Raw genomic sequence first — 144,179 nt, 5'->3', positions numbered from 1 at the left:
AATATATAAAGAGCTGTCAAATGCAATAATAAGAAAACAAAAACCTAATACAAAAGCAGGTAGAAGATTAGAATATACACTTCAACAAGAAGATGTAAAAATGACAAATGAGCACATGAAAAGATGCTCAACATCATTAGTCATTAGAGAAATGCAAATTAAAACCACAATGATACACTACTACACACCTATTAGAATGAATACAATTAAAAAGCCTGAATATATCGAGGATTTAGGGCAAACGGAACTCTCATGCACTGTTGTTGAGAATGTAAAATGGTACAACTACTTTAGAAAACAGTTTGGCAGTTTCTTAAAAAGCTACACATACACCTAACATATGATCCATTCCTAGATTTTTACCAAAGAGAAATGATATCCTATGGCCATGCAAAGACTTGTACACAAATGTTCCTAACAGCTTATTTGTCAGCAGCCCAAACTGGAAACAACACAAAAGTCTATCCACATGTTACTGGATAAACAGAACGTGGTATATTCATACAATTAAGTAGTACTCAGTAATAAAATGGAACTAACTATTGATGCAACACCATGAATAAATCTTAAAATAATTATGCTGGGTAAAAGAAACCAGACCAAAAAAGGAGTACATACTCTATGATCCCATTTATATAAAAGTCTAGGAAGTGCAAACTTATCTACAGAGATGGCTAAGTGGTTGCCCTGGATGGGGAGAGGAGGACTGTGACAGGTAAGAGGGAAGGATTACAGAGAGCCACAAGAAAACTTTTAGAGTGATATACCTGTTCATTACCTTGATTATACTATTGGTTTCATGGGTATATACGTATGTCAAAACTGATTAAATTGTACACTTTCAACATGCAGTTTATTATATGTCAGTTATACCTCAATACAGCTGTTACAAACAAAGAGAGGATAATTGTCCATAAGGAATTTAAAATTTAGTTATTAAAACTATACAAAAATTGATTTAATAAATGAGAAGATAGTATAAAGCATTTCCCACAGAAAACATGAATAGTATACATCAGTGGTTCTCAAAATTTCATGTGTATCAGAACCACCTGGAGGGAGTGTTAGAACGTGGGATTGCTGGGTCCAATGTCCAGAGTTTCTGATTCGGGAGGTCTCCATGGGGCTTAATAACTTGAGTTTCTAACTAGTTCTCAGTTAATAGTGGTGGCTCTGGTCCCAGGATCACACTTTAAGAACCATTGACATGTATGAGAGAATGCAATACCATAGAATAAAGAGCAAATTTAGAAAAGGAAGAATTACAGCATTTTTGAAAGGCTTTTATTTTTCTTTAAGTTTACAGTGAAATAAAATGAAATTTAAGCAAATAAAATTTTATTTTATTCTAAGAATTTTTCCCCCTAAAATTTTAATATGTTCTTACAGAAAATTCCAGGCCTTTCAGGTATATCTCATACAAGTTGCACTGGCTTAGAGAACTTCACCTTCCTTTCAGAAAGCAATTAAATCTCAAACCTGTGAGCAAATTAAGAACCAGGCAAGTCCAACTAGTCCAACTAGTCAAATCGCTTATTCTCACTTTCTGTTATATTTCAACTATTTTCCTCCTACATCCTTTTGAGAAAAGTTACTATTATAGATTAAAAATAAATAAAAATAAGGACCGGCCTGGTGGCGTAGTAGTTCAGTTCAGCAGTCTCAGCTTCGGCAGCCCGGGTTCACGGGTTCGGATTCCAGGCCCAGACCTACACCACTCATCAAGCCGTGCTATGGTGGTGACCCACATACAAAGTAGAGGAAGACTGGCACAGATGTTAGCTCAAGGCCAATCTTCCTCAAGCAAAAAGGAGGAAGACTGGTAACAGATGTTAGCTCAGGAAGAATCTTCCTCACCAAAATCAATCAATCAATAAAAATATTTAATATCTCTTTCTCAATCCTAAGCTTTAGTCCTTGCTATTCACTTTGAGTACAAGACCTTTTATCCTACCTGCTCACTTTAATCTGGCTAATTCTAATGAAGTCTGAGCTTAGACATCAACTCTTTGAAGAACTATCCGGCACATTCCCACACCCACTCTTCTGCTTAGGCAACCGTTCTGTTCCCCAGGTCTCCACTGCATGCCTCCATCTAGAACTTCCAAAGGTCTACTCTTGAGTGTTTTCTTCTAAATCATTTTAACACACTCACTCCACTTCTTTCTACTTAAAAAAATAATTTATTTCTCTTTAATGTAATGAAGTAGCATTTGGGACATTCCAGCTTCCCTGATCCTCTCTGAGTTACAGAGTGTGAGGGACAGAGAAGGAGCGAGACAGGGGTAACAATCTATAATCATAAAATTGGAGAGGACGATGTGGGATGAAATTATAAATACACAACATACACACGCATACGCGTACATACAAACTATCTGGGGGGATGTTAACAACTTCTCTAAGGATAGTAATTTCAAGTGGCACCAATCTTTAACCCAGATGGGGCTGCAGGACAAATCAAGTTTCTCAATTCCTACTCATGCATTGGACATATTTATGGTCTGCTTTTACAGCTTTTGATCACAATTTCCTAGGAGGCAGCTGGTCCCTAAATCAACAAGTCAGTATAAAGCAGCCAACGGCCAGTCTTGTTAACAGAATTACCTATGAGGAGGTGAGTGCTGTTGTGGAACACATTTAAAACATTTATGAGAGCCATTTAAAAATGTCTGCTCATGAATTCGGGTTACATTTAAGGACCCTGATGGCACCCACTCATGATTCTAGACTTCTGCTACAACAGCCCGAAACAAAGGTTTAAGGAAACAAAAGAACAAAAAGGATCCAGGGAAAAAAATCTTTCCTAAAAATTTTCATTTCAACCAGAAGGAAGGATGTGCCAAGAGTGCAAGGTAAAGTAGGGGACATCTAGGCATTTCTCTCCAGAATGACTGTCATCTTTACACACTTTTACGGGTTGGTAGTCTGAGTGGAATAACTAAACCGACTTAAGCAGGAAGCATCTGTCCACTTAAAGAGACACTGCCCAGAGGCCCAGCCCCATGGGAGAACAACTTGAGTTCTCTGGGAAGGTAAGTCACTGTTTGGAATGTGGGATGGCACTGAATAATAACCTCAGCCCAGCAGAGCAGCTGGCCTGAGATATGGGCTCCTGGCTTCCAGATTCCTCCACCACCGCAGAGGCCAACAGTTGGGAGCCACACCCCCAAAAAGCATAACGGATCGCAGCCCTCAGCACAACAGGAAGTGACCCCTGACAGAAAAATGTGATTTACACACAAAAGACAATTCTTTTCCCTCACACTCTTTCTGATGAATCCATATTTCGATGAACGAGAAATAAAGAAAAGTTGGACTCTGACTAGGATAGTTTCTTATAAGAAAGTTTCCAAGAGGCTTGAATTTTTTAAAGCTATGCAGAAAAAATATATATATTACCAAAAAGGAATAAAGAGCATTACGCGAAGAAATTTCACTCTCGCAGATTTTGAGCACCTCGGAACTTTCTTGAAAGGGAAGGACAAAGCAGCCGTTTGCCCAGCTTAGATCATTTTGATTGAGACTCATATGTTATTTTAAATGAACATTGCTCAGGTAGTTAAGCCTTAAAAATCAACCATCCTTGACAATTGTCCAATTTTTTTTTAAAGTCTTACCTTAAGAGTTTCAGAAACACATTTACAAAGTATGCTGTAGTGGGAAGCAGCTTAAGTTTCCTAGCTGCTTCACAGCTCAAATGGGCCTGCTGGCCTTTCTTCCTTTTTGTCTTTGAAAACTTTATGTTACAGTCAAAAAGGGAAAAAAAAATCAGAGTTAACTTAAAAAAAGCACAGAGTGCAATTGCTTTAGCAGTTGGAACGATACAAAATTCCAATGCATATTAAATATACAATACAACAGAACACCATTTTTAAGATTTTACTCTTGCTATTTGACTGATAATGCTAAAAAGGAAAGTCCTTCATTTCTCTGGTGACACTGAGATGTTACTTACATTGACATTCCTTTTGGGACATGACGATAGCAAAGGAAGTGGACAGAGCAGGACTAAAGTCACCTTTGTATTTTCTATACCCTGAGTCCTATATCAGACAATATCAGCAGATCTTACATCCATACTTAATATAACATATATGTATATTTTTTACTTTGTAGAAGTTCTAGAGTCTTACATCTTATAGTAATGCCAACAAAAATGTTTAAGGAAAGATCATCCAAGAGAAGACACGACACTTTGCAGAGCCTCCAGTTTATCTTCGGAAAGCGCAATTATAAACTATACTTGAATTAAGCTGCCCAGATATTTGCGTTAACACTGAAATTCTGTTACCATTCGCTCTTGCTCAGTAAATGCAAATATTGTGAACATGCTGTTGAACAGCAGCGAAATGTCATCTCTACCACTTTTACGAAGAGTAATATTGTAAAACATGCTCTCAAGTAATAAACATATTTATTAAGTGGGCCTCCATACAAGCTATGCACATACATACATACACACACACACGTTTTATTGGACAGACTATTAAGTGGCCAGAGTTTAAGTGTTCATATACAATATGATATGTATGCACATCCACTTTATCTTGTGCAGCTATAACAACACAATGACATATTTTAAAGAATGCCCTTATTGTTATTTAGATATGTATGTCCTTATCAATATTGAAATATGTATTTTTTAGGGGAAAGCAACAAGCATACATATTAGTTTCTACTGCAGGTCTGCTTTAAGCGTTCCTAGGATGACCATATTGAAATCACATATACTGTCTCTCTAATGTAGTAAAAATATATATATTTCATGATATCTTTGTCTTCTAAAGGGATTTAAGGTATGTCCATATTTCTTCTTCTATATGGCTTTTCTTACAGCCTTCAAACTCTGGCATGTGTGAATAAATTTCCTTTCATTCTTTCATGTGGCTTTTCAAACTTAAAAAGAGAATAGAAAGGGGCCGGCCCAGTGGCGCAAGTGGTTAAGTGCGCGAGCTCCGCTGCGGTGGCCAGGGTTCGCCGGTTCGGATCCCGGGCGCGCACTCATGCACCGCTTGTCAAGCCATGCTGTGGAGGCGTCCCATATAAAGTAGAGGATGATGGGCATGGGTGTTAGCCCAAGGCCAGTCTTCCTCAGCAAAAAAGAGGAGGATTGGCAGATGTTAGCTCAGGGCCAATCCTCCTCACAAAAAAAAAAAAAAAAGAGAAAGAAGAGAAAGATATCTCTCCTCCTTCATTTCTGCTCCATAGCCATTTATTTCTAACTGTAAATATTTTACATTTCCCTAATTACAAATTTCTATCATTTTCTTCATCAATGTTTAAACTGTGAAATGAGGAAAAGATATATTTGGTTTTAAGAAATAAAATGTTGAAACTTGGTAAATATTGATGCTCTTCTTCAAGGGCCTTTAAGCCTTGTGCTTAAATATGTGTGCCATATGTATGCCGATATGGTCTCAGGAAATGTATCAGCTGCCAGAATAACTATCCTCCCATTACGTATCTGGGGAAACTAAGGCACAGAAAAAAATCACTTGTCCAACAACTTGTAAAGACTGTATCAGCACACACAAATTCATTGAGAGGGAGACAGAATAATTTAATTCAAATCATCTTCCAAAATAACTCTTCTTTTGCTTTCGTAATAGATTTCTAACCTTTCATTTTTACACACAGCCAAATTCTCTGCCAAACTTGGAGCATCAATTCAAATATCATTACCTTAAATTTATAATAATTTTTATAGCTTGGGCAGAATTTTGCCTTCATATATCTATGAAGAAAAATTTCTCTAAGTAAATTAACAGCAAAAAAAATTTGCATAGGAGATATTTAACTATCAAAGATAAAATAGCTTTATGGGGCTCTGTTAATTTAGAAACAACCCTTTCACTACAAAAAATTGATAAGCAAATCATTCTTAAGTTTTATTTTAAAAACTGGCTCTGAGCACCTCTATTAGCAGTAAATCCAATCCCAATTCTATTCGTTTGAGATACTTTTTAATTTCTTGTCCATCTCCCTGCTCTACCCTGCTATACTGTACTTGCCACGATGGCAGGAAATTTTTCTTTTCAGTATAAAACATTTTAAATTTTATTTTCTAAATTATAAAACAGTAAAATCAACATTTGTTTTGGTGTACAGTCCTACAAATTTTAACACACGAGTAGATTCATGTAATTACCACAAGAATCAGGATACAGAGCAATTCCATTACCTGCCCCCCTAAATTCTCTCTGGAGTTTCTCCCCCTTAATCGTCAAACTGCTCCCCACCCTTAACTCCTGGCAACCACTGATCTGTCTCCAGCACTACCATTTTGTCTTTTTGTGAATGTCATATAAATGGCATCATACAGTATGTAACCTTTTGAGAGGGGCTTCTTTCATTCAGCATGAAGATTCATCTAAATTGCGTGCATGTGGTTTCCTTGTCATTTGCCCCATGTGTAGCCATCACTTAGCCAATCTTTAGGTTTTTGTTTTAAGAGGAAACTGTTCTGTATTTAGCTGTAGACTCAGTGTCTTGGGGAGGAGGTGAGTTTAGGATCTTCCTATGTTGTCCGGAACCATTTTAAACTTTGTAAATTGGTTTTATGACCCAGGATATGGTCTATCTCGATGAATGTTCCACATTCTCTTGAAAAGAAGTAGGTATTCTGCTCTTATTGGGTGGAGTGTTCTAAAATATGTCAATTAGTTCCAGTGGGTTGATGATGATGTTCAGTTCTTCTATAATCTTCTATAATCTTGGTGGTTTTCTGTCTACTAGTTTTATCTATTACAGAGAGAGGAGTGTTGAAGTCTCCAACTATAATTGTGGATTTGTCTATTTCTTCTCTCACTTCTATCAGTTTTTGCTTCATGTATTTTGAAGCTTAGTTTTTAAGTTCATACACATTAATTGTTACATCTTCTTGGTGAATTGATCCCTTTATCATTATGTAATAGCCCTCTTTATTCCTGATATTATTGCTTGTTTTTGTTTTGGGGGGTGTTCTTTGGCTTCAACGTCTATTTTATCTTATTAACATAGCTGATCTAGCTTTCTTTTGAGTAGTGTTTGCATGGAACATCTTCTTCTATGTTTTTATTTTTATTTGTTTTTATTTTATTTTATTTTTTTGCTTGAGGAAGATTGCTCCTGAGCTAATATCTGTGCCAATCTTCCCCACTTTATATGTGGGATACCACCACAGCATGGCTTGATGAGCAGTGTGTAGGTCTGTGTCCAGGATCTGAACCCACAAACCCTGGGCTGCTGAAGTGGAGCATGTGAACTTAACCACTAGCCACCAGGCTGGCCCCTATCCTTTTATTTTTCTTTATCACTTTTTTTTTTTGTGAGGAAGATTAACCCTGAGCTAACATCTGATGCCAATTCTCCTCTTTTTGCTGAGGAAGATTGGCCCTGGGCTAATATCCGTGCCCATCTTCCTCTACTTTATATGGGACGCCACCACAGCAAGGCTTGACAAGCGTGCATTGGTCCACGCCAGGGATCCAAACCTGCGAACCCCGGGCCACCGAAGCGGAGCGCACGAGCTTAATGGCTACACCACTGGGCCAGCCCCCCCATCCTTTTATTTTTAATCTACATATAGCATTGTATTAAAAGGGAGTTTCTTATAGACAGTACAGAGTTAGGTCATGTTTTCTTTTACTCCTTTTGGTAATTTCTTTTTATTTGTTGCATTTAGACCATTTACATCTAATATTTTTATTGATACATTTGGATTTATATTTACCAATTTATTATTTGTTTTCTATTTGTTCTCTTAGTTATTCAGTTCTCAGTTTCTGAGGAGAAACTTGAGTTACTCAAACATTTTTTAGCATTCTATTTTAATTTGTCTATTGTGTTTTTATTATCTCTTATGTAGTTTTGTAGTGGTTGCTCTAGGGAGTATAATATCAATCCTTCACTTTTCACAGTCTACTTAGAATCAATTTTACCACTTCAAGAGGAATGTGGAAACCTTACCACCTTATAGTTCCCTTTATCTTTCTCCTTTGTGTTATAGTTGCCTCGTATGTTACATCTACATACATTGAAAACTCCATCATTCAAAGTGAAAATTTTTGCTTTCAACTGTCAAACGTATTTTAAAGAACTCAAGAGGAGAAGAATAGTCTATGATGTGTAACCAAATATCTGCTACTTCTTTTTCTTTCTTTCATTCTGGATGTTCCAAGTTTCTTTCTGGTATTCTTTTCCTTCTATCTGGGGAACTTTCAGAAATTCATTTAGAGCTGGTTTGCTGGCCACAAATTCTCTTAGTTCTCCTTCATCTGAGGATGTCTTTATTTCACCTTCATTTCTGAGCAATACCTTTGCCGGATATAGAATTCTGGGTTGGCAGTTCCTTTCAGTAATTTAAAAATGTTGTGTCACTTCCTCCTGCTCTCTGTGGTTTTTGATGAGATAATCTATATTCATTCAAATTGTTGTTCCCCTATAGGAAATGCATATTTTATCTCCAACCACTTTCAAGATTTTTTTGTGTTTATTTTTATGGCATTTTAATTAGATGTGTCGGAACATAGATTTATTTGAGTTTATCCTACTTGGTTTTCACTGAACTTCTCGAATTTATAGGTTATTTTCTTTCCCTCGTTTTTGCCATTATTTCTTCAAAAATTTTTGTACTGCTTTCTTTCTCTTCTCCTTCTAGAACTTCAATGACACAAATGTTGGACTTAACAAATATTTTTCTTTCTCCCACAGGTCTTCGAGGCTCTGTATATTTGTCTCCCAATTTTTTTCCTCTCTTTTTATCTGGTTTAATAATTTCTATTGTCCTAATTTCAAGTTTACAAACTCTTTAGTCTTTCATTTCCATTCTGCTACTGAGCTGATCCAGTAAGGTTTTTATTGTGGTTAATGTATTTTTTAGTTCTAAAATTTCCATTCTTCTTTATATTTTCTTTTTGTTTGCTAAGACTTTCTATTTTATTATTTGTTTCAAGAGTGTTTGTCACTGCTTTTTGGAGTATTCTTTATAATAGCTTCTATAAAAGGCTATGTCAGATAATTCCAACATCTGTATCTTCTTGTTATTGGCATCTTTTTGATTGTCTTTTCAATGCAGGTTGAGATGTTCCTGGTTCTTTGTATGCTAAGTAATTTTGCATGGTATCTTGGACATTTTTAATGTCATGTTATAAGACTACGTACCTTGTTTAAATCCTATGGACAATGTGATATTTTTGTTTTAGCAGGCAATCAAACTATAGAGGGTCAGCCCACAAGTTCCAACTACTCTTCTGTGGGCTATGGTTCCAATGTTAGGTCAGTTTTCAGTCTTTGTGGTGCTATTCAGATTTTTCCTATACATGCACCATCCCGTGGCCAGTATGGACATAGATAGCGTTTTATCTGTTTAATTATAAATGTTTTGATACAATAAATTAGAATCAGATCTATGCATGTCCGCTTAGGGGTAAGCCCAGGGAGATGTTTTATGGGGTCACTTTCCCAAGCCCTTAACCCACTGCATTACCTCTGGTATTTTCTATTTCCTTGGGCTCCCGTTTTCAGCCTTCCACCTACAAATTTGGGGCTTTAGTTTCTTACTTGGCCACCAAGTAGTGCAAGAATGGAGAGAGAGAAAAAAGCTATGTGTATGCTCTCCACCTCTTGGGACACAGCTCCACTGACATGAGAAGAAGGCTCCCCTCTCTCAGATGTTTGACTCCTGTTGGCATTATTGTTGATGTTGCCATGGAACTACTTAGGGCCTGGATGCAAGGAAATGAAGAAAAGAAAGGAAAAAAGATACTTCTTTTTATCTTTACCACTCCTCAGGCTGACCCGGAGGACTTCTCCCGGAGCTCTCTCTGCTGGAGCTCTGGTGCCCACTTCTGGGTTTCAACTCCAATGAGATCAGGTCAGGAGATACCAGAAGGGGAACAATGGTAAACTCACCACCCGTTTAGGGGTACTTCCAATTCTGATCTTCTTCCCCAATCCACCTGCTACTATTTACTTTTCAATGTGCTCGCATAGTGGCTCCGTGAATTCTGTCCAGGTTTCATAGCTGAATTCAGTGGGAAACATAGGGTGGATTGTGCTTATTCCATTTTATCCAGAAGCAAAACTCCATTAAATTGTTTTTAAATTGTGAAATGAATGTATCAGACACACAAAATATAAAACATAAAACATATATGTAAAGTTTAAACAATAGCATAATAAATACCAGTGTAACCCCACCTAAGTTAAAAACTGGAAGACGCTAACTAGTCCCCTAGGATCCGACTGTGTATGCTTTTCATGCTTATACTCCTTCCCCCTCATAGGAATAACCAGTAACTTTACCTTAGAAGCAATCATTCTCTTGCACGTCTTGATAGTTTTATCACTTAAGTATATAACCCTGAACAATATACTGTTTAGCCTTTATTTTTTGTATTTTGGTAAACTTTTTAATTAAAGTATAACATATATACAAGAAAAATACACAGATCATACACATACAACTTGATTAATTATCCCAAAGTGAACACACTTTTTAATTACCACCTGATCCACATATAAAACATTGCCTGCACCCAAGAAGCCCCTCAGACCTCTCCAAATCATTCTTTCTGCCTTCTTCCCCAAAGGTGAGCATTATCTTTGTCAGTATCTCAGGTTACTTTTATCTGTTTTTGAACTTTTTATAAATTGAACCACACAGAATGCATGTTTTATGTCTATCTTCTTCTCCTTAATGTTATATTTATGAAATATATCTACATTGCATATAGCACTAGTGGTATATTTTCATTGTTATATAGTATTCCTTTATACAAATACTATATTAATACTATATTTATTTCTACTTATTTATTTCTTTATTCAATGTTGATGGACATTTGGGTTCTTTCTAGTTTTTTGTTTTAAATGATGCTATGAAGATATTTTGTGCATATAGGCATTCATTTTTGTTGGGTATATTCCTGGAAATGGAATTGCTGGGTCAGAGGCTATGCATATGTTCAGCATTAGTAGATACTACAGTTTTCCAGAGTGGTTTTAACAACCTATACTCCCACCAGCAGTTATGAGCACTCTGATTGCAGATGGAAGGCGTTTTTTTGATAGAGAAACAGCCATTGTTAGGGAGAAATGTCATCACCTAGAATGGATATCAGGCAAAAAATGAAAAACTAGAATTACAAAGCTCCCTAGATTTAAACCTCAGTCTTCAGTCTCATGACTAACGTAATGACTGGGTGATACCCTTTACATGTATATATATAAAATATATGATGTATGGAAGAGTACAAGAGTAAACAAAAACAACACAAAACAGTATTTGCCCTAATGGAAACCTTAGTCTAGTAGAAAAGTAATACACGTTAATATTCTGTACAGATCCCTATAATTGTACTTACCACATTTCTTTATAATTACTTATGTGTCTGTCTCCTCCACTGTACTGTGAGATCCTTGTGGATAGGGATCATCCCTCACCCAGCACCCCTACCATCATCATTGGTGGTCTGTGCAAGACCCGTCTCATGTTTTATATGTTTCTATTTCTCATGCCCCTACTGCAAAATTGCAAGTATGCTCATTCATATATGTTAAGCATTCTTGCAAAGTATGCCATGTTATTTTGTGTGTATATGTTTTTAATATATGTAAACGGTATTGTGTTATATAATCCATTCTGTTTCCTTATTTTTTCATTCAGCACTATGTTTTACACTTAGTGTATCACATTGCTGTGAGCACACCTAGATCTTCGCTTCTAACTGCTGTGCAGTACTCCAAGGCATACACCCACCACGTTTTATCTATCCAGTCTTCCAGTGACAGACACTCCAGCTCCCTGCCACCACAAATAATACTGCATAACCACCCTGGAATCTATGTCATTATGACAGTGGGAGGAGTTCTTTGGGAGGTATACCGGGAACAAAACTGTTGCACACAGTTTTGTGGCATGCAGTATGTACATAGAGTTGTCCCTTGGTATGGGGTAGGGAGGGATTGGTTTCAGGCCCTTCCCCCTATACCAAAATCCATAGATGCTCAAGTCCCTTAAATAAAATGGCATACTATTTGTATATAACCTATGCACATCCTTCTATACTACTTTAAATCATCTCCAGATGACTTATAATGTCTAATACAATGCAAATGCTATGTAAATAGTTGTTATACTATATTGTTTAGGGAATGATGACAAGAAAAAAAAGTCTGTACATGTTCAGCACAGATTAACCCTCCTAGGCCTTTCCATCCATGGTTGGTTGAATTTACAGAGGCAGAACCAACGATAGGAGGGCTAACTGTATTGGCTATACCAGTCTACAGTTCCACCAACCATATGTGAGGAGTTCCAGATCTCACTTTTTTGCTAACACTTGGCATTACGCAATTCCAATTTCTAATTTTTGCCTATCTAATCTATGTTGTTGGAATTTGCATTTCTCTTATTGTTAGTGAGTTTGAGCACATCTAATTAGGCTTGCTAGCTCTTTGGGTTTTTTCTTCCATAAAGTGCCTGAGCATATCCTTTGCCTATCTTTTCAACTGGGATTGCTATCTTTTTCTTCTGAATTTTCAGGAGTTCTTTTTATAGCCTAGACATTAATCTTGCGTCATATTAGACACCATAAGTAATTATTTTGTTCTATTAACTGAGTATTAATTTTATTTTTTTTCGTTAAATGTAAACACTTACATTTTATATAAATAAGTTCATCAACATTTTTTGTCTTAATTTATCCTTTTGAGGTTTTAAAAAATATTTTTCCATCTCTAGGTCATGAAGATATTCTCCTGCATTATTTTTATGCTTTTACCTTCCACAATTATTTCTATAATATGCTTTATAAAACGTTTAAGAAGGCATCAGTTTTATATTTCTCCATATAATAAGCATTTTCAAAAAGCCACATAAAATACAATCTGTCCTTTCCACTTTTAATTAATTTTTTGATGCCATCTTTAATAAGTACTAAGTTGTCACAGTGTGTTTCTCTGTGCTTTTATTCTGTACTATTGGTCTCTTGTTTGTTTGAAATATCCAAAACAAACTTGCTGAATGATCAAATTTTCATTTTATAAAATTATAATTTTACAAAAATATGGATAATTTCACAAAAGTATAGATTTTACAAAAGTATGAATATTATCATTACAATTTTACAAAAGTATGGATAAAGTGCTAAGAGATCTTTATTTTTCCATGTAAATTTTGGATTTGCTTATCTTATTTATCCTTGTATGTCCTAATATATAGCATCATGCCTAGAACTAAATAGGCCATGGAATATATTTTTGAATAAAGAAATTATTAAAGTACAACTATATAGACATGTAGAAAAAGTGCTGGGTGAGCATAAAGGACAAAGACCAAATGTGAGATGAGAGAAACTGGACATTAACCAACAATTTTGGCTTAAGCACAAATAGTTTAGTTCTAAAGGCAAATAGGTGAACATATAGCCACTGGAATATAGTCCATTTATATAATTCTTTAGCAAATCTGCTTTGCCATCTGTCTTGGTCTCTAAATAACTTGGAGTTCAAGAGTTTACGGGGGATTGCATTCAAGCTCAACTTTTTGGTAAACGGTTATGGAGCACTGAACTCACGCTCAGAAAGAACAAGCAAAACAGTGTTGACTTCCTGTCCACTGCAATTCATTGCTCTCTGCGATTACCATAACATTCTCTGATTACTGATATTATTATCCCCAGAAGATAGTTCATGATATTCTCGTCCCCTGCTGGGTTGTCCCAGTTTTATAAAGTGAAAATCTGGTTGGCTCACTCTACAGGGGAAAAAAAAGGCCACCAGGAAAAAAAAGAGAGCTGTTTAAAAAGATAGCAGCTGCAACGATACCGCATTAATGCAGACCCAGCAGACTGAAGACAAGATGTCTATTTTGCTGTTTCCTTTCTCTTTTTTTCCCCCATCTCGTTAGTGACAATATTGCTAGAGAGCTAATGGAAGCACAGTCATGGAATTTTCTGAACAACCCTCCATAATTACCTCAATCCCAATGCAGTTCTTCTCCCAAAGTAGGAGAATTTAGCAGCCATCTTTCTGTCCCTAAATTCACCCCCATCTCCCAGCGCCCTTTTCCAAATAAGGTACACTTACATCACATTTAAACCAGCAAAATGTCTTGGTGGCACCAATGCAATCTAGTAAAGTATCATTATTTAGGATTTCATGAATTCCGAATTTGTGATTTATATGATAGATATTAATCTGAAGTGACTCTGTACTTAACAAGGTGTGCATTTATTTACAAATTATTGTAAATAATAATTAAACTACTTCAAAGAAGATACTATTTTCATGCACCTTCATGCACCTTGGGTGCACCCATTAATATTTAGAAGGTTGATACATCAGTGCCAGAAGAAACCACAAAGATAATTTTATCTAACATTTATCTTACAGATGCAGAATCTAAAACTCAGAAAGAGGAAGAGGCTTGATGTAATCATTCAGCCAGCCACCTACAGATTTCTACTAAGTGAGTTTCCATTCGCTTAATCCAAATATAGGTCCCAAACTGCATTCACAATTTTATAACGCACTTATTAATGTTTTACTTGACTTTAATCAGGCAAATGCTTCTAACCTTTAGTATTTACATTTATAACACCAACATCATTTACTCTCTCCTTTTTATTTATTTAGGAAATATTTAACATACTGATTTATAATCATATGACAGTACAAAACTAGATATGATGAGAAAGTATATTATTAAGGAACATGAGGTATGAAGCTACAATCAAGAGAAAATTAGAATTCTCAAATATATTCTCATTTATATTAAAAGTATTCAGTATAAAGATAAACTAACTATTTGGCAAAGATAAAAAGCATTGCTGATCCATTATTATTGAACACACACTAGGATAATTACTACCTTTTAATATGCTTTCTTTCTACCTTAAAACAATTGAACCTACAGATAAAAAATAAATATTAATTGAAGCTGAGGTCGCTCTGCAGTGAGCCACAGGGATAATCCCTCAAATACAAGATAAAAGAAAAAAAAAGCATAAATTAAACTTGCAAAGTTTCAATGCTTCTACTTTTATGTCGATTAAATGATTCTTATGATGAGTATGAATAAATGTTACCGAAGAAAATCTTGGTAAAAATTATTCAGAATGAACCAGTTCCTAAATAAACTCCTAATTTTTTCAACGTCTTCCATAATTTTCTCACTAAAGGATGGTCTCCAAATATATAAAGCTATAGAAGGCAGATGCAGATTATCTTCAAAACAACTGCAAAGCTTGGTAGCTTGTCAAATAGAGCATCCTCATCTGAAGAAATTAACTGTAATGAATAAGTATCATTGGCACTAGAAAGTCGTTTTTCAAAGATATTAATAGATGTAAACTACATTTCCTCTGCCTATGAATCGCCACACAACTTCCCTCGATCCTCTTCTAATAGCATCTGAAGTTAAGAGCGAGTGGGAGTGGGGCTAGGGGTTAAAGGGCAGAGAGAGAGAGACTGTAACCACATCAAAGGAGGTGTAAAAATATCAAGACTCCTGCAAATTTCCCTGTTTACCTAGGGTTCTCATCATTACCGCAAAACCCTTCTGCCGCCACCTTCCCTTCTACAAAAAAAGTAGAGATTAATTTTGCCACACAGGTCAAGGGAAAGAGTACCTGACCCCAATTATAACCTGATGTTAAGGAAGCCAGATGTGTACTCCACAAACATATGAAAGGAGGATAAAAAGTTATGGACACATTCAAACAAACGTTTCAAGGGGAATGAAGATTTATTGCATAACTCTAATAGGAAAGATGTGTTGTGAGCCATCTGGTAAGTGACTTATATAGCCCCATACATTAGCATCTGTTGTCATGTTTTCAAAGTACAGAATTCCAAAACTGTGCTGACGAGTCTTCTGAATGCAGTGAGGTCGCAGCATTGGATTTAAAAAAAAAAAAAAAAAATCCTAAAGAAAAGGCATGGACTTGACCTCTAAATAAAATTCTGTATGATGTTTTAGAGGATAACATAAGCACTCTCCATATCATACCCTCGTTCAGCCACTACAACCATCTTATGGGTAAGTAGGCATTATGATGATAATTGCCCTTTTACAGAGAAGGTAATGAGATTCTGAGGGTTTTAGTGACTTTCCCAAGGATACCCAGATGATGGTTGCATAGTCAGGACTCCGGACTATAAATTCCTTGATCTTTTCACTTCCTTAGACTGCCTGCGGGCTTTGAATCAGAATGCAAGCCTTGTCGGCTATCAGAGCATCGGCCCGGCCCTCTTTTGGCTTCCCAGATTGCTCACAAACTAGGTGTAAGCTCCTTGAGGGGAGGGACTGAGGATTCTGAGTGCCTGGTACAATGCCTTTCCTGGTAGGAGAACAGCGAAAGCTTGTTGAGTGAACTAATGAAGAAAGGAACACCAAGCAATTCCTAGTACATAGAATGTACTCATCAACGTGATAAGTGCTGGAATAAATAAACAAAATATAGATTTTTGTCCCAATAAGACTAACAAAATGGTAAGGGCAAGGTACAAAGTATTAGAACTAAATTGTTCAATATAAAGCATATGTACTACTGTAGTCAAGGATGGCTCACATAGAAGTTAGGATTTCAGTTGTACCTGGAAATAGTTAACTTATTAATGGTAGAGAAAATAGGAAGGGGTAGAAAATGGCCTTTAAATAGACAACCATAAAGCAGAAGCAAAATCACAGAGTTCTAAAAAATAACATTAAAAATGACATTAGTAAAACTGAGAATATATTTGTTTTAACTTTAACTTCTAAAATTACATAATAAGAAATTAAATTATTTTCACACTCTGTCAGCTGTTGAAGCGTCCAAGAGACATAAAATGTATTGATATTTTTATTATTTTTTAGAGAGTCACAGTTTTGAAATCATTGTCTAGATAAAAATAACGCTATCTAAAAGCAGAAGTCTGTATTGACTGAGATCCACCTCTTTCTTTCTTAAACTCTGCATAGATTATCAATACACTAAGACAGCTGCAGAACCAGAGGAGTTCAATCTTCTTAAGCAGGGTTTGTTTCTGAGATGCGCTGTTCAATGGGATTGTCATGACTCATTTGCTTAAAATAAAAAGTTCAGGGGCGGGCCGGGTGGCGTAGTGGGTAAGTGCGTGTGCTCCGTTTCGGCGGCCGGGGATTCGCAGGTTCAGATCCGGGGCACAGACCTATGCACTGCTTATCAAGCCATGCTGTGGCAGCATCCCACATATAAAGTAGAGGAAGATGGGCATGGATGTTAGCTCAGGGCCAATCTTCCCCAGCAAAAAGAGGAGGATTGGCAACAGAGGTTAGCTCAGGGTTAATCTTCCTCACACACACAAAAAAGTTCAAATATGCAGGTCACAGAAGGGAGTCAGTAGTGACAAGAATGAAAGATTCTCCTGTTTCAATGTGGCCATGAAGATTAAACTTAATCCAGAAAAGTGGACAAAAAGGTGAAGTCCAACGGCTGTCATATTTGGCTTCTTTTAAATTAGGCATGTCTTCCTGCTCTAACACGAGGTCCCTGCAGTATAAGGCTTCATCAAAGGCAGGTAGAACAATTAATTAGCGGCTTCTCATCATCCCCCAATGGTAGCCCCACAAAGATTCAGGGGCAAGCTGTCAGAGCAGTCAGTTCCAGGTAGTTACCGTGAAGAATATCATTGCAAATGAGGATCAATGTCCCACACCACTTTGGAATAGTAATTTCTTAATTCTTATTCAAATCTGGCAGGCAAGATAATATAACTTGATCTGAATTGGCCATGTGATCCTGATGGCGTCCTGCTAATGGGCTGTTCACTTAATTTATGTAATTTTAAAAAATTAAATAGTCATATTTTAAATCCCCACTGCAGTCCTTCAGATTGAAAGTACACGTTTAAAAGTTACAGTGTCTTTATAAATCAGCATTACCAAACTTCTTCCCTTGTTGACTATGCTTTCCTAAAGTTTTACCTTTACTTGGATCCCCTTTTGGCTTGTAAGGAATATTCTGGAATCCCCTCAGCAAGTCACTTAATGCTCTGCTGTGGGAAACTAGGTTTGTCAATTTGATTTTAGACTGAAACATAAATCTGTTGCTTTATGAATATATAGTAAGAATCCAGCATGCTGGGTTACATATATATTTGCAAAGAGGACTTACCTAGCAGGGCAAATGCCATGTTCAAAAGTTAACAAAATCAAATTCACTCTTTGTTATGCACATGATTCCAGAAAAAAATAAATCTCAATTCATGAAACACTGATTGCAAGCCTACTATGTCCAAGGCATTGTGCCAGTTACTGGTAAGCTTATCTTTGTTTTAAAATCAATGTATTTACCCTGGTCTATGTGTGTAGTGGCTGTCTGAAACTTCCTCAAGCTTCCCTTGGATTCAAAGTTTTCAATAACCATACCAACAAAGAGAAGGCTTCTCAGAGGTTTGCAAAACTTCTCTTGGGCTGCTAAAATCTTTGCTTTGAGGGTTCTTCAATATCTGGAGCTTACCTCTCAGTTTTTTCTAGTCTAGAACAGCGCATCTCTCTCTGGAATCTTCTGTCAAGGTTTTGGAGAGAGAAATGGACATGATGTCTCACTTGGAACATATCTGAAAGCACATGCCCTGCTTGCTATACTGGACTCTGATCTCATCATAGTGAAGTTCACAGCTGCTCTACTCTGGTTTATGAAGGAGTTCCTAACAAATTAACTAAACCTTTGGTGACAGCCACATGGTACAGCAGTAAATAAAGAGGCTGGCTACATTCCACACACTTTTATACCTCGTTCCTTCTGTTGTTGTTTTTGCTTTTGAGGTGTAGGGAAGAGGATGAAGTCCAGTGACTCTGCATTCAGCAAATCCCCTCCCCTCAGCTCTTATTGGGTCCTTGAGATGAAGGGAAAATCAATCATGACATTCAGAAGTCCAGATATTCCAAGTGGAAGGAGAAAAGAGGCTACATGACTTGTGGTTCAGAGCAGATTTCAGGAGGATTGCAAGAGACAGGACAGAAAGAGAAAGTTTGATTCATTTAAATATAAAAATAAATATGTAATTTGTGTGTGTTCATGTAATACATATTCATTTAATCATATATATAAAATATATAATATATTACCATCTATATGCTATCTGAACATATATAGTATAATATATGTATAGAATGTATATTAACTATTCAATCCATAAATATGCATGTGAATAGAACTATGAGTCAGAGTTGCTCAGATTTGCTTCCAAGGCTGTCTGGGGAGAGGAGACGTGGGCTGGGGGATGCTGACGGGAGGGTTAGGGTTAGGGTATGTGAAACCACTAACCTTTAGGGTTCCATTTTATCTATTCTATAAATTAGAGTTCCAAGTTTCCAAGTTAGATTTTGTTTGGGAAAAGTCTCCTATTCCCTCACTACCTTTCCAGCCCGAGTTTTCACTGCTCCTCCAAGGTACATGCTACCATTCCTTCAGATAAGTTGATCTTCACATGGCCTTCCTTTCTTCCTCTGATAAAATAAGCTATGTTTATTTCCAATTCTCTTTCTTTCCACCTATCCAATTACTATTCATTCTTTAAGGCTAAACTCAGAGCCCCTCCTACATAAATCCCTTCCTAGAAACTCTAGCCAATAACTACCTTCATCCCTTTCTTAACTCCCTTTCCTCTATTTGACCTTCTAATGAATGTCATTGGTTTCTGAAGATATTTTCCATGTTTTCTAATTCACTTTTAGTTTTGAATTGCCAGACTAAGCCTAATATGGATAATCTCTGAGTATGACTGTCCTTTAAGTAGGAATAACTAGCTGAACACAAGTAGGATCCTTTTCCCTACCCCCATTCCAGCCAACCTGAGCTTTATCCACTCCATTTTACATTTGCACTTGAGACACACTGTCCCGTGCCTACAGGGTCACCTGGAGCTGGACCAGGGAATTGTCCCTCCTTATACCTCACTGATCAGAGCTAAGACAATTCCATATCTCCTAATGTTTGGCTGGTTAACATAAGAATACTTTTGTGGTCATAGTGGGAAAACATTCACATAAACTGATAGTTACAATCTAATATTTTAAATGCAGTATAAAATGTATTCATAGAGGAATAGCATATCTAATAGCAAAACATGTGAGAAATGAAAGTTAGGCCACATTTGGGTATGAAAAAAATGTAACAAAGAATTGGCCACACCAACATAATCTATGAATATGCTGCAAACAGGCCTTTAAAAGCTTCCTCACCCTCCTATAAGCCTGTATTCCCTCAAGAATCCATTTAATATCTAAAAACTGTTCCTTAATTTAAAAAACAGTGTCTTGTTTTCCTGTTAATTACTAGATTGCCAAGATCTCCAAATTATAATAACTGCTTTCATTGTTTGGCCATTTACCTACAACCCTTTAAGAAGGTATCATTTTCCTTACTTTTCAGATTAAAAAACTGAGGGTCCAAGTGGCAAAATAACTTGTCTGCAGTCATTGAGTTGAGAGAAAGATTTGACCTTGGTTCTGGCTGACACCAGAGCCCAAGTCTTCCCACAGGGCCCCTCAGACCATTTCACTCAGTGTTTCATATGTACAGTATTTCAGCCACATATCAATTAAGTAAGCATTCCTGAAATAGTGCAATTGCCATATATTACATTCTTACTATGGAAAAATACCTTCTAAGTTTCAAGGAACTGATTTTAAACTTGAACTATCAAAACTATTAGAACACAATCACTTTTAGGTCCAAGACTTTCTATCCTGATACATGTCTGACTTAGGTCAAGAAAAATGGGGAGATTGACTCTTGGTCCTTAAATAGACTGTCACTTTCCTAAAAAGATGATATGACATGTACTTGGAATTGTTTCACAAAAATGATAATGCTCTGTTTATTATTTAAAAATACATATACTATGGCTCTGTGTATGGAATTCTGCATTTTTCTATCTACTAACAAAACTGACCTATTCATAAGTGTTTTCAATTTTCCGTCCATGTAGAAACACCCACCTCCTTCCTTTGAAGGGCTAATTTTTCCTCTCTGAATATACAAGATCTTCATTAAACTGTATTAAAACTTATATAAACTTATCTTATATAACTTATATAAACTTATATAAACTTATCTTCATTAAACTGTATTAAAAGACATACCTAAACAGGTTCATATTTCTCCACAGGCCTTGTATATGAAAAGAATAGGAAACATCCCTTCAATGCCATAAGAAGGAATATTTTCCCCATTTAGAAATGTCAGTTTTCAGTCTCCTATTGAAAAACAGAGTTAAATCATAGATGAAGTGAAGTTGTATTCACTCTGCATATTCATTATTATGGTGGTTTCTCTGTCTGATTCGTTAAAGAAAACAACACAATTTGTAATTGATTTTTTTTTTTACCACTGAACAACTAATTTCGTCTTCCAAAAAAAAGCTCTAGGGTTTATTAAGTGTGCAATCACAATTTACTGAGGTCCCTTCATCAAATTAGCCCTGTAACAATGCAATCCTTCCCTTATTTTACTTCTGTTTCGAGAAGGGTTTTCCACTATGGCTCTTATTAAAACAGACAGTCACTTGCCTCTAATTTAGGTGTTTTTCTCATGGCAACAACTCATTATTACAGCTGAAGAATTTTTTTAACCCAATTCTGCTTTTCCCTTTCCTTATTTCCTACAACATCATAAAACGTATTATCTCCAAATTGTAGCAACCACTGACTCTTCAAAGGAATATGCTCTGTTGTTCTTTAGAAATAGGAGTTTCAACCTAGGAGTCATCCTCTAAATTTCTTTAACTATTTGTTTGTTTCTTTATTTCAGTTATTCACTTACCTCACGCTTGGCTCCACAATACCAAGCTTCAATGAAATGACTACATTATTAAAATCTTTTTTTCAAAGTGCTCTTTTCCTTCAGCATGCCCAGCAAGACAAATTTACTATTCTTTATCTTTCTCTATTTTACTTACAGGAGTATGAGATTCATACAGACTCTCATCAATACCTATGTAAAACATGCTTCTACAGAATCAAAGAAATATTCTTTATCGAGTTCCTAGCACCCAACTTAACTCTTGTCCCTCAAAGGAACAGCCAATATCCCAAATGCCAAATGAGTGTGTGAATGGAAATCCAGAAACAGAGCTCTGAAGATCAATAGATGTGACTGAGAAAGCGTTTACATTCTCAGGGGTAGAGCTCACTGTGTTTCTAAGTGGATCAGAGATATGATCCCCGGCCGGCCACTGTGAATGGAAAGGGAACTGGATGCCATCAGAGGGAGATACAAGCACTAATGCGGTGAGGTAATGCGGCAAAGAATAGAAGAGTCAAGGAATGAAATGCTGCCCTGTGGAATCTTAAAATAAGCTCCTACTCGTATCCCAATCCTCAGAAGAATGAGAAAAGGCAAAAGACAGAATTTCAGAGTTGAAAATCCTTGGGAAACCCTGAGAGGAGTGAACTTTTACTTTCTCTGCTTATCAACTGAAGTTACACCCTGAGTGCTTGGAGTTACCTCAGCATCTTTTCCCAGGAATATAATAAGTGAAAGATTGCTGACACCTTTCTAGTTCCGTGAGAGGGGGGTCAAGATGCTGACTCTCCACATAGAGCCATATCCAGCAGAGGTGGCCCTAACACATTTCAAAGAAGGTTGCTGAAGCACAAATTTCAAGCCAAAATGCCCGGGAAATGGTCAACGTAGAGGGTTTTTGCACATGCTAGGCACACTGCAGCAGCCTTCCTTGCAGAGAGCAATTCAGCAGTCTGTCAATCAAAGGTCCCGAGGCTGCCAGACTGTGGACATCCACTTCTGACCCTGCTGGGCCACCAGAACAAGGAGGATGGAAAGTGGCGGACAGCAGAAATTCCTCCAACAAAATAAAATTATTTCTAAAAGGAACTTCTTCACTCTGGTCTCCTTTGCAAATCCACTGTGCACCATCCTCTGCTTTCACCTAAATCTCCAGAAGGCAAACGAGCTGCTGTCATGGAAGGGTGCTCTGTGGCTCTCCTTTTAGAAGCAGGTGTACGTGGTTTGTTCTTGGTTTTTGTTTGGTTTCCCAGCAGTATATCTCATTGAGTGGGATATCTCATACATCCATTGGCTTTGCTTTCCTGGTAAATCAATTCTCAATAAATCAAGAGTTAATTCTAGGTGAATTTATGAGATCATTTAAGTCTAACAATTATTCTATTGTGTATAGAAAGTGGAAGAAAAGATGGAAAGGTCTCTTTTCATTTACTTTAGGCCAGAGTTGAAAATATTAGATGGAATCTAATATGGAGATAGCCCAGCATGCAGATTGAATACAATTAATTTTATCTCCACGTTAAATTCTTGTGATAAAGTGAGTTTACTTGCTTGAGGATTTGTTGATTTGAGGGGTTTTATGAAAGCCTATATCATCTTTCCCTTTTGAACAAACTTTTATAGATGTATAAGTCTAAAATCTTTTATTGAAATCCAACTATAAGCTATGAGTTGGGGATGCAAAAATGAATGAAATACAATCCCAGCTTTGTTCTCCAGGAGTTCATGGTCTAGAGGGGAAGTCTTACATGTAATTAGACATTTATGATAGAATGAATGATGTACCCCACTCCTGCTCCTGTTGGACTGGAAATAACAAAATCAGGGCTCTACAGTGAATACTGAGCAATTCCAATGTACAGAAGCATGTACTCAGCCAAATACATCCCTCTTTGCCCCCACACTGAAAGTGTTCTTCATCGCCCAGTAGGACACGTGGATGCAGTAACCTGACACAGATGGCCTGTGATAATAAAAAGCCAACCTATGGGAGTCTCGTCTTGACCAAATAGACATGAACCTAGTATTTAAAAATGAATATATATTCACACACACACACACACATACACATACATTGTGCATGTCCCTCCTACAGCACTTGCTTCTTTCCCATGTCTGTATTCCTAGTATGTAAAACAGTCCATTTGCTTTCCTACCTACCCCCAAACCTTAGAGTAATAACTTCTAGGAAAGAAGAAATAATAAAGAATGATTACACAATCTTATTTGGGCAAAAAGCTAACATATGGGTATCAAGGCCAAAAATATGGATTTCAAGATAAAACATATGGATGCCCATATGGAAAAAAAGGTTTCCTGGCCGGAAACTCCGCTGTTGCATTTTTTATGCCTCTATGTATTGTACAGTTTTTTCCCTTCTGCCAAATAACGCTGTCTGCCGACAGATTCTAATGTTATAAATTCACATGCAAATTTCACAAAATGCTCCACTGTTATCATCTTTATCAGATTTTTTAAAATTCTCCTAATCCTTTGCATCACTTAATAGCTCAACAAGTAATGGATTTTTAGTAAAACAGTGAGGCTTATTACAATCAATCCTGTTGCTGAATCTCTCCTTGATGCTCAAGTAATGAAACTTACTTTTCTTCGGAACTATAATAAGAAAATTCTTTCCTTTACACACATATGTGTGCAAGAGCGCGCACGCACACACACACACACACACACATATATAATAGGTAGTTCACTTATGATCCTGCCTCTGTCTTGAGAAGCTGCAAAAGCTTGGCAACAGATACTTGCAAGTACTCCATCAGTTTATATTCTGGAGAGTCAGACACGTGGAAATAGCAAAACATGGGTCAATTAACAGGTATATTCTCAATAAAGTTCTATCTTAGACTCTTAGATTTTATTCACAGAGACTTTTTTCCTTTAGGGGGCAAGAGGGAAAGGAGGTATGGAGACAAATCAGGAGACTTTTGAGGAAATGCATCCTTCATGCTGTGTCTACCTTTAAGTCAGTGGATTCTTTGTGAGCAGATATTTAAATGTGAAGTTAACATCTAATTTACCAAAGAAAACATACTTTAATGAAGAACTCTTACCGCGCCTCTTGTGGTATTCAGATAACTAGAACCCAATTCTAAACTCTAGCCTTACAATACTTCAGGGCAAATATCATATCAGGTGTGCCTACCAAAAAGGAGACTGTCTCACTGGGGGTCTGTTAATTTTGCAGTTTCAGAAGAAAAGGGGCATACTTCCTGATTTTCAGCCCCTAGGGCTCTAGATTTCAAATAAGAGCATTGCCTTTTATCCTGAAGGTTCCCTATGGGGTTTATACATTACCTCCCAAAGGATATAACATAAATAATATTATGGGATATTTAACTGTGGTACTTAAAGCTATGAGGGACTATTTCAGTTTCTGCTATCCTCTTTAAGGAAGCAAAAGTTGATATTGGGGGTTTAGAGGGCCTCAGCTTATTCAAGCTGAGTCTGTTGGATTCTCTATGAACCAATTTATACCAGTGGTACAGAAGGCAAAGAAAAGAAGGAGAAACTGAATTCAGTGAAAGGGCGAAGCAGCGGCAAGCTAATCTATAGCAATAAACCCAGCACTGTCCTCACATCCTTTAACAGTGTTCAGCTATTACAGCAATTACAGCCGGCACATCTGAATTATTAAACCATCCTCTCCACCACCCGCCCTGCTTGGTATCTCCAGAACCAAAATAAAAGCCAACTCTTTGTGTTCTTACTATATGATGGCCAAGCTTACCCTGTTTTAAGGCAATTTTCTTTAAATAAATGTCACAGTTATCAGTCATTAACCATATTCAGTTTATGCCTAGAAGAAAAAGTCAAAATTGTTTAGCTGGATATTTAAGATGATTCACAGTCTGGTCTCAAGCTACCCTTCCAAACTTATTTTCTGTGTTTTTTTTTTTTTTATATATATCACACTCAACAAACTATTTGCTGTTTCTTGTACAAACAAACATACATCCAGATTCCAAGATTTTGATCATGCAGTTCTTGCTGTCTAGAATGCTCTCTCCCATCCATTTTCCTTCCTCCAATAGCACTTATTGAGCAAACAACTTGCCAGGCAATACCACAGATACTGGAAAAATATTGGTGAACAAGTAGACACAGTTCCTGAATGCAGGGACCTTACAATCTACTCAAAATCTAATGCATCCTCTGAGACTCAGCAATAATTCCCCAATGTCTTTCTGATGCTTCAGCAAGTAGTAATTTTCCCAAGTCTCTATTAGATCAGCTAAAATTTCATAGGACTTAATACAGTGCCAGGGCCCCATCAGGCACATAGGAATAGACATGAACTTTAAAGATATGAATAAAATGAATGTTAAAGATAAATCACCAAGGAATGATGTTACTATTAAAGAACGATGGAGCTCCTTCATTCATTCAGCTGAGTGCATCATTTGTTGTAAGTACAAGGTTTGACAAGTAGAAAGTCACCAGTATGTCTTTATTTAACTGCAAATGTGAACAGGACAAGTTCCTTCCCTCAAGGAGCTTACAATCTTATAGAGATGATAAGACATAAACAGATAGGCAAGAAATACATACTAAAATGCTTATTGGAAAAACGATGATGTCAAGGAAAATGACTATGGAACAAAGCAGAAGAAATGTCAAGGTTGTCTTCTAGTGATTGCTCCTACAAGGTAGATCTGAAGGAAGCCTGCTTTGTGATTAGGGAATACAATGCATCAAACTGCAAGAATCAAAACGAATTTGAAATTATTTTCTAAAGGCAAGGTAATGTTTGATTCAATTAAAAGAGATGCTATGATTTGGAATTGAGTCAAAACAACACATTATTCAACGATTCTGGAAACTCATGTTGGCTTGAGTTTATAAAAATATTGACCTCCTGACCTAGAACAGAAGCAAGTGATTTTCATTATGTTTAACTGTGGATTTTTCCCATCCCTAATCCTGAGTTGCCAAATTGAGTATTCGGCTCCGATTATAACCCATGTTCTGCTTGACTGTGGATCACCTCGCAAAAGCTGTAACTATGGGTCAGATCAAGAAACTATGATCTGTCAATGACTTTCACTTCACAGACTCAGGAACTAAAGGGTACACAGTATTAAAAAATAGATGCCTTAAAGCCAATGGTCAATTTCTCTTTTAAAGGTCTTTGGTCGTAACTGCCTGAGTCAGGTAATTTGTCCTGTAAATATTCTGAAAAAGCCTGAATCAACGAGACAAATGCAAAATGAACCAAGCCAGCCAGTTCATATGGGAGCCTGAGCGAATCATCCGTATTGACACAGCCCCTCCATCAAATGCTTGGGTAGAGTAGCTATGTTTATTTCTCTTGCTTGCATATAATCTCTTTATTAAGTTTGCTGTCTTTACAGAGGAACTAGCAGGCTATAACTTAAAGGCTATCCTCCTTCCCTCCTAGCTTAAAATCTTCTTTTTAGGAAGAAGATGAGGGAGCTGGGGGTGGGGGAAGGAGGCAGTGGGGGGAGGACAGGGGGAGTGAGGAGAGAGCTATTCCTTGCCAAACCAGCACATGTTCACCAGAGAACACGGTCAAGTGGTCAAAAGCTGCACTGACGTTAATCAGCAATGAAATGAGGAATGAACCAGCGTTAGCCCTGAGACTAATCAATGGGAAAATCACTCCAAGCAGCAGCGTAATGACGTAGTATACAGCTGTTTATTTCTAGTCCATTTTATCCCCACCAAAAAAAAAAAAAAATCTCCGTTAATTAATTTAAAAAAATCTTGCCAATGTATATTTCTTTTCAAAGCCAGGGTGCAGCTCTGATTTCCATATGTACAGTATAACTCCTTATACTTATTTCTTTCAGTGACTAGGACAAACCATAAAAATTAGGTGGGTATAAACACCGGCCCCATACACAAAGAAAATGCTTTTTCTTTTTATCCTCTTTCCATAGGCGCTCATATTGCTTTGGATTTATAAAAGGACATCACTTTTCCTTGAGACGTAAAACTGCTCTAAATTTTTGGAAGTGGACTATGAAAAAAAACGCTATTGACAGGAAATAAGACCCTTCTCTCATTTCTTTCAAGTGTGAGGGAAATTACTTGGAAACTATTTTTGCTAGTTTCTCACTTTTGAAAAATATGACTGACATCTATCTAAGAGCAAGACCATAAAACCTATTAATTAAGACCTACTGATCTCTGGGGTTTTTTGACAGAAGGCACATCATAACATACATGGGGATCAAAAACTAGAGGGCCAATTAAGGGGGAAAATCTTTGTCATTTTATCAGCATGGTGAGCAAACAGGTAGTCAGTTTAAACAGAGTAAGTCTCTCATTGAGAATTTCTTCCTCAGCTCTAATTGGAAGATAACATTTTCTTCTGAAGGATACAAATGTTCTTCTATCTTAGCAAGTTCCAAATAAACTAAAGGGACTTCTCAAATGAGGAAATCTTATTCATGACTCTGGAAATAAGCTTCGATTCAACTCTTCCTCCTAATGATGGAGATGTTACTGAAAACACATTCACTAACTATAGTCAGACAGACCTGAGTTAAAATATAACTTGAGGGGTTTGGGGAGATAAGGAAAAGGAATCAAAAAGAGCTCCTCTCATGTCTCTTTTTTCTCCCTCTTTCCTTCTTTCTATTTAATAATTTAACAAGTGGCAGTATCCCCTCATGAAACAGAAAAATTAGTGTTTGCCAAGTGTGTCCAAGTGGAAATCAGAACATAACTATAAAGAACACGAACAAAAGGCTTCTTTCCTTTCTCTTTAACTAGAGATTCAAAATCCCAAGCAAAAGATGAAGCTTCTCCTTTCACTTATTCTTCCACCAAGTCCAAGTGTAAACACTGATTTTATTTATCCCTCATTGTCTCCAAGGGGTAAGTACATACAAAAGATTTTTTTCCCCCCCAAAGCCCCAGTAGATAGTTGTATGTCATAGTTGCACATCCTTCTAGTTGCTGTACGTGGGATTCGGCCTCAGCATAGCCAGAGAAGCGGTGCGTTGGGTGCGCGCCCGGGATCCGAACCCGGGCCGCTAGCAGCAGGAGCGCGTGCACTTAACCGCTAAGCCACCAGGCCGGCCCCAAAAGATTTTTTTTAAATCATGCCAAGACTGATGAAATGAACACACATTCTCTTCCAAAGAAAGTCTGTGCAAACCTTTACTCATACCTGAAAAAAATCAAGCTAAAATTTCAACAGATCAATGCTTACATTTGTTACTATGAATTGGGAAGAAAGAGGAGCTCGCGTTAACAGAACTATCTTCTGATACTTGGCTTGAGCATCGTAATTCAGGGCCACTGCAATTTTTCAAGCAAACTTTCCATACACTGAAGCATCTAGAGAAAACAAAAAACAAAAACAAAAAAACAAACCTACTGCTAAATGCAAACCTGGGAACCAACAGCACTCAGGTAATCCCCTTTATAGGTTGATTTGATAGCTCAAGAAAATGGAAACAAAACACCAGCACTAGAACACCAACAGCTGGTTGGGAAATTGCCGCAGATTGTTAGGGGGAGCTGCAAACTAGAGATAGGCAATGAAAAGGTTAGAAATGATAGTTAAAAAAAGACAAATTACTCCAAAGACCATATTCTTTAAATCGCTGAAGCAAAACATGTTTATTCGATTTGTTTGTATGCCTATTACAAAAATGCTACTTTGGGATTCTAGGAACCCAGTCTGTCAATTTTTCCGTTTCTGCACTTTCATGGTTGCTTAGAGCTGTTTAATGCAAATACACTTCCAATAAGAGATTTCATGCCCCTAAATTACACCCAGTTAAAAGCGAATGAAAATGTAAGGTAAATAACTATAATCAGCCATATTATCTTTCTCTTGGCACCTCTCACTTTACAGGCATATTTAAAGACATCTCTGGGGTCCTATCCTTTTTAACAAGCAGCAGTGTATTTCCTGGAATATTACTTAAGATGCTGTGCAGCGAACATTACACAGGTTAAAATGTTACCTAGAGACCTAGAAAGAATTGCATCTGTTGCAGAGCCATCTTTTTTGCCACATTTTGGAATGTCTGAGAAGATGAAAGGGCATTTGCTGTGGAGGGGATGAAAAGAGATGAGAAGACTTTAAGTTGGGCTTTCATGTGTGAGTTCATTGATCAGTCGTTGTGAAGAGCACGGAAGTTTGAAAAAGTAACTCTGGGAAGAAATGAATGGGGGGGAAGGCAATGTACAAATGAGAAGGACCCGCAGGATTTGGCATACAAAAAAAGTACTTAGGAGTAAAACCATTAAGTTAACTCTTGGAGCGGGGGACTTTAGATGCCCCTGACCATTTCTGCCTGATAAATAAATGAAAAGCAATAGGATATATTGGAGGATATGAGGAAGCCATTTGGGTTAAAACTAATTCAGCCTGACCTTGTTTTTCCAAAAGGGCCTGATGTGGCCTGTTGAGCATGCATTGTAATCAGCTTTAAATATTTACTATGTCCCAAAGACAAGAATGATGCCCCTAAAGACAGGGATTTAACTTCTCCCACCTCGGCATTTCCTTTAGGAAAAGTATCTCTCCCTAAACTAAGGATTAATTACTGACCTTCTGTGACCTCGTGACCACTCACCTTGTGACCATCGACCTGCTATGCCAGCTAAGCATCTCATGACAATTGTAAAAGGGACATTCCTATCATATGTGATGTATGCTCTTTGTTCCAAGACAGTATATAACCACTCCTACATCCCATTTCTTCAGTGCCCTTCCTTCCTTGAGGAAGGAAGGCCCCAGTCCTCAGATATGGCTCATAATAAACTCACCCCAACTTTGATTTATAGATTGGCTATGGATTGTTTATGTCAACACACCTTAGATCACCTGTTTTTGCATCAGTAGCTCTCAAACATCAGTGTGCCTAAAGATCACCTTGTGCAGTGTTCAGAGTTCTGGGCCACCCTGAGAAATGTGGATTAAATAGATCAAGAAAGGAGCACAGGAATCTGCATTTTTTTAAAGACGTTGGGTGGATTTTTTTTCCCCTCCCCAGAGCCCCAGTATATAGTTGTATATCGTAGTTTTAAGTCCTTCTAGTTTTTCTATGTGAGCTGACACCACAGCAATGGCAACTGACAGATGGGTGGTGTGGTTCTGCGACCGGGAAGCAAACCTCACTGAAGCGGTGAGTGCTGAACTTTAACTCCTGTGCCATCAGAGCTGGCTTGAATCTGCATTTTTAACTAGCACTGCCAGTGAGTTTGTGGACTACACTGAGAAAATGGCTCTCCAATGTTAAGAGCACACATAGTTTTAAAAATGGCGTTGCCATTTCAAAAAGACTTTAAACCCATTCATATAGGCTTTTCCTGCAAAGCCCACAATTCTGACTCATAATCAAGTCTCCAGGAGTATGATTAGTAAGGGAGCAAAGGGGAGCAGGAGATTAGAAGAAGAATCAATAAATGGTTCAAATATGTGAAATTACCTTGTTCATCCAAAATACAGAATGGTGTGGTTCTGACTGTCATCTCAGGGTTCAATTGCCTCAGTTCAATTTTAGGAAAATTGGTAATCATTTCCTTTTGTGGGGGACACAATTTCTGAAGAACCCAGTCATTTAAAAAAAAGTGAGACATCACCTCTCCATTTACAGAGCCGTCACTATGTCGGTATTGCTGTGACCACATGGGCAGCATGGCAGATGGGGAGAGACAGCTGGGTCCAAGTCCAGTCCTACCCATCACTTTGTAGGAGTGCAATCTTGGACAGGGTCCAGCTCATTTCCTAGCACACAGTAGGCATTCCTCATCTGCACAACAAATATACATTCTAAAGCAGACTTCTGCACAATAAATACAAAACCACCTCTTCACAAATTATGAGGGTGAAATGAGATAATAAGCTGTCCCCTCAAGATAAAGCCTGGAACATGAGAAGCCTACCTAACTCATAAATAAATGAACTCTTGTTTTTATGGGAAAACATGTCTATGGAACACTATGATACATCTTCCTCCACTGTTGTCCAAGGTGGAAAGGAAATCTTCTTAGCTTGGCAATGAGAAAGGCTACCCTAACCCGAGCTTCCTCAACTCAACACACTCCCATTAACTCAAGTGCCTCCGGAGTGAAAGAGCATGTGCTTCTCTCTGGCATGATCTTGGGTCACAGGAAGGGCTAGAAAGGACTTCTAAGAGTCTCAAGGAAAGTAGGAGGGCACAGCAGATTGGTCATCTGGACATATGTTATTAATTCCCTTAAAAAATTGGGGACATTTTTGGAGACGAATGGTTAAGAAACTTTATAGGTAATAACAAGAAAGTTTCAGGGCTAAGAACCAAAGACATATGAATTATACCCTGGATTTTGTTTCCATATGAGTATTTAACCACTTTCATTGATAATATTCACTGGTACATTTGGAATTTATTCTTTGAATAAATATTCTCATTAGTGCTAAATTTTATAGACAATGTTCACAGTGTTTATGTTCTTCAATATTGTTGAACAGTGATTTGAAAGTAATGAGTTCATGTTATTATTTCCACTCCTTCAGCCACTAATTTTATCCTTCAAAATAAAGGCTCAAAGGCAATGGCTCATCTGCTCAGGGCCACTGAAGATGAGGGAAAGAGATGCTTAGTTGACACTTAGCAATCTAGAAGACCTAGGAGATCATTTTGGAATTTCCATTGGAACAGAATGTCTTCTGACATTCCTCTCTGACTTCAATGCGTGAACACCAGAAGGGACTTACCAGCCACCATGAAAGTAGTAGGGGTTTGCATAAGGTCGCTTCCAGTGTGCTTTGCTCCCCACCTGCATTGACAATCATGCAATTACAGATCTCACACAGCATCTACGGAAGCTGTCAGAGATGCTCAGATGATGCTAACATTCATATGCTTATGGTGGAAGACAGGGCAAGTTTGGCTAAAGCCCAAACGAAAGGTAGGTGGCAAAAGTAGCAGAAGCCAAACAGCCCATCAGAAGATGGGTCTGGCAGGTGCTGGTAGCCACAGTGGCCCAGAAGGCAGCTGGGTTACCTGCCAAGTCTCTGGATGCAGAGCCATAACCCACTGCTTCATCAACTGAGTTATGTTCTATGCCTAAGACTTGTATATCAGAATCGCTCCTTCCAGTAGACCAGATGGGTGTTTTCCCTTCATCTCTTTGCTTTTGTCAATTCAACAATTCTGTCCTCTCTGTATGATATCATAAAGCTGTTTAAGAAATCCAAATTAGGTTTTTCTTTACCCTTCAGAATCAGAAGCTTTTATAACCCTGTTATAAAAGATTTAAATAATAAGGCATAGAATACTCCATAAACAAGCATTTGTTGCACTTGATATAGTCCTCAATGATCAGGAGCTATAGAGGAGAGTCAAAGAAGAGGAACTAAGCTATCTCTAACAATGGACCAATGCTTCCAGGCTGACAATTCACAAACCTGGAATTCTCAGAGCTTTGTTAAAGACAAACAAAATATTCTAATTATTCAGGTTTAATACAACATGCTGACTGTTTCTCCAGAAGGGTGGGGGAAAAAATTGCCCACTCAACTTGGTGTTCAGATTGCGGATATTGGAAATCTCCCAGAGTAAAACAGAAACGGGAACACACTCCCAGAAGCAGTTAGAGAATTGAGCAAAATGATATCTGGGCAGTGTGTGGGTGTGTGTGTGAGTGCGTGTGTGTGTGTGTGTGTGTGTGTGTGTGTTGCAGTATATGGTCTGAAACAGTATCAGTTCAGTCTGGTTTAAAGGGAAAGAATCTTAACCTAGTATATAAATTTTATCCTAATATACCTACCATAATATCTCAAACCTTTACATAAAGAGTTAGCCTCGTTTTATCTCTTGGTCCCAAATCATAAGGACCTTGACGCTTTAAGGAGTGGACCAAGGGTAGATTATGTAATAAAATTTTAAACCACGGCAGCTTGATCTCCTTTAGTTACACTAAGGGCTCACAGGTAATCATAGTACATTTACTATATCTGTATCTTTAAATTGCAAAGTGTACACCAGAGAGAACTCCAGGACATGTAACCATATCCAGTTCTCGTGAATCTCAGATAATGACTATGAAGAGAAATAGCAGAAGTTAGAAGCGCACTAAGGGTGTCACATTGCCAAGTGAAATAAGCTTCTAGAATATTCATGCAGGGAGCCCAAATTTCTCACTCACTTGCTCCTAGTAGTCACACCAGAGGAAACTAAGGCTCGATGATGAGAGGCAATCCCAGATTCATTGCTGCTTAATTCTGTGATTACGTGTCTGTGTTAGGAAAGCATGATTGGAATCGAAAGGGCACGTGGAGGGGGGCTGAGATAGCCAGGAAATTCATCTGCCTTGTTGTGCAAATAGGCAGGAGCAGAATCAGAGAGTCAGAAGCTAGAAAGGCCCTCCAAGCAAAGCTACAGTCAATTCACCTGCATGGAATTATTAATCCCCCTTTCTCCACTTCCGACATATAAAATACTGTATCTGGTTCCAAGAGATTTTTCCCAGTATATAATTCAAGTCATCCCTCCCCTTTATAAAATTTAAATGTACTCTCTTCAGCTATGTAGCTGTATTCTCACAAAGCAATCAGGGGCAAGGTGTCTACCAATACTTCTTTCTATAACCCAAGTCCATTAGCATGATCTTCACAAGGCTTATCTCTCAACCGCTATTTCCTAAACTTCTAATTTCCGAATCATCTCTTCATCCTCTATATCAATCCTGTATTGTGGTCCAGGGTGGTTCTGACCTTGAAAATAATGGTAATTATTCCTGCCTCCATGAAAAAGAGAGAGGAGAAATCTGAGTCCTCTCTGCCTATCCTCCAGTATATCCGCCTACACACACCTCAACACTGGACCTATTTCTATTAGAAGGTTCTAGAGCTCTGTAGTGAGCTGGTGAAGATTCTCATCTCTTCTGAGACTTGCACCAGCTAGAAAACATGAGAGCTTTTGAAATGGTTTTGTGGCTCCCTATTGAAAACAATCCTAACAGTCCAAACAATACTCAGTACAAGGGTGCTCTACCTCATGGAACGTGCTGATAGATTACATGACTACACGTGTAGCATTGGATCTGCCAGCTTTTTGAGCGACGGTTCTCTCCTGTTGACACATTTGGCCTGAGGTCCACGGTGATTGCCGGCCAACGGAACTTCTTTCTGTTTTCATGTTCCCACTTGTCCGTATAGTATAAAGCTCTTATTGTTTCATCAAACATTTATGAATAGGCTTTGTGTGAACAGCTTAGTGCTGCGGTTGCTTTCACAACCCAATTTTAAGGGAATCACCTGTGTTTCACTGTATGTATGAGTGTGTTTGCATATTTGCGCGTATATGTATACGTGTTTCTCTGAGCTTTGTAAAACACACCTGGAATTGTGTCACCCTGACTCTCTGTCTTAGTCTATTGTGCATTCAAGGCCCGTGTCCTCAAGTATGTCTGACTAGTACTACATAATGCTGCACCGTGGCAAATCTCTGCCACAGGAAATGTTCACAGGACACATTACTCAGCGCGTAATTCTTTATGGAGTGCTTTTTTAAAGACCATGACTTATCTAGCACCAGGGTCAATCTCTTTTTTAAGCTGAAACAGGCACTTAGGCAAAGAGGTGTGTGTGTGTGTGTATGTGTGTGTGTGTGTGTCGATGACTGCATGTTCATGTATATGTGTGGTTGTATGTGTGTATATAGGGGGGACTATGGAGGAAAGATCAGAAATAACAAGATTACAAGTTTGAAGCGATATGCTTAGGATCTGATTCCCTAGCTGTAAGGAATGGCGGGTGTGAAAGTGATTCACAGAGGGAACAGCAGGCAGCAGAGCCCTGCACAGCTGGTCCCTGCTAGCCTATATACTCAGGGGATAGACTGAGCTTCATTTGCAGAAATACCCAGAGATGCAGAGGAGAAAAATCCATCCGAGAAAATAAGAAGTGCCCTGGGGAACTGAGGATGAGGGCAGTGGATGTCCTGGTTAAATTAAATGCCACTTACATGCCATCGACACCAACCATCCTCTGCAGCTCTGACAGCAGGCTACCAGGTACTGACCATTATTTCATTAACAAGACAAGAGGTAACTCTACCCAGGATCCAATTATGGTCTTCCTTAGACACTTGGACATTGCTTCGAGGAGGGTAGCACATAGCCCAGAGCACAAGGAAAGGAGGCAGTGGGCTTGGTGCAAAGAGCCTGGCTGCAACTCTCCGCTCAGGCACATTGCTGACCCTTTTGAAGGTTCAGTTTCCTCATCTACAAAACAAGGACAGTATTCAAACCTTCCTTGCAGGGTTATTTTTTTTTAATAATAATAATTATTATGTTTTTCTCCCCAAAGCCCCAGTACATAGTTCTAAATCCTTCTAGCTCTTCTGTGCGAGCCACCACCACAACATGGCAACTGACAGACAGGCGGTGTGGTTCAGCGACCGGGAAGCGAACCTGGGCCGTCAAAGTGGTGAGAACGCAAGACCATCAGAGCTGGTTTGCAGGGTTGCTTTATTGATTCCAATAAAACCCCCACCACAAAGCGGGTAGGATTCAGTAAGTAGTAAATCTTAACGAAAACTCAAGAGACGGCTATAGATTATAATATTTACTGCAAATGCAATCACTTCCCCCAACTGATGATTAGTTAGATTTCATTTCTTAATTTTCTAAATAAGATAAACAACAACAATCCACCCTCATGGATGACTTACTGCAACTTACATTTCTAAAATAACCCAGACGATTCTACCTGGAGAGGAATTGGTTCCGCCAGAGACAAGTAGCTTAATCAAACCCCCTGTTAAACTTCAAAGTTTACGGGTTATTTCAGCTATTCTGGTAAATGCAGTGTGCGATTGCTAAAATTAAATAAAATCATTTAAAAAGTGTACTTAATGCGCATTATAAACACAAACAGTTTCTTTTCTGCTAAAGATACTTATTTTTTTTTTCCTCTTTCTTATCTCTTTACTGCTGGGAACTGCTGAACTTAACAAAGTAAACTTGGCTTTACTTACCAGGGCGAGCTCAGGAAGCCCTAGGAGTAGGTAGAAGTGACCCAAAGACCAGAGACTCGATGCTCAATGAGAAGTCCAGAAGACGGTTTAACACCAACAACCCCTCTGTGGCTGCATGACTATTAGGCAGGCTTAGATTTTAGAAACACAAATGAGTCATCTGCATTTTATGTGGCTGCAAACCCCAGCCCCTGCCTGGAAGTTTATAGCAAGGCAGACATTCTGGGGCTCTAAGTGATTACTGGGATCTTAGCACAGAGCAGAGATATAAAGAGAATACACATAACAGAAGGCTACCCTCTTCTGAACTGCTCAAGGAAAATTCCTCACCCCAAATGAGATTAAGGGCCCAGTGCAGATAACTGCCTGTGACACTCGTTTCAATGCCATCCAGCACAAAATGGCATTTTATTTCATTCAAACTGGAATCATTTCAGAATTCTTGTGAAAATCCAATATACGCTGAATTTTTCTTCGTACTATGCATAAAGAAAGATTAGCCAAGCAAATTAAGGATGCAAGAAATATTGCAGAGAGTGTACTTAAATGAACTTTAAGGTTTTCAACACATTTTACGCAAACAAATACTAATGACTGTCCATTCCACACACAGAATGAAGTGCACACTTCTTCCTGGGGTCTGCAGGACTGAATGTCCCGGGGTCTCAGTTTACCTACAAACATCCAGTTCAACCCTCCCTCATTCACAAGGCTCCGGTTGTGTTGGTTTTTTTTCTGTTCCCTGAACCAGCCGAGCTCATTCCAACCTCAAGGCCGTTCCACTTGCTGTTCATCTTCCAGAACATTCTGCCCTCAAATCTTTAGAGTTGGCTCCTTCTCATTATTCAGCTCTCATCTCAAAGGTTACCCCTTAAAGTTCAAGCTTTCTCTGACTGTCTAGTCATTCTCCATCATGCCTCCATTTTATTCTCTTCCTAACACGTATCACTGTCTGGAATTCTATATACTTCTTCGTATACTTATTTAATCATGGTACACCCCCACTAGACTTTAAGGTCTGTATATGCTCAGACTCTGTCTGTCTTGTCACCACTGTAGCCCCAGTATCTAGAGCTCCCAACAAATATTTAATTATTAAAGGAAAATTAATTACAAAATATTTCATATATTGGTTAAAGAAGATCCTGAAAGACCTCTACTTAGAAACAACTTGAAAAGCATAGTATGTACTAGAGAGTAACAAAACATGCCTTCAAAAATTTTACGTTTCAGACTTTTTACTAGTTTCAACTGGCTACTTCTCTCTACCTTCCCATTATATATGCCCCCCATTCCATTTTATTTATTCAAACTGAAAGAGAAAAAATGTCAAACTCTGGATAAATATAATAAGCTAAAATCAATAGTGCTGCTGATAGTTTTACATCCTTAGCATCATTGTGAAGCAGCAGAATACTCTCCTGAGAAGTCTCAGCCTCGAGTCTAAGGAGAAGAGAGAGAGCCTAGATTTGACACGGACTCACTCAACCTATAGAAACCTCCAGTATCCGTGGTCTACTAGGGCCTCTGTCATTGCATTCCCGAGGGTCAGGAAGTACATTCTTAACTGAACAGCAAAGCTCTCCTGTAACTTGCTCCAAGGATGGCCTTTGCCTTCTATAACCTGCAACACTAGCCAAACTTCCTCAACAACTTCACAAACTCCGAGACACATTAACAACATGGAAACCAAAGATTCACATTCTGAAAATGAGCTTATCATAATGAATAGATTATGTCACAAACGAATGATCGACCTGAATGAAGATAACTTCCTAGGACATGGTACCCAGCACATAGAAGAGAGAAAGTAGAGGAAGAATCCAGAGAATTCTTGCAATATCTGTGTTATATTACCCACTACCAAATGACTAGTGTGCAGCTTCTCTTTCTCTCTCAAAGAAGTAGCCACATACAGTTTTTTCCTTTGTATTTTCACACGTCGAGATAAGGAACGTGTTTCTAAAGAAAGAAATGAGATGAAGTGTTGAGCTTGGATTCATTCATAGCATCCAGAAATATCTCTGGAAGTTTTCCATGTACATTTACAACTGCCTGCATATGTGTTTGCATGTGTATACGTGAGTGTGTGTATGTTGGGGAGATGTGTGTGTATACGTGCACGCATTTGAAATGCTGAAAAAGTTGAGGTAGGACCTGTCACGTTGGGAGAATCTCCAAAAGCTGGAAGATTCTGAGCAGGTAATCCTCTGTGTTGTAAACTGCTCATGCAGCAGGACTGAGGAAAAGGCATCGCCTGGACACCGGCTGTTCCTGACTCTGGGAAAATGAAAATACAGCATCTCTGCACCTGTTCACCTGATGGTGAAGGAAGGAAAAGCCATTACCGAGTGACAGGAGACAAAAAACCAAAATCCACTTCAGCAACTCATCCCACTGCTGGTGATTAATCTAACACTCCCACAGCCTGATGCACATTAACCAGATAATTAATAATTTCTTTAGGGATTCCGGCTCGGCAACTGTTTTATCAACCTGCACAGCATTAGCGGGGAAATGCTGCATTTGTAATCAAACGTCTGGAACCAGGAAAGGGCTGGAAAGAAATAGTGGGGGATTTGCAGCAATTTGTGAGTCTATTTCAAAATGAACAAGTATGATGTGTGCAGTCCAGTCTAAGTTTTTATCATTATTGTTGGCAGACCTGAATCGCCAAGGAATAGCGATTCCCCCCACCTCTGCCACCAGTAGACGACCCCTTTGTACTGCGACATCTTACAGACTTGGCATCACATGTGGCTCACTACTAAATATACAAAGTGGAATAAACCAGACACATATAAACTCTGGAAAGGCACCTTTATGAAGAGTGCATAATCTGAGACCTCCCCAAATCAAAAGTTTCAAATAAGTGTGTGATCAGAACAATGCCAGCTGACATATCCCTTGTTCTTGCTGCCTCTCATACATATCCATCTAGTGAAGGAAGGCACAAACAATCAAGATCACTCTTTCTGAGTCTTCTGTGCAAATTTCTTCTTCTTCTCTCATGTTAAAACTTGTTCCACAGGGAGAAGCCAACAGCTCCTCTTTTTAAATATATATTTTTATTAAGATCTTAAGACTGTGAATAAAATCCCAAGGAGCATAATAAATCATAAGGATTGCTATTTAAAAAGCTCACCATTAAAATTCCAACTTATTCCTTTTCTCTCCTAATGAGAAAAACACTACATTGAAAATATTATTATACACTTTCTCTTAACTCTATCCAGAATGCTATTTGGATGGGAAAGAAACAAGACTATAATCCATCCTCGTCAGAAATCACAGTGGACTCACAGGCAGAAAACCTGGGTTGAGGCCTGCCACAGTCACACTCGGTTTTGGTATTATATCCTCCAGCTTCCCTCAGGGATGCTGTGATAGGCAGTCAAATGACACTCTGCATGAGTTTTGCCATGGGAGTGTTAATCAGGATGGCTGGCAATCACAGAGTGTGTCCACCTTATGCGGACCCAAAGGAGAAACTTTCCTCAGTCTTCAGGGCTAGGATAAGCATGGGCTCCTCCTAAGTGTGGATGATACAGACAAGGTGAAACTTCAGGCTGAGAGTGTCTGGGCTAGGGGTCAGCTTTGAGCCAAATCAATCGTCTATTTCTAGCAAATTTTCAAGAGCATAAGATAGGTATCTCCCCCCAAAACACATCCCAATTGAATCTTGCTGGGACAGCCTGGCTTGTCTTTCACCTTATTTTCAGATGTTCTATATTTTATTGTATGTCCTTGTGAGAATCTCCTCAAATCCTTTTTGGAATAAAAGAGTAGATAACAAATTAGAAAGACAAAAAGAGAGAGAGCAAAAGAAAAACAAATTGTAAAACCTTGGGCTAAATGTAAGATCATTAATTCTAACATAGGATAGTTAAACCGGGACGGATGTGGGATTTATCTGGTCTTGTTGGGTACTCCCCAGTGTAAGGCAGTGTGCCAGAGGGTACTTACCCCCAGGAAAAAACATAGGGTATCTCCCGCAGCACAAATTTTATTCTTATTTGGGTCTGGGGGACAATTTTTTACACTAAAACATATTATGTAGCAAAATGCAAATTTCATATGCATGTTAAAGATAAGACAGACACTTAAAAAAACTGTTTTGGTTGCTATTGGCCATTTCAGGCCAGACCTCTGCTGTTATGGAATGAATGTTTGTGTCCCCCCAAAACTCATATGTTGAAATCATAACCCCCAATATACTGGTATTTGGAGGTGGGGCCTTTGGGAGGTGATTAGGTCATGAGCGTGGAGCCCTCATGAATGAGATTAGTGTCTTTATAAAAGAGACCCCAGGGAGCTCTCTCACCGCTTTCTGCCATGTGAGGACACAGAGAGGAGATGGCCATCTACGAATCAGAAAGTGGGCCCTCGCCAGACACTGAATCTACCAGTGCCTTGACCTTGGACTTCCCAGCCTCCAGAAATAATGTTTAATTTATTTATTGAAATAAATAAATGCAAGAAATAAATGATTGTTGTTTAAGCCACACCATACACAGTCTATGGTACTCTGTTACAGCTGGAACTGACTGAGACACTCACAAACCACAAGTACCTATTCCTTGACCTCGCTTTTGGATTACATGGGTGGAAATTTCAAGAAACTTTCAACTAGCTCACATTACAAATAACGAAAATGAAGCCCAGTCCCTTGACCTTGTATAGCCTTAGGCTCCTCATCTCTAAAATCAGGGTAATAATAAACATTTCACTGGGTACCATGGAGATCCAATGAGATAATATATGTGAAAAATATCATAATCTGTAAGGCATTGACAGCTATAAAGCCTCAATCAAGAACACATATGATCCAGATTCACAAAAATCCAGTTTCGACCAATAACTCTGCGACCTTCCCCTGTCTAAGAAAGTAAGAGCATGCAGTCACCTGGTGGTTTGAGTTATCAAATCATGGATGGCACCCAGTTCCCCGAGGCCAAACCAGATTGGAAAGATCTGACACTATAAGTTATACTGTTCACTCCCTGAGATAAGGGCCTTATCCAATCTGTTTTGAACTTCCTAGACCCAAGCACAATGCCTATACCAAGCAGTCAATATATGAGACACTCAGTAAGTGTTAGCAAACAACTCTTTATTGAATTGAGATCTGAGGGACAGATACACATGATTAAACCTAAAAGCACTGGGCCGGCCCCGTGGCTTAGCGGTTAAGTGCGCGCGCTCCGCTGCTGGCGGCCCGGGGTTCGGATCCCGGGCGCGCACCGGCGCACCGCTTCTCCGGCCGTGCTGAGGCCGCGTCCCACATACAGCAACTAGAAGGATGTGCAGCTACGACATACAACTACCTACTGGGGCTTTGGGGGAAAAATAAATAAATAAATAAAATCTTTAAAAAAAATAAACGCACTAAAGTGTCAAAGTCTTGTTTCAAAAACTAAACCAAACTACCACCAACAACAACAACACAACAAATAAACACAAACAAAGAAAAACCCAGAAACATGAATGTGTAGGGTACAAAGAGCATTGGATTTTGAGTCGCAATACCTGGCTTAACTCCTCGACTCTTATTAGCTGTGTAAACTTAAGGGGGTAATCTCAACCATATACAGCATGTTTCCTCATTAAAATAAATAGAATAATAATACTGACCTCAAAGTATTGTTGTGAGGAAACAGTTAATACGAATAAGAGAAAAATTTGTGAAATTAGAAACCACTAAAAAACATTAGTCACTATTACTTTATTTTGCATGGAAATGAAAAAGCTCTTCTCACACACAAACACACACACATACACTGTAGGTTTTTCTCTCTCTCCCAAATGGCTTGATTCCAAAGCAAACTCAACCAAAATCTTTACAAACTAGAAACAGTATTTTAAAATAACGACACAGCATCTCAGCCACGAATTATTTTTAGGATGTTACTCTATGCAGCTAATTGAAAATGTTCAGTCCTTTCCATTCATTAGTTTTATCACAAGCACTCCAGCGAATTAAAGAAGAATCCATAATCACCACCTTCCTTGAAACTTCCACTGGATTGTCACAAAGGCCTTGACCTTACAAAAGCAATTCAAAATAATTCAGCACAAGTCACAAGACTGGACAGAGGATGAAAATTTGGCATTTCTAATAAATAGGACACTGTTGAATGTTTGACAGAACACTATTATACTCTTGATGTCAGGAAATGGGGCAGACAATGTTTTCCTTATTATGGTGAGGTGCCTTATCCATCATTGACTATATGGAGACTTCATTTGACCTGCAGCAAACCAAATGTGTGAAGGGAGGCACTCCTTAACAGGATTGTTACTTTATTAAAAACTCACCTATGGAGCCAGCCCTCAGGGTCTATGGTTAAAGTTCCGCACTCTCACCTCTGTGTCCCGGGTTCAGTTCCCAGTCGCGGAACCACACCACTCGTCTGTCAGTAGCCATGCTATGGCAGTGGCTCACATAGAAAACTACAAGCACTTACAACTCAGATATACAACCATGTACTGAGGCTTTGGGGAGAACAAAAAAAAAAAAAACTCACCTATGCACACTGGAAAGAATGGAGTCCTGAAAAAAGGTAAATTACAAAGATATCTACTAAGAAAATTTTGAGACTGCAGGCATGTCAATATTAAGAAGCATATACTCAAGCACATTAACTATATACTCCAACATAAATGGTAGCTCTACACATCTGTTGCTTTTGCTTATTAGTAACAGCCATTTACTGAATGCGTTTTATATACAATGCACCTTATACACATTTATTCAGCACTCATTTAACCAATATAAATCATCTCAGCTAGTGTGTCTTTTAATCATCATTTTACAGCTGGAAAAAAAAGCCAGCTTGGAAAAAGTATATTAATATATCCAAAGTCTTACAGTCTTTTACACGTGGCAGAAATAGGATGCAAACCTAGGTCTGCACAACTTTGAAGCCTATGCTTTTCTGCACTTATTTATATTTTTAAAATACCTGGAAGATACACACATATCTTTATTCAAATCAACCTCTTTTACATCTGTCTCTCCTCAAATACATTTGTAATTATATTCACACTGGTAAATAATATATAGTAACATTCTATTAAATAATTACCTCCTATATGTTCAATTCTATATTATTGATGATACTACAATATCTATTAAAAAATCATGAGGTGTGCCCATATAAAATTCTGGTACAGTATTTCTCTATATATGCATCTTTCATATTTATAGTTTTCCAATCATACCAAGGAAAGTATAGAGAATATTATATCCAATATTCAGAGTTTTTCTTAAATGTGCCATTATTGCCTCACATGATCAGTGGATTGTGGCTTTGGAGTCAGGAGATGTGGGTTCAAGCGCTGACTCTGTATTTTGTTTTTTTTTTTTTTTTTTTGCTGAGGAAGCTTGTCCTTGAACTGACATCTGTGCCAATCTTCCTCTATTTTGTATGTGGGTTGCCACCACGGCATGGCCACTGATGTCGTGTGTACGTCCGCACCCAGGAACCAAACCTGGGCCGCCAAAGTGGAGTGTGCCAAACTTAACCACTAGGCCACAGGGCCAGCCCCTTGACTCTGTATTTTTTTCAGGCTTACTCACTCTGTGGCCCTTGAGGATCCCTCAAGCACGTTGAGTCTGTTAACTATTTCTAAGATGGGAATAAAAGTATCTGTCCGTCTACCTCAAAGGGCAGTTGTGAATATCAAATAATATCACCCAGGCAATAAGTACTTTACAACGTACAAAACTCTATATGCTGTAAGCACTGCTATTAGCAATTGTTTATAATTAGCAATTATAAACAAAAAAGCAAAGCACTGAGGAGGCCTATATGAAAGCAGTAGATGTATTTTTTTTTCCCCTTTTATGACTTTGAAAGGACCACAGTTATATCCTGAGGAATTAGGAAGAGGAAAAAAAATAAAGACAATGCATCATATTTCTATACTAATAGCAGCAAACTACAAGGCTATATTTGCAAACAGAAAATGACAACATGGAAAGCACTAGAAGAGTTTATTCCAGTAGGTCTTGGTCAAGAAAAATCTATTTCAAGTTCTTAAAAATCACAGCAACTCTCCTTGCCATTTTTTTTAACTTTACACTCTCCTCCTATACTGTTATTTCCATGAGCTCTACTATCATCAGAGGATAAAGTCAATCAGTTGGCAGGCAAAGCTTGGGTTCTAATCTCAGCTCTGCCACGGGGGATTAATAAACAAATATTTGTAATGTCTCCCGAAGAGGAAAATTCTCAAGTTTTTTTAATCAGTATTAGCAGCATATCCGCATGTGTACTTGGCCCCAGCGTAGATCCGCGTATTTAATATCGATTACTATATGAGCTTCGTTACACACATGAAATAAAGTGTTATTTAGGAAAACGCTCACTGTCCCTCCACTGTAATTGAAACACACTGTGAAGAGGTCATTTTTCAAACCATCAGTGGCCCTGCAATTTTCTAAAACTTTTAGCTTTTCTCAGAAGGAGCACTCACATAAAACGTCTCAGTATGAAAAAGGGCTTTGACCATGTAAACATGTCTAATTGTCAGCTGAAATCACTACAAAACCGAATTGTACAATTTCCAAAAGGGCTCAGCTAGCTGTGCGAATGGCTTGCTCTTGTGCACATTAACCCTTGATACTTCCTCTGCTAAACCAGCAGGGTGCCGACGCCCGCATTCCTGGTGTTCAACGTTAACAGTCTGGCAGTGGGGACCAAATGCAGGAGGTCGCCCATCTCTTGTGCCCTAAGATAGTCCATGGGAACTGGCCGCCACGGCTGCTACCTGGCTGGAGGACCTAAGGTTTCAACAGACAGGCAGGTGACAGGGAACAGGTACTTTACCTCTTTCCTACTCCATCCAGAAATCCTAGGTTCTGAGAAAATGTGCAAAGGATAGGAGGGATTTATTTTCAGGTTCTATCTCCCAGACCTTTGTTCAAAGATCCAAATATAAGTTGAAGAAACTGGAAGTAGAAGAGAACTAATCACTAGTGTGTGAAAATATAGGCTACGTATTCAAATTTCTCCCTCGAATTTCTATCAGAAAACATGGAAGGTTCCTCAGAATCTCTTCCATTTGCTCAGTTTCTTTTGTTCTGGCTGCTGGAGACTGCCATCACCCCCTTGAAGGGCTATAATGGGCAGCCTGTGGTTGCTAGTTACCCAGGAAACTTCTGGATCACCCCTCCGTGGGGCTACTTGAACGAAGACAGGCAAGATGAAACAGCAGGGTCACCCAGAAGCCAGGCTGCTTCTCACCCTCTCGTCCCTTGGTTGGCAAGAAGAGGCCAAATAGATGGTCACAACTGAGCACACCTTGAGAAAAACAACCGTGCATTCCACCATCCTCAAGGAGGTTGCAGACGGAATGGAGAAGAGAAAGGGAGAATGTTCTCTTTCAACATGCAGACTGCGTTAGTACAGAAGTAAACCTATCCACCATCCACCCCAAAACAGCCAGCACAGCTTTAAAAAATACCCCGGAAAGGTGTACTTGACTATAAAGAGAAATTTGAACTACTGGTGTTTTACCGCATACACAGGATGCATGGGTAGTCTATTCAAGATCTTCCCCAAAGGAGGAACGGAAAAATAACACTGTCAAGTCATCTCACGGTAATGCTGAGAAAAGAACCCAGTCATAGCTGTTTCGGCAAATCAGGACGGGAAGTGCTGATGGTTCTACGATGCCCCTTTTCACACACTTGACCACCACAAGCTTCCAAAGGAAACAGCTGGTAACAGTACCCCTTGTTTGTGTGCACAGTGACAGTTCACATCCAAACTCCAGGCAATCTTGTGAACTATTCATTGGGGGAGGAAGACGGCTATTTTCCTTTATATCATATTTTCAAGAACTTTTAGTCGTTTGGATTCTCTCTTTCTCTATCTCTGTGTGTGTGTGTGTGTGTGTGTGTGTGTGTGTGCACATGTGCCCATCCACTTCCCTCTCCCTTTCAGCCTCAATTCAAGCATTAATCTTTGATGTAAGACTTTTGCTCCTCATCAGAATGGAAAGAGTGAGCTTCAGAGAAGCAATTGAGTTGAGAGAATAAAAAGATGACATCACTTCAAACGTGGACTTGCCAGAAAATTATCCTTTCAAGTGCTCCCCTGTGTTACCAGCCGGGGACCCTCCACTCTCCCTGGCCGCTGCATGCTGCCCCTGTTTCACATCTTTTGATCACCATTTGTTTTATGTCACGGTTCATAACATCCCCCACGTGTCTACGTGTGTGTTGCACTTGTGTACTTTTTAAAGCTCCTGTCCGTGTTCACTTTATAAACTCCCAAGAGAAAGAGAGGAATTCATTAGCATCAGTTAATAGTTTGATAATTCTAAATAAAGTCAACACAAACATTTACATGGCATTTGCCCAGGAAGAGTATCAGGAATGAGAATCTGGGGCCATCTGCTCATGTTCTTTCTGATACATGCTCTACAAGGTACACGCAGCAAGAAGGCCCTAGGGATGGGCCCTGTACCACTGGAATGTTTCTCTTTTCCTCTAAAGTACAAAGTAAAAAGTCTTCTAACTTTTTCACAATTTATTCATGTCAGAGGCAGACCATTTTGAGAGGTGCTCAAATATCACTGGATTCCATTCCCCTCTTCCTCCTCTGCAACTTGTGAGCCAACACCGTAAGAAAAATGTATACATTAGTCAGACTGACCTGGGTTCAAAACCTACTCAGTCACAGCTTTGGTCTTCTTTTGCTGTGTGACTAACCACTCAGAACTCTGTGGCTAAAACCAGCAACTACCGTATTTGCTCACAGTTCTACAATCTGGGCTGGGCTCAGTGGGACAGTTCTTCTGATGATCTTACTGGTGGTCACTCATGTGGATGCATTCAGCTGCTGGTTGGCTGGGGGCTGGGCTCGGCTGGGATGCTGGGCTAGCTGTAATCTCTCTCTCTCTCTCTCTCTCTCTGTAGTCTCAGGGCCCCTCCCTCTCCATGTGTCTCTCTACATGCTCTCCGGTAGGGTGACTAGACTTTTTTACCCAGTGACTTGGGGCTTTCAAGACCACCAAAGCGGAAGCTGCCAGGCCTACTTAAGGCTTAGATTTGGGACTGGAACAATGCCATTTCTGCCACAATTCATTGGTTCAAGTGAATCTCAAGGCCAGCTCAGATTCAAGGGGCAGTAACTACACACAGGTGTGACTACAGAAGGCATGGGGTCATTGGCAGCTACCAATGTAGCATACTACCACGGCCACTTAACAAATCACTTAGTCTATACATTTTGACATAACATCAGTTTTGCCATCCATTAAAAGGAAATAATAATATCCCTATTTTTATGGAGATCTAACAATTAAACATGATAATGAATGGAAAGTGGTTAGACCAGCACACAGTAAATACCCTGTAAATAGTCTCTTTTGTGTACCCCAAAGTATTTGGATTACCCAGAAATTTGTGAGCACTTTCCTACCTCTGTTTACCCCTCTCATGACAGCAGAGTCCACAGTTCATCTTAGCCACCTTAGAAGTTGTCCCAGTGCCTAACATTCACAAAGCCTGGCATTCAGCAAGCACCTGGTAATAAGTGCTTGTTGATTGACTATGTGACCAAATGAATTGGTATACACCGTCTCCAGCAACTCATTTCCACAACATGTGGACAGATTGAGCTATTTCAGAAGAATTTCTTATACGCACATGAAAAGCTATCAAATTCAATGTCATGAGCAATCACAGCAGTCTGGAGTTCATCTTCACCTCTTTTTAAATATAGTATATAGCAAATTCCCCAAAAATATTTTGCCAGATTTTCACCACCTCAATTCTAAAACTCAGGCACATTATAAGAAATATGTAATCCATATGTCTGTGATTCATTTTTACCCAGTTCATCAAAATGCTGTTTTTGTATTAAATGTCAAAATGCCTGTTATGTCTTTATTTATGAGCCCTTTAGAGTTGTTATTTTTAAATGATGGTAGAACTTGTTTTGCCAAATTTAAAATCTACAAAGGCATTTGTAATTTTGTTCCAAACATCAGCTTCTGGGAGAATTCATTTTGTTTACTCTTGGGAAGATTCCTATTTTCAGATATAGATATTTTAAAGTTTATTTTAAATACTCAAAATTCTTTTATCCTTCATTTTAAATGTACTAATGAATGTAATCACCTCTGTATACACAGAGAGTTTGGAAAACCAATATGCGACCTATCATCCCTTAGAAGGAAAACTTTGCTGTCTCTATCATCTCATTCTATCTCAACTCTATATCTTGGTGAAAAAAAAAAAAAATGAGACTGCCATTTGTTACCTATTTGTAAGGGTAAAATTAAGTGCACATTTTCTTCCCCACAATTCCAGATCATGCACACTTCTCTCTATAGATATGCTATATGCCCATCTTACTCCTCACATCCAAACTTCATCAAACCCTCCTCCCATCTTCTTTCTTGTCTCATTATTGTTTAACTTTTCCACTATGAGATAAAAAAAATGATAGCAATCTAAGGGACCTCTCTATAACCCAAATTTCTGTGATAAGCAAATTGCAATTTGAATTAAAATAAACATATATAATATAAAGTGGAGCATTAGCTAAAAAGAAAAATAATCTATGAAAGTCAATGGTATACAATTTTAAAAGCTCTATATTTTAAATAAGAAAATCTGAAAACCAAAATAAGGTCTATGCCCTTAGACAAATCAAACTCTAAACTTTAAGGTATTAATCTATCACATGAGGATAATGAAGCCTATACTATCCCCATCACAGATTTATTATAAATATCAAATGAGTAATATAACATTTCATAAACTGCAAATAAAATTAGTGATAATAATTAAATATCTGGTATTAGCCATTACATTTTTTGTTTTGTTTTGTTTTTGCTGAGGAAGATTCATCGTGAGCTAAGATCTGTTGTCAATCTTCCTCTTTTTGCGCTTGAGGAAGATTAGCCCTGAGCTAACATCTGTGCCAATCTTCCTCTGTTTTGTATGTGGGTTGCTGCCACGGCATGGCCACTGATGAGTGGTATAGGTCCACGCCCAGGATCCAAACCCTTGAACCCTGGGCAGCTGAAGCGGAGCATGCCGAACTTAACCACTAGGCCACAGGGTCGGCCCCACCGTTACATATTTTTATCTCAGTTTCAAATATAAACTGGTATAAATTCACTTTCTTTAATGTTTTTATTTCAGAGTAAAACTATTTATATCTAACCACTAAAGAAACTACGGGAAATTAGCTTGCCATCACTTTGAGGATCGCAAACATGAGGCCTCATGTGCTTATCTGCTCAGGTTGATGCTCTCTCTCCTAGAGCCAAGGGTTTGCTAATTCCAAGTCATCTAGTAGTTTGTCCCTTTGTAAAGAAAACACCATCCACATGGCAGCAGTACTTTTACATTTAATTTGTCAAAATGTTCGTCAGTAAAGGAACAGCATTTCTAGATTTGAACTGAGACGCATCCTATTTCCAAGGCTTTGGTGAGAAGACCAACGCCACAGCTAGAGCCCTCAGCTCAGGCTGAAAAGCAGCTCCAAAATTTGAACACCAACCAGTATAAATCCGTTGCTGGGTTAACAATGTTTTCCAGTAAACAAAGTTTGCTTCCTTAATAACTTATTAAAACAGGGAATACATTCTTTTTATTCTTATCTTAAAGATTGCAGGGAAAAACCAAACAGGCTCTCACCACAGCTAGGGCCCTTCTCGAAAAATCAGACCAGAATAACTCACATCACGCACCCGAATTAGTCTGGCATGGAGGAGAAATATCGTGTTTCTACACCACCACAGAGCTGACCCGGGTGTTAATTTGAATTTTAAGCAGAATCAAGCTTTTGTTCAGGTCCATCCCACCTGTCAGTGTATAGTGGTATAATAAGATAATTACTTCCTCTTATTTCAAAATGCCAGACACCCAAGTAAGACTTTCATGGAAAATGAACAGAGCACCTGTATTAAATTTTATTCTAATAAGTCTAAGGCTGCATATCGCTGGCATCTTGTTATGTTATTCAGGGAAATGGTGGCAGATGCCACATAAACCCTACAAAAAGGTAGAACCACGGTGTGTGATGACTTCAGAAATATACTCGCAGAAAACTTTTGCAGGAAGCAAGATGAAGTTGTATATCATTCGTTCATGTAGCAGCGCTTCCTTGGTAAAAAATACAAGGTTGAAATCCAAGGTTATTTAGAGAAGGAAAATAGCAAGGCTGTGCTTGTGCTACAAAACTATGTAGTCCAGCAAAATTCTAAAGATTTTAGACGTAAAATCTTCTTGATAAAGGCATGTCCAGAATTTGGCCTTGACCCCAGCAAGGTCTGTCTCCTCACAAAAGACAGCATAATTATTTAAACCTTACAAATAGATTTGCTCAAGATACCTAACACCAAAGTTGCACAGAAGACCTAGAAAACAGAGAACTCTGGTGGTGTGTGGGTGTGTATGTGTGTGTACATTTTTCTGTATGTACAGCCTGCATTTGTCTGACTGGGTACGGCCTTTCACATTCATTATAAGAATTAGTTTAGAATATTTAATGATGCTTATTTACCTTGCAAATTCACCATGAAAGAATAGACCCTTACTGATATTCAATGATATCTATATCATTTAGTGGTGGTTTACAGGATTTGGAAAAGAAATTCCTGAAGACAAATGAAATCTAGAGACAGTCTCCAATAGACTACCTCTATGCAACGCTATGTCACTTATTACACTGTTGCTCTTTCTAGCTATAGGGTTTTGATACTTGCCCCTCTGGTCATTGAACACCTTCCCAAGGATCTGTCCTGGAGTATGGAGGAAGAGGTTAAGGGAAGGAAATACATAAAAAGGTCACTACTACGGGCATCTGCTCAGTGCAAGCAGAGTACCATACCTCATTCCCTGTGTATGCTGAATGCATCTTAGCGTCTAAAGTTATAAGAGCGATAGAGGCAGCGTGATGCATGAGTAGGGCATGAGATTCAGAGTCAACCAGCAGACCTAGATTCAAATCCCAGATCTGCCACTTCCTGTTTACGGGACCTCAAGCAATTTCACCGAATTTACAGATTTCACTATATTCTGCTGTCTTGTTGGAAAACTGGATTTAATGATGCAAATGGTATCCTGAATGGTCCAATTACTCATGACTTTGAATCCAGATATTCAAAAGCTATCATCTGAAAAATAATGTTTACAAGATTTTTCCCATTTGACGGTAAGAAAGACATCGTGTAGACACCAGACTCATCTTTCTTCAGGAGGCAGAGCGGAGTAGTCGTGTTGAGGAGGAAGACAGCATGCTCTCTGGTCTTAATCACATTGCGACTTTTTGCAAGGACTAACTGAACTAACTCTGCACTCTCCCTGTGGCTCCATTGGTGAAATGAGGAAATGCTACCTATCTCTTAGGGTTTGAAAATGTTACGACAGATAATGTCATTCCTCTGCCTAAAACCCCCCAGGGGGCTTCCTACTTTCTTGGGGGCGGGGGGTCGGGGGGGAAAGTGAAGTCCTTACAAGGGTCTGCAAACTCCTACAGACCTGACCTCTTACTCACTCTGACCTCCCTCTCCTTCCCTTCCTTTCCGGCTGCCTGCTGCACCTAGAACACTCCAGGCAGCTCTTTCTCAAGGTCGGTGCACTTGTCTTTGCCTTTCCCAGATACGCACATGGCTGCTCCCACACTTCCTTCAAGCCCTGGCTCAGAAGCCACCTGCTCACTGGGGGTGGTTTGCTGCTTCCCTTATTTAGAATTGCAACACCTCTCCACTCCCGTTTTCTCTCTCTAGCACCTACCATCTTCCAATAGAACACTATTTTTTAATTGATTGTGTTTATTGTCCTAACCCCTGTCACTGGAATAAAAACTTCAAGAGGGCAGGAGTTTGTATCGACTTGATTCCCTGCTGTATCTCTACAGCAGAGCCTGGTACTCGGGATCAGTCAATACACATTTACGGGATGAATGGATTTGTTGTAAGCTATTAGATGGCATGCCATCTGTAAGACACTTAGTACAGTGCCTGGCACATGGCAAGAACTCAATAAATGACAGCTACTAGTTCTTGAGGTTGTATAATCATAGGTAAGATGATAACCTTTGAAACTGGGAGTGGGTATGTGCTGTTTGGGGCCAGCCAACAGTGCAATTAACACCCAAGTTGCCCAGGTACTGGAAGGCTGCTGCTCTACCACTGGTCCCTGCCATGACTCATTTGTGGGTGTTGAGCCTACCAGTTTCTGCATCTGTAAACACATACCATAATGTCTACCCTCCAGGGGAGAAAGAAGGTAAGGAAAGCTCTGTTTGCCACTTACTTTGCCATCTGAGATGAAGTAACCACAGCATAATTTAAAACATTTGCTAAGATTAAAAATAGGAAAACCATAGGTTCTCACATCCGATGATTTTTTTCTGCCTACTAAAGGCATCTTTCAGCTGGAACAAACACACCCGACCTAAGAGGGTTTCAGCCACAACTTTTCTTCTTCTGGTTAACGTTAAGCAGCAGTGAGGGAAAACACAGTCAGATGTTCCTGGGGAAATGAGGCTCGGTTTGTCCATGGGGGCAAGTCATTCTTTTCACCAGGATAGAAAAATACAGGCAAGGATATAGTGCTGGTCTCCTGTTCATTAACTGGGTAGAATCACTGCAGCGAGATGGTTAATAATTACACCAGTCATTAACACTTCCTTGATTTTCATACTCTAATCCTATAGTTGCAGGATTTCAACTTTGGTCCCAGAGTCCACAGGAAGATGAGAGCAGAATGGCAATGAATGGGATTGACTTCGGAGTGGGGGCTGGGAAACCAGAAGACAGCTCTTCGTTTCTAACCACCCACTTCTTACTGAGGTGAACATTACAGGGGAGTACTCTAGTTATTTTAACAATCGGGCACCATGTAGGTATTTGACACCCCGATCTTCCTGGAGCCCCCACTCTTACCCCTTCACGCCTGCACGCAGTATATTGGTGTCATTGTTTATTAAAGATAACTAATGCCCTAAGTCTTTATTTACTTCTGTTTATTGCTATTTTAGCAAGAGTCACTGGAGAGCAGCTATGTTCCTGGTCCATTCGGGTTCTTTAATCACTGTTAGTAGGTAAAATCATCTGTGACAACTAATCCAAAAAGCAGATTATATTTATTTTGGCTACAGTGGCTTGCAATTTGTTAAAATCAACAAAGCCTTTTCATTAGCCCCCTGCTGATGTCCTAAAAACAGACATTTCAAGGGTCTCAAAGCGCTGAGCTACACATATGCAGCCAAGCTAATTCTGACAGATTCTCAGTGCCATTCTTGACACAAAATCTTATTAAACTAACAAACAAGAAACAGAACCCTCTGGTTTCATACAAAGGCTTAATTAACATGCCTAAACTCCAAAATCAAAATCATAGCCGCAAAGCTTCCTGAACGTGGAAGCAAAACAAACACAGAGAGCTGTGTCATTAGTTAAGCAAGATTTACCAAAAATTAGGACTTTTTAAAAAAAATAATGTGGGAAGGGATTAGAAATCAGAACCATGGTGCCTATTTCTAAACAGTTCTGCATGGGCATTCTGGCCTTCCAAAGCTGAGATTGTGATTAACTGGACTATTGACGGAGGCAGCAAATCTACTGAGCAGAGGATCAGGGTCTTATTCCAGGGGTTGCCAGAGATTAGAGACAGTGGCAGCGTGTTTCAGGACAACATCATTCCATCAATATTCCATGTATCCACCCCTCTCCTACCCTGGCTCCTACAACCACATTGCCACATTTTCCAGGCATATTTCTTTTCCTCACTACCATCCGTTCGTCCATTGCAGAGAAGAAGGGCTTCTTTAACGTTCAATTGGATTTTAGGGCCCAGTGTCAGATATGGGGGCGTTCAAGGAAAGATGCTCACAGCGGTGACTCAGCCATCACTGTGCCACCAGGCACAGTGGCCATAATTAATGAACGTATGAAAAGGTCTACTCAAGCAGCAAAGAAGGTAGACAATGATTTATGCTTACCTAAGGGGAAGATTATTTAGCTTTGCAAGAGCTTTCAGAAAGAGGAAGCCCGGAAATAGTTAGGTATGGTGTAGTACCTCTCCAAGCCTGAAGAGAAATTCAAGGAACGGGCTAGTAGATCCAGCAATGAAGGGCAGGGGGGCACATGCGTAGGAAGACGCCCTCTCCCACATTTCCCTCTCCATAGCTCTGATTGCAAAGCTGCTGTGATTTGTGTATTTCCATGACTGTTACAGCAATCGAATTACTCGTTTGCCCCCCCTAGCATAATCCTGAACGTTGTCAAGGATGATTACCAGATGATACTTCATGCAAGTCTCTCTCCTAACACGTGGATTTCCACTGGTCGAAAGGGGAAGCCAAAAGCAGCCCTTGAGGTAATGGCTCGCTTGATTCTTAAACTCATGAGGGATGAGTACATCGGTCTGCCTCTGAGACAAAAAGGTCCAGTTCATCCCCACCAGGGCCTCTGGCCAGCAGCCCCTTCAGCCAGGACTTCAGCTTCCTCTGGTTCATTCCATGAGCAAAAGAGCTATCTGTCAGAGCAGATAATAAAATCCAGCCTAGAAGCAAAAGCCACCTACAAAGTGACTCTCCAATCAGAGTTTCATCCATGGGGAAAAGTCAGCCACATCTAATATACAAGTTATCATTTTGGCTCTCCATAATTAAAACTCTTGTTGCCATGGCAATCCAAAGAGTGTTGCAAATAAAGGAAAGGCTAATGTCATGGCTTTTTGTTGTTGATCTAGTTTGCAGCCCCAGCTCGGGTTTATTGATAGCAGGGTGGAAACGGGACTTGGGCACACAGCAGAGCAGCCCTGGGTGAGATGAGAACATCTAAAACTCAATTATGTACCCAAGATACTGTTTTCAATTGTCCCTCAGTCCCCAGCCTGCCTTATTCAATAGATAATAAAAGTGTGCTGTCTGCCTTATGTATATTTACAGCCAGCAGCTCTCCCCAGCACACCCCAAAGCTGCCTGCTTTTCTTCTCTATCATCTACCACTATCTAGAGGATTATACTCAAGAAGATTTCCAGGTCATCACAACAGGTCACTTTTCTAAGCCACCTTATCAGGGAATAGGAGCCACACGCAGTTCTCATGCAGGGAAACAAAGAATCCACTTGGTTTTGTGACTTAAACAGGATGGCGAAACAGCCTTTATTATTGTTGTCATATAAAACATGTTGAGACAAGCAAGACAGCAGTTGCCCTGAGGAGTATTTCAACTTTACACCTCCTAAGGTTATTCTCAAATAAAAGAGAACACACCCCTCAGGTTTTGTTTTGGGTTAGGTTGTTTTTTTTTTTAATAGGCTGCCTCTTTTCCTGGTTCGTTCAAAATGGGCCTGCTGTTCAGTGTTCATGATCTCCTCAGGACAAAATAATCTGAGCCAAGCAAGAGAAAAAGGCCACACAAACAACTCCACACTCCCTCGGACAACCCCGAGATCCGGCCACCTCTGCCAGCAAAAAGTGAGAATGAATGGACCAGTGTTTCCCGGCCTTGCTGGACCCGAGGAGGCACCTTGGGTGCTTGTTGAAATGCAGAGTGCCAGGTCCTGCCCTGGAGACTCTGAGCACATTTGGGAAACATTCTGCTACACAATCAGCTACTTCAACACAACCAGCTTCCCTCCCAGGAAAACTGAGACCACCCATGAAAAAAAATGACTCCACGTATGATCTTGGGGCTCTTGCACACCTTGAATCCAAATACTATGGAATGGTTTGGTAATGTTTATTTGGCAGAGTTGGGGAGGAGGTTCTGCTGGGCTTTGAATTTTATTTTTCCACTAAAAATAAAAGGAGAGAAACCAGCAATTAAAAACTCAGGAAAATGAACTGGTTAGTTTTGTTGTTGTTCTGAGTGGGACATGGTACTTGGAGCGATAGTTTAGAGATCCAGGAAAAAAAAAAAGTATGTTTCAGTTAATGCCGGGGACAGTAGCTCAAGATGTTGAAAGAAGCACATAATATTTCTCCTGGGGGTTCTGAAGGTAGCAGTGTAGGTGACAAAGAAGTCTGGAGGACTGAGGTAGAGAAGGGAGTTTTCATCTGGTCAGTAAGTAGCCGGTGTGCACATGGAATGCTGAATTTGGACATAGCATGCTGTGACGCAGCTAGCTCCCCCTGCAAGAAAAATAGCTCAACGCAGCCCCAATTACTATATTTCATGGACACTCTGTCTCACTGGAATACAACTGGTTGGGAGATTAGTGTCTAGAGGGAAATTTTCAAATAAGCTTTTACTAAAAGCCTAGACATTTAGCCAAGGCAACTGCTTCTTTTTAATTCCAAAAGCAATCCGAGACAGAACCCAATAGTTCTGTCTTCTGATAACTGAGTAAAATCTAATAGTGTTCCTGAAATTTTATAGACATTCCTTTCTTTCTAAGTACATGAATAGTGTATAGACAGTCTTCAAAGGCTTGATTTTTCTCTTTTGTAGCAAAATGGCAAGAGCCTTTGGGAGAGCGGTGCCTGGGGCAATGTTCCTTTTTGCTTAGAAGCCACCCGCTAATCACCTGCAAGTAATAACAGACTACAAGGGAGGAGGCCCAGAGAAGGTGCCTCGCTGCCTTGAAGGGCAAGGGTTAAGTGGAAACAAAGTGAGAGAGGATTTCTTGGCCTGAGGGGGCTCTGCAAAGTGACCAGTGAGAATGTCCCCAAGGATGGATTCAAGGGGCTGAAGAGCAGCAGTTAGAGATCAGAGGCAACTTGAAATGGGCCCATGGTCTGGACTTCTGAAGTAGAAAGAAAAAAATAATTTTTCCAAAGAGGTAACACAATCTCAGGGCCAGTAATATCTTGGAAAGTTACTTACTCTGCCTCTAGGCTGAGCGGTTGAGCTTGATGGGGATGGTGCGTAATGAGCCCCCCCTCATCAGGCTGCTTTCAGAAATATGGCGCTCTTTCACTCCAAGGCAAGGCCATGCCACACTGGATACTGGCATGGTGAGGGGGAGCTACCAGATAATTAAGGAGAACACTAACTTCAAACAGGATATGAGGAAATCTGGCTACTCCAACTGGTGTACTTAACTCAAGAGAACTTAGAGCAGATAATTCAAAGGGCATTAAAGGCTTAGAAAATTGTAACTAAAATGTTCTTAAGGAAAAAGAGTTTGGGGCCAGCCTGGTGGTGTAGTGGTTAAGTTCACGCACTTTGCTTTGGTGGCCCAGGGTTTGTGGGTTCAGATCCTGGGTGTGGACCTACACACTGCTCGTCAAGCCATGCTGTGGCAGCATCCCACATACAAAATAGAGGAAGATTGGCACAGATGTTAGCTCACGGCCAATCTTCCTCACCAAAAAAAATAAAAGAAAAGAAAGGAAAAAGAGTTTAATCTAGTTGCTGTCTTTAACTGAGAAAGAATTCAGGCATGTGAGGGATTTTGATGGAATGAGTACGAATAATTCTTCTCCAGCTACTGAAAAGTCAAGGAGAAGAAAAAGGCCCAAACCAGTCTAGTCGAAAAGAAGAAAGTCTTGCACATGAGGGATTGGTGCCTAATGGTGGCTGTGGAATCTCTTTCCTCAGATTGTCATTAACTATACAATATAGTCATGGATCTTGTAGTGCTGAGGACTCTTCCTATATGAAGATTGTAGGATGGATTTGAATTAAGACGTGATTGGCTCTTCCTTCATCATTACATCTTTCCCCTGTGCCCTATGGAATACCTATTAGACTGTGGCCAAACTCCCCTTCATCCTGCATCTATTTCTCACCTCTTGCCCCAGTTTCTCCTCTCAGCTGATGTCTTATTTTTTTAGGCCCCTTCTTATTCATCTCACTCCTCCATTTTGATAACAAGGGAAAGGGAAAAATGAGTCTCTCTCAATCTTACTTTTCAATATTTACTATCATGTGAAATTCATGGCACCCGTCTTCATCACCCTCTTCATATCAAGGCTGCCTTGACCCAACGGAAACATTTCCTCTCCCTCCTGTCTAAGTCTCCATGTTCCTGGACACTTTTGTTGACTCTGACATGTGCATGGTGATTCTTCAATCTATGCTTCCTCCGCTGCTTGAAACCACTAGCCTTTATGCCACTGACCATCCCCCAGGTTACATGATAGATTATGTATCTCAAGATTTAAAACATTGGTCTCCTGTGGAAACACTCCAAGTGTCCATCAATAAATGAATGAAAAAATAAAATGTGGTATATACACACAGTGGAATATTGAATAGCCTTAAAAAGAAGTGAGATTCTGATGCATGCTACAACATGGATAAACTTTGAAAACAGTATGCTGAGTGAAATAAGCCAGACAATATTATATGATTCCACTTAGCTGAGGTACCTAGAGTAGTCGTAAGGTCAGGGTGCTGGGGGGAGGGTGGGGGGAAAGGAGGAATTATCTTCTAATGGATACAGAGTTCCCATTTGAGATGATGAAAAAGTTCTAGAGATGGGTGGTGGTGATGATGGCTGCACAACAATGTAAATGTACTTAATGCCACTGAAATGTACACTTAGAAATGGTTAAAATGCTAGAGGAAAAAAAAAAAAAAAAAAAAAAAAAAACCACTGGCTTCCCAAATCTGCACATGAATGTTCAAACCACACTTGAATTAAGCCTGATTGTACTGAGTTTTAGAAGCAGCATGGCAGGCTCCGTCAACAATTGGTGGTGAAAACTTGTCAGTTAAATTTATGTTTCTTCCTTCCTTCACTCACTCAAGAGATATTTATTGGGCAACTACTCTGTAACTGGTACAGTACTAGAAGATGGGACTGACTAGAACTCACAATCTAGAAAATAAAAGAGACGGTCAAGAAGTAACTATATGTCCCACAAAAGTTAAAAAATAGGAGACCAATTCTTGGAAGCACATAATAAAGACCTTATCTAGTGTGTGGGAGAGGGGAAAGGGAAGATGCTTTAAGGAAAGGTTTTTAAGCTGAGACCTAGAATTTGAATGGGAATTACGCAAAGAATAGAACCTTCCAGACAGAGAGAACTGTAGGTGCCAGTGAGAAAGAATGTAAGGTTTAGGGGATGGAAAGCAGTTTGGCTGGAGTTTAGAGAGAGAACAGAAAGGCACGTGATGAGTCCAGAAAGGCAGGCAGAGAGTAGACCAAGGGGGACCTGAGAGATGACATTAAGCTTTGTAGACTTCTTTCCTAAATACCAAATGAGAATACTGAACCAGATCTCCTGGGCCCCTTCTTGGTTTACGATGCTATTCAACTGTAACACTGCTAAGTCTGTGATCCTTTCCAAGGACAGCTACCTTGCCTGCTATGCCATCATCCTCCCAGTGTCCTCACAGAAACTGCGCCTGGTTCCCCAGAGCACCCCTCGACACCTCCCCTCTGCCCACACCATGTCACTCTGACCTCACTCAATTATGAGGCACCACACGGTTTCACTGGAGAGCTTCCCTCTCTAAGGCCAGGGTCAACCTCCTCACCACTGTCCTCACTTCATAGACATTCTGCCAAGTTTATTACGTAATCTTCCTTTCTGACTCACATCCCCTCTGAAGAACCTTTCTCTGACTCACTTCTGCCTTCTCACAAGCATCTTTCTTTTTCTCCTGCGTCTTGACTCTCTCTTCTCACTTCTTTCTTTCTGCTTCAGATATTCTCAGGTCTCTTCTGTAACCGTATTGCTCTTTGGTCACCAAACGTGAAGAAAGATGTGAACTTGTCTCATTATCAGTTCATTCCACCTAACTTCAATTCGGCCCTCCATCATGAAAACGAGGTAATCCATTTAGTCATTGCCTGTGCATTCCTGAGCGCATTTCCTTCTGAGGTTTATTTAGAATTATTCTCTCCTCAAGCTCCTAACCTCTTATTTTCAGGAAATGACTTTACATTCTGAGTATTTATTCTGTGAGCACCCTCATCCCTCATGTGTCCTAGCTTTTGCTGTCCACAGGTCTGTTTCTGCAGATGGGTTTGGTGTTCCAGCCTTTTTTGGGGAGGGTGTGACTTCACTGTGTTAAAGACCTGAGAACTGCCAAGAAGTAGAAGACACAGTTCTTGCCCTTCTGGAAATTTCGATCTAGTAAGGAACATGCAGGACTATATCACTATATTACTCTGTTGTTTTAGGATGAGTCCTAAATGGTACCGGTGCACATTTCAACATCCAGGTTTCTTCTAGCTAAAGAGGTCAGGGAAGGCTACAGGAAGGAGATGAATTTTAGGCTGAGCCTTGAAGCATAAGTAGAATTCCAGTAGGCCTGACAACGAGTTAAGGAAGGGCTCCCAAAGACAAGGAACTGCAAGTAGGAAGCATGTGGGTGGAACACACAAGGTCCCACAGTGGTTACGCTTTTTCTTTTTGAGGTATAATTGACGTATAACATCATATTAGTTTCAGGTGTACAACATGATGATTCAATATTTGTATATATTGTGGAATGTGGTTATGCTTTTTAAAGTGAAGAGCAGAAGAACACAATGGTGTGGTAGAATTAGGAATGTGTGATGGGATAACGTTGTGGAGATTTTAACTGCCAAGTTAGTCAGGAAGGACCTCATTACAGATAATGGGATATTATTCTGGAGTGGCCCACAATGAGGCTTGAAAGTTGAGAGGCTGAAAGCCAAGTTCAGTTAGGTGGCACATGTCACCATCTGGTCCCAATGTCACTGCAGGAAGGCACATGGATATTAAAGATGACAAGCACATTCCTCCTAATCTTCAAACAAGGATCCCTGTCCACCTCAGTCTCATCCCTAATACTTTTGGGGGGAGGTTTTTCTTACCCTTACTGATTTGTTATTTAGTTTATTTAATCCCACTCTCCAAGTTTTCCTTTTCTTCAGTTTAAAATTCTTTTTACTGACCATAAAAGTAATATCTATTCTTTGTGGAAATTTTGAAAAATTCAGGAAACTAGTTCTCTCCTCATTAAAAATATGAGGGCCAGACCAGTGGCATAGTGGTTAGGTTCGTGCACTCTGCTTGGCAGCCCAGGGTTTGTGCGTTCGGATCCCAGGTGCAGACCTACACACTGGTCATTGAGCCATGCTGAGGGGGCATCCCTCAGACAAAATAGAGGAAGACTGGCACAGATGTTAACTCAGTGACAATCTTCCTCAAGCAAAATGAGGAAGATTAGCTAGACAATCCACCAGCTGGGAGAAAATATTTGCAAAACATATCTGACAATGGGTTGATCTCCATAATATATAAAGAACTCACACAACTGAACAACAAAAAAACAAACAACTCAATCAAAAAATGGGCAGAGGAAATGAACAGACACTTCTCCAAAGAAGATATACAGATGGCCAATAGGCACATGAAAAGATGTTCAACATCACTAATCATCAGGGAAATGCAAATCAAAACAACACTAAGATATTACCTCATGCCCGTTAGAATGGCTATAATCACCAAGACAAAAAACAACAAATGTTGGAGAGGATGTGGAGAAACAGGAACCCTCATACACACCTGGTAGGAATGCAAACTGGTGCAGCCACTATGGAAAACGGTATGCAGATTCCTCAAAAAATTAAAAATAGAAATACTCTATGATCCAGCTATCCCACTACTGGGAATCTATCCAACAAACCTGCAATCAACAATCCAAAGAGGCTTATGCACCCCTATGTTCACTGCAGCATTATTCACTATAGCCAAGAAGTGGAAGCAATCCAAGTGTCCCTTGACTGATGGTTGGATCAAGAAGATGTGGTGTATATATACAATGAAATACTACTCAGCCATAAAAAAAGACAAAATCATCCCATTTGCAACAACATAGATGGACCCGGAGGGTATTATGTTAAGTGAAATAAGCCAGAAAGAGAAAGACAAACACCGTATGATCTCACTCGTATGTGGAATATAAACCAACACATGGACCGAGAAAACTGTATTGTGGTTACCAGAGGCAATGGGGGTGTGGGGTGGGCACAAGGGGTGAAGGGAGACATGTATATTGTGATTGACAAACAAAAATGTACAACCAAAATTTCACAGTGTTGTAAACTATTAAGACATCAATAAAAAAAAAAAAAAGAGGAAGATTGGCAACAGATGTTAGCTCAGGGCCAATTTTCCTCACCAAAATAAAAAAGCTTTCCCTTTCCCTTGACCCACCCTGAGAAACCACGTGGCTTCTCTTTCTGTGAAACTTACTGACTTTTCAAAGTTTTCATGTCTCTTTGACTTGTCATTTCTCTCAGCTGGAAACCCTCCCTACCCCTGCTGCCTCAGCCTTAAAGGTTCAGCTCAGATGTCAACCCTTCAGGAAGCCCAGCCACACCCTTCCCTCCCCTCCACCCAAATGATGGAAGTGCCCTCCTCTGGGGTCTCATGGCATTTGGGCCTCCCTCAGAGCACTAACCCCATGAAGTGGAAATACCTGGTCTCTGCAGCTGTCTTCCCAACTCATCTATGAGCTAGGAGGATCAAGAATTATGTTGAAAAATATGTAAATGATTTAGAACAAAATAAATATTACTTTTCTTTCTCTTAGGGGAGAAGGGTCCAATCTAAGCAAGATGGGAAAACATGAAGCCACAAAAAATCAAAACAAACATGTTTGACTACTTCTCCTTGATGAAAGATAATCAACAGCAAAATGAAAAGGTAAAATAAAACAGGGAAAGATTTTTGTAACACACTGAAGAGAAAAGGGGTTAATGTTCCTAGTATGCAAGAAATTTCAACAAATAAGGAAAAGGATGACTATTTCCATAGAAAAAATGGGCAAGAGAATATGAAAATGCAAATTCACTAAAAAAGATATAAATGTCCAATAAAAATTATAAAAGATGCTCAGCTTCATTAATAATTTTTAAAATGCAAATTGAAATAACTATAAGATACCACTTCCCAATAATAAATTGGGAAAAAATCTGAAAGTCTGATATAACCATGGTTGACTAGGAAATGGGTCTTCGTACAACGTTGGTGGAAGTGTTAATTTATACAATTTTTTAACGATCCACCGACACTTTCTCATAAAATTGAAAATGTAGATACACTTTGGCTCAGCAATCCTACTCTAGATATCTATCCTACAGAAATATAAGAACAGAAGAATAAAAAAATTTGCATAGCATTATTGGAAATAGCAAAAAAAAAAAAGCAAAAAGACTAAATATATTATGGCATGTTCATTTAAGGGGGTACTAAAGATGAATATGAAAAGATGTATATATGTTAACAAGCAAACTGCAGACCTATATGTGGCATGGTTGCATTTTTCAGTTGAAAATGAAACTAGTTAGACAGATATCTCTGTAAACACTAAAATATGTAGAAAAAGCTATTAATAAACTGTGAATAGTGACTTCTTCCTGGTATGCGTGGCAAAGGATGATTACGCTTCATGTACCAATTTTGTCTGTATTTTTCCCCCCTACAAAATATTTTTTAACTTTGCCACATGTATCTTTATCCTCAGCACTCAGCATTCCTCACGGTAGATGCTCAGTAAGTGTTGGTTAAAGAGAAATCCTTTCCAGACCGTCATGAACTTTTAGAAATCTGCCAATTTCCTCCATCTGAAAACCTAGCATGACCAGACATCACTGTTGGCTGCTTATGTCTGTCTCCGGCCTAATTATTAATAGCGCCCCTTCCCCTCACAAAGTGATTCGATTTGGACGACAAATTATATGACCACCATTATAAAACCTCCCTGAAGCCCTTGGTGTTGTTAATTAGCAAGAACTTCCCCAATCTCTCCTTCCTTATGTCCATGACACTGTTCTGTACGCCTCTCTCATCTTTCTCCTCCTTTTCCACATGCTCATTCTTTCATTCACTGATTCTTTTCCTTGTTTTTCTTCCCAAAGCTTAGTTTTCCTTAAAGGTCTTCTTTCTCTGCTTAATCCCCGTGATGATCAACCTTTCCTCATGACGACAAGCAGGGATTGTCCCTAAATTAGGCTTACGTGCCTTCTCCAGGCTGATTTGCTGTGGAAGCCTCATCACTTAGATTCCCCACACCTCAAATCGTAATTGTCTACAACTAGAGGTCCCCTCCTCCCTCCTAAATGATACCACAATTAGTCCAGCTTCTCAGAGGCGCTTCAGGGGTGAGGTGATGACTGGTTGTCATTTTCTCCACTGAGCGGCAGTAGAGCAGAGTGAACTGCCACGTGGGACTGCACTACTTGGCCAAACATCTTAATTCTTCTATCTCAACTTCCTCATCTTCAAAATGGGATAATAGCAACTACTTGATGCAGCTGTTTCAAGGACTAAATGATTTCTTATATTTAAGGCACTTAAAAGGTGTGGGTTGGGGGCCAGCCCCGTGGCCTAGTGGTTAAGTTGGGCACATTCCACTTTGGTGGCCCAGGTTCAGTTTCCAGGAGATGACCTATGCAACTTGTTGGCAGCCATGCTATGGCAGTGTCCCACATACAAACTAGAGGGAGATTGCCACAGACGTTAGCTCAGGGCCAATCTTCCTCACCAAAAAAAAAAAAAAAAAAGGTATGGGGCACAGAGAAAACATTATAGAAGTGTAAGCTATTATGCTATTTTCCAAATTTTCTGCAGTGAACATATATTACAATAATAATAAAAAAGTATTGAAATATCAATGGCTCCCAATTATTTCTAAATCAACTGTAAACTGTTTGCCTAACTTAAAGTCCTGCTCTTCGTTGAGACCAACCATTCTCCTTACACAACCCTACCTGCTGACATTTTTCCACTCACACTTGCCACCCCATCCTCAGTGTTTGTCTGGTAAAATTTAATCACTGGCTCTCAAATGAAGGAAAAAAACAATTTTTAGCATTTGCCAATTTCTCTGGTATAAATACTCCCACCATGGCTGATTTCAACAGCCATGATTACCAACATGACATCATGCTACACAGAGTTGGGAAGAAATGTGCAGCAGTTCACATTATATAGTATTTCCACCATCCAGATACAATAGACAGACCTCAAGAGCACAGATAATAGCCATACAGGGGGAAGTAATAATTAGAAAGTGATGCTTTGTTTTGTTTTGGTGAGGAAGATGGTCCTTGAGCTAAGATCTGTACCAGTCTTCCTCTATGTTTTGTATGAGACAACACCACAGCATGGCTTGATAAGTGGTGTGCACCCGGGATCCGAACCCACGAACCCTGGGCCACTGAAGCGGAGCATGCGAACTTAACCACTATGCCACCGGGCCAGCCCCAAAAATTATAAGTTTTGAGTATTTACTACTTTTGTTTTGAATATCATTCATTAATTGTAAGTTTATGCAATTTAATTTTTAATAATATTTCGTAAGAGCTGGCTCATAAAATCCCAGAAATTTAACAATTGGCTCTCTCGGTATGAGCAGGCTTCAGCACACCACTAAGGACCCTCCCTCAAACATTCTCCCTGACTGCAGCTTTGCCTCCCTCCAGACCTGGTCCTCCGGGCTTCCCCTCACTGATCCCTGGCCTGCCTATCCCACAGTGCAGAGTAACAGCACCCCCCGGTCCTCCCCTTGCCCAATGCTGTAAGCATTTTTGAGAAATACTATACATTTAGCACCTCGGTATGCATATTTTGTTATCCTTTTCACTGTTTATTTGGTGTATCATCCTTTCGACCACCTCAACATTAAATCATATTTGTTTTACACCAGTATTTATCAACTGAGGAAATGGAAGGGGACTGCAGATTTGAGATCATTTGAGAAACTGGGGGCCTTTTCAAGCTTCACCCTCTCCCAGATAACTGATGCTGATATTTCATCTCCAATGTCTACCTCACTTAGATAAGAAAACCACTCTTTTATCTGTTATATGTCTGGTACACAGTAAATACTCAGTAACTTCTTATAAACTGAAAAGATCAGATATTTTAGTAGAAAAACTAAAATTCTATTAACTAATTTTGTAACTAGCTAAAAGTTTGGATTCTTTGTCAAGGTAGGTTTTGGTTTCTTACAGCTATATCAAAGAAACAACAATGTAGTTCTGGAAGTTGTATGAGGTACAATAGTAAGAAAAAGGTTAACAAATCAGGGTATTCTTTCTTATAAAGGAAATGAAATAAATGTCTTCTACCCAATGCACAAGCACATTACCACTAAGAGGATAAAGGTGGCTGATGCCTTTATTAACGTGAAAATGACTGTTTGGAAATTCCTGCTGTCATATTCTTGGAGACCTTGGGGATATGTAAACACACACACACACAAGTAGGTATAAATATATATGGCCTAATCATACACTTACTGCAAACATTTTTAAACTCCAAGTGTGATGCTATGAACTAATTTCATTAGAAATGATAGTATTTAGGGATCAAATTATTTTACTCCTACTTACTTTGAAATAACATCAAAATTAACTTGTCTCTCATGGACCTCGACCAAAAAAAAGCAAGTGAAAGCTAATGGCCTCCATGTTCCCATGGGAATTTTGGCTTACACTAAAACAGTCAAAGACAAGCACCAGTGGTAAGGAACAAAACCTACATTTCAGAACCAGTGTGCCACATCACATCCTTTCTGAAATCGGAGGGCGGATTTCAGATTATCAATTGTTCAAATCCATTTGCATTCCCTAGACACATACCCAGTACCAGAAGCTTCCCGAGAGGCATTCTCAAGCCATCCTGACACAGCCACCCTGCAGATGAGCCACATTTGCAAACTTAAGGACGGTAGGAGTGGGTATTCCTCTTTTAAGTTGTAAAATTAAAACTTCTTTCTTGGAGCAAAACTTACCTTTGCTCCAAGAAAGAAGAATATTCTTCAAGCTGTCTGTTCAGGAAAGAAAAAACTCCAAATGTTGGCCCCACGTAGCCAGCAGTAAGCTTTCTGCTAATTCTCAGTCATAAATAAACAGCATTGACAAAGACATTAAAGATGGAAACAATAAAAATAGTCAGAAAGGGCAGAAAAAAGATTGCCATGATATTCTGTCTCAGTTTGCAAAAAAAGGTATTGAAATGCCAGCAACACAAAAATAGACTTCAACAACTATTTTTTTAAAAGGGAGAGAGAAACTGCTCCCAGACTTCATAAGACGAGTGTCTTAAAGGTTTCATTGATTAGTTGATAAGTTTGCTGGTGAATGATTAGTCGATTAGTGAGAAAGGTTTGAATTAGTTACTAGAGCTCTCTCTCCCATGAATAAAATGCTGGAGTGTACTCTCTCCCACCCACTGTGACAGATGATATCTGTTTTCTCCTGTGAGTTTGAATTTAAGAGCCACTGAAGCTCAGCCACAGTATATTCTGGCTCAAATGAGCTGAAAATTGCATTCAATTTGAATTTCAAAAATGGAGGGGAAGAAGGGGGAAGAAAAACCCTCAGCACCCATCAAGTCTCCACACTTTTCAACTACTTCCTGCTGCTGAGTTGCATTCCGCTAGGCTGGGGACCTGAAACCAGGATGTGCTGCAGGGAGAAAGAGCATCGCTGGATTCCTGCCCAGTCTGAGTTTAAAAATAAACTTTTAATAGTCAGGATCAAAGCAAACCTCACTTTTACGCACATGCATAATGCAGAATGTGACCCACCGAAGAAATAGATTTATCTTTTCCAAACTCAAATTGGCCTGTTTTTTTTTTTTTCTTATGTACTTTGGAGGTGATAAAGGTGAAGGTGTTTTCCCTGGGAAACTCTAGAAAAGCAAATTATTTTGTAAATTAAAATTAATTCCTCTTCAGCTCATTTAAGACTGTCAGTCCTCGTAGCTTCGATCCTCCCCCTTCTCCAGCCTCATGTTACAAAGCAGATGTGTTCTTGAAAAGTTGAGCCAGTGGACATTGATTTTTCAAATCACATCATATTTTAAATGCTCTGAGAGAGTTAGTTATTTAAAGGGATCTTGTGATAAATTATTTTATAAAGCCAAGCTATTTTGAGAGTGCAAATAATTGCCCCTTCAAGCAAAGGCATAGTTTAAGCACGAATTTGAAGCACATTCCAGTTTTCTTAAAGCGAGGCACACCTGCAGTTTATAAGAAGACAGATTTAAGCATCACCAATAACTAAAACTAAATTGATGTCACATAGAACAACAGACGATATCCCAGAATCATGTAACTGAATGATTTTTGGCCAGAACTCCATTTTAGGATCATTTGAGCTGAAGGAGCAGAGAGAACACCAAACTCATTTCAATCCACTTCACACATGGAAACATATTCTCCCATTGCCTAAATTATTCTCAATTTGCAAATTAAGCAACTCGGGCGCCATGAAAAAGGTAATTCAACTTCTAAAGTGCCATTTTGCACACTGAAGCAGGAATCTGCTGAATGCTGTTCAGAAAATCTGACTTGCTCCAGAGGGTTCGGTACCAAGCTGGATGGAGAGGCATCATTGGCAGCAAGTGTGCATGGATTTCCTCCACACCTCCTCTGTGCCAGGCACTGCAGCAGGTAGTAGGGATAACAAATGAATCACTGATCCTGCCTTGGAAGAGCTAACCATTTAGGGCAGTAATTTGTCACCTTTCCTGAATTGTGAACCCATTTGAGAATCAGATGGAAGCACAAACTCTCGCCACTGAAAAAACCCCTCCATGCTCTGATCTTTATATGATAATTATTACAATGGGGTCCATGGAGCCAAGTAAAGGACTTGAGTCTAAGAGACAAATTGAGTAATTGATGGTAGCCAACAAGGGGACTTAATACCTAGATATACTTGGAAAGAATTAGGTATCCAATTGGTAAGTGACAGCATACCAAGAACTTTTAGTAAGTTCACAGAAGGTCAAATTAGGGAGAGAAAGCTTCCTATCTTAAGCACGGAACAAGACATATAGAAAAATAATATTTTACTCCTTGTGTATCACCAAAGACAAGAATTAAGAAATTAGTCTGACCCTGACAACCATGGCTTAATGGCCAATATAGTGAATCAACAGAAATAAGGGCAAAATCTTTCAAAAGGAACCACATAATCACTGCAACACACAATCAGTAAAGTCCAATTTGTCAGAATAGCACATAAAATAAAACACTTTAAAAGCATGAAAAATGGTATTTTTGCATTTGAAGAGACAGAATGAGGAAAACATGGGAGCCTCTTCATGTAAGTTGCTAATGAAATACTTGCCAGGTCCACAGCGCGAATCAGAGATGTCAAGAGGACACTTAACCCTCTAATGTGTATCACGTGGCATTATGTTATGTAGGTTTTCAATGAACATTAATATCTCCTAATCTTGTAGGGGAACAGCTTACCTTTCAAACAACGTGAGCGTAGGATTTTTTCTTTACATCTTCATAATTTAATATTGTTTCATTGATGAACCAGTAAATTGTCAGCTCTATTCATTTATGTGACGTGACGTGAGCAAGGATCCAACCCGAAAAAGGAAAAAAAAAAAAGTGAGGTCAATTTCCTTGGCCGATGCATTTAATAAAATCTCCCAGGCAATAGAGTTAAGCACGCATTAATAGCTATGACTTACTACGTTCTGCCTTTAGCGAGTCTTTGACTTTTCCTATATACATACTCAGGGCTGTATTAACACTCAAAGTAAGGTACAGTTCTCATTTCTTATTTTAAGTTTTCTTCCTTCTCATCTTTATCAGATTTATTAATCTTCAGCTCTTCTCTTATGTATAGCGAACGCTCCAGTTAAGTTTCCATAGCGTTTTCCATTATAACACCCATTTATAACTTTCAGGAAAAAAAAAATTCTTCCACCACAGGGACAAAAAGACTATCTACTCATTTCACATTAGTCTCAAAATATATGCATTTCTCCAAATATGAGGGGTTTGTTTCTTATTTCTCTGGTCCTCAGAAAAGGGAACAGCCAGACAAGCAAAGTTTTTCTTGATTGGAAAAACTTGAAGCTTCTGTTTTAAATGAGTCCACAGTGGGTTGTAGCCAAATCTGCACTTCAACGTGCTGTTTTAGGTAGAATGTTTACCAGAGGAATCTATGACGTTGAACCTCATGAAACTGCCAATATTCTACCAATCTTGACTTACAAAAATGGCAATTCCACGTGATTTAACTAAATACTTCTTATATCTTTTCTTTCATATCAGAGAAAACTGTTCAGAGCAACAGAGTGATCCCTTGGATATTCAGGGGAATTCTGTGCTGGACTTGCAGCCCAGGGAAAGGAGAAGGCAGAAGAAGAGAAGGTTGAGACCAATGGTCAACCCAAACGCCCCTAATAATTTGTTTGGGGCACACTCCCGTGCAGTTTATTAAGTAAAAGATGTAGGAAAACTCATCAATCAGGCGGCACCAGGCCATTTTCCATCACACCCCTTGAGGCATGAATGTGGTAACCATAGACTTTGGGGAGTGACCACTTCAAAGAGACGCTTGTATTGTGATTAGAAGATTCTCAGAGGGGCTGTAAATCGTATTCACTAAAGACACCCTTCAAACCCACAGGTTTTCCCTTTTCTTTAAAGAACGAAGTTAAAAGTAAAATGTTTGACAATTAAACAAGATTGACGTTTCAATTCCAACTTCACCTTAATACCCCAAGTCTACGAAAAGCAACTGGAATCAAACTTTGATCATTTGTTTTCAGGCTGAAGAGAAACTTATTTGAGTATTAGAAAACAAAGGGATAATTTTAAAATAAATTCTTGCATAGAGTGAGAGCGGAAGATCCACTAAGCCCAGAGACCAAAGAGGCTTCCAGTATAAATTGGAATTGGACAGAGTCTAGAATCAAGAGAGGAAGGTGCTTTTGCAAATAAAAATAGGAGGATGTTTCCAGTACATTCATGAGTGAGAAAAAAGGCAAGATGACTCAAACACGAAAATCCAATCCTGCTTATTTCCTAGGACTGTGAATATAGGAGGCCTGTTAAAAAGCTATAATTTGTATAAGTATAAAGAAACATTAGGCAAGAACCCACCCAATGGACACTACAGGGTAAGAAGCCTGAGGGGAACTAATTTAGATTGTTACTTTTACTTTAAAAAAAAAGAAGAAGAAAGAAAACTTAGGACTCAAGAAGTACCAAAGAAGGATTTGAAGGAACAAAAATCCTTCAGGTGCTGATTTCATTAGATAGTGTTGCTGTGCTGTAATAATGCCAATGGTCATGACCAATGTGGTTGTGATTTCAAGTTAACGTTTGAAATATATAACTTGTCAAAGCCCCCTCTGAAATCAATGAAAATTCAAACTAACATTCATATTGTAATAACAGTTTTTGCAAGGAGTTCTCCTTTTGATCGCACACACAGACCTTATCTCAGAGCAGAAGCATTCAACACAGGATCATCTTTCTTACTTGTGATCTCCCATACATACGGGGCAGCCCAGGTCAGCAGGCAGTGGCATCCTGCTCTCAGAGTCTTGGGGAGGAGCAACTACTACCTTAGTCACTAATCTCCCTTTCAGTCATGCACAAGACCTTCAGGAGTTACTGCAAGGAGAGAAAAGATGGATGCCTAGTGCTTCCATAATTCTTTACAAAAGAATGTGAAGTGTTCTGAGCCCAAAGACACATGAGCTAGTTGTCCCGTTGCCAATTGGGATCTTGCTATTGGGAGTTCTCAGGAAGTAGGGGTGAAGGATGAATTAGAACCTAGCTCTTTGACTGCTCTCCCCCGACCCCAGTTTCTGCATATTTTTGCCATATACAACTCATACTCCATTTCATGCTCTGTCCCATTCAGGGTTTGGGAGGGAGGGAACACGATGGGACATTGGAAGCGTATGTGGAATTTGTTCCTGTGACCCCAATGATCTCCTATTACTACAGACTGCAATATACATTTCCCCAGATTAATTCTGTCCTAAATGGTGATAACCAACCCAGCTAGAAGATTTCTTACATGATATTGCAGATAATTTACTGAAGGATAGAAAACAAGACTGCTGTAACAGATCTTCTGTTTAGAAGTTCAGCTACAGTATGATTGAGATTTTTTTTGTGTGTAACCTAGAAACTCATTTTTCCCTGTCTGCAAATATTCTGAATTACAAACAACCAAATTTAAAATGTAGACTCGGACACTACTGTTTTGTAAATTAGGAATTGCCTATACTCAATTCATTATTGAGATTGGACATAGGAACTGACAACAAGCAAATTAATTCCAGGATTAAGAAGTACCAGATACATTCGCACGGATTTTGCATTGCACAACTCCAGAGGGCATCTTTCACACAGATTACAATGTGAATGGTGCCACCCAAACATGGTTATACAGTGTAGCATTGGGGGAGGAAGCATCTGGGTTCCATTCCCTATCCCAGAGAATATTTTTAGAGCAAATACAAAGAACTAAATTATCAGTGTCTTTTCACCCACAAAGTCATTGACCCCAAAGCAACAGGACTTACACCACCCCCATTCCCACTAGCAGCAGCCTCTGGGTTGTTGTAGTCATCTCCTTAGAAGATGGGGAATTACCTCTCTACTTGCAGAGAGAGAGAAATATGTTCTTCAGCTTCTAAATTGGTACAGAGAATGGATATTCCAATAAAAAGAGGAGTCATTTAGGGGCCAGCCTGGTGCTGTAGTGGTTGAGATCACACGCTCTCCTTCAGTGGGGCCTGGGGTTCTTGGGGTCGGATTCGGGCACAGACCTGGGCATCACACATCAAGCCATGCTGTGGCGGCATCCCACATACAAAATGGAGGAAGATGGGCACAGCTGTTAGCTCATGGCTACTATCCCTCAGCAAAAGGAGGAAGATTGGCAACAGATGTTAGCTCAGGGGCCAATCTTCCTCACCAAAAAAAAAAAAAAGAGAGAAAGAAGCCATTTAGCACATAATATTCCTGAAACATACTAGCACAACAGTGGAACCCAACTATTAACAACACTAATGTGGAGAAAAGTACATTTTGATTCCAAAACCTTAGGAAGACATCTTACTGGGAGGAGTTACCTGTAATCTATTTACATATAGATACAGAAACCTGTGCATCACATAATCTCAAACAGTAAAAGAATAGCAGAAGATTTTTAAATGGGACACACAGCGAGTTCCTATGATCCCTCTGAATATAACTTTAGTATATAGTCAGATAATAAAAGATACACAGAAGCAATTCCTCAGCTTTTTAGATTCCCTGCCATACGCTGCTCCTGTGGGTCTAAATAGGTTTGATTATTTGAAGATGTTTTTCAGGATTTGTATAAAGGCAATCAGAAAAGATTATCCTGGGCAGGCACGGGATATACGAACGAGCTACTTGTTACTGGGCAGATTTGGGGTAAAGATGATTTTAGCCCTCCGCACTCCAAGCTTGCTCCAGTAAGGGAGAAAAATGGAACAATATAATCAACATATGTCGCTTGAAAGGAACAGTAGGTCAGAGATAGATACAGTTTTGAGAGTGGACAATAATCCATCAATTTAGATACAGCTTTTTCAGTGACGGACACAGTGTAAGGCTTTCCCCGAGTTAAACTGAGCCCAAACTGAGAATTTCAGATTTAGATCTTCCAGAATTTGCCACTCTATAGTTAGTCTTCCCAAATTCAATAATATTGGCTACCTTCTGATGCAATTTCTGAAGGAGAAAACTGTTCTGAAAGTGAGGAAGAATATTTTGAAAATAAGTGATTTCTTCCTTAAGTCAGTCAAGATGCTCCATTCTAACACATTGCCAATCATCTTCCTTCCACTTTGACTCTGGAAACATGGAAAGTCAAGAAGGGATACATAGCAGAAAAGAATAAATAAGTGAAAGACCAGAAGAAAAGAAAAATAATGGAAAGAAAGAGGAAGGTCAACAACGAGGATGCACACAGTGTATTCACTCAAACTCGGAATACCATTAATGCGCCCAAAATCAAATGGAGTGCAACTTCCCCTTGGTTTATTACTCCCTTCCCTAGAGGATACAAGAACGCAATTGCTGACAGAGTTCTTGCAGATGATCCACTCCAAAGCCCTCATTTTACCAGTGAGGAAATGGAGGACCTGGAAGGCAAAGTGACTAACAAGTCATGACTAGAAGCCAGGTTCACCGTGGACCAGTCTAATGTCCTACCAACCACAGCTGCCGGAAAGCAGTAATGGCTTTTGCAAGTCATAGACGATCGCTAATGACCCCAACAGTGAGGTAAGATGGAGATGCCCTTCTCTCTCTGGGGGGAAAACACAGATCAGCTCACACTATTTGAACCTGCAGGAACAGCTGGAGGTGGGCAAGGTCAGGGCTGACCCAGCTTCCAGAGTAATTCGACCCTTGGAGATAGCACACTCCAAATTTAGAGGGACAAGCTCTAAGCCCCATTTTTTACAATCCCAACAAACCATCTCTAGTGGTGATTATGACATAGCATTTCTTATGATTAATTAAGAGCTCTTCATTACATCAGTCAGCTTATAATTAACAGCTCCCCATCTTTAATAAAATACGCAGAATGATACGAAATAAATGAGGTATACCAAGTGGGGAGTAAAGCCTACAACCAAATGATACCATTACCTTCTACTAGTCAAAGAGGGGAAGAAACAAAAGGAGGAGGGAAAAGTAGTTTTGTTAAACGAAGATGAGTAGAGGGTGCTGAAGAGGGAAGAAAGGGGAAGAAGGAAGCCTTTGCTCAATCAGTACCTATTTTCAGAATTTCCTTCAAGCTGGCTTGGACTGAGAGCCATCAATTATTTAAAAGATGTAACATGATGCTTCCTTTGTTGAGGCAAATCTGCAAGCAGACCCCGAGAGAAAATAAAAAATGAATTAGGCAGAATGTATTAGCCTGCTCAAAGAAAACAAAGATTTAGCTATGGGGACTGACTCTTCTAGTAAGAGTTCAATTTTGCCTCCTAAAATCCACACACCTTTTTTTTTTTTTTCTCTCCTTCCCTATTTATTTATTGTTTTCTACAGTAGATCACACAAAAAGAGAAAATCATTTCCTAAACTTCTCTTTTCTTTTCAGATTCAGCTTGATGTATTGTCTTCATTTAAATTACAAATACACTAATCTGAAACACTGTTTACCAAGCAGCCTTTTAAATGAAAGATACAAGAAACTGCATCACTCACATTTTAAAAATGACTTTAGACTCTGGACCTCATAAAAAACAGCCAACAGTGTTCTCTGTCTTGGCTGCTATATTTCAAGTCCAGCGAATGAAATTCAATTAGTGAGCTTTATACTCAGGACATTATGATTCTGATGGTTGGTCTGATCAAAACTGGTGTGCCAAGTCCTAGCTCTGTTCTTTGGCAGACCACAGTTAAGAAAAAATTCAATAGGGTAGGTCGGCATGAGGAAAGTTAGTTTTAGAGGAGCTTACTTTGTACCATCATTAAAAAATATGGGAGGAGGAGAACTGAAACAGCTCATTATTTGCTAAGTGAATGATTAAACTGTTTGAGAAACTTCAATACCTGATCTGTTGCTACCAGTTGTAGTACTTTCCAAAAATAGCAATCAGCCTAAAATAAACCAGTAACCAACTAGAACCAATAAATCAGAGATTTAATTCATTCTTAGGTTTTGATCTGCCTCAGCTTGTGTTGCACACAAAAAGAACACATTGGAATCTTAGTGATGTCTCTAACCCTCCGAATTAAACAAAGAAATGTGTACCTGATACAAAACACTGAGCATTTACAATGTAGACTCAGGCTACACCATCAGTTCAAGAGGTGTTCTATCTTTACACTTGAAAGACTGTAACACTTGGAAACAAACCCACACAGAGCAAAAACCACTGGGCTGAAGGCTAGTGCATCACACGTCTTGATCGTCCACGTGCACCACTGGACTTTGATTGGAGAGCACCATATCTGCATGGATCAAGCAGAATAGTAAGAATGACTCAAACTGATCACTCACTACATGGCCTGATTCTTTGGACAGCAAAAGTAGACAAGCAATAGTGGAAATTTCAGGAGGATATACAGCCATTGGTCTATTAATAACAATCTTAATTAATTAGCCAATTGAGATCTGAGCATCCATTTAAATTTCAGAGTTGTTTTCTTAAAACACAGACCAGCTTATATCACTTCTTTGCTTCTCTCACAGGAAATGATACCACCATCCAACTCGTTTTACAGACAGAAACAAAGGAATCACCCTTGGCATCTCTCTTCTCTCATCACCATTATCCATTCCATCTCCAAATCTTTCCCCCTTTTCGGAAAACAATTACGGGAACAGTCATATGAAATTCCAGAAGTGACATCTGACTTCTTGGTACACTCCTTGGAAAGTTGTTTTAGAAGCTTTAAATTTTGCCATAGAGTGACCCAGGATTCAGTACAGATGGGCAGCCTTGACTCATTGTGCCCTTGGGGCTATTTTTCTCTGACTCAAAAATGTGTATACCCCCCTCTGTTCTTGATATGAATACATCATATTGATGGTTTTTTAGATGATCATTCCACTCTGAAGTGAATCTTTCCTTGTGTCAAATACAAAGGGGAAAATGCACACTCACTTCCTTCCCAAAAAGGGCTGCCTCCGACGTGTTTTCTCAGAATTCATTAGTAAAATGCAGTGCTAGAGTGGCTTGTTCCAGCTTGCTAGAGCTGAGTCTGTGCATCTCGTCCCCCATCCAGATTGAGTGACTTCATGTTGGTAGCCTGAGATCAGCCATAGTGGGAGTATTTACACCAAGGAAATTGGCAAAAATTACAAATCAGTTGTTTTTTTCACCCCCCAGAGAGGCAGTTTACCAGCACATCACTGAAAAAGGCTTTAATTTGTTTCCTTCTTAGCAAAGAAAAAAATACTATACAGTGTCTTGCATCAACATTCATCTTTTTCTTCTCTTTGCCCCTTAAAGTGGAGACTAGCCAGCAGTTCACCAAACTCCTCTCCTCTTGTTCCTTGGCACATGACTAGACCACATCCTCCAGCTGCCCTTGCAGTTAGGTATGGTCATGTGATTGAATTTTCCTCCACGGAAAATGAGTAGAAGTGAGAGAAGCTTCTCCATACTTGGTCCATAAGACCCTCCCACACACAGTCTGTAGTACTTCCCTTTCCACAGGCTTTTGTAGATGATATTGGCAACCTTGAACCCCATCCATTAAAGTCAGAGAGCAACAGGACAGAAGTAGCTCAGCCTTCAAACCACCATTTGAAAGAGACTCACCCCAATCAGGAATACCCATTGTGGACTTCATGTGACAGAAAAATGAATTTTTATTATATGTGAACCATTTAGTATTGGGGGGTTTGTTTGGTACTTCAGTCACCATTACCGTAACTAAACACTCTTTCTCCTCCTCTTTCAACTATTGTCTTTCCTCCCTCCATCTGACATGATAAATCTCGGGATGCGGACCGGTCAAGATTGAGAAGATAGAAAGAGAGGACCTCAAATGATATTGATTTCTCACTTAGAGTTTTTATTTCACTTGAGAATGTTTGGTTCTACGTGTTGTTCATTTCAACAGTCATCAGCTAGAAAGATGTGTTATTTCCATACGCTTGTGGTACACTTTACCGCTTACCTTTTTCCACTTCAGTGATGTCACCTAAATGAAATGTTCCAATTTAGAATCATTTCCATGTTAGAAATATACAAAGAATCCAATCCATATGCGCTACGACTCGTCAAGGAAATTAACCATAAAGATAGTATCGATATTATACAATTAATATGAGAGCTCTTAACATATTTAATTTCCCCCGACCTGCCTTTCTTCAGTCATTATGGACAAAAAGTATGAATTCATTATTTGCAAATAGCCCGGATTGCTTAGTATATTCTAGAAGGAACTAAGACATCCCCTTGTGTGCACATGCACACACATACATTCCAGCATGCAAGTTTCTCTTTCTATCAAGGGCAAAAATAATAATGAAGGTAAAGATAAGAAACCATTCTAGTTTATTAACCATGTAGCCTCAGTATAGTGGAACTATAAATGTATTTTTAGTCCATATGTTTGTATCTTAAGCCTTTCTCTTTCTATAACACTCATGATGAAGAAAGAAACAGAGAGAGAAGTAGAGAAATAAAAAAGTCATTTTATTCTCTCCACATTATTTACTATGTAAAGCATCACATGTTTTCTTCCCTATAAACTTGTATAAGAAGTCTATTTGGGGATGTTTGGGGTTGTTGTGTTTTTAAAAATTTAACAATCATAGCTCTGAAGCTTAATCACTTGTATGTGTTATAAGACCAGATGGTTCAAGTGGGCGTTTGTTTATAAGCTTTTTGCATATGGTTTTTAGCTGATTGTTAGACCAAAGCTGAATGTTTCAACTAACAAAGGAGGCAATGAGGAATTAATGAAAAACCATTGGATTTCATAGGTCCCTGGGCTGCTAACCTTTACTCTGCCATCATTTTGTGCACTTTTTCAGGGATATATTTAGGGTCCAAGAAATAACAACATGTTTAATGTGCTTTGAGTTCTTTCTGGTAGACTTTGGGGGAGGAATCTACCATGGACTCAACACTCCCCTGGATGCTGTCAACGGACCAACTAGAAAAGGAGAGAACATCCTGCCTTCCCAACACCTTCACCACCCTGAAGCTCTATTTCCTAGAGCTTTTTCTTGGAAATTTAATGTTTCCTATTTCTACTGGCTTCTTGAATGGAGCAGTTTTGACCAGCCACATCCATCTCTAGCTTCCTAGATCTGGATGTGGATGAAAGGAGAGAAAGAACTTTCTTGGTGACTCCCCCATTCTTTGTTCCCTGAGCGTTAACCACATGGCCACTATCTGCAAACAGGCAAAGGATGCAGGTTTATTTACTGCAAAGTCAGTCAAATAATATTAAAGGTTCCTTAACGGGCACAAGGCACAAACTTTTATGGCTTTGAAAAGATGAACATGTATTTCTTGTTTTCTTGATGAGAAAAATCCCCTTCTCCTAGTTTACTGTCTTCTCTGGCACTTACCTCCTTTCAACTGAAAGAAGGCAGTCAACGCTTGCTTATTTTCGTTTTTAATAAGATTAATAACGTTGAGCATAGTTAGCACACCTTGTATTACTATCTTATATCATAAGCTGTCCATCTTCTATGGGTTACCCAAACTGGTATCTTTCTTGTCACCATGCAATTAATCCCAAGAAGTAAGATATTTGTGGTGAAAAGGGCAGGCAAAGTACATGAATATCTTAGCATTTCAGTGAGCTTGCCTCTCTCATATTCTATAACTAGCAAGAAATTACAAACTAACAAAAATATGTTTGATCATTACCATGTCATGCATCTAATTCCTCTTTTTTATTAGTTTGGGGGAAAAATAACTTTTTCATAACTCCTTTGGATTACCTCAACAAAATGTGATACCATTTGATTGCGTCTTTAGAATAAGGGATGTGCTCCATTTATCGTTAATTCTCCAGAGAACCACACAGTTCCTGGCACACAGCCTGCGCTCTATAAAAGTATGTTGAATGAATGAAAGAATGAATTACTAGACATGACTATTCCCTTTCAATCCTAAGGAACTCGAAGCTTAATTTAATATGTGTCATTAGTCTTTACAAAGTATATTTAGGAACACCTAGATAAATTAGCATACTCACGATTTATGTGACTGCTTTGCTTCCTGAAGGCAACTTTTAAGAAAGAGCGTTTTCATCATTTATAGCCTTTAATAAAGGAGAGAGTATCTGGTGAAATTCAAACAGATTGAAATACTCTCTTGATTTTCAACAAAAGAAATCAAACTTAGAACATATGCTTGTCTTTGGCAACGGTGTCCACCATATAGAGTTGCTATGGACTGAATGTTTATGTCCCCCACAAAATTGTATGTTGAATCCTAACGTCCAATGTGATGGCATTAGGAGGTGAGGCCTTTGGGAGGTGATTAGGTCATGATGGTGGACCCCTTGTGATGGGATTAGCACCCTTTACAAAAGGGGCCTGAGAGAGCTCCCTTGACCTTTCCGCCAAGTGAGCAAAAAGAGAGCCATTTAGGAAGCCAAACTCACCAGACATCAAATCTGCTGGAGCCATGATCTTGGAATCCCCAGCCTCCAAAACCGTAAGAAATAAATTTCTATTCCTGATAAGCCATCCAGTTTATGCTATTTTGTTATAACAGCCCGAACAGACTAAGACAGTAGTCAACCCTCAATTAAAACTTGTTTAATGAATGAATAATTAACAACCAGCTTCGTATCAAGGTAAAGACCTAGCTTAGGTGTAGAAGGTTAAACCCAAATGCAATTCCTGATTTGCTAGCCATCCTTTCATTACTGTGGACAATGATTATTTATTCTTATTTGGGACATAAAATTAGTGGTCACGTGAAATAAGAACGTTTAAAATCAAGATATGATTTCCTCTCATCAAATCCCTCTGATAAACACAAGGAAAAGCTAGCCATGTTTCTGTACACATAGAACTCCTTCCCTGCAGACCAAAGGGGAATACAAACACCAGCAGTAGCAGGAAATATCATTCGTGGTCACTATTTATGTTTTACATACTGTCAGCAGCATGGTCATTTAGCATCAGACAAGTTATCCAGTCACTTAGGAGATGCAGCAAGTGTCAATACTGATGTTACTATTTACAGCCCAATAAACTACACTTTGAACAATATTAGTCATGTTAAGCTTAGGTAGCACTCCTAGTATTAATGTCTTAATACAGATATATCGCTATAAGCATAGTTTACAGCATGAAACATAAACACAAATCCACTGATACTAATAAATCACTTCCTTGACTGCTTAAAAACTTACTGCCAAAACGGGCTTTCTGCATTACACAATGGAGCAGAAGGCAGCGATATATATTTAAATTTTCCATTCTTAAGCTGTCACTCAAAAACTTTTCATACTTTTTTTAGCTTATTGATCTTACTGGCTTGTGATAAGACTTTCACTGCTTGGTTGGGCTGTTTTTAGCTTCTGCTTCTTATTAAAAGAGCTAAATTAGGAATGATAAAATGCTACTAATTTAGCATTTTTCAATAGAAATGAAAGCTAAAAACAGCAGCAAAAGAGTGTAACTCTCATGTTTTATTGCCCTAGAATCCCAGATTTAATTACCATGTGGTATAGCATAATAATGGGTATATTGGAGCCATGTATCAATATATATACACCTGAAAAGAAAAGCTTGCATTAAATATGCTAAAATAATTGTTACAGGTTTTCTGATACCTTCTATTAAATATTTTTGTATAAGAATATATATATATACGTGTATATATATAGCATATCCACACACACACACATTGGTTCTGCATAACATACCGAGTCTGCATATATATATATATATAACCTCTCTCTCTCTATATATATATAGGTTCTATCTACACTTTTATATTTCCCTCTTCTTCTTTCATTTACAAAGAAACATCCATCCTTATTGTTTTGGCTACTCCTTACCTTACAATATACATCCTGCATCAAAACAATCCAAAGCTCATCAGTAGAACAACTGGGGTGACTGGCTAATTGGTTAATCTGATCAATCAACTTGCGTACTCCCCCGACACACACACACACTGTTTGAGCTTCGAGTGGCAAATTATATATCACAATCAGAAAACTTCCAAACACTGATTTTGGACTCAGAACCTTATTCTCTCAAACCCGTGCCTGCTCTCACATTAGACATTCTATGAGCTCTTCACAAATTGTGATTTGTTTGTCCCCTCAGTGCTGGCCTCAAAGTTCAAGGCTCAGTGTGGAAGAGAGAGTGGCCCTCATAGCTAATTGCCCATATTTTGCAAAGGGCTGCAGGGAAAGGGGAAGCCACAGCCTCCCAAGGCCAGGATGCATAATAAATATGGCCGTGATGAATGAGTTGTGTGGTCATGATCAGGGATCTCAGTGCTGTCCTGAATCTTACCCACTCAGGACAGAGTGCTGTGTTTGTTCTTATTCCCCATGGCCCCCACCTCTGATGTCCTTGCCAGAAGGGGTGGTGGTGGCAAATATTAAATAGTCGTAAAATTTATCTTCAGCAGCAACAGCAGTTGGAATCTTAGTTACCGCCATTATATCCAATTTTTGAGAGGATCCTGAGAACTGTGCAAAATAGCAAAATAGGTTTTAAAAATATTAACGAAGGGAAGACTTTTTCTTTTAGTGTATCTAAAAACATTGGTCTTCTGTAAACATTTCTTGTTTACTTGACAGCTCCTATTGTCAATAATTTTAAACTTCCTGCAACATTTCAACCCGAGCCCCACATCTTTCCTGGTACAGTTTTGTGTCAGCTACCAGCATGTGGACACCACCAAGTGTCATCAATTTGCTACAGGGCTCACTGCTTCATTTCTGTATCCCTCATTTCCAGGAATGCTCCTGCTTCTCTGAACACTGCCTACCATCACTCACGTTGGGCCACTCTGGTTTGCCAACAATCTGCATATGTATATGTACGTGGGAGTGTGCACACCCAACCTCAAGGCACATTTCCATTTCTCCTCCACATAAATACGGTGATGAATTGGCTGCTGAGAGCTTTTCTGACAGCCAGGCGAAATGGTAGCTACAGTGACCAGGGATGTCCTGGTTCCTCCTTGCAGAAAGGTATTCAGCGCACGTAATAATTATCCATCCATCTCGTTCACAGTAAAGGCATGGCAATGCAATTTTAGCCTTATAATCAAGACCATATGACAAAAACCAAGGCCATTAGGGACCAATTTCGAGTATTCTCTGCAAGACAATGATTTTCCAACTGCACTTACATATGCTGAATAGTTACCTCTGCACGACCGCACCTGCTCTCATTTATGTAACCCCTCTGTTTTCCAAAGCCTTTCTTAGTAATGCCATTGAGTAAAGTTTCAAAGGCTGGCTGGTTTTCTTTTTTTTTCTCTTCATTCATTTTTTTTTTTTTTTTCACTTCCCAAAGCATAGCAGGAAAATGCTGAGGGTAAAATTTCTGCTCAGGCCAATGACCATACTTCAGGATTTGCTTTCTTCTCTTTCTTCTTTTCTTTCCCCTCTGCCCTGGCTCCTTCATCCTAACTCTCGGCCCTGCTCGCCCTCCTCTGAACTGAAGCATGGTCTTGTGGGCCCATAATTACTCCTCGCGTACTTTTGACCTCACCACTTCGAGTTCAGTGACATAATAATGTTGTCTCTGAAAAGACGTGATGTCATCATAAATCAAAGCGCTGTACCAGCAAGGCTCCACTTGCAAAGTAGAAAGAATGCCAAAATTATTTAGAAATAATATAAAATGTAGCCCAAATACTCTTTCATGTCTTATTTCAAAATGCTGAGAGAAATGAATAAATTCATGCCTTTTTATCTTTTTACAGACAAAAATGTAAATACTAAAAGCAATAATATGGTCCATCATTAATATGATTGCTCAATTTGGGAGGCAATGGAAGAAAATCATAAGAATAGTAAGAAGGAAAACATTTAAGAGCCTATGCAAAATGAAAAATGACCCAGACTTTGGATTTTCTATAGACTCCATGCTCAACTTTATTTTTTAATTGTTAAATGGAAGAGAAATTATCTCTGAACATTAATCAGTTGTCAGCTTGCTTTTTTAGCTTATAAGTAACGTTGCATCATAATATCTCATCTCGGGACATTTTTCTAAAATTATGAGATAATGGATTTGTTAATACAAGTTACAACATTTTTTTTTTCTAATTATTTATTTATTTTCCCCCAAAGCCCCAGTAGATAGTTGTACGTCATAGCTGCACATCCTTCTAGTTGCTGTATGTGGGATGCGGCATCAGCATGGCCGGAGAAGCGGTGCGTTGGTGCGCGCCCGGGATCCGAACCTCGGCTGCCAGCAGCGGAGCACGTGCACTTAACCGCTAAGCCACGGGGCCGGCCCAACACTATTTTTTTTTAATTGCAAGACTGCATGGACAAAAAATGCCACAAGTAATAATACAGTATAATAACATTTTTTAAATAAAACCTCAGTGCAGCCCCTCTCCACTGAAGAAGTAATCACATATTGCAAATGGCCATTTTCAGGAAAGCTCTGTGAAGCCACCCAACAAAAAATTCTTATCCCTGCATGGGAGCCACCAAAATCAAGTTCAGATTGCTTCCTTCTATGCTCTGGAAATACCACTATTATTCCTGCTTCTTGCTGCTTAATTTAACATGATGAATCTTGGCCTGTTCTAAGGAAACAGGAGCAGAATGTATTATGCAATTTTCAATATAATGTACTCAAAAGTTCCTAATTAGTTGATCAAGGCATGTGTAAATAAAGGGACGTTATATTAAATGAGCCAATGATCCTGGCTTGAGCGTTCCACCAGCTGAACAATATTCTGATTACCCAATCAGGTTCTAAATATGTGTATATGATGTATGCCTGAGAATACCAAGGGTATCATATATAAATGGGTATGGTTCATGTAAATATATGTGCTGTGTTTCCTCAGTTAAGGTTCTTGCCAGCTGACAGGAAGAGGAGTAAGTTATGACATCTTACAGTGATCCTGCCCGAGCATGTGTGAACTTAGCTGTTCATCTGATTGTCACCTCATTGGAACTTGTTCATCTGATTGTCACCTCATTGGAACTATTTGCATTGGGAACAGCATATGGAGTTGGTTTTAACTTAAATTTGAATCTCTTAAAATGCCTTCAGAAAAGACTGCCCTGTGGTGCTGCACTGGAAATAAAGCCGTTGTATACATAGGAGCTAGCCTGTCACACGCTTGACAATACAGTTACAGACATTAGAAATGGCCAAGTCTTTCAGAAGAAATTATAAAATTCTGAAAGCTAACAGAGATTGGTGTGAACAATTCCTGTGTCACTCATGTGCCAATCATTTACCCATCAAAAGCTTTCTATCAAGGAATAAACAAAACCCAAAGTTTAACTAAAATAGAAAAAAACAACAAAGTAAAACAAAAAAACAGATGAAACCCTAGTATTCTGCAGTAATCTTAAAATTATACTTTCAATCCTAAAGGTGATAAAGAGTTCAAGATTATGAAGACAGATTATGAAAAACACTGTGAGGCTAAAAGTATTTAGCAATGGATAAAAATGATTACAAAGAACCTAGAATTGGAAAAGGCTCAATTAGATTCTTATATTCTTTGCCAAATTTTAGGGATCCCACTTTCTTTTTGCTGTCTGCCTCACTGGTTACTTCTTCCCAGTCTCCTCTGTTGATTTTTCATTTCCTCATCCTTTAATTGTTATAGAATTATAACAATTGGACCTCTTCTTTTATCTTCTACACCCACTCCCTAGGTAGTCGCAGTTAGCATCCACAATTCTGAATACCACATATATGCTGACAAATCCTAAATTTATAACTTTAGCCAAGATGCCTCCTCTTAACTCCAGACTCATTTATCCATCTTCCTACTCAGCATAATTCATTTGGATATCTACCATACATCTCAAAATCAACATTTCCAAAATGACTCCTGATGATTCTCACTCTTCAACTAAATCTATACTTCTCAAATATTTTCCATCTTCTGGTTGCTCAGACCAAAAACTTTAGAGATAGCCTTGATTCTTTCATTCTCTAACACCACTCATGCAATCCATTTGGTTCTTCATTCAAAATATATCCAGAATGAACATTGAGGGTATTATGCAAAGTGAAATAAGTCAGAGGGAGAAGGTCAAATACCGTCACTCATTAAGTAGTAGATAATAACAACAACAAACAAACACGTAGAGACAGAGATTGGATTGGTGGTTACCAGAGGGGAAGGGGGGGAGGGAGGAGGGTGAAAGGGATAATTCGGCACATGTGTGTGGTGATGGATTGTAATTAGTATTTGGGTGGTGAACATGATGTAATCTATGCAGAAATGAGGTATGATGATGTATACCTGAAATTTATACAATGTTATAAACCAATGTTACTGCGATAAACAAAAAATTAAAAATATATACATATATCCAGAGCCTGACAAGTTCTCATCACCTCACCCTCACCATCCTGATCCACACCACCATCATCTCTCTCCTGGACCACTGCAATGGCATCCCAACTGGTCTCCTTATTTCCACCCTTGCCCTCTTCAATCTATCCTCTATAGAGAAGTCAGAGTGATACTATTTTCTCTTTTAAATTAAAGTATCACGTTACTAATTAATTAACTATTGCCTACAAAAAATAATACACAAATTCTAAGAGTACTAACTGATGAGTTTTGACAAATGTATATACATCCTTAAAACCGTCTCAATCAAGCTACAGAACATTTCTAGCAACCCAGAAAATTTTCCTTATGTCCCTTTCCAGTCAATTACCTCCCAAACAGAGGCAACTAGTGTTCTGATTTCTATTACCAAAGCTTAGTTTTGCCTGTTTCAGAAGTTCACAGGAATGGAACATACATTACACATTTTATTGCACGTGGTTTTCTTTTGCACAGCATAATATTTATGAGATTCATCCATGTTGTCGAGTACATTCATAGTTCATACCATTTTATTGATGAGTAGTATTCCACTGCATAAATATGCCATAATTTATTCATTATTCATTGATGGACATGTGGAATTGTTTCCAGTTTTTAGCTATTACAAATAAAGATGCCACAAACACTCTGTACAAGACTTTTTCTGGACCTATGTTTTCATTGTTCTTAGGTAAATACCTGAGTGTGGAATCACTAGTCATAAGATAGAAACTTTTTTTTTTTCTCGGCAAGGAAGATTAGCCTTGAGCTAACATCTGTTGCCAATCTTCCTCTTTTTGCTGAGGAAGATGGTCCTTGAGCTAACATCTGTGTCCATCTTCCTCTACTTTGTATGTGGCTTGCCTGAAACAGCATGGCTTGATGAGTGGCGCGTAGGTCTGTGCCCGGGATCTGAACCTGCGAACCCTGGGCTGCTGAAGCGGAGCGCTCGAACTTAACCACTATGCCACCTGGCCAGCCCCTATAGGGTAGAAACTTTTAATTTCATAGAAACTGCCTGTTTTCCAAAGCGATTGTTCTAGTTTACACACTTGCCAGCAACAAAAAAAGTTCAGGTTGCTTTACATACACACAAGCATTTCATTGTTGTCAGCAGGGCTTGTCGTTTGTTTTAATTTTAGCCCTTCTAGTGGGTACAAAGTGGTATCTTATTGTGTCTTTAATTCACCTTTCTCCAATAACTCATGATTTTGAACATATTTTCATGTGCCTGTTGACCATGTGTGTATCGTTTGAAGTGTCTATTCAAGTCTTTTGCCCATTTTTAAAGAGTGATCTTTTAAAAATATGTCAGGTCTTGTCACTCCTCTGCTCAGAGCAGTCCAGGAGCATGTCAGCTCACTAAGTAAAAGCCACAATCTTTACAACATCCACTAAGGCCCCACACAATCTGCTGCCAAGGAACTCCATGATCTCGTCTCCCATCACTGCTCGGTCTACCCCAGCCACTCAGGCTCCTGTGTCCTCGACCACCCACGCACCATCTCAGAGCTCCTCGTTGTTCCCTCTGGGGGGACTTTCTTGTCCCAGATACTCACCTGACTGTTTTCTCACTCCCATTAGTGCCTTCTAGAATATTCTACATAAGACAGCAACCACATCTCCAGCATTTTCTATTCCCCTTACCTAGCTTTATTTTTTCCATAATACTTAGCTGTAAGATGTGATTGTTTTTACAATTAGTTTTTACTCACGCTGCTCCTTCCTTTCTTCCTTCTTTCCCTTCTCTTTTTCCTCCTCTCTCTCTCTCTCCCACTCTCTCTCTCTTTCCCTCTCTCTCTCTTCTTCTATTGTTTGTTGATCTACCTCTACCAGAATGTAAGCCCTATGAGAATGGGAACCCTTGTTCACCACTGTATGCCCAGTCGTTCCACGAATATGTTGTTCACTGCCATATTCCCAGATCCTAGAACAAATTTTTAACCCTCTATAAGTATTGAGAAGACTGTATATCTGGGCTGTCTGCAAACTGAAACACATGAATTTTTAGTCTCATCTATCTTTCCTTTAAAAATCTGCAAATACATCTATTTAAAAGAAAAAAAAACCTTAAAACTGTGCTTTCAAACACAAAGCTAAAATCCATGACACATTTTTTTAAAAAATGAGGCTGAGTAAACACATGAACCAAATAGACTTTCTAGAACAAAGTGGAAAATTATATATATATATATATATATATATTTATATGTACACACACAGTACACATACATATATAGAGATTCTATTAATTAGAATAATAATAAAATAAATAATCTTTACTGACTGCTTATCATGTGCCAGGTACTGTTAATTATAACAAGAACCCCATGAGGGACTATTCCCACTTTATAGACGAGGAAATTGAGGCTTAGGGTATTTAAATAACTTGTTAAATTTATAGAGCTAGTCAGTCTCAGAACCAGGATTTGAACTGTATTATATTGTATCAGTTTGCCTAAATGTTATATATACACATATGTGTATGCATGTGTATAAATTTAATTTGAATTAGAACTTTACAAAAAGAAGTCTGGAATATACAGAAAAGAAAACATAATAATTCTAGTCCCTTGGAGGTTTTAAAATTTTAATATGCATATGCTTTTATAAAATTATCATAAGGTACATATTCTTATAGTTTTAAAATTTTATTTTTGTAATAGTTAACATGAAAAGAATTTATGTATCACATATGTAAGTTATGAAACATAATAATAGAATGAACTCTCCTGAACTTACCGTCCAGCTTAAGTAATGAGCATTACCAAAAGCTATCCATGGACCCTTCCTCAAACTCAGCACCATTCCTCACCAGAAGTAAAGACTATCTTGAATTGTGTGCATATCATTCCTTTATTTTTACCACAGGAATGTGTCCCTAAATAATATATCATTTAGATTTATTTCTAAGTGATCTTTCAAGATGGTAGCATGCTGTATATAGTCCTTTCTGGTTGTTTTTTGCTTTTTCATTAACTGTCAAGCTTCTCGATTCATCTATGTTGACACACACAGCTGTGGTTCATTGATGTCACTGTTCTAGCATATTCTATTTTATTAATATACCAAATTTATTTGTCCATCCTTCTGCTGACTTCTTCTACAGACCTCAAGACACATTATAAAGCTGATCTAAGACAATATGATATTTATATAAGGATAGACAAATTGATCAATAGAACCAAATAGAGAGCTTGGAAATAAGACAACACCAGATGGTAACTTGGTACCTAACAAAAGTAAATTGCAGATCTGTGGGGAAAAGATGAACTAGTCAGTAAATGGTGCTGAGACAACTGATTATCCTTAGAAGAAACCCTACCTTATACAATACCCAACAGCAAATTTCAGATGGATTAAAAACCATGAAAAGCAAACCTCTAAGACTTTAAGAAGACAATATAAGAGAATATCTTTATGACCTTCAGTTAGGAAAAAGAAAATTATTTTTGACAACACAAAAAGCATCAACCCTAAAGAGAAAGATGGATAAATTCTAACAAAAAGTCAGAAAATCTTTTCATCTTAGGATACCATAAAGAAAATAAATGGAGAAGCCACTACTCTTAGAAGAGGTTTGGAACACATATTATTTATTTCTTATTAAGGATTTCTTTTTTAACTATAGTCCTATCTTCCCTGAAAGAGTCACTACTTCAGTATCTTACTCTTACCATTTCTTTGTTTTTTCCTCGTGCTTCGAAGAGTAGGTTCTCCATGAACATTGTTGATTAATAGACTTTTATTTTAGGCTGTTTTCTGTTGCAGCATATGTAAAATTTTACCTTGCTCTAAACAAAGGCTACTAACTATAGGTGGCATTGTTGTAGCATATATCATGTTCTCAATTACCTGTATGACAGCAAAGACTGATACTAGTAAAACTTCATTTAAGTTTTTTAATTCAATTGAACCAGAAGGTCATTGACACTTCAGTAATTGCTATTGAAAACCATTCAGCTAAAGGAGAAAAACACACACACATATCCACACACAAAATAAACTGTGACACAATCTTTACTATAGATGATTCATTTTAAAAGAATTACCTAGTATGGTTCTTGTTACAAGATCACTATTGCAATTATTTTACCTAATAAATTTTTTAATGATTCTAAAACAAGAGTCAAACATGACATAATTTATACAACCCAAATAAGGACAAAAAAAAAATGTTTTATCCTCTTTTTTTTTTTTCAGTCTACAAAGAGAGAAGTCCAATTTTTAAGCTTTGTTCTAGTTCTGAACTATGGAATAAACACAAAGAAATGAAAAGAACTAGAGAGAGGAAGGAAGTGGTTTGGAAGAATCTGGGAGAGCAGCCCTCTGACTACAGATGGGCACCATAGCCAACAGGCTGGTAACTGCAGTGTGAGGCCCCAGTGTTATCCATGTACCACTGAATGTTGGTGACCTGGCTACTTCCTCTCGACTAGGGACCTCTGGGAAATTCTTTTTCTGATTTCCTCCCTGTCTTCAGTGTGGTGATGGGTTGTAATTAGTATCTGGGTGGTGAACATGATGTAATCCATGCAGAAACAGAAGTATAATGATGTACACCTGAAATTTATACAATGTTATAAACCAATGTGACTGCAATAAACAAAAAATAAAAAAAAAAAAAAGACAGGGCTTAGTATAGCTAAGTGCCTAAAACTCCCTTCTGTCTGTGAATGTTTAAAGAACTCTTCCCACATGAAAGCATGGCAGAGAGAGGGGTGTGAAGGAATATCTCAGACTAGATATTTAATCTGCAAAGTCTGGCATCTGTCATCTCGTCCATTAGATCTCGAGTTCCTACAAGTAGGGACCTTCTCTTTTTTTTTCCCTAAATTATAAAAGTTATTATTAGGCTAACAAATTCGTGTGTTAAAAATCTAAGCCAGCACAATACCCGAATGTATGAATAAAAATGCGGTATATAAGGAATCTTTGACATCTAATTATTCTTTTTTATTTAAGACACTGTATTTCATGGCTATGTAACCAATATTATACGTGGAAAACTTAGAGCTCAGAAAAGACAGTGAAAACAAGCACAGGTGTGGAAAATAGCAACTGAGGAAACATATACGTTAATATCACAAGATGGTGATAAACTGAAGGAAGATCTAGGTAGAACATCACTCTTCTCGCATACAGACGGGGGCTCCTGGTATTGTGAAAACAACTTGGAGTTTAGAAACACAAACACCTGGATGTGAGACCCATCTGTGTCAGGTACAAGCCATGTGATCCTGAGCAAGTTCTGTAATCTCTCTGGGCTGTTTTGTGAAAGGAGGGGAAATAATACTCAACTCCCTGAGTTGTTCAAAGATTCGATGAGACGACATACTTAAAACACTTTGTAAACTGTAAGACACTATACAAATGTGATTCATCTATTTAAAGAATAATTATCAAAACAGATTCTCCCCAGAGGAAAGAACAAAGGAAATGGGCTTACTAAATTATAGCGAAAGGAATTTTTATTAGGCAATAAGAAAAGCATCCTGACTGTGATGTTGATTTCAAGGGAGGGAACGGAGTTGCCTTCTGAGGTATAAACTGCCATTGCTTGGGAGAATGAAAACAGGCTTGCCTAGAGGTAGAGGGATAGAGTATGTGACACTTTTTGGTGCCACCCAGGATAAAAATTGGGCTCAAAGTTAATAAAATTCCTTAGCCAGTCCAGTCGTCTAAAGACAGCCTTATACAATGTATAATCTAACAACAGCAAACTATGTAATTCTAAAGCATTTGTTGGCTTCGTCTTGGAAAACTTGAATGAAGACGTGTCTATCTCCCTCTGTTATCCCCAAATGAAGCATTTTTAAATGAGCCACCAACCTATAAAATTGGACAGAATTTTGCCAAATATTAAATATGCACGGCAGTCCTTAGGAAATCCCTGAGAAGACTAAGATCCTTCCCACAGGGGACGTCAAGGACCCACTCTGGGCAGGGTTCTATGATAAGCATTGGGAAGACAAGGGAAAAGCTAACACAGACACATTTCTGCCCTCAAAGAGTTTCAGGCTAGTGGGAGAGGCTGATGTTACTCAAAGCCACATTCTTGAACATACGTGCCTTGAAAGCGTTCAATAAAGGGATTTGACCAATACAGAGAAGCCAAGTCAGGGTTACCTAAGGATAAGAAGATACAGCAGATATCTGAGGAAACAGTAGGTATTAACTAGGCAAAGATACGACATGGAGATTTCTAAGCAGAGAGAACAGCAGGTTCAAATGTTCAGTGGCAGAAGGGAGCATGGTGAGTGCAAGGATCTGAAAGGAGGTAGCAGGGCAGGCACACAGGGTGGGGAGCATGGGTGAGATGAGATGAGAGAGGTGGGTAGGGCCAGACCAGACACGGACTTTTTAGGCCATGTTTAGGATTTTGGTCTTGATCCTTAGAACAATGTGAAATCACTGGTGAAACGTAGGTTAAGAGAAAAGTAAACTGCAGAACCTAAGAATTGCTTGTGGAAGAGATGAGGAATGGCTTTAACTGCTTTGTGATGGAATGGAGGGAGGATCAAACATCACTGGATGGTTCCTTAAGACACAGGTGTACCGCCAGCAATCTTATCTCCCCCCAGAGTAGACCATGGGGCCTGATCATCTTAATTTCTGTACCTCATGGGCAACTCTGCTGAGCAAGTCATTTCCCCTCCTAAAGAAACTGAATAATGGGCCATGAGGAGTTTGAATATTGGTAGTACAGGATGGAATATGCATTTCCTAAAATGGAATGAGTTTTTGGAGGAGTGAGGGTGCAGGCTGACAATGAATGCAAATCAGTACATGTCCATCTAATCCTAGAGGTAGACCAGGAAGGAGAAATCATCATCCAAAATTCCTCCTTCTTTCTGCTCTAGATAATGGCTCTCTCTATTAAAAATGTTCCTACTATTAGTAGTTCTGTATTTATAAAAGGAGAAGAGAGGGAAAAAAAAACCCTGGCAGGGAAATAATAACAAAATATATGATTCACAGAGGTGGTGGGAAGATATAATGTTATTTTACATATTTGATATAGAGCCTAAATTAAGCCATAGAAAAGAGGCCATGAATCTTCAAAGCCTCATTATCAAGCCTCCCTAAACTTCAAATATGGAAAAATACATTTCATAAACAAAGACTCGATAGGATTTTAATAGTACAATAAATTTCACAGACATTTGCACTAATCACATTTCATTACATTTTTTTAAAAAAAGAGATTCCATTTGATGGAGAGCCAGATTTTGAAAGAGGGTACAAAATATCTTTTAGGGAGCTAGTTTTTGACTAACGATGAAAATGCAAGTGAAATTTATTATGGACACGTCAAATATAATGCCACTGAAAAATTGTACATATGCGTTTTTTTCTACTCTTCATATTCGTTGTGTCAGGAGCCAATCTCTTAAGTCTCTCATGACACATCTTTCTCCAAACTACTCCAAATAGGAGGAAACTCAGACCTCAGAGTTGTCAACCCCCAAAGCCTGTGATCCTGGATGACTTTCAATAGCTCCATTTTTTTTTCAATATGCGGATGAGTTTTCTAGAGCAAGTTTCCGTCTATTCTTTACCTGATTTTGTTGAAGACAGTTTAGCTTGAATGCCATCACCACAATAATCTCATAACCAGAGAAAGAGATACACTTATCTAGTACTATCCTTAACAGAGCAAGGAGAGCTCCAACCTGGGCCCTCTACTTTAGTGGGCCCTTCTCTGGCTGTGCCCTTCTCCATGGTATGAGACATCTTTAAAGTCAAGGGCATGTGCCCACCTAGAGCCCATGCCCCCTTTTTAGACCCTGTTAAGTCCTGGAACCCTGAAATTCCCTACCCTAATGATCCTAAACTTACCTCAGGCCTGCATCCATCCACCCAGTGGCGGACTGTTCTGCCAATGGTACACTCCTGGGCCCAAGGGGAGGCCAAAAAGCAGCTATTTCAAAGGGATATGAATGTGTAGACTGGGGTATCCATTCATGTGTGCACAAGGCACTTTGAGATGTTGGAAGAAGCTGGGAGTAGGAAGATAAGGGGTTCAGGATAGGGGTTGGAGGCCAAGAGATAGTTCTTGTCATGTTGCCATGTTCTGGAGCAGTACTCCAAGACATCTGGGGATTCTACATTAGAACTTGGCATTCCAGGTCATTCTGAACAGTTTTCTCAAAGTTTAATGTGCTAACAAAGTACCTGGAGGTCTTGTTACAATGTAGATTTTGATTGAGTAAATCTGAGATAGGGCCTGGAAGTGTGCATTTCTAATGAGCTCTGAGATGACACTGATACTGCTGGCATGTGGACCAGACTAAGTAAAAAGGATCGCGAAGGTATATTTGTCAAAGCAGAACAATAGAACATGTTTTATTTAACAATTTGTTACCTTGATTTGTAGCTTTCCAACAATTGTGGTACATGGGCCTCCATCGGTACTCCTGCCCTAGCCCCACAAATGTTAGGGACATCCCTGTATATCTCTTTCATCAATGACTCCCACATTTTCATAGAAATCTCATCATAAGGGAAGGGTTAGGGCGGAGTACAAAGTCTCCACAGAGGATTAATTGCTTCCACTGATTCCACTCACCTATCTTCACTGCTCCCAAGCCCTTGGGCTCCAACTCGAATTCTTAGTAGTCATCTTGCAACTAGAAACCAGGAGAACCAGATCAGAGAGTAGAAACTGCCACTCCTATGCAGGAAGATGTACACCTTCAGTGGGGGCAGGCTCACCTGTGGTCTAGACACATAGCTATCCCAGGGGATTCTCCCACCCTGCCCTTCCTTTCTCACCCAGCTCAACTTTCTCGCTCTATTTTCCTCATTCTAGCAACTTCCTGACTCCCCAGGAATGAACATAGGATCTTTCTCCATTTATTTAGTTCTTTGATTTCTTTTTATCAGAGTTTTGTAGTTTTCCTCATAGAGATGTTGCACATATTTTGTTAGATTTATACCTAAGTATTTAATTTTGGGGGTGCTAACGTAAATGGTATCACCATCCACTTTTTCTTCTTAGGCTAATTCCTGTTGAACCTTCAGGTCTCAGACCACCTGTCAACTTGTTTGAGAAATCTTTCTTAAGCACATATTTAATCATTCATTGAATCACTCATGGATGCATTTAACAAATATATACGGAATTTCTACTATATGGAATTTCTACTGTGTGCCAGTTGTCAGTCTAAGCTCTGGGGATAAGGCAGAGACATAAAGTTCTCTACTCTCATAGAACTTATATTCTAATGGGAAAGGGAGGCAATAAACAAATGTAAATATAAGAAAATCTTTCTGATAGTAGTTACCCACTTGTGGGGGTATACTCATTAAATAATGAATGACTGAATGTTGAAGTTCCTTATGGAGACCAAAGAACTTCACTTTTGGTTAGCCTTTGCTTTCACCAAATTGAAAAAACAAAAATTAGATAGAGGATCTCTTTTAGGTTTCTGTTGACTGCAGCCCCTGAACTAATTCAATGATGAGTTCACATTCAGTGCATAAGAAATACTTAAATGATTGACTGGCTGATGTTTTAGGAAGTACATTTTGGACTGTTGGCCTTTCTATAGAAATTTGCAAACAAGAATGCTAAATATGAGATGGAGAATGCCTTTCAAAACTGATATGTGTGGGGCCAGCCCCAGTGGCCTAGTGGTTAAGTTCAGTGGGCTCTGCTTGGGCAGCCCAGGTTCGATTCCCGGGCTTGAACCTACACCACTGGTCTCTCAGTGGCCATGCTGTGGTGGCAGCTCACATGCAAAAAGGGGTAGATTGGTAGCGGATGTTAGCTCAGGGCAAATCTTCCTCAGCAAAGAAAACAACTGATATGCGTGGATTCCTTTGACTCTGAGGGGAAGGGGCACATAAAAGAATCACCACCTTCTTTATCTCAAATTAAAATTTATCCCTTTCCTCACCCCAGATTCTAACTCAAAGAGCTACAAATCCCATAGCCCTTCACCAAAACCAGGTTCAATTGAGCCACTGATGGTGATTTTTGAATTTAATCCTTCAGGTATTGCATCAGGCAGAAAATGGTGAGAACCACTAGTAGAAACATTATTAAAGCCACCAAAGGTTTTACTATCCACGGAAAAATCCACAAATAAAAATGAAGATGAGAAAATGCATCACTAGAAATCTAATGTGCAGTTGGCTAAATGATAATCCAATTTGAATTAGTGAATACTAATTGAAAAACTGCATGACAAAGTATTTTCCCATTAAAAAAGGAATTTGCTAAAGGCATTTTCAATTATTTATCATGCTTCAGTAAAAAGCTTCCTTCACACATCCTAACAACACAGTGTCTTCTTCAACTTGGCCCTCTGATCGAATTTTTCGCACAACAGCACCTAGCCCAAATGACTTTAAAAATTATATGCCAATGACCTTGACAACGTTCCTCAACTTTTATGAGGTTGTTTTTTCTCTTTCTCTACAGTCCTCACATCTAACTGAACAGATGCTTTTAACTTGATACCCTAATTATTATCTATGAGTTTTAATATTTTTAACCTTATCAAGGCTTATCTGCATCTCAGAAACTCACAGTTCACTGGACTTGACTAGACAAGTAGAATATTTAGAAATTTTTGACCATCTAAAAGGACATTTTAAACGAAGGACTATCTCCCTTGGAAGTTCACAAATATTTGAATGTCCTTTCAATTGCTTAGATAACTTACTCTTCTCAAAATCAGGGCAGAGGTGACTGCTGGGAGCCAGAATTGTGGATTCCAAGCCTACAGGGAAGGGAATATATTTGGAACCAAATACCCTGTTGGTGCTCAATAAATGTTTATTAATGAGCCCCTTTTTTTGACCCAGGCATGGAGAATAAATCCAAGGAAGGAAGATTATGCAAATAGACAGAAAGGTCACCCAGCCCTACATGGGGGTGTGGCCCAAGTCATTCAGGTGACAGGACATTCTCCTGGGTGTACAGCAGTGACCCTGGCAACCCCCAACCCAACAGTTATCTATTCCATTATAAAATACTGTAGAAGAACATTTTAGTCAGTGGCTGCAAAAACTGCTGTTTGAGGAAAAAAAAGCAAAATACAAAAACAGTCTCTCCTCATAACAGCTTAACAAGATTTTTAGGCCAGAAGATTCTTGATGGAGAATAGAGAGTGAAGAAAATCAAAGATCAACCTATAGGAATCAGTAAATTACCCACATTGTATAATTGCAGGATAGGGGAGCCCTCTCATGAAGCCAGGCTTAAAAACATCTTTTCAGTGAACAGATTTATCATGAACGAGATGTGTTAGAATTACAAATACTGGGAATTCATGTGATCCAAACTGATGACATTGATCAAGGACCCCTCCAAAGGCAAAATTTACAAAACAACATCACCTTCTCTGATATAAAACAGAAAAGTCACAAAACAGTTACCAAAATGCCTTCTAATATTCACATGTCCTTTCTCCCCAATATTGCAGAGAAGAATGTCTGTATGATTTGGCACCATTCATTAGCTATTTAAAATTATTGTTTTTAATCTAGTAAGTAAAAGTGAAATTTGCTATGGTTTATTTTAATAAAATATTTATGGATACTTCAGGAAAATAGCTAAATAGCTCTGATCTGAAAGTGAACAATGAAACTGAACTAAACTGATATCTTCCCAGTAGGACATACAGCTCAAAACACACACATTAAAGCTTGTCACATCTAACATTAAACTATATTTTGTAGACATTCTCTTCTTTTAATTGAAATCTTATCTGAGCTGGAGATTACCTCATTTCCTTCAGCTATGCTCACCTTTTCTAGCCTGAAGGTCCATAACTTGTGAATTATTAAACAATCATATTTGTAGCGGCAAATTGATTTTTGAGAGAATCCATATTGATTGAGATATTCAAGACTAATGATTTTGAGGTTAAGGTGTTTAGATATTATGACCTCTGATGAACTAAATTGGTATGGCTTTTGTTTCTATTTATATTATTTTCCATTTAATAGGTAGTTCAACTTGCTCTTCAGCCTTGAATCCATCCATTAGACCAATAAGTGGGGCCGGTTGGCTTTCTCAACTGCCAAAGCCCTTGATATGCTAAAACAATGCCAGTTGTTGCCCACATCCATAAATAGATGGGAAACTGTGATAACTCAGTCAGCTGGTTAGCATCCTATCAGAGGTCAAAGTCATATTTTTAATTGTTGGTTAAGTTAATGAGTCTTGCTCTATTCCAGTAATTCAGAAGGCGTCCCTAAACCACAAATAACTGCCAGTGGGTTACACAAGAGTCACTGGAGGAGAGTGTGGTGGCCCAAACTGGGTAAATTAATTGCTAGTTACCAGAAAAAAAGAACACCAAGTGCATGGTCGAATGCACTTCATTGTAGGTCAGCACTTCCATCTTCAAAAGATAATCCATGTCCATATACTACAGGAACTCCTAACAACAGTATTAGAGATGTTTTGCATTGCCTCAACTCCTCAAAAAAGCTCTTTAGATAACTGAAATGCTGGAACCCCATAAGCTATGGTCCCAGCACTTAATTAGGAAGATTACCTTTATGAAACCAATTCTGCAGACAATCTGAGTTGACGTGTCTGCTCTGCCATTGACTGGCAAACTTGATAAAGAGTATTAACATCATCAGTCCTCTGTTACTTAATCTGAAAGATGAGTTAATGTATAAGTTCAACTAAAATAATGTAAATAAAAGTGTTTCAATCTTTAAAGTACAATACAGGTGCACATGTAAACTTTTGTTGTTATAGTTGATATTAGTTAGAAATCGTCTAAGGTTTTTAAGGTTGTGCAATGAGAGTCTGCAATTCAAAGACTGTCTTTCTCTCTTACCCCACATCCAAACCATCACCAAATCCTGTTGCCACTATCTTCAAAGTATATTCAGAGACACCCAACCACTTCTCTCCACTTCCATGTGCACCTCTAGGGTCGGATCCACTGTCACGTCTCCCCTGGATTATTGCATTGCCCCCTAGTGGGTTTCCCTGTTTCTTTCCTTGCCTCTCTCCAGTTTATTCTCTAAACAGCTATTGGAATGATCCTTTACAAATGTAAGTTAGATTATGTTACTTCTCTCCTCAAAATCCCATAGATGGCTTCTTCTCATTCAGAATACAAGCCACAGGCATGACAATGACCTAAATGGCCCTACACACCTAGCCCACTCCATTTCTTCCCTGACATCACCTCTCCCTGTTCTCTCCTTGTAGACCTCACTCCAGTCCCATTGCTGTCTTTGCTTTCCTTGAACATACCGGACACCTGTCTTCCTCAGAACGTTTGTATCTGCTGCTCACACCGCCTGGCTTCACCCCTTCCAGCCATCCACATAACCACTCCCTCAACCTCTTCAGGTCTTGTTGCGAATGTCATCTTCTCGGTGGAGTCTTCCCTGACCACCCTATTTTAAATTACAACCCAACCATCCTTCCCTCACTCTATTTTTTCCATCACCGGACATACTGTCTATTATTATTCTTTGTTTACTTTCTTACTAGGATGTAACTTCTATGGGGGCAGAGGCTCTGTCTCCTTTGGCCACTGCTGTATGCCCAGTGCCCAGAACAGTGACGGATCAATAAATGTATGTTAAAGAATAAAAGAAAGAAAGAAGGAATGGATTCCAAGCCCTGCATTCTAACAACATTCTTCATTCTCATGAACCAATAAGTATATGCCTAGTTTTTAATGTACTATATGATCAGGGCACTTTCCAAAACTATGTTGCCATAACTGTCTCCACCCCATTGGTTATACACTGTAAATAAGTCACAAATCCTGGTGTAACTCTTGAGTTTTAAGTTAAAGTGGAAAGGGCTTATTATAATAATTGGAATCATTATCGTTAACATGTCTGTTTATTGAAAGAAAAAAAGTAGGTAACTTCCAACTATGTTCATTGTTCCAAAACTTGCTAATTGACTTGAGCCTCCGAAATTCCTGATCTGACAATAACCTGGACTTGACTCTGTTAGATAATTCATTTTCCAAGGGGAAAAAAAAAATAGCAATAAAAAGATCTCTACATTTCTTAAACTGAGATTCATAATATTGTTATCGCTAAACCACATAAACATTAGTCTCCAAAGTTCTCAAGGTAAAGAATAAAAAGGCTGGTTGATAATTTTTTCAACAGAAAAATGGGCAGCAGCACTTTAAAACTTCTCAGTTGGAAAGGGATATTTTCGGTCAATGATCTATTTTTATTTCTGCTCTGCTGTTTCTCGAGGAGTCCAATGACAAGGACCTGTCCTTCAAAGTTTTAGTCTGTGGGCACAGAATTAGCATTTTCAATTACTTTCCCTGGATGAAGTATACAGGTCTCTTTCCCTCCCCAACTCCCACCATTCTCTTTCTCTTTTTCTCTCCCCTTGGAGGACAGGCAGGGCAGTTTCTGGGTTACTTTTCCTTTTTTTTTTTTTTTTCAGAATTTTCTCAGCAGGCTACAAACACACTTTAAAAAGTAATTTATTAATTTTTTTTTTCCAAAAAGATAAGAACCCCAGATAGGATTTAAACATCATATGATGTATGCTCAAGCTGTCAAGGCTATCTATTTTAAACACATTTGTTTTGTGTCATTTTTAATCAGCAGACGTATATTTTTGTTACTTCTATTGATTCTGCAGCAAAGCTAGTTAATGTTATTATCTTGGATAACAGACTCAGAACAGTTATCCTTACAGACATTTTAAATAAAAACAAACATCAGTTGGAGACTCAGAAATGAGATCAGATTGCTTTATCAACCAAGGAACAACCATCGTTCTATTTCACATTCTTCTTTCCATGTCCTATCTTTTATCACCTTTTTAATACAACAAACTGGTCAGATCAAGGACAGATATGGAAAGAGGAAGACGAAAAGAAGGAGCTTCTGTTTAATTTTTGGGAAAGCCAGTATCCAAAAGGAAGAAAACCAGAAAGCACAGAAAGCCAGAAGCAAGGGTTGAGCGCAGGTGATGGGAGTCATAAATTCTTCTATCATGATGTAACTGTCCTGCCAACTTGGATTGTCCTGGATCTTGGAGGGTCCTTCCTTTATTCTGGCTCTGGTCTCATTTAGTCAGAGAAATAAAGGATTCTCAAGCACTTTGGAAATAAACAGTGCTCATTAAAAAGGCATGCACAGAATTCTGAAAGTATCCACTTCAATTCTCAACCTTTATGTATTCTGCTGCTCTATTTTTAAGCCTTGAGGGGAGGTGCTAGAGACACAGAGGTCTGGGATCTAATCTCTTTGATTGCAAAGAGCCATCCTTAATCAAAGGGATTAAAAAACTGGCAACTGATGGAATAACCAGGACATCTCTTACATCAATGGGAACATTTGCTGAGCACCTACTGCATACCAGTCCCCTGTAGGATTCTTTACATATTCCATTTCAAGGAGCAGATACCTGGGACAAATCACCTTAACCTCTTACCCCAAAGAGCTCAGCATCAAATTGTCTCACCCTGTGACAAAAATTGCAAAATGGACTGCTTTCCATGACAGATCCAACAACCTTCTGGAAGTTCATTAGCTCTGCAATTATCCCAGGGCTGAAATCTACTTCAGAGCATGTTTTGCAATTTATCTAACACCAACGAATAGAAGCATCCAATCCAAGTTACTTGAAAGGTGTAGCCAACAAAATTGCTAGTGCTAATACAAAAAGAATGAAGAAATTGTTTGGTATTGAAGACATATAAATATGCAAAATACAGATCACTTGAATAACTCTAAATTAATACTCACTTTCAGCTATGTAAGTATAGCCCGGTATCTCAAAGGAGAAAATGCTTCTAAAGGTGTGTGTACGTGTACAGCACACATATTATTACTCCCTTCCCCATCCACTCCAGCACTCCCAGCCTAAAATAAAAAGAAGTTGGAAAGAATTAAACTAGGAGATGCTACTCCACGAGGTTGCAAATGTTTAAGCTATTGGGTGAATCTCTAAACCATGTCAGTCCCATTGGCTGTGTTATTAAGTTTACCTTTAGCAGGTATAACCTTCATAACCCAATGTCTCCATTGGTCTGACATTTACATGGCAATATCTTTTTAAAGCAATAGACTTCAATGTTAAACACCTCTTAATTATGGGCTCATTGAACAAAGGTAGCATTCTTCTCTTCATTTCACAAAGACAAGCAATGGCAGCAGTGGTAGCAATTTTTATTTGTAGGAACCTAACTGCCACTTAGACTCATTTTTATTACTCTTCAATAATGAGGTTTGTGTTTTGTTTTGTGCTTAAACGATGGATTGTACTCAAATGAATCTGTCTTTCCTCCTTATTACTCTGATGACTTTCATAAGGAAGGAGAGAGAAAGAGAGTGCTTAGGCACATTCCATGCTGTATCCTGCCTTAAGTTAAGTGCACCAGAGGGGAAACAAGTGAATTTGGAGCTTCTCCTGGCCCCAGCACCTGCATTAGTTTACTCACGCTGGACTCAGTGTATGGAGCCTCTAGAGCAAAGATGGAATCATTTTCTTTCTTATATTACGCTGAGTATTTTTTACATTTATATTCACAAAAGGGTTAAAGGCAGTGGAATGTCATCTCTTTTTCTTTTATGTCTATTTCTTACATTGTTTGGAGAAATTCTAGGAACAGTATTGGAGCAAGAAATTATATGCTTGCTCCGCTATTGGATTAAAAATTTTTTTAGGAGAAACTTTCTTTGTCATCCTCTAGACTATGGCACATTTCCTCTGCCTCCTGTCCCCTGCACGTTGTCTGTCAACCCCTTAGGAGTCAAATTCTAATGCAACCTAATGACACTAGGAGGAAAAGTTCTTAAAGATTAGAGACTACAGAAACTAATTTTCCATAAGGACTTGTACTTCTGTGTTTAACCTAAGATAGGAGGAGGACTAGTTTTTGAAATAAATTTGTAGCTACACTTATAGTCTTAATTTTACTTTATGCTTGGAGAGCACTTTCTCAAACCCTTCTAACATGGAATGTGAGAGCTGAGAAGGTCCTTAAAAACTGAGAATAGGTACAGGGCCAAGGTCCCACAGCTGGCTGGTGCCTGGGGCTCCAAGAGCCTAAGTGTCCTGACTTTCTACCCAGCCTCCTTTCTTCCATGAACAATTTATTAAGCCAGGTATTTGCAACCTCCTCAGTTGTTGGGTGAGAATAATTAACCAACTGGATGAATGGGGAAACAGAGACATAGAGAAGTCATCATTTGCCTAAAACAAGGGTTGGCAATGACTGCCAGTAGGCCAAATCCACCTCCCCCAACTTCCACCCTCCCACCCCCACCTGCTTTTAAAACTAAAGTTTTTTTGGGACACAGCGAAACTCATTAATTTACATATTGCCTAAGACCGCTTTTGCACACAATGGCAGAGTTGAATAGAAACAGAAAATATTTACTATCTGGCCTTCACCTAACAAGTTTCCTAGCTCCTAGCCTAAAGGACACAGTGTCAAGTTTGGTATTAAAACCCAGATGTTTGAATTCTTTTCACACAGGGAATAAAACATCATCTATTCAAATATGCTACCCTAATCCTATGAGAATCAAGAAAGATTTCTTGGACATCGTGGGCTGAACTCTGCAAAGGCATATCCATTACCTATCTTTCAATATCCATCCATGTTTCTAACCCCATGGCCAAGCCCGTGTCTCAGTTCCCTAACGCTGTGTGCAATGTTTCTGAATGCCAATCTCTTCAGTGATACTCAGGACAGAAAGAGCCATCTCTATGCGTGTAAGCCAGCATGTTCCCATAATGTACAGGTACCTTGCATTGAAAAAGAAATTTTCTCTGTGTATCCATTGATGAAATGAGAACTGTGGACCATTTTGGCTTCTTGAAGAAGGAGTCCAAGGTCTCTTTCCATCATTGTCCTCTTCTCTCCACCCTCCTTTCCCAGAGGAAAACATTTCTGGAGCTGATTAGGTTTCATGCTTAAAGAGGTGAAACATTCCAGGGGCTGAAGGCCACAGCGACCAAGTGCACATGTGCTGGGACCTCTCCTTCACTCACCCCATCTGAATAGTCAGCAGACCTTCCAGAAGAGAAGTTTGCTCCCATGCTCTCTCTCCCTTTTCCTCCTCCGCCCTCTTTTCTTTTCTTCTTGAAGCTGTCCACGTATACTCACAGATGTAGCTGAGACTGACTTGAGTCTGAAAACTGAAATGTTCCTCTAGCACTCCCATGCTCTCTGACACTATCTCCTCTGGCCTCAGCTCCTCAGACCATGGTGGAGACGTGCTGGAGAGGCCTTTCCTTGAAGGGTGTAATTCGTGATTCAGGATTGGCCTCACGGGACAGTAAGCCTCTCCTCTGAACTTACCAGAGTTCTGCTTTGGGATCTGGCACCAAACATACAGTCCGAATAAAGTATTACTCCCACCCTCTACCCCCACCCTGACCTGTGATTTGCCAGTCATGAATATCCCTTGGGGTTCTCAAGAGATGGAAAGCTTGGTCATGGCCAGGATTCTTAGGTTCTTGAGTCTTCTGATCATGATATCAGGGAGACAATATAGTGTTGGGTAATGGAGCCAGAACATCTAGATTCAAAATCCAAAATCAACCACTTATTAGCTGCTTAAGAAATCCCTCAAACTCTGTGCCTCTGTTTCCTCATCTGTAAAATGGGATAATAAAAGTCCCTACCTTATAGAAGTGTTGTGAAAAATTAAATGGGTTAATAGATATAAAGTACTTAGAACTATGACTGGTACCATAACAAGGACTATAATACGTGTTTAATAACTGGATTGAAAATTAAACTTTTATTTTAGAGGAAGACCATCACCAACACATTACATATATAGTCAGCTGTCCAATTTCAGAAGAGGGCTCAATAATGATTTAACACAAACCCATGCTTCACTGAGTCCCTAGTTCTCTGGGGTTTTTTTCCAAAGCTTCAGTACATGGTTGTGTATCCTAGTTGGAAGTCCTTCAGTTCTTCTACAGGAGCCGCTGCCACAGCATGACAACTGACAGACAGGTAGTGTGGTTCCATGACTGGAAAATGAACCCAGGCTGTGGCAATGAGCGCACCGAACCTCAACCACTAGACCACCAGGGCTGGCTCCCCTAGTACTTTTTAAAGTAATTCCTAAAGCACCATAACCTTCAGAGCCAAACAATCCAATATTTGACATGGACATCTCCCAAGGGAAGCTTCTAAAACATAACATTGCTAAACCTGATGACTTTTCCATATAATACTATTGTTTCCCCTTCTTTTCTTTCCACCTACTTTAAAACCTAACTTTCTAGTTCCAAATCCCTTCTTTCATGAAGTCCTTTTAATAACCCCATCTATGGGCTACTAAACTCTACTCTGTCTTGCCCATTTGTGAATTTGTGTAGTACTAACGCTTGCCTTCTGTATTTCACCACCATGCTTGGAATGAAAACCTTGCTTAGTAAAATTCCCTAGCTATGACTTCCATGTCTGCTGATGGCTCTTGTTCAAACACAGCCCTGTTGCCTAAGTTTGAGTCATGGGTGTCCAACTGTCTTCTAGACATCTCCAGATATATGTCCCAAAGGAACCTCAAACCTAACAAAATTAAACTCACAGTTTTTAATCCAAATCTGTTCCATTTTTTTACATTCCTCATCAAATTAGTGGCACCATTGCTTACTAACTTTTTGAACCAGAAATTTATCCTCAGCTCCTCCCGTCTCCTCTTTCCTCATATCTAATGAACAACCAGCCTCTTCTATTCTATCTATTGAATATTGCTTAAGTGTACCCCACCTCTCCAACTCTACAGGCACTGTACCAGTTCACCCCCACATAATCTCATCCAGCAGCACTGCAATAGACTCTAGTCTTGACCAGTCCTCCAACCCCTTCAATCCATCATCCAAGGGGCTGCTTCCCTAACCTCACCTGGACCACTCCTCCACAGTCTCACATTACTTCAATGGTCTCCTCACTCATCCAGATAAACCCACATCCCACTGCATGGTACACAATGTCCATGATGACTCTGCCTGTTAACAAATCTTGGCTCCCTCTCTTGCCCCCACTCATTCATCTTCCATTTTACGCTCCAGCAGTATAGAGCCAGTGCAGTTTCCAAAACATTCCAGGTGGTCTCCTGTCTTTACATATGCTCTTCTCTCATTCTGGAATGCCTATTCCCACCTTCTCCATAGGGAAACTACTATTTATCCATAAAGTCTCAGATCAAATGTTACCCATTTGCATCCTTTCCTGACTATACTCTTTATTGAGTACCTACTAAGATAGCCAGATATGATGCTAACCACTGATTATATAGCAGTACACACAAAAGCAATCTCTGGAAATAGGGGTGCCTTTTCCTCCATGACACCCTTGGCCCCAATGCATCTTTCCATTACAGCAAAAAATGATATTAAGTTGGCATTATGTGCACGTCTGTCTTTCCACTTTCCCATAAGTACAGTACTCAATAAAATATGTTGAAAGAATGAAAAAGTATACTTTGTCTCTTCAACTAATTTGTCCTCTGGTTTCTCTAGATTTCTCAAAGGACATAATCTAATACAAGGCACAGTGGTCAACAGTATAGGCTTTGGGGTCAGCCAATCTCAGTTCCAAATTTGGTTCCACTATTCATTAACTATGTGACCTCGGGCAGGCTACTTATCTTCTATAAAATGGAGACAATAATGATAACCTATTTCATAGGGCTGTCGTGAGGAGTCAATGAGATAATACAAGTAAAAACTCAAAACAGCACCTGGCATGAAAGAACTCTTCAATAAATGCTAACTTTTATTATTTTATATTTAATACTGCACATCTACACATATGAGAGAGTAAATTGTGGAAATAAATAAAAATTAATCATTTGGTTCAAGTAGTCACTTAACAATTTTTACCTCCTTTATTATTTCCAATTGTGTTGAACCTGAAGAGTTAAACACACACACACACACACACACACACTCACACACAGACACATCACACACAAGCATTTTTCCAACCAAGGCTTGTCATCTGAGGATGAGGGTCGGGGAAGGGAGTCCTGCTGGTTATGGATGTTAAATCAACAATTTTTTCTTACAACAAACCCCTGGCACCCTGTTCTCACCATGTCATGGCCTGTGATGACTTAGTGTCTCCCAAGCATGACCAAGCGATTAGCAGGGCTGTGTCTGTGCATCTCGACAGTAATGGGAGCTCTCTTTCCATTTGCCATGTATTGAAGCCTGAGCGCTTCGCTGCCTCGTGCATTTTCAGCTTGATGAATTCATTATTCTCCATATTTTTTTCCTCCCTCCTTCAGAGAAAAACCTTTCCCTAAAATGCCAGGATTTTTTCCGTTTTCAAAAACGGGTGTTTTTGCAACATGAAACTTTGACATCAAGTCTGCAACAGCTTAGCTGCACCCAATGCCACTTTATGAAGAAGAAAAAAATGAAACGTTAAGTTCTCTAATACAAATACCACAGCATTGCCTTTCACCGGATAGAAAACACACAGGTGTAAGATGGGTATTTTCTAAGAAAAGAGTCTTTTTTTAGATCTGAAAACAAGGCAAAAGTGATTTGTCCTAGATGGGCAATGATATGCTAAGTTGAAACAACAGATCCGAGAGATTCTCACTGTTTGCTTGTTTTCCACCATAAACAAAGCCCCGCCATATCTGGAGCGTATCCTTCCCCATTCCTCCCATACGGAGAGCACCTGCTCATCCCAACGCTGTACTCACGGGCAGGGATGCAATTGGAGGGTGACGAGGGCAATTTCTGCAGAGCTTGCGGTTTTATAAAGCATTTTCAGGAGAAAAGGCAAAGAAAGGAAATTATCCTAATGGAATGGAAGAGTAGATAGTAGAACACCTTTCTTAAAACCAATCCGTGGCTTCCAAATTTACTCTTTCCAGCCATATAACTGGCTTTCAGTAGCAAAAGGGCTATAGTGGAGAACTCCACCCCACAACAAGCAATAGACAAAGAGGCACCTGATCTTTCTGAATGGAGATCTAGAGTTTAATGCACAATAAGGATTCTGCCCGTATAAAGGGTGACACCATATGCACTGGTCTTTTCAGGCCACCTGCAGGTGCCTAAGTCACAATCATCATCAATTTTATCTTCACAACACACAAGAGAACATGAGCCATCAGAGAATTGTATCTAAGGGCAGTTAGGATAATGGTCAAAAGCTCTGGCCCAGGAGTCAGACCACTTGAGTTTAAACCTGACCAGCTCAGTGATCTTGAATAGGTTATTTAACTCTCTAAACCTCAGCTTCCTTATCTGTGAAGTGGGGAATGCTACTACACACCTGATATGTTGCATGGTGATTAAATGAAATACTACATGAAATGTGCTAGTATTTCGCTATTATTAAAATTAGTATCAAACGTAGTGCATTGATCATTTTTTCTTTTTGGTAATTTCCTGACATATCTTCAAATGTTTATTTCCTTTTTCAAAAGCAGGTATCATAGATCTTTCTGGGTGAAAACTTTTGTTGTTGTTAACTAGAATTTTTATTTTACCCAAATATGAATAAAATGATCCCTCTCTTGTGAATATATATATATATATATATATATATATATATATATATATATATAAACAATCTACTCCAAAAAGCTGGTAATACATAACAGCAGTGCTTTTTGCAATACCAGATTATTACAAAAATGCTTCCTTCTATAAAATGATATCAAAGAGATCTTGCCTGCTAATTGGGTTTCTTATATAGAGCAAAACCTTCTCTCCGAGAAGGTGAAAATATTCCAAACAGATGTCTCCTCCATTAGGCGAAATAACCCCAGATCCTGCCACACTTCTCAGAGGCACAACCTTGCTGTAGTCACACAGCGTCTAAAGATAAGCATCAGATCTAATATAGGGTCATGGTGCGGGGGGAGGGGGAGGAGAGATAATAAGAAGGGGGGTTAGGTGGAGACTCATGTGCTATAAATAACCAAAGAGCATGAGTACATTTAGAGCTTCCCATGTGTAGGATTCACGCAAACTTCATGCTTTGTTTCCTGAAACAAAAGAAACAAGGGCTTTGCCCAGGTTTCTCTGAGCCTCTGGCAGGAATATACTCTTGGGTATATATTTTTTCTTTTGAAGAACTGAGAGCTCAAAATAAATCCTTATGACCCCGTAAAGACCTTCCAAGCCTCAAGCTGCATCCATACCACACTTAGGAAATGACCTGCTCACATGAGCTGGCTCTAGCTTTATGAAAAATAGCTCCCTAAACATCAAAGGTTTATTTGGCAGAGTCTTAACAAGCAGAGTACATACTTCAGTTGCAAGTATTTGTTTCTCTAACATCTTCAGGATGGATGCTTTTTACAACGTTTTGGCAGAAACACACATCTGTTTTGGGGACCTGATAATTTTAACCATTCCTATAACAGGAAAGTGCTGACCAGAGGAAATGTTTACAAAGATTCTTTGTACAGAGAGGATGGCCCAGGTGTCTATAAAAATGTCTGCTCAGCAAAAGCACAATCAACCCAAAGTGCTGAAAATCTCTGGGCTGTCCCCCTTCAAAATTTTTCTAGGCTATATACTATAGAAGAGAATCCCTCATGGAACCCACTAGAGAATTATTTGCATAATCCTAGGCTATTCATAGATAATATTTGGTGACAAATCTGCATTCCTATCAAACTGAGAGGGAGTCTACATGCATGTGGATTTCTAGAGTCCCAGGAGAAGTTTGGGTCCATAAACCAGTGAATGAATTCCATTAATATATATATGTAGCTTTTTCATCTGTAACATAAATGACATTTTTTACTTGCCTATTTCTGAATATTCTTTATTAAATAATAAACTCAAGAATAATTTCATACAAATCACTAGTGTATGTAACTATTATGCCTTATTATTGCAATGCCCTCCTCACAGGCAAAAGGGAGGTGCCAATTTCAGAATCATGCAGGAGTTTGCCAGTGTGGAACCTTTTTTATGGCAGGTACACATCCCAAGGCTACTTTCACAAAACCAAACCTGTACAAGATCACTTGGAGAGAGTCTGTGAATAGCTCTGAACTTCAAAATGCATTTATAAGTATCAGAGGTGGTGGCGTAGGCAAGAAGTTCTTTTGAACAGCTTTATAAGTCACCGTCCGTTGTTCTTCCAACCCTACAGGAAAAGATCCCTGTTAAAGAGAATCATTGGCTAACAGACGTGCCTCTCCCAAAGAACCTCCTCACACCGGAAGAGGCTGGCCAATAAAACTCAGAGTAATACGCTGGAAACTTCACCCTCAGAGCCAGGCTGGAGAAAGAAGACGTGTTGCAAGTTTCTCCAAACACTTCAAAGGCAAAGTTGTCCCCCTGATGACTAAATTCTAGTCAATGGCTTTGTATATCCCTATGATGGAAAAATCTTCCTCACCCCTATATTTTTCATTTAAATGATATGCTTATCACTTTCAGTTAAGAAATTGCTTTTCCATAAAGTTAAATGGGATAAAACTCACCTCTTCTATATTGTGGAAGGCAATGGTGGTTAAGTCTTGCTTAAAAGCCATTTGTCTGATGTCATTCATGATATCAACTACCATAATCTCATCACTCATGGGAGGAGGGGCACTCAGGATAGCTAGTGGCAATGCCCTAAGAGGGTAAATGCATTAAAACCTTTACCTTATGCTTGATTCAGAAGAGTCAGGTTGACAGGAGGGGCTACCAAACAGAGACAGGTAAGAAATTGGGAAGCAAAGGGGTAAGCAAGATCCATACAAATGCATACCAGTCCTTGGGAGCTAGAATATAGATCTCCTAGACAGGATTGAAATAAGTAAAGACTATGATAACTTCTAAAACCATCCTGTGGGCAAAGGTGGATTGACCACGAAGCTAAAGAAGTCTAAGCTTTAGGTCCCACCACTACGGAGGCCCCTCCCAAGTCCTGTGTACACATGTTTGCATATTTTGGTGACATTTCCTAGAGCAAGATATTTTAACAACAATTGATCTCTGACTTTCTCTCCATACTTCTCCTTGGTTGAGTGGCCTAGGAGTGGCCACAGACATTCTTGGAATTTAGCTAATGGACAGTTGAGTTGGCACTACAGTTAGTGGGTTTAATAGCTTATATCTATGTGGCTCACAATCACTTCCACATGTAGCTAAATTATTGTTAGTCATTCCCGTGTAGGGGAAACTTGCAGGAGTGTTCCTACCACTCCATCCACCATGGGCATCATGTCTGAGAAGGCAGGGCCAAAAGTCATACTGAGATGTAAACATGTCCTTTTGGGGCCTGGCATTGAATACATGTGGTCTTGGAAGAGAAATAAGTTTTGAAATGTATGAAGCGAGATGCTAGTCTAGAAAATTCTTCTAAATTTCACAGCTCATATATGAAAGAAGGTTGACAGAGTTTTTCCAAAAATTTGACAACAATCCTAAAAATTTACATAACATTGCCAATAATGAGCAGTGTAACTGAAAGAAGCATTTTTAAACCATCAACAATAAAGAACAAATTTCAATCAACATGCTAGAGGAAAGACTAAATTATCTTTCTATTCTCTCTACAGAAAATGATATTACAAAAATCTTTGTTGTCATATGAAGAGGCTATCAAAGAGCATGTAGCCAAAAACTGTAGGAAAAAAAAATGTTTTCTAGGAGTGTCAGAGAGCTAATTAAAATTTTGTTGTTTTTCTGAGTTTTTTAACGTTGTGATATTTGTAGGCTTTGTTAAATTTAAAATTTGTTCTGATTTCCTTTCTCATTCTGGATAAATATTCACTTTTGTAGCTAATTTTGCATTTTTTATTTTATATCCTTTCTCTAACACAGTTGTGCTAAGGAGGGGGCAGCACGCAGCTATGCTTGGGTCAAAAACGTAAAGAAAAGCCAGCAACCCATGGAGAAGCAGAATGCTAGTGGCTTCAGTGACGACCCAAGGAGAGCATAATCATTGCTGCTGCCTGGGTCAGCTTCTCTTTCCTGCTTGGAAATACGTTTCCAGTGCTAAAGGTTTGGAACATCTCAGCGTGCGTGTGCTTTAATAAGGGATGTGATTCGATTACAATCCCACTTCCTCTTTGAGGGGAAAACCTAATTTCAGGGGAAAAGACACATGAAGGGATGTTGGAGGTTTCGTCTAAGCTTTCCATCTAGGCCTTTAGAGGAGTCCAAGTCAAGAGTTTGACGAGGGTGCTCATTTCCTGTCTACCATTTTTTGTCATATGAGCTTAAGACCAGGACAGTCAGCCAAGGCACTCAATGGATATAGCAGAGGCCACCAGTCCCTGCCCACAGCCCTTCTCCCTTACCAATTCAGTATAGGCTGGCTCAATTGCCATCACCTGCGTTTTTTTTGCCAGACGGCATTCTCTGGCCACCGTGATGGTCTGTGCTTGCTTGCTTGTATGGCAGTGGTGATGTGCCAGGGAATCAGTTTCCTACTGCAGCCCTCACCAATGAGTGACAGGAGAGTCAGTGGACAAATACTCCATCTCCTTCACCTCGTGGTGGGATCACTCAGAGGCCTCCCAGGGTTTCCCAGCAGGACTGAACTCCAGTTATACACAGAAGTAACTTCCTCAACAACGAAACCTTTTATTGGCTGCCTTCCCTTCTCTTTGTTACCTCCTCACTTTTGTGCTGAGATCACTTCCCCAATAAATTACTTGCCTTTGAATCTGCGTCTTGGGGTCTGTTTTGGTGGGTATTCAATCTAAGGCTCTGGGGTATTTAAGCCCCACAGAGAACACATTTGGAAGAAAGTAAAGACACACCCAGAGTTGCATAATTACTATTACATTACTTATCATAATTAACTCCAGAGGATCTATGTGTCCATCAGCATCTTTTCTTGCTAGTCACCTTGAATAAGAGATTTAAAGAGGAAAAATGACTTACCATCAGAATTTAGGTATTTCATAAAAATGGTAGAGACTTTTTGGACTATCTGTGAAAGACTATTTTTGGTCTCACCTTGACTTCTGCCCATGATCTCTCATACCTGTCCTTTGCTTTCCTCATTGTAACTTTCATCACTCAGGATATGACTTTGCCTGTGGACACAGAAACTAGGTAACAAGCCCACTGCCTCCCACCTCCTGCCTGCTTTTGTGGAGTTCCTTCCTCAGTGTCCCTGTGTGTCTAGCACTTGGCTCTGGCCTCATTCTTAGTTTCTGCCCTTTTGTCTGAGAACCCCATCTCTGAGATCCAGCGGGTTCTGATTTGATGGCTTGACTATTCAGTTCATACTTGGCTCCTCTTCTTGGGTAACGCTTTGGGTTTGGTGGCCTCACATGTGTACCTTTCCCTAGCTAAGATTCTGGTCCTTACAAGTGCTACTCGTGGTATCTTCCCAGCTGACGGTCCTTTCAGAGAGCAAGACCAGACACTTCTGGGCAGCCTTCCCCTTTATCACCGTAATTTACCACATGCTCAAGGAGAACGTCTATTATGAATACTTATTCAGACAAAAGTGAATGAGAAAGTAAATATGCATAAAGAACAAGAAAAAGCCTCTTATGCATTTTTGGAGTACCTCAAGTTTTCTATTCCACCAGAGGGAAGGCTAAGAGTAACCATAGCCCCTCAGTCGTAGCCCTTTCATTGGAATGGCAACAGTCACACTTCCTCCATGAGACCTGGAAGGCAGATGCACAGATGGAGCCTTTCCTGCCTGTCCAAGGGCCTACTGTTTGTATATAACTACTTGTCTGAGAATTGAGGGGTGGGTAATTCTTGTCAATAAGATGAAACTAAACATCAGACATGAGTATCTTTTCATTCAAAAAGAAGAGATTTCTAGATTTACCTAATGTATCACCCTTTCTCCAGTTAAAATCATTAAGCAATAGGTGAAAATATGATTTCTAAGATACCACCCATCAAAAACGCAACCCAAATCTTTGATAACATGTATACACGAGTGTGTGTCTAAATACAGCACCAAATTTCCTTCATACAATTTCCCATTCTGATGTGTACTCATTATTCACTTATGCCCAACAACTCAGTGATGGCACACGCTTTCCTTGATTTTCAGAGAAAAAGTGTGTTCCTGTAGCTTTCTCTTTCTAGGCAGTATGTCTTGATTTCCATGGGCTTCCACCTGTGCCTCAACAGTAGGTGTCTGCAAGACACTGGAAAGGGTTGGTGAGAAGAAAGTTCTTCTATATCAGTAATTGCTGGTATATTTGAACAGTTTCCAGAAAATTTACTGTCTGAGAAGTTTGGTTTGGGTTTAGCCTAGCTGAATGGTGTGCGTAGGGGTGAGGTTCAGGGAGAGGGGAGATATCCTGAGCTCTTTACAATGACTCTTAGTTGAAATGTGGATGATTAACAAGCTACGTAAATTATTTGCAGCAACGTTAAGAAAATCTCTATTATATCCAGCAATTCTCTTAAAATGATCTGAACTCACAAAGAAATATCATCAGATATTTTTCCACCATGGTTCTATGCTTGGCTCAAACCATCCAGATGTTGTCAGCGGTATCAGTGAAGGATAGAACCTGAAGGATAGCATGAAGGGCAATGATGATGTTTCTAGAGCAGTGAACGTTAATCAATATGCACCCCTACCCCAGAACACGGCTGTTTTGCAACCTGAATCAATGAGTCCTGCTGTTAAATTTGAATAATAATATTCCTTATCCAAATTGCAAAAATAAAAAAATATTTAAAAGGTTAAAAGTGTATATATTTAAAAACCATCAATGCAAACAACTTATTAGCCCCATCCATATAGTTCTTTTAACATTTCGCACATAGTACCACTTTTGTATCACAAAGTTTAGAAAAAATAGTTAATTTCATGTATCAATATTTCATGTGGTCCCACAAAGAGCACCAAGTGCCCTGCCATCTGAACAAACACTAGAAGACTTGCTCTGATGTCACAGAGCTATGACTGTCTTTAGCCGAGCTCTCCTGAATCCCAAGGGTTTTGTTGTTGTTACTCCTGCTGCTATCATCCATCATGGCTACAACTCATTAATTCAGCAAATACTCATTGAGAGCCCACTCTGGGCAAAGCACTGGGCATACAAAGGTGAACAAGACAAAGTTCCTGCCCTCACAAGGCTTACACATCTAATGGAGGAGACAGCCAATGAATAGATAAATGCACACCTAACAGGGAACTACAGAAAGAATAGAATAGAATAGAATAGAACAGAACAGGACAGGATAGAATAGAATAGAACAGAACACAACAGAACGTTCCTCTGAAGAACAAAAAAGAGAGAAGGGAGGTAGAGGGTGATGAGCCATGGCTATGTTATAGTTAGAGAAGGCCTCTCTGAGCAGGTGCCATGTCTGGTCCCAAAGTAAACTACAGACTCTGAAATAGCAGGAACAGACGCTGGAAAGCAACTTCCAGGTGTATTTTATTTGTGCCACTTAACACACCCCATATGTGTCTCTCAGGTGTAAAGCACTTTCCCAAGTTCCACTTCATTCCAGCACTGAAATACACGTAGGCTGAGATTTTCATCCCTAACTTTAGCCAGACAGGGTGTGATATGCTGCTTACAAAGGCCAAAGGATACTAGAAAGTTGCCAAGTGGATTCTGGATTCCCACGTAGTCTGGACTTTTCAGACCAAATGAATCAGTTGGACCTGTGTGACCTCAGTTAAGATGAGAATGGGGGCTTCACTTGGACCACACATCCTAAACCACACGCTGTGCTTAAGTTTCCGAGCTGTCAGTCTTTGCGACTCCCCTTTAGTGACATTTAACTACTGCTTGTGACATGAGAATCTGAAAGCTTTTTGAAAGTCTTATTCACTAATGGAAAAGCCTCTTACATATTTTATAAAACTAAACAAACATCCAAGTTAACACTCAAATGCAACTTGTTTTTCCTACACTCGACAGAGCCTTGTCAGCATATAAATCCCTCCTGCACGTTCTAATCAAACAAATAGTACAAGAGTCTGGAATTATTAGGGAAAAATATAAGATTATAAGCTTCCTGAGGGCAAAGACTCAAGTTCACATTTTTGTTTCCCCAGTGCCCAGCAGAGTGCCTGACACAAAGGAGGTTGGCAAGAAATATTTCATTGTACTGAAGGGGAAAGAAATTGCAAGATATTTAACCACACAAAAAAACAAGCTTTTGTTGATTTTCCTGTAAACATTATTAGCTATCCCCAAAGTTAAATTGTAACAGAAAATAAAAAATTGTTATATATACAGAATTCTGTTATAAGTGTGCTCTAAACCAAATTTCCCATAATACTTTACAGACTCCCAACATTTCAAAAGGGCATGCAGGCTTAATGTATATCATTATTATCAAGGATAATGATGACAGTAATTATAACAATAGTGACCCCTGAGTAAGTGCTAACCATGTGCCAAGAAATGTGCTAGATGCTTCCCTACAGTCTTCTCTCTTCACTACCCACAGGTCACTGCACAATGGCACCTCCTCCATCAAAGAGGCTTCTCCTAATCTCATATTTAAAATAGCATCACCATTTGGTCCCTCTCACTCTTTACCTTGCTTTACCACCCACCTGCTGATATTTTACATATTTACTTGTTCAATTGTTTATTAGATCTAGCTCTACCCACTAGAGCGTAAGTTCCATGAGAGCAGGGACTTTATTTTATTTACTCTTGGTTCTTTAGTAATTAGTAAAAACTCAACAAATACTTGATGAATGAATGAATGTGTGAATGATTTCATTCACCCTTTAAAACAACTCTGCAAAGTAGTACATTTAGCCCCAAGAAATTGCAATTATATTTCTCTAAGTCCCACCCTTTCTTGGTACCCCATGCTGACACATGTTGAATAAACAAAGAAGGTGATGGGAAGCCCTCCCTTCCTCACCCTCTCCCTCTTTCTCCTACCTTTCCTTGACAGGACTAAAGTCTCCAGGTCTCTCGTCACTGGCACATTCTCAGAGGAAGGCAATGAGCGAAGTCCACACAGATTAATCATTTCCCATGTTATTTCCATATAACTTATTTGCAACACAAGAGGGAAAGGTTATATCACTTGGAGTTTGGGAGCAGAGAGAGCCGGATTTACGAGGCATCTCTGAGTCACCTGAAGCATCACTGCAGCGTGAACATGGCCTAAGGCACAGACCAGAATCAGAGAAGTTGATTTCTGTGAACTCACCGGCAGATGACGACGGCACATCCAAGGTTAAGGTGATGGATTTTCCTGTACTGCAGTCTTGCCCATTTATATCCAAGACCCTCCACCTCTGAGGTACCCTGTTGAATGACTCACTCCTGGCTACATTTGTGCCTCAAAAAATATTGGGTAGAGATTGCGCTCACTCTGGCTTCTGTTCCACAATGATCTCACTCCAGCTCCTGGTCCATAATGATGAGGTTCTGCCTGAATTATAACTTACAGCAGATTTTCAGTGACTTCTTTCAGAAAAATGGACTTTTATCTTCCCTATATTTGAAATTTTATCTCCAGGTAAATATCGCTTTTTCTCCCATATATTTTTATTTCATGAGTATGATGGATGAAAACAGAAGCCAATGTTTTAATTGCTCTAATAAAATGAATCGTCTCTTTCATGTGCATTTTACTCTTTGTAAAGATTTTTTTCCTTAAATCTGTAAGTGCATTTCTGAGCATTCTTAAATGTTAGCATATCTCCGAGCTTGCTAACTACATTTCCCATAGTAGGCTATTTACAATGTATCTCTAAAGTGGATTATGTATCTCAGGGGACTGGTAATGGGCTATGGAGTCACTCACTTCGAAGTTACCAGTTCAAATTTAGTCCAGACTTCAGGCAGTGAGAAAAAAAATCATGATAACTGACAATTGTTTGGCTTACTTTTGTGGAAATGGGTTAATGGCTTCTCTCCAGTACCTAGTTCCTAGGTATCCATCTCACAAGTACCACTATCATCTCATAGGCATTAAACAAGATCCTCCTAGTGATGGGGGAAATGGAAGAAATGTATCTGTATACAAAAACACACACACACATATGCACATTGTGAATGGACATACATGTATAAAGATGTGTACACACACACACACATAAACACAGACACATACACACATCCTGATACAACAATTTTGACTGAACTCATCCATAAGGGACAGTAGGAAATATATTTTAGCCATTTACTTGACAACACCAAGCTCAATCCAAACTGTTCAACAACTTAAGAATATGCCTAAAACCCTCTGTGGTCCTGCTCTTGCTATGCAGGATTTCTACAAACAGATGAAGAGCACCTTCATAAGCCAGCCTTGCTGTTCACTGTGATGAAATAGAAGATGGCATTAGTCTTCAGGGATGACAATTTGGAAGCTTTTAGGAACACTAGCCTGTACTTAAAGATCAAAGAGGACAGAGATGACTCCTCAAAAATAATACCTTTCCTCAGAACCCAAGAGACTGAATGCCATTCTTGACCTCCTGCAACTCCTCTATCTCTTGCATCCAATCTATCAGCATGGCCTGTCCATCTATCCACTTCATATACCATGAATTCATCACTTACTTCCATCATCACCTGCCACCTTAGGGAAGGCAACCGCCATTGCTCCCCTTGATACTACAACCTTCTCTCTGTCCCCGTCTGCAATTTCACTCCATCCATTCTCCATGATACTTCCAGAGAGTCTCTCCAAAATGTCACTTCCCTATTTAAAATCCTTTAGAGGCTCCCCATTGCTTCAGGATGAGGTCCATATTCCTTAGCATAGCCAATAAGACCTTTATGATATCACCCCCATGGCCTCCTTTTCTGTAGTCATATCACAGAAACCATATGTCCTAGTCATTTCATTCCTATAATGCTTTCAACTACCTGATATGGCTTGCTGCCTCCCACCACGTTTCCTAGTTACTATTAAATTATCCTTCTTGACTCAGAATAACTGTCATGTCTTCCAAGGAGTGTATCCTCATCCTTCCAAGTTCTGGGTTGGGTGCCATTCCTATAGCCCCATCACGCCGCTCACCAGACTATAGTGGAATATTATCCTCTTTAGGAGGAGCTGTGTCTGGTTCACTGTTGAATCCCTAGTCACTAATATGGTATGTAGACTTTAATTTATTTTAATGAATACATAAATGAGATCAGGATTTCAAGAATGGCTTACGGCATTTTCTCTCTTCCATACTACATTTGTCCTGTTCTTTTTGTTCTGTTATAAACCAACCTTGCATCCTGATCACATTGATCACATTCTATTCTTTTTTTCTTGCTATGGGCCTCTCTGCACGTAAAGCAGAGACCAACAGAAATGCAGAGGGAACTGGGATCTCCACTTAAAGTCAGGATTCAAAAGATGGGTTACTAAGGAATATCAAACGATAGCTTTTTGGGAGGGCTTTTATTTACATTTTTTTTAAAGACAGTTTATCTTATGCTTGAAGAGTTTTAGGCACGATCTTATGTGAAGATAATGGAATCTATTGGATCAGTTGTCATAATCTGAGCAAGATTTTAAAATGAAGGTGAAGAGTCTGGAATGATTCCTTCCATGACTATGTCTCTGCTTCTTTGGACTTTTCAGAGAAGGACAAGGAGAAAATGAGAAGGAACAGGTAGATAAGGAGATGATGGGATATATTTTTACAAGGAGAGTATAAAAAATATATATGCAGAGGATTGGAAATAGAAATGATATGTACTAAAGGAGACCAAGGAAAGGACATGGGAAGCGTGGAGACAGTAAGGAGAGGAGAGGAGGAAAAGCAGATGAGAGGGAGAGAGTAAGATCCAAGGGGAGAAGAAGAGTAAAAATCATAAAAGGCGAATAGATAAATCCGAAGAGAAGAAGTGAAAAAGAAGAAGAAAAGAGAGGAGAAAATATAATATGGTATTAATTTGCACATAGTAGGGGCCTTATTTTGACATTTGAATAAATAAATAAATGAATGAGAGATGAGAAAAAAGTCAGGGAATGTCCAAAAAGGTTAAAATATTTAGACTTTGATCCAGTATACCATGTTATGTATTCATTATACCCCAAAAGTGCTAGGCCCTCCCCCAACCCAGTCAACGGAGGACAAAATTCTATTTTATATTAATATTAAATAACATAACATGATTAGGTCTGAATGCTGATATCATTCATTCATTCATTCATTTATTCAGCCAACAATTAATAAGCACTCTCAGTGGCCAGACACTGTATCAGGTGTTAAGGATCTGACTGTAAGACACATCACCTATGCCCCCAAGGAGATTGCAAAAGAAAGCATTAAATCTCTTTTTCAAACTGGAAAGAATCTTCTACTTTATATTGCACAGCCTACATAATCTGTGAAAAGGAATATCACCATCAAAAGTAAGAGTATGGCTTGGCCAAAAGCCACAGGAAACAGGGGCGTTTTTCTCAATAGAATTAGATGACATTATGACATGTGCCCATTTAGAATGGAACTGCAAATCATAAAAATGCCAAAAACGTGGAGAAGAAAAACATTAAAGGAGCTAACAGCAGAATGTTAAAGACAGACATAATTAAAGAGAGAAAGGCATAATAAATACAGGGTACTTTAAATTCTCTTTGTCATCGGGCTATACTGCAGTTTGACTCCCAGTGCCATTAAAGTCATTCTAAATTGATTCCCTCGGTATAATGAGGCCCTCTTGATAACACCAAAACACTTGGCCTCTCAAGAGCTCCTTAAGGGCGGCCCTGCAGAGCCTGCCACCAGCAGGATATTCATGCAGGGAACCTGCAGCCACTTCATTTGTCAGCCCTATGGACAGAAACCCAGACCCATGTCCAGTTTTCCTTCCTGGATCCTTAGCAAAGGAGTGAACAGCTTCCCTTCGCTGTTCACAAGGGGACAGTGGGAAGACCTTTTAGATGCGTATTTCAGCAACGTAGTCCTACTGAACTCCCAGCTTTTGAGGTTTTCTGGTCACGAATGTCTTGGACTTTAAGAGTTGTGATATTACATTACAAATTTCCTGTAACAAATATCCTTTACTATTTTATATTTGGGCTACAAATTGTAGACTCCCATTTAATTTGAATAGATGGGAGAATGTATGTAATTTCCCACTGAGGTCATCTTTCCTTATATACTTTGCATCACTCCTCTAAATAGAAAGGAGCTTAGAATAAGGACAGAGGTATTCCAAATACATTTTATAATCAACAATACTCTCCTCCACCCTACAAAATGTTAGGAAATGTGAGGAACATACAATTTAAGTCAGCGGGACATCCAAGAAACCCAAATTATTACATTACCATTTTCCTGGACCCCATTAACCTTGAGAGAACTGTAAAGGTCATCAGATTGCATGGCTAAATAGCTTTCAGTGATTTCTCTAAAAACGTAGCACCAATAGCTCTTTCACCCATGCTCCATTTTTTTTCCTTTTTTAATCACTAAAGATATTTGCACAAAAGCAGGATCTTTGTTTCCTGAGGATTGATCCCCTTGCTACTTACTGATGCTGCTTCTCCACCTTGGTGACATCATAGTTCCCACTAAGGAGCTAATTTTAATATCACAAAGGATTGTGATTAAGTGGAAGCAGCTAACTTCTTGTAAAACAAAGACCTTGTTTTCAAGCAATTGTTTCTTATAATAAAGTGCAAGAAAAGCTAAATACCTAAAATGTAAACCAGATGATTTATCTAAAGAATAGATCCTAACATTGCCTATAACTCTCTACTTCTTAAAGCTACAGGAAAAAGTTAGGATGAAGAAAAAAACAAAAGAAACTAAAAATGAACTTTCAAGTGTTAACATGCTTTTTCTACACCATTTGCCAGCGTCATGGCACAATTATATTATTATTATTTTACTATACTATCCTCATGTCACTGTGTGATATCAGTCTAAAAATAGGTTTTGAAAATGGCATATTTTATCTAGACATTACTTCATTTTTGCAAATATAAAGGCACTTATAATATTTTCTATTGTTCCATCATCCCTACATAATTTAGCATTTTGCTCACATTTTATTATTTATATTATCACAATTAAGAATCAGTTTTCAGTGATTTTTGTCTCAGCAGTGTGCATATATGAGTACATCCCTAATCACTCTATTTATAAGAGATAAGTAAAAATATTCCTTCATCCAGCATGAAATGAACTTCTAGATTTCATAAACCCCAAGTTATTGGACAAGTAAGAAAAATATAAATAGATTCAGAATGCATTTCAACAAATTTATATAATTTATGACAAAATGATAAATGACCATCAAGACAACGTGGGCGATATCCAGCCTTGGAAGCAGATTGCAGAAAAGATAACCAAACAGGGGCACTTGTATTTGCATGTTTCACCCAACCCACGAACCCTGGGCTGGAGCCAGTGTGCCACGTCCTCTTCTTTTGCATGCTACTGAAATAATCATGCATGGCGTGGTCTATTACTTGTGATTATGGTGACTCTCTCCTGTGGTGGAGTACAACAAGGTGTCAGAAAAGAGAAGGCTGTGGACTGGACTCTTGTGCGAACTATTCAGCTTTGCCCTCTCTGGATCACACAGCCTCAATTACCTGCGTAAGGACGCCCTGCTCTTGGATAAAAAGAAGATTGGAGGAAGACGAGAGCTAGAATTGGGTTCACACCTCATCATTATTAACAGACAGGCAGCGCAAATGCACTTGCCATATCGACAGCAGAGTTTAGGTACGGAAAAATATTATGTGTACTATCTTTAAAGATGGAGAGCCACTACTGAGCACTTAATATATTAAGAACTGTGCTCCACACATTGTATACATTATCTCATACTTGCAATAACCTTGGAAGGTATTCTCCTCTCTCTGTCATGAAGATGTTGTGACTCTACAGGCTTAGGGGGTTAACTTGCTCAACCTCACACCGCGAAGTCTGGGCGCACTGGGATTCAAAGCCAGCTCACGTCTCCTTTTCTTCCTATTCTAAGAGGTAAAATTCTTATCTACTTAAACTAGTGAAAAATATCTGGTATTTTGCCAAAACCCTAAAGCCTTGCTTACAAATGTCTAGATCCGTTTATTCATTCAGCAAACACTGGTTGAGTAGCTACTCTATGATGATTCATAGGTTGCAAGAGAGGGAATTTGGTTTAAAAAAAAAAAGAGTGGTGGGGAATCTTGGACCCAGCCTCTTTCCTAGCCTGTGTGGTTCTACTGAGGCCAACTACAGCCCCTTCTTCTGTAACATGAAGAGGTTAGACAAGATCATTTCCATGTCTGCTTCTTAAAGGGGTACTATCTCTTCATGCCTCTGTTCTAATACTCAAATAATATCTACAGTCATTTTGTAGCAGGTAAGTCAATATCAAGCTACTGTAATTAACAAATAACAGTCCATTGAAATGTGCATTAAACTATTACTTCATTACGTGAGCATAACCTAGTCCACAATCTTTGCTTACAACCAAGGTTTTTCACATGTAAAATGTGCTAAGTGGATTGTTATAGTGTCATCTGAATACTGCTTAATGCTTGCTTTATGATACATAAGTGAATAGTTACTGTATTAGTTTGCTAGGGCTGCTGTCACAAAGTACCACAGACTGGGTGGCTTAAGCAGAAATTTATTGCCTCACAGTTCTGGAGGCTAGAAGTCCAAAATCAAGATGTCACCAGGGTTGGTTCCTTTGGGGGGCTGTGGGGGAAAATCTGTTCCATGCTTTTCTCCTAGCTTCTGGTGGTTTGCTGGCTATCTTTGGAGTTCCTTGACTTCTGGCAGTGTAACCCAATCTTCACATGGCATTTTCCCTGTGTCTCTCTCTGTGTCCAAATTTATCCCTTTTATAAGGACACCAGTCATACTGGATTAAGGTCTAACCTAATGACCTCATCTCCTCTTAACCTGATCATCTGCAATGAACTTATTTCTAATCAATGTCACATTCTTAGGTATTGGGGGTTAGAACTTCAACATCTTTTAAAGGGACACAATTCAACCCATACCAGTTATCTTTTATAAAGTTTTGATTTCTTTAGATGTTTCACAAATTTTAAAAGATCAGTTGTCTCCTGTTGCACTAACTTCAAGCAAAGAATCACGTGGGGACATTTCACTGGAAACCCACAGAGGAGAAGGCAAGACACAGCTTCAAGGCTAGGGAAGGTGGAAGTTCAGCAAAGCATTCAACCCACATGGCAAGGGCCTATGCATTCTGTTCCCATTCTGTGGAGATCCATGCTGATCAAAACTCCTGCCTACAGACCATCCACACTATGCACATGTCAAAGACAGATACACCTTTCCATTCAATCAGAGACAATTCTGCTCACGTGCATCAAAATGAACCATGCTGTGTCATGTGGGACAGCGGCCTCAATGAGACATATCTTGATTTAATAGAGAAATAAAAGTGATATAAGGTCATAAGCGAAGACCATCATAAAGCACATGCAAGCACCCTATACTTGATATTCCCAAGCTGCTTTTTAACTCTGAGTTACACAATTTGCCTAATGTCTACAGAAATAGCTCAATTAATTTTCGCCCTTAAATAATATCAACCTGTCCCCTAGAATATGCCTTAACAGAAGTGGTTTTCTTTTCTTCTGTTCTTTTTTTACGTTGGAACTCTAAAGATACGAGTGCTGATCTCAGATTTCCAGAAAATCTCCCACAGAAATAAAGCACATTCACACTCGATTACTGCCTTTAGAGACTCTTTACAAAGACCAAGCACCAGTGTCTGAAAATGAGTCAAGCGAATGATATCAAACTGCCTTGGACACTAAAAAGCAGCCTCAGCACCTCCCCTATGCCTTCATCAATAATTTTTTTATTCAATAAAAAAAATTTTGAGCCCCTATCATGTCTCCGACTCCTGTTCTAGGCAAAGACCAGCAATATTAGAGGATGGTCGACGTAAACCTCATTGAAAAGGTAACATTTGAGGAAAGACTTGAATGATGGAAGAAGTTAATCACAAGGATATATAAAAGAGTATTCAAGTAGAGGAAACAGCCAGTGCCAAGACCCTATGGCAGGAGCAAGCCTGGTAAGTTCAAGGAATAGTGAGGAGGCCAAGGTGTTTGGAGCAGAGACATGAGTGGAGAGTGAGAGACCGGATGAGGGAGGAGAGAGGGGCAGCTCAGGAAAGGCCTTCTGGGACATTATAAATACTCTGACTTTTACTGAGGGAAATGGAGAGACATAACAGCATTTTGAACAAGGTGACTAACCAGAATTATGTTTTAAAATCTCTTTTACATCAGAAAAGTCACCTGCTCATCAAAAATGAATGGCTAAGCATGGATAACTTAAACCCTTCAGCACATGTAAATGGCCCTTCACAATGAATCTCTACTAGAAAAAAGCCAAGCTCAAATCTCCAACTGTTAATGAGTTTAGAACCAATAAAGAGAATGTTATACATATTGTACAACATTCATTTTAAGGTAGATTCTTCCCTAAAGTTATATGAGAAGTTCTGGATTCTATTTCCTGCTCTTGAAAATTAAGGAATTAGTACAGATACAAAATTATGTATAAAATTATACATATATGGTATTTGTATCTGTGATAGCCAGCCTCCATGATAGCCTCTGAGGTCTCGTCTCCTGCTATTCACACCTGTGTGTATAAAAGTAGTGAATAAACAGTGAATTACGGCTGGCCAGTGTGACCACTTCAAAATGGCTGAAGTGATGGTGTGTGACCTCCAAGGCTAGGTCATCAAAAACATTGCAGTTTCTGCCTTGTTTTCAAGAATCACTTGCTCTAGGGGATGCCAGCCACCATGCTATGAGGCAAGGCTCACATGGAGAAGAAACAACTTGCCAGCTGTATGAGCAGCCACCTTGGAAGTGAATCCTCCAGCCCCATTCAAGCCCTCCTCTCGCTGTAGCTCTGGCCAACGTCCAAATGGAGCTTCCTGGTGACAGACAACCTCATGAGTAACCTTCAGGCAGAATTTCCCAACAAGGCTGCACCTAAATTTCCAATCCACAGAAACCATGAGAGATCATAGGTCCTCATTATTGTTTGAAGCCACTAAGTTTTGGAGTTATTCGTTACTCAGCAATAGATAAATGTTATACCTTCTAACACCCAAATATTCTAGTGGTCATCAGTTAGCTACTGTTTACAACATTTATTTTGATTGGACTTGTTTTTGAATTTCTGAACTCAAACTAAACATCACAACCAGACACAACCAGACAAAACTATGTTGGGAAGTTATAAAAATATATACCAAAAACTTTCATTTGACTGAAATACCAAAACTAAAAAGTACTGATTTGGAGTGATCTAGAATGTTGGAGAATGCATGGCCTTTGGAGTAAGGGAAAAAAAAAATGGGTATGAATAATGGCTCTGCCTCTTACTAGCTTCAACACATTACTGAAATTGATTAAGCCTCAGTTTCTCAATCTGCAAATCAGGGAACATAATGCTTAGCTTACGTTGCTGAGAGATTAAGTAAGGTAATGTGTACAAATAATTTTATTCAACAAACATCAGTTTCTCTTTTATTAAAATGAATCTGGGCCATATTTGTTTTGAAAAGGCAAACACTCTAAAAACAATAAATTAATGCGTGTGTATAAGTTTTATTTGCTTGTCTCTAACTAAAACTCAGAGTATTAATAATCAGTAATTCATTTGTTATCGGCCACTGCAATGTCATTTAAATTTTGGAAAGGGGAAATATCTAAATAAATACTTTGCAGAACAGATCCACCATTGTATTTATAAGATTTGAGACTCATTTTTAATTTTCAAATTTTCATCATAAAAGTAACTTCAATGGCCAGATGACATATGAGTAGTTACATGGTTGGACCAAAAAAATTAAAAATTGGAAGTCATCATTAATTCTAAGAATACCATTAATTGAATGGTAACCTCTAATTTGGAAATATGGCTTAACTCAGACTGAATACTCATAATTATCTAATTAATCATAATCTCATGAATGAATAGAGAAAGTTTTGTCTATAGAATTAAAAGAAACAAGTAATTTATACTAGAGTCTTGACCCTGACATTCACGACATTTACCAACATCCTGTGTAATTAAACATGGTCTATGTGCCAGGCACTATAATAAGCATCGGAGGCACAGAAACTCCAGTAGAACCTGTCCCTGCTCCCAAAGAGCTTAACTTCTAGTGCTCTCTCTTGAGTGATTTCTACAAAGTAGAACTGACAGACAACAAGGTATGTTTTACCCAGTTTATTTAACCTGCCTGTTTACACAAGTTTTAGAGAGGATTTAAAAATACAGCAGAATGGAATTACCGACCAAATTTACAATGAGGTAAATGGTACCCAATCCAAGATTTCCCCAAGTATAGTAAACCATGGGCATATAACCTAAAGAAGTTCTGAAGGAAAACAGATTGTGCTGGTTAGGAAATTAATCTGTATGATTATATCAACCAATTGATTTATTCCAAAAACATTTGTTTATTCTCATGAATGATGCTGTCTGACAATTTAGATAGAGTGCCTGTGAAGTGAGAATAATATTTTGCTATTTAGCTGCCATCATAAATAGTACATCACTGTGAAACTACTGAACTAAAAATAGTAAAGGGACTCTGGATATTTTACTACCAAGGACACTTGACACCTGTTAGAGTCTTCTCCCATGATTCCTATTGTTTTGTGTTTGGCAATCAAACCGAATTTAGTTAATAATAACAGTTCTACTTTTATTAATAAAAAGCTATATTATTGCCAGACAGAATTGTTATAAAATAACTGAATGTTGTAATAAAAAAAAAAAAAAAGAGGAAAGTATATAATCCCAACCAAAACCAAAAACAAGGAGATGTTTTAGTTAGCTTGTGCACATTTTATGTTTTATTTTCATTAGACTTTTTAAAATCCTGAAAATGAGTCATTCTCCCATTACTTCCTCCAAGAATCCTAAATTGAGAATTATTCAGACCCAACTGCCTTCTTTCGAAGAAGTTCAAGACCAGAAAGGTTCTATGATTAGTCCAAAGGTACATAGTTTAACAGTGGCATAAACAGGAATGAAAATTAGATTTTAAACCCAAGTTTAGTGTCCTTGCACCACCACGCTAAAATCACTGTGGGTTCACACACGACAACAACCAGCTCAATCAGTCAAATCAATAAAAGTTTCTAGCACAATTGTTGTTTGGCATTCACAGATAAGCCCTCCAAAGTAACAGGAAACTTTTAGGACTTCAGGAAGGCCAAAGAGATGAGACAACACACAAAAGGACTTGTTCTGTCATGTTTTCCTTTTCAAAGTGTCAATGTCAACCAAAGAGAAAGTTCCGTTGTTTATTACATTTAACTCAAAAGATAACTTGACATCTACAATATTCTAAATTCTCATTTAATGTCTTGTATGGTAACATTAGAGTTGGTTCTTAAATGGCTCTTCTGACTATTAGAAAAAAATATTTTAATAAAAGATCCAAAACCACAACTTTTCTATATCAAAATTCTTCTTTTTTTCTACGCATTTCTAAGTCAAGTAGCCTATACAAGTTGATAGGAAAAGTGCTCTCACTTACTTTTAAATTGTCAACTTCAGGGTCAGTAAATTCATTATCATGTAAATCATGGTGGTCTTTATTGATGCATATTTTATCCCCAAGTATGTTATAACTTGTTTTCAACAGAGCAACAAGTAATATTTAGGCACAGAACTGGCTCAATCTTAAAACCAAGAGACTACTGTTTAACTCACATAGCTGAATCCAGTTTGAATTGGAATGGTTTTGAAGCCACAGAATTGAGTCCTTTTGGCTTATTATCAAACTTTTTTTTGGATACTATGATACAGTGTAGAAAAATAAACACATGCTCAATATTCAGCATAATTTATCCTGCTAGGAATAAATTTAATAATCATTTTAAAGTATGTTAAAAAGTAAAATATAACTGAATATTATAACAATTCATTTGATACTGTAAAGACTCACAGCTTTTATTTAATATTATTGGTGATATACTTATCTGAGTGATTAACATATACAACTTAAATTTATTCTATTAATAATATCATTGATAATTTAGTTTATTCATTTTAAGACTACAATATACATATAACTTCAAGAAAACTCACAGAATATGTGGAGCCAATATTGCACTATAGTTACCTTGAAACTGGCTTAATAACAATGATTGATTTTAACTATTTAGTAAACTGTTGTCAAAGTAATTTTTTAAGCTGCTGTGCTATTTTATTTATTGTCATCAGTGATAAAGGCTCACTTCCCCACCAGTACTGGATAAATCTTATCACCAGTTTCAGGCTTCTAATAACCATTGTAATTCTATGTGATTTAATGCTTTAAATAATCCATTGAGATTTTTCTTTAGATCTTTAAAAGGGCTGTAATGAATTCAGAGATGATAGAGATAAAATTCACAGGGTACTCACAAAGAGAGCAAAAGGTATATTTCATCATCCCATATACATAGACATACAGTATTCTAAATGTAGTAGAATGCCCCACCATCCCAAAACGTTAAGACTTGAATGTGACGTCTCAATTCCTCTCGAAATTATGGGGAGAAAGTTGTGAGAGAGAGCCATCACCATATGGTTTCAGTCTAAAATTTTTAAGATATTCTCCCACGCTACCATGTAATTGCTAACTCAGTAACTTTAGTCTCTCCTTCCAAAGGGGGAAGTCAGGACAAAAAAGAAACCTTAAGCCAATGGCATTTTCATAACAAACTGTGGAACGTTGTTATTGTGCTACTGGATAATTCAGGGACATTATCCTTATCTTCAGCTCAGTGCCTGAAAATATAAGCACTTGTAAGGATTATTGTCAAAAACCATTTATGACTTCCTTTTGGAGGATTAGGGATTGAAAAACTTCAATCTCATAAATATATTTATTAAGGAAGTCTCCATAAAACTGTTCCCCTTCTTGTTCTATTCTTAGGTGATTTTCCTTGATGAAACCAAGCTTTCTAAACCTATCAAAGAAGTGTTGGACTTCCTTCCTTCTTTCCTTCCCCCCTCCTTCTCTCCCTCCCCCGCCTTCCTTTCCTCTTTCCTTTCTTCCTTCCAGTGTTCATTCAGTATAGATGTAGTGAGCATTTACTATGTGCCAAACACTGTTCTAGGTGCTGGGGAGTCAAGAGTCAATAAGAAAAACGGTCCCAGCCCAATCACGGGATTGAGGTGGGAGCAGACGCAGAGGAGAGAAGATGTGAAGTGATCCATAGTGTGTCCAAGACAGGAGCCATGATACAAACAAGAAATGATCTACCAAGGGGAGTCAAAAAACCACAGGTCTCCTGCCCTGTGGGTCTAGTCCCACATCACAGTCTCACCTTTAACCCACTGGGCTCAAACATATCTCCAAAACCTAGGCACTTACACAAAAGAGCTAGGGCAGCAAAACCACAAACCCAGCGCAGAATACATTAAAATCTTCACCACTATAAATCACTCATATTTTTAAGTCCTTTGAGCCTGACAGCCAGAATGTGATGTGGGCAAGATAAGTCTCATTATCTCCATTTTGCAGATGAGTACTGTGAAACTCAGCAAGTTGCAAAGGGGTTGTTCAAAGCTACAAAGCTAAATAGCAGAGCTAAGGTCTTGAACATAGACTTCTGATCCAAACACAAAGCATTTTCCATATACCATATTACATCTCCACAGTCAGAATATGCGCTCAGTGGAAGGACAGAGCAGCTGCCTTGCCTCCAGTGACTGCTCTAGAATATCTAATATCCAATGGGATATTGGATGGCAACTGGTTGGAAAAGATTTCCTTGAAGTTGCATGGGAAATACACTGTATTTCCTTAGATTGTTTGCACTCTCTAGGCTGGGGCTGCCAGTGGTGTCAGCACTCTTGGAGTGGGGAGTAGGGAAGACAAGAAGTGGTAAAGAATTAAACCCCGAAGGTAGCACAGACATGTATGAAAAGTTGCCATGTGAAATAGCATCCCAACTTCTACCTCCAGAAACTTTACTAGTCCTACTTTTATCAGTCAGGGACAGTGGCCCTTGACTTCCTTCCCTGGTAAAGAGACTTACTGAAATAGACCAGTGTTCCCCAACCAACTGCTGGCTAAATGAGCATCTTCCCACCAGACACCAGGAATATTCTGCAGGACTCAGAAACTCAAGCAACACCTTTCTAAAACTTTGACCAGAGACATTAGTGGCCAGGTTTCTACGTTACCTGTTGTAAACATATTTGGGAGGATTATTTTGTATACGTCCAAACTTTTATTTGCAAGCAGATAAAACATCCTCTTTCTTTATGGTAAGAGAAATATTTTATGTCTTAATGTGTCACATTCATTTCCATCTCTGTAATTTTACCTTGCTTCCTTGTTACTAAAATGCTTCCTGCTCAAGTCAATCTAATATAAATTCTACATGTTTAAAGACTAGATATTACCCCCTCTTACCTCTCTCAGAGTACCTAGCACAATGCAGGGCTCACAGGGGGATACTATGTATTGGTTGACTTATTCCTTTAAGGTATGACCTCCAAGACTGCCCTTTAAAATTCATTCCGTAGGATGGCAGATGATGTACACTTTTCCTGAAACTGGCCTAGAGTAGATGCAATTCCTCTGATGACCAAGCCCCTGGCCTTGGGGCTTTCAAAGCTCTCAAGTCGAAAATATCCGGAGACACAGCCCCAAGCAACTCAAATAAGTCCGCTATTTTATTTGACTTGGAAAATAAACAAATAAAAACGGCAGGCTATAAAACAGAGGTAAATTTCCCATTGCTTTGCGATGCTCTGCGAGTAGGTCAGTTCATTGTCTATTGTTAGTGGTGTTTGGCATGAATACTTCAGATCTGAAAGTTGTTTAAGGAAAGCTCAGAGTGCCAGACCTCTACATCCATGTATCCCGTGAGCATATCCCATTGAGTACAGTTTTCAAATTTTAAACTGCTCTAACTTACACTCGGAGCATAAACATCAGACCAACCATGGGGATTTTTTTATTTATGGGGTAAAAAATGAAGAGATTTCACTGCAGGGGGAAACATCAGCAAATCAGAAGAGCAGAGATGATCCCAGCCAGCCCAAAATCAGAGGGGCAGATGTAGTCATTAACACAGTTTCTGATAAATAAACATACCCTTTTGTATTATTTTGATATTTGCCTGTTCTTGCATGCTGTGTCTCTTTGGCGAAGGAGAACCAATATCTGTATCTGAAAATGACTGTTAATCACATTTTTTAAAAACATATTTTAGCAAAGAATGAAAACACTCACAAATGCAGCTGGAAAGCAAAAAAAGAGAGAGAAAATCACAGCCACCCCTGCAGCCAAAACAACTCTGTGCGGGAACACTGTCATGTGGACACATCTTTGAAACCCAACTGATCTGTAAAATCATCAGAAATGAGGCGGCTGGTTCTGATTACCATTGTGATTTGGGGGTGTATTTATCCTTCGATAGAAAATCTGTCCAAATGAATTCTCTCACATATATGCCACCCGTCAGGCAATGTGCTAGAGTGATCCTCATAAAGAACCGAGCATTGTCAAAGGTTATCTTTTCATTCAAAGGTATGGAACGAAAGCTGGAGATAGAACTTTACACTGAATTTTGCCCTGTGAACAGGAGTAATTGAATGACTATCTGGAGAGCCTAACAGGGTTTGAATAAAATAGCCAAAGACCAGGGGAACAATGACCTTGCATGCAAAATTATGGCTAAATAAGATTAAGTTAGGTGTGCAGTAGAGACTGGGAAGCCAAGGCGGAAAAGACAAAAGATAGGGAAATTTGATTCTCTTCTCTATGATACCAGCCCCTTACCTCCTTACACATCCCTCGAGACAGATTCGATCTGCAAATGACTTTGATCTGTGGCAAACAGGTTTCAGCACCAAGAGGCTAAAATATCCATGGGCAACGGTCTGCAAATTTCGGCAAGCCACATTAAATAATTAGATATACTCATGATTCCAAGGTTGCCCCCCAGATGCCACCAATTCCATATGATCTGCTTACTATGCAAATATCTCCATAAATGCAAAGTCTTCTTATTATAAATAACTCATTCTCCAGCTGCATATATACTCTACAGAGAAAATGACACATTGCCTGGCTATCGCTGAAGGAAGCCAAGTGAAAGTGATATAAAATGCTGGCCTCCAAACCTGTTTCTCCTGATTTTAGGTCATATTTGGAACATAAAAGGAAGTCCCCACTGAAAAGAGAGTTCTCTGGCATTTGGAAAAAAGGTGTACGGGTGGACACTACAATGCCAGCAAGCAAGGTCGGCCTTCTCAGAGCCTATCTGAGTGGCGACTTGGAAAACTGTGAAATTAGCTGACTCTTTTCACCAGCTCTGGAGGGAACAGAGGTTGTGAGTGGCTAACCTCAACTCAGCCTTGACCACGAGTTTGGACTATTCACATCTTTATCCCTGATTTTTGTATTCAGCCTTGTGCTAACTTTCCCTGGCTCTGGCTTCCTGCCCCCTTTGCAGGACTTACTGGTTCCTTGAAGCCACACCATCATTGGAACCAGGGACATGTCACCATTTTGAGGTGTCTGAAACCTATGCAGTTGAAGAGGGACTCTCTTTAACAAAAAGAATACAAAAACATAAACATAAATTATAAACAGAGCTTTAGAGGGGGCCCAGGCAAGAGAGATGACCTGGTGCTTAAACCTCATCAGCATCTCAGTAAATCTGCCCTTGACTGGATCTCCATAATTCTGGTGGATTCCCATCAAAGGCTTTTGGCCAGTCTTCTAAGAAGCCCGTCTATTTCTATACTACTTAAGATTTTGTTTTCCTTTAGAATTTGAGAATTTAATAAAATTTGCAAGTATTTATGCCTCCGAGAGGCATACAATCAATATCCACTGATGTAAATTAAAAAATGATCATGGGATGGGACCATAGAGGCCCCAAAATTCCAATGCATAAAATTTGAGGAAAAGAAGATCACGGGCCCAATTTATTAACTTGGAAACAGTTACTGATGCACACCTAATTTGATAGCATTTGACATAGCTCCTAACCTGATAGCAACAGAAAAACTCAATAACCCTTGTTTTGGGTTACTGACAACAAGAAGTTGACATTGACATTGGCAATTCAGGAAAGGCAAACTCACAGGCTAAGTTTAGGTTAAAAGAATTGGAGAGTATGGGAACATCTCCTTCCTTCCACAGTGTCCTCGAGCCACCTCCCCTCCCTGGTCTCCCAATTTTCCCTCAGTAACTATACTCTGCCAGGAAGCTCTCCAGCCTCGTCCACACACCAAGCAGTTAGCAAGGCTCACTGCTCCCTTAACTCTGAGTTCTTTGAACATCACTGAATTAGACCCTTGGGGCTTCTATTAGCTTGCTAGGTTGCTATACAAGGTACTACAAACTGGGTAGCTTAAAACAGAAATTTATCATCTCTGTTCTAGAGGCTGTATGTATGAAATCAAGGTGTTGACAGGCTTGATTCCTTCTGAGGGCTATGAGGGAAGGACCTGTTCCAGGCCTTTCTCCTTGGCTTGAAGATGACCGTCTTCTTCCTGATTCTCTTCACATTTTCTTTCCTCTATGCATATCTGTGTCTGTGTACAAATTTCTGCTTTTTATAAGGACACCAGTCATATTAGATTAGGGCCCACCCTAAGGGCCTTATTTTAACCTGGTTCCCTTTGTAAAGACCCTATCTCCAAATAGGATCACATTCTGAGGTGCTGGGGATTAGGACTCCAACATATCTTTCAGGAGGGGGACACAATTCAACCCATAACAGCACTATCACAAGCTTTCTTTACTATACACTGAGAAAAAAGACATGCAGCTAAGGTGACTATATACAAGTAAGTTTTCTGAGCATACATAACTTTAGGATGCCAAAGGAGTGTTTCGAGAATGCCTTTCATTAATAGCAAAAAATAGAAGTGTACGAACTGATATGATGTTGAATGACAATTATAATAAATTTGGCAAATAATGTGAAATTGTATAGCCCTTAGCAATTTTGCTTCCATGGCCGTAGACATTTTAACAAGTCAACTCAACACGTTCCACTTTTTGAAGGATGAGCATTCTACCGTCTCTGATAAACTATAGTTCCTTAAAATGCTCCTCCGCTAAGGAACTTAAGACTCATAGAAAAGAGAAGTGAAGTCAGATGACTTACCACTGAACTGTGTTAGGCTTTAAATGTATCTTATCTCCAGGTAAAAGAGGTGGGAATTGCTTAGTGCTAAATTCTTCTTCTGCAACATAAGGACCTAAAAATGGCAGGTGAGATCACTTTACTTGCCAGGAGGGCTAGTCAGTGTTAGTTTAATGTGAACCCGCTGAAAGAGTGACCAAGCACGTTCCTCCACCTGACTGGCTATTAGCACCTTGTCTCATCTCATACCATCAAAATGAGGGGCTGAACCATTAGCATACCAGAGGGAATGGAAAACGTGAATATAACGTGATGGTCATGAAAATGAAAGCCAGTCATCAAAGCAAGAGGAAAAAGTTGTGGATGGATTACAGTTGATGTTCCTCCAGGTGAAAGATGCTTGATCAAGCAATGCTAGGAAAGGGCTGAAGGACACCTATCCTTCTTCTTTTCCATCTTGCATCTGCTTAAAGAATTCCTTTGACCTTTGCTTTTTTACCCCCTTTTCCCTCCTTCCAAAATAAAATTTACTTTTGCGACTGCTGTGGGTGTTTGGGTTCTTATTTTAATTTATTTTAAAGTTTGATTTAAATTTGGAACTCGCATAAGACTTTTGACATTTATTTCTGGGGGTGTTTTCTGAAGCTCGATGAAGTGGGTGTTGATTGACAGGCAGGTTGCTATGGAAATAGCTGTCACTGCAGAGACAGGTTTTATTTTGTACTCTTTCTTTGTCAGGCAAAGGTTTGTGGGATATTTTAAAAATAGTATAAGTGCCCCAGAATTAATAGGAAATCGTTCAGTGACTCTTTTCTAACATATCTATCAAAACCCTCAATTGTTTTCATTCTGTACCATTCTGTTCTGCATCTGTGTTCATAACTTTTTGCTTTAAAACAAATGCTTTCCAATGCTGTTTTTTCTCATTGGTTACTTGTTCTTCACATTTCCCCTAGGATATTGGCCCCCTATGAAATTGTGCAGGTGAGGAAGTCGAAGTAATAAAAAGCATTGAACAGTCTTCCCAAAGAAATTCCCAACTAGTATAATCATGGAGTTGGACAGCCTGCCAGCTCCACACTGGGGCTGGGCAAGGTCTTCGTTGTAGGCATTTAAAGAGGAAATTCCAAAGATGAAATAATGCATGTATGATGTGAAAAGAGGAGCATATTAGTTACCTTAGATTTAAGTTGGGTTCAATTATTCTTATTTCAATTCATTTATTTATGACCCACCTTTACTAGTCTCTTGAATAGTAGGGTATATGATTAAATAAGATGCAGGACTTCCACACCAAATACTAATCAGACCCAAATCTTCTATTTCTCAGGACCCTCACTCCCCAGACATTCATTACAGCCCAAAAAGCAATTGAATTCTGAATATTTTCCAAGCATCGCTAAAAAAAATAAGGCAGAAAACCATGGAATAATATGCTCTGCAAATAATGAAGAGTGACCCTCCTCTAAAGTCAGCTTCCTAGGAATGTGAATCCAATCATCTATTTTCTATATAACAGTTACCTCTCAATACTACACCACATACCAACACAGCCCAGGACCCCTTATAGGTCAGCTCCTGGATTTCTGAAAATAGTGCAGGGGCTGAAGGTTTGCATTACTTTGTATTTTTCTGGCTGCAATCTATTTCTGCCACCTCTTTATTGGTCTTTTTTAGCTCCCTTTTATATGAATGTCAAATTTTGCATTTGTTAAGGGCCATCTTCCAGATCCCTGCTGGAAAAGTAAATTTTTCTTCTTGGTAATGCTTCCGATTTACACTACCTAAATATGAATTAAATCCATAGTTTGGAAGAAGTAAAATATATAGAAACATAGATTTATTTTCTTAAAACCTGGCACAAACTCACACAATTTCTTTTTATCATTCCATGTGGGGGGGTTTATAGAAGGGCTTTTTTCCTCTACACAGAATCTCTAAGTGTTTATGCCATCTTGGTGTAAGAAAATTTGCTTAGTAAAATAAAATTGTATATGCTATCATATTTTCTCACTAATTGAAAAAATATATATAAGATCCAAGATATTAGTGAGGATCTTAATTATGCGTGACAATGTATGGTGAGACATTTCAGGGACCTCAGATTTTTTTGGCTAGATTTTGAGTGAGAATGGGAAGAAATATACTGAGAAGGAGACTTGGGCTGATCTTAGCTTCTCCCTCCTATGGCTGAAACAGCTGATTTGGGGAGCAGACTGGAAAGGAAATCTACTTCTCTAATCTTACTGCAAAAAGTCCCATAAGTCTGGTCAAGTACAAATCTTAGAACATAGATAAAAAGATGGTGGGAAAATGAAAAGAGTTGGGAAAGAGAAAAAGTGATAATATGAGAATAAAATCCAGTCTAACAAAATGCTAAACAGTACACAAATATGTACTATATATTCTCTAACGTAATATAGTATACGTTCTATATGTACCATACATAATATAGCGTAGACTGAGATGCTATCAACTTACTCATGGTAAGTACAGCATTATTCATATATTTTTATAAAGAGAGGTACCATTTCCTTTTTTTTGAAGATTGTAATAGGACAATTACTGAACTTGGAGTCAGATGAGATGGAATTTGGCTTCTCAAGTGATTGGATAAGTGACCTTATACAAGTAACAATTTAGTTGAGACTAAATCTCATTTTAAAAATAACGCCTTGCCTACCCTACGATCTCTGAAAGCACTTAGTGAAGCTGTAAACTGCTCTTCAAATCTAAGCTATCATCATTATTTTCATCCTTCTTCTCCCTCTTCTCCCTCCTGTCCTCCTCCTCCAACCTCTACTACCCATTATTGTCATCATCATTACTTGGGAGAAACATTTAGGCTGGAAATCTTGTTTTAGCATTGATTCCCTGCAATCACACACTTACAAATAATTTACCTACAAATTCAGGAAGAGAACCCTCAAAAGATATTTCCTTTATATCTCCTCTCTGTGACCCTACTGCAGATGTCTCCAAAGCTAGGTATTCTGCTAAACTTTGTTATAAATGGATCCAGTTAGGCTAATGTCATTAAGAAGTTCATAATCCGAGTAAAATATGAATATTTACAGAATTCATTTGCAAAATGTAATTATCAACTTCGACACTTGACGCCTATCTATCCAGGCTTATGTCTATATAGTTTACCCTCACACAATACAGGAAAACTGAAAATCCAATAAGTGAGCTGTTTTACTGAGAGACATAACCAAAAAAGCCTGTTGTCACTTTTTAACAGACTGCAAACCAATAAGTGATGGAGGGTTTTACTCTTTGGTAACATTAGGATGTTGGTTTCAGCAATAAGCACGCTATAGATCAGAAGTTGGGAGAGAATGCTCTGCCATGATATACAAGTACAAAGCTTCTTATTTTAGAACTGTAGACATCAGTTGTCTTGTCCAATGGGCAGCTCTACAGTTGTACTATCTTGTGGAGGAGTGTATAATCTACAGCCATCAAGCTAGTGTTTTCACTACAGGTTCTGCCCAGGGAGGAGGGAAATGCAATACATTAGGGTGGAAATTACCAACACATAAACTGAGAAGAACGTAATATAATAAAAACAACTCTTCTCAGCCTCGTTCACATTGAGAATAAATGAAAGTGTTATTATTCATGCTGCCGTCAGACAGGATCACATCTGAGTCACATCAGACACCACCGAATCTATCTTGATTTTTTATTTACAAGATCCCTGGAGAAAAAAAGAGTCTACAGAACTCAAAAGAAGGGGAACCTATTCCACTATTTGCAGTGTTCACTGTCAGGACATTTCTGCTTACTTTGTTTCAAGTTAGAGAAAAAAAAGAAATTAGAGTTAATTTCCAGGTTGACCCTTTCCTAAATATGTCATATTAGGCAAGTCACCTAACTTTTTTGTGCCTTAGTTTTTTTCATGTATTTAGAATGGGGTACTAATAGTATCTATCCCATGGGGTTTTTGAAAAAGTCAACTGAAATAAAAAAATATTAAATGTCCTAAAAACTGTATTATGCTGTACAAATGTTAGTTGATAGTAAGAGTTAATAGTGGTAGCAGCAGCAGCAATAACAACAAGAGGCATACACCGTCAATTACATAATCCCTCAGCAGGATCATAATCAAATACACTAATATTTCTGTAGTAAAAGATATACATAGTCACACAGTGGAATAAACAAAAGAATGTAATTAGCTTAATGTCAGTGAAGGTCAGATTTTGCTGCCAAATAAGTTTTGTGGCCAAATTTATAAAATAAATTAAAAAATAAAAACCAACAACTTCTTTTGGATTTTAGAATCGTGGATAATAGATTTTGGATTTGAACTACAAATTGATATATATGAGCGAAACTTTATTATGGAAATACGGTTATTAAATCTTCCCCTGGCCTTTCTGCCTGTTGACTAAATTACTCTCATTTCACTTCCCTCCCTGAACTGATACCCCGACTCTTTCATCCTCTCATTGCTCTCACACTCCAAGTCTCCATGTCGTTAGGCCAGGTTCTCCAGCAAAATAGGAAGACAAACCTCCCAAGCATGACATAAAGGAGTGTTCTATCCTGACTGCCTCCTAGACTGGTCTTCCTGCTTCCATCCAATCCATCCTGCACCCAGGAGTGAGCGACCTTTTCAAAATCAAAACTTAGACATCTTGCCTTTCTGCTAAAATCTTTCAATGCCCTTCTATAATTCTACTCAACACAGATCAAACTTTCAAACTTTTTAATAAAGTGCACAAAGCCTTCAGTGATCTGGTTCCTACCTCTTTCCAGCCTCACCTGCCTGCTCAGCTCCCCCCTTCCCAATCCACAAAGCCCGTATTCCAGTCCAGCCAAATGACTTGAAGTTCTTTGAATATAAAGTAATTTTATATCTCTGCTCTTTCGGTCACACTGGCCCTTTGGACATGACTGTCCCTCCCCAGTTAGGTCTGCCAGGTGACTATTCCTCATCCTTGGTACATCCTGTCAAACAAAATTTCATCTGCGAAGTCTCCTCTGACCTCTTCACATTTCCTCTGAACTCCCACCGCATCTTAAGCCTGTTGCTATCATGCACTTAACATATTACCGCATGGGTCACACTACGGTGCAATGACTTGCTGTAATTATGTGCCTGCTCATCTTCCCCGACTCTTCAACCAGACGTCCTCAGCACAGCAACCAGCATAGGCACATTACAAACTGTGTGCTTAGTAAAATCTGCTTCACAAATAAAAATGTTTCGTATAACTTTTCACCAAGACTATAGATTTTAAAGGTGTATGAAAAGCCACCACCCACTAAAACTTTAAAGTTGGAAAAAAGTTCAGATGTCTTATTCATAAGATAAATTTTAGGTTTTTTCTCTATCTGTGGTTCTCATGGAAGAACTCTAAACAGTTTAATGCTCAGGTTGAAGAAAATTCTCTGCTTTTGACTTTTCTCTATTAAACAAACTAGAAATACATAGCACTTGAACAGCTATCACCAGCACTAGACAAAGATCAGAATTTGGCCAAATGAGATCTTGCTTCAAAGTTGGAAAGCTTTCCAGCAGAGAAAGATTCAGAGGGAGGATTTAGATACACATAATTTCCCACAAATACACGACTTTCCCACCACTTCCAAAGGAGTTTCTCAAGTATTGATAACATTTGCTTACATGTCAATGCTTGAAAAATCTTGACAAATATCTTACAAGCATATCTGTGTCAGGAGAAAAATGTTGGAAGCAGAACAATGCTTAGAGTGTGCAAGGATACCATTGAAAGGACAGACTATCAGGACCAAAACACACATCTGAGATACTCAAATACTACTTAGCAAAAACTGCTAACTAGTACATTCCAGGTGAATTTGAGACAAATAATTAAAGAAGATACTTTGTGTATTAAGAAACATTGAGCCTGTCACATTTGTCCTTCTCTTTTACTCATCTTTATTTTTTCTTTCTAGAAATGAGGTTTTCTTTTATATTAAGAGGACCAGAGCACATGCTGGTGGGAGTGTCGATACCTTATTCATCCTCAGTGCCTACTACAATGGCTGCCCTACAGAAAGCTCTTCATATTTGCTTATTGGACAAAACCAGAAACTTTTGCTTAGAGAACATACTTAAAAAAACCCCTTTCTACATCTTCGCTCTAATCAGAAAGTATTTCTAATTGACTGATCTCCATGGTTGCTTGGAATAGGGCAAGGCCACACCGTGAATTATTCATGATTAGGTATCCAGATAAAACGGCCAGATCTCTGGTATCCCCAATACCGCTCTTCATGGACCTTCAGCTATAGGCTCACTCAAGGCCACAGAATAATTATGTGGCATCTCCCTTTCCTGCTCTTCCCTAAACCTCAAAGATCCTGGTATACCTTCACATTGCTTTCTTCCAATCAACAAAGAAGCGTGCACACACGCACACACATACAAGATCCCTGGGAAAACTAGCATATAAGTGGCCCATGCTAAATTTTAGGAGATCTTTTCCTATTTTGGACCTGGGTGCTAACCATTAAGGAAGACTGGTATCATAGTGCCACATTTTAAAAATAAAAATATAAAACTGCAGGGGCTGGCCCAGCGGTGTAGTGGTTAAGTTCACGTGCTCTGCTTCGGTGGCCCAGGGTTCAAGGGTTCGGATCCTGGGCACAGACCTACACACTGTTGATCGACCCATGCTGTGGCGGTGTCCCACATACAAAATAGAGGAAGATGGGCACAGATGTTAGCTTAGGGACAATCTTCCTGAGCAAAAATATATATATAAAACTGTAGGAAAATATAACAAATTTTCCAAGCTTCTGGATAGAGTTCATAACATATTCAGTTACCCATCAAACACAGTCTATCTTCCACCTTGGCCTAGAATGCTATTGCTAAACTGCCAAGATTATCTACTATAACATTTTAAAATGAGGAAACAAAGCCTGGAACAGTAACTTATGCGAGTTCACACATTCTAACATCCAAAGGGAAATACTGCTTCCTCTTCTTTATATCCGAGTTTTCTCAGCCCTACTTGAAATGGAAAAAGGACCAAGATCCTTTTTCTTCCACTCTCCACGCAAGATCCTTCAAAGATGCAAGCAAGATTATAGATTTCAGTGGGCCCCAGAACACTTGTGCGGGAGGGTAGCAAGGACAAGGAGAGCAAGAAGTGAAATGGTACAGAGGATCTCTTTCTCTTGTTTAAGTCTTATAAGGTACTGTTGAAAAATCTACAGATAAGCATCTTAAATCACGGTAAATTACACACTGCATGCTGGTGACTCGGTCACGGAAAATTATGAAGCTACGTGATGTCTCATTTGTTGTGCTGAAAACAAATGTAAATAAATTACTGGGAGAATCTCATTTACATTTAGAAATTCATCCTGATGCATGACATGACTACCAATTTTTTTTTAAGATTCTTTGAGAAGAAATGCCACTCAGTAAACCCAGATCATGAGGATCATAGTATGAGTGTGATTTGTGCGGGGTTTTCAAAGCAAGAAAACTCTACCCTTTCATAACAGTAGAAACACCCACCCCTACCCCAACATGCCCCCCACCCAGACACCCCGACACACACAGGGGAGGGGAAGCAGCATTCAGTTCATGGTTGTTTCTCTGTTTCTAATGCTCTATCTGCTGCCATTCAGAGAGAACGCTCCTGACTCATTGTCAGTGGGACTAGCTGGTTGCCCAGTAGTGGGGACGGTCTGTAGTGAGCCATTCACACTCTCTCACCCCATTCCACCCATGACCTAAGGCAGCTGGCAGGGGTGAACGGGACAGAATGGAGTTAACTGGCTCCTGTAGGGATCAAACCCATGACCGAGATCTCATTAACACTCAGCTTTGACCAACTCAGTGCAAACCCAGGGACTCTCGTTGAAGAGGAATTGGTCGTCAAGTGGCACAGATGCCCTTCACTAAGATGCAGCTGACCTGAAAAGGCAGATATAAAATACAGAAGATTGATGGGATTTGAGCAAAAACCTTGAAGGGCTTCAGGTCTAGGGTGGCCGTTCGTCTTGCCGCCATGCTTAATTTATCCCATCCACCTCTCCATGACTCCATTCAAATAACCCAGGGCAAAAGGATGAAACAAGGACAGAGTTCCCACATACTGAATGCAATGAGATCAAAGCAGGCAAGCGCTTAACAAAAAATTTTGACAAATCTATAGCCTAAAAAGCTACAGCTACAAAGGATTAGACTGTTGTCCTCGATGTTATTATACCACACTTAGCATGGTCCAGCATACTGTGTGCAATATTGTTGCTTCCACATCGGATCCAATAACACCTCCTCATGCCCTGCCTTCTAAGGGAGGGCCTGGGACTCAACTTTTTTTTTCTCTGTAGCTGTGACTGTGGGCTCGCTTTCCAGCCATTAAATTTCTCCCCATCTTTTTTCTTTTCCCCATTCTAAACAGATATCTCAAAAAGTTGTTGAGTTGTGCCTTCCGGCCCACAAGGGTGAAATACAACCATTTCCTAAATAGGGATATTATGGTGTGCGTGGCCTCCTCCACAGCAGAATATTTACATAAGCCTGAAGAGGTCTGAGAGTTTATTGGTTAAGGGAAAAATAAGCAGGCCCTGAAATAATTATTTTTCATTGTGCCCTGCCAAAGCTATTCAGCCAAAGGCTAAATTGAACTGCTATTGTGATTATTTGAACTGTAGAGCCAAAAGTCTTTGCTGCAAAGCATCCCAGCTGTCCTAAATTTTGTTCTGATGGCTAGTTTTCATTCTGGCTCAAACCCTGCCAAAAACATGGTCCCCAAAATAGGCGGGTGGAAGGGTTGCTTTATCCAGACCCACATCAACCACAGATTTAGGGCCATTGGGAGAACTTGATTATTAACAAATCACTTCCTGAAGCTG

The sequence above is a fragment of the Diceros bicornis genome, chromosome 38 (assembly GCF_020826845.1).
Source record: "Diceros bicornis minor isolate mBicDic1 chromosome 38, mDicBic1.mat.cur, whole genome shotgun sequence".
Classification (NCBI taxonomy): Eukaryota; Metazoa; Chordata; class Mammalia; order Perissodactyla; family Rhinocerotidae; genus Diceros; species Diceros bicornis.
The sequence above is the reverse complement of the archived record's forward strand: the minus strand, read 5'-3'. Positions refer to the sequence as shown.